The following is a 144,179-nucleotide window of genomic DNA, read 5'->3' as shown; positions in this document are numbered from 1 at the left end:
AGCCTATGAGCAGTATGAACAGTATTCAAGGTTCAAGGTTCTTTATTGTCAAACTAACATAGCTACAGAGTAATTATGTCATTGAAAATATTCGGTCACAGACTTCTCCAATAATGCAACACAATAATACAGATAAGCAGACAATATTATATTAGCAGTGTGTATGAATATGCTAAGGTATATAACGTATGAAAACGGTAAGCAGTGCAAGTATAGTATACAATATATAGATATTCATTTCATGATGATAAACATTGTAGAACAATGAGGACAAATGTGAATGGAAGTGGCGACGTAAAACTGACACAAAACAACAACAAAACTTTTGCGGAGCCAATTGGAGAGTTTCATCACCAGCACCAATGAGTGCTCAGCTCGATATACCAGTGAGTCGTTTCCCATCAAGCATTTCGCTTCCACAGCCCGTGGAGAGGAACTGCTCCGCCTCGCTCTCAATGCTGCCGGCGTCTTTGTCCCGCGAGATTTCAACGTCTCATGCAGTCGAGCCTCCAGAGCAAGTCGGACAAAATTACTAACCATCATGCAATGCACTAGCAAGACGGCGGTCGCAATTGCGCAGGTCTGCGTCGGTCTCGCTCATCTCAAACGAGCCTGAGAGCTCAGACAGGAGAATTCTGCACTGATACTCAGCTAAACGCTGCCGTGATTACACGCCATGTTATGTTCCAAACCACATCAAGGATTCTTTCTGAAACAGTATGGAGGTCAAATGCTTTTTCTCTTGCGGGTTTACTACAAGTTGAGTAGCGATGCTTGCTAATGTAAACAGACCATATTACTTCCAAAACACGTTGCGCATTGTTTCTGATAGGGCCGTGGGCGTAAAGCCAGCCCACATTTCCGATATTACGTAATATCGGCAACACATCTGGATCACCACAATTATGCGCACTACAGTTTCAGTTTTAGCTGAACTAAAAGTTCACAAGCGTGTTCCACTAGCACCCCCCATTTGAACAGCTGTTTGGACCTCATTTCGAGAGCAACAAGAAAAAACGGGTCAACAGTGGCGCGGATGAGCTACAGGATTACTGCCAGCAGACACCCCATATCCCCACAATGGATAACCCTCTGAAGTGGTGGGCGCAAACCGCTTCCCCCGTTTAGCCAAGCTTTCCAGGAGCTACCTGGCTGGCCACCAGCATCCCAAGTGAATGGATGTTTTCCCTGGCAGGCAACACTGTCACCCGACAGCGGTCAAGCCTCCTTCCCTCACATGTTGATGCTTTTGTCTTCCTTAATGCAAACCAAAACACCTGGAAGGGTGGACATCGTTATCGAGGAGGACAGTGACAGTGAGTAAAGTGTTGCGCAATGCGCAGTGGATTTATGTTGCATTTATGTTCTTAACAGTGTTTTTGCAGTAGATTTGGTGAGTCCAGTTATTGTTTTTAATTTAATCAGCCATGTAACAGCATGTAACACAAATTAAAATGCTGCTTTGTTACAGTGTTTAACGTAACTGTATGAATTGCAATACAAAATACAGTTTTACACCTCTCTTTGTGTGTCTTTATTATGACGTAACAACTAGTCGACTACTATTTTGAAAAACTTGTCGACTAGTAAATATAGGTAGTTGTGAAACCCCTACCGGGGACACATATTTATGTATAAAAGACGTACAAAACTGCAATTTGCATGATAGGAGACCATTAAGAGTCAAACAAAAGTGTATGTATATGCTCATACAAGTGCAAATAAAGTGATGATTAATAAGAAGTATTTAGATGTCCTCGACATCAACTCATGACCCATAAATCCAGAAAACATATTTATGTGTATTATGTTAATAGATTTTATTTTTTTATCTATATTTTAGAATTATAGAATTCTTTCCAATTTTATCCTTTTTTCAAAGTCAGCTAGTGGGATGGATTGGACCAGCTGGTGGTCTGTTATTGGTCTGTGCCGTTTGTTTCACACCCTGGCTATGGAATTCATTGTTAGATATTATTTCCCATAATGTATGAACAAATCATTTGCTTTATATTGTTTGATTGCCAGATTGTACATGATGGTACAAAATGACGTTGTGCTGATTGAATGTACTTTCTTGTTTGATAACTTTGAGCTTACTGAGGTGTTCCTGAGCCAGTGTTTAAAGATACAGACCTAATAATAAGGTAAATTGGACAACGATGTATTGGTATTAAAAAACAACCACAATTATACTCATTACTTACAAAAGGTTGTGTAGCATATTTTATTTTCTATTTCAACAATTTGGATGTTTCCCAAAAATCCCAGGAAGCAAGTCATTTTAAAGTATTGTGAAGAAGATATGATAAAATAACAAACTGAGGGAAACATGATTTTAAAGTCAAGGTGTAGGACTTTATTGACTCAGATTGCGCATTATTCAAAACTCAACAACAACAGTGGAGTTAGAAGGATGGAAGAAAGGCAGCAGAGTAAGATGGTGATCGCAGAATCAATCTTAATAGTTGGCCATGGTTGTCTCCAGCCAATCGTTGAAGAGGCAGACCTGTGAATGGAGACACGAGGAGGTTTGTTAGAAAACTAGCAAATATGATACATTTTTACTGGGGATGCTCATTGTGAAATATAAGTTTCATATTGTCTATTGTAGAAATATTTTGGGTTTACCTTGGCGTAGACACCGGGGTTGTCCTTCTGAGCACATCCGTAGCCCCAGGACACAACACCCTGCAGCTCACCATTGCACACGACGGGTCCACCAGAGTCTCCCTGAGAGAGAATTCATTTGTGAAGAAATTCCCAAATATACTGTATTGGCAACTAAGATGCATTGGTATAGGAAAAGGAGAGAGTTGTTTTGTTACACACCTGGCAAGAGTCCTTGCCTCCCTCAAGGTATCCAGCGCAGAACATAGCATCAGTGATCTGACCAGGGTAAGAGTTATCACAGTCCCTTTCGGACAGGATGGGGATGTTCAGGCACTGCAGCTTGTTGCCGTCAGCAGCTGTAATTTAGTAAAACAGGGTTAGAATAGCACAAATGACACACAAATAAAGCTTAGCTCTAGCTGTTAAAATGTGGGTGTTACTCACAGGAGCTCTGGGTGCTTCCCCAGCCAGAGACGGTGCACATGGTGCCAGCGGGGGCACAGCTGCTGGGCAGAGCCACGGCCTGAACGTACTGGTTGAGGGTGGCGGGCTTGCTCAGCTTGATCAGCATGATGTCATTGTTGATGTTGTAGGGGTTGTAGTTGGGGTGACGGATGACACGGGAGGAGCTGATGAACTGCTCGTTTCCCTCGGTGACCCTGATGTGGTGCTCTCCCATACGAACCTCCACGCGGCTAAAAGCAAATTGAGATGACTTGATTCGTTACAAAATACAGACAACTGATCATCAAATACTAATGTGCATGCCCCACGGGTTAGTAAATCAATCCTATGACCCTGGAAAACATGAGGAATGTGCTTACGACTTGTAGCAGTGAGCAGCAGACACCACCCAGTTCTCGTTGACCAGGGAGCCTCCACAGAAGTGGTAGCCAGAGTTCAGAGACACCTGATGGGGCTGGGAGTGGGGAGTGCACTCCTTCCCTCCGACAATCTTGTCCTCCTCCGTGGCAACTGAGAAAACACACATCAGCATCAACTTAGTTGTTTGATACTATACTCTTTAAAAAACGTTACAATCGAACAGACATCTATTTGAATGTAGAACAACTGCACATTGTTCATTGGAGAACTTTCTGTGGTTAAAGATCAATCAGATGTTCTCTAATTAAAATCCTTGGCTTTAGGCACATGCCCTGTTTATTCTATACTAAGTTTTGGGATAAAGGCCCACAGATTGTCTGCAGAAAGGAAGGCAATCGGCTCGATAGGAGCTTCACACTCACAGGCAGCTCCGATGAGCAGAATGAAGACCAGAGACATCATGGTTGCTGTGTTATTCTGTCGATGATAGCCTTCACCTGCAGACCTGGTTTATATCCTCAGTCAGGAGGGCTGCCCTGCTGTCCAGCCTTCCTCATTGGTCAGCAAGAAGCCAATCCCTGCTGCAGGATGTTGGAGTTAGGTGATTCATTTCCAGGATTACGTAAAAAACACTTTTGATTGTACAAGTAAGGATGGTTTTCTTGTCAGCAACATTTGGAAAAGTAAAAGGGAAAGTATAGGTTATATTGGGTCCTTTTATTATTTATTAATTTATGACACTACACGTCAAACATATTTTTTATATGATCTTATATTTTAACACAATGTAATCGTTGGAAGGTTATTTAGTTATGAGTTCCTAAGAGAACAGCAAGTGTCGAAAATGCAGAAAAAAAGAACAATACTATAATAAAAACATAATCTAATGTCGTTATTATAAATTCTTTATGACATATACATTATTATTACACCTTTTCTAATGGCCACCCATGACATATGTTTAACACTCATAGCCCAACTTATTGTTTTATTCATGTGGGTGGCTTTTATCTTGACTACCACCATGACAGAGAAGGGTTACATATTAAACCATCACAGAAAAATATCAAATTTTGAATCCTTTAAATTTAACTATAATCTGGAATTTCTCAGAATTATTATATTATTGCTACTAAGCAGTATCTGGAGTTTTATTTAGCTCGAGTTTATAAAACTTATCGTTTATAAAAACATCAAATATTTAAATGCAAGCCTGTTTTGGAGCTTTTTTCACAATGAGTGATTCTTACTTTATTTCTTATACAAACCTCTTAAAGTTGGCTCGTGTTTCTTTGGTGAGATTGCATAGGTGCACAGGTCCCCTCTATATTTAGACGTATGGACATTATCTCACAGCTGTGGGTTTCTCAACATTTGTTACTGAACAGCTAAATTCAGATATGACGTGTGGCTACCTTGAAAAATCATGATTTAAGATTCAAAGGTTTATTGTCATAACATAAAACTACGGTGTAATTATATAATGTATGAAAAACGTAGAAAAATATATATAAAAAAACAGGAGACCGGGGGAACTGTATTCTCAAATTGCACAACTTAGAACTAACTTGTGAATGCAAAAACAATGCAGATATTATTTTTAAATAATTGTATTCAATAATAGCAACCAAAATAAACAGTATGAAGTGATTTGATTTGTAAATATAAATATGGATTTTGACTAAATGTTTTCATAAATATATTTTTCTCCCAGTAAATTTGGCATGGGACTTATTTTTACCCTCTCAAAGAACTGAAATCAAGAACCAAAAAGACACACACACTCAAACAGTTTTGAGGTGCAGACTTCGGGAAATTCATCGATAATTACATTTGGCTTAAAAAAACCCACAAAAATGTCACAAATGTACTGTTTTTAAATGAAAATGATCACTTGTTGAGTAAATATTATGATGATTTCTGGCTTTTTCTGTTGTTTTAAACTTTGCCGACTGAAGCTCAGTGCTGACTTCTATTCATTCATTCATTATATTCTTGGTTCCAAAAACAATTTTTCTCAGTTTTATCTTTGTTTAATTGAAGAAGTGCTGACACATCCAGTCCAGGGTTTCCGCTAGGATTTTTTCTCGCCGGTCAAATGTCCGGGCAGAATTTATTTTACCGGACTAATTTGAAACTTACCGGTCATATTTCAATAATAATAATAATAGTTGTGTAGCAGAGTTTCCGTTAGCAGGTAATTACCGGACTATGAGCAGATATGCTTCAGTTTAAAACTCAGTTCACGGTCTCATTTTTATATTGCTTCAGTTTATAATCGTAACAGATCGAAAAATTCAGATTCATTTTTCAATAAATGATTCCACAAACAACAAACAACATAATTATTACATTCAAACAAACTACTTGTAGTAGATAACGTACATTATTCAGAAGTTTACATCAACTTTGAATAATAACACGGAAGAAACGGAGCCTCTCTTTTCCCCTCTCCCTCCCTCTCTCTCCTGACAGCACGTCAGTTTCTCATGCAGCTCCTGCAGCCCGCTAAACAGAGGGCGGGGCTTCAGGTGATTATGCAGAGCTGCGTGTCTCGGTCAGACTCAGCAGCTGATCTGATCTCTCTCTCGCTCCGGTTACACTTCACTCGCGTTTATGTCCATATCGATCAGATCCAGCTCTCCTGATCGGCCTTTATAGAGAGCACCGATCAAACTATTAAGAGTGAATATCGGCCGATAATGACCGGCGGCCGATCGATCGGAGCCTCCCTAATTATTACCAGACATTTTGACCGTCAGGTTTTGAATTGACCGGTTTTTTATAAATGTTACCAGCTAAAAACCGGTAATTACCGGCTAACGGAAACCCTGATCCAGTCATTGATGTTCAATGCACTTACTCAGTGCTTGAATTGGATCATAGTCTCCTGGTTAAATGGTTATGTCACCTGCATAGCTATGGTAACCTGCTTTGTTATTTTTTCATTATCTGAGCCAGTGGTAGCATGTAGATATTAAACAGAAGAGGCCCCATGATGGAGCCTTGAGGAACCCCACATGTCATATTTGTTCATTCGGATGTGGAGTTAAAAATAGAAACAAACATGTTTCCTGTCCTTTTAAGTAGGATTCAAACCAATGTAGAACTGTTGCTGAAAATCCCTATCAGTTTTCCAGCAGGGCTAGTCATAAGGTTATATTGCAGCACTGTTCTGCTGCTTTAAACTCCCATTAAACTATTTTTAGGCATATATTATAGGTCTCAGATATATAAAAAACATGTCTATGAAGTGTTTTGCTCAAAATACCAAACAGATCACCCATTCTAATCATGCCTCATACCCCTCTATTTCAGCCCTGATAGGGGGTGCTGATTCCGGGTCTGTAGCTTTAAAAAATAAAACGAGAGCCGAGACAATAGGCTTGTTTGAGATGACCTGCGGCTCGCCTCGAAAGTAGACGAGAATAGCCGATTGCAGTCGGGGGAGGTCTCAAAAAGCTTGCCTGAAGTCGGACAGCTGGGAGTCGGCTTGACTCGGTTTGCAATGGCGGAAATTGCGTTGGCGTGCCATTTTAAATGATTTATTCAATAAATAAGGTTAATCCGGTTAAACCAAATCATTACATTACAATAGATTTTATTGTAATGATTTGGTCCCGCGACCCGACCACGGATAAGCGGGAGAAGATGGATGGATAGATGGATTTGGTTTAACTTTAATGGTATATGAGAATTGCTAGAAATAACACCTCACTACAAATGAATGACTCAAGTATCTGTTCATTTTAAAACAAATCAATACAAGGGGGGTTGAATACATGTAAAAGACAGAACCACTACTTTTCAAAACTACTTCCGTTAGTGGTCTTGACCAGTTTGCATTTATAAAGAATGCACAAGTGTTTTTAATCGTTAATGTCAGATATTTACTGAGTAAATACATTTGTTCCTGCTCAAGAAATGCAGTTTAGATTCTAACCTGTACCAGTACCAGGGCCCTCCCGCAACATCTTGCAGGAAACAGTGTCTGAGGGCATGTTCATTTAATAAACTATGAATGTTTTATATCCATGTAACGGGAAGAAACTCATCTAACTGATCATTTTTATTTATTTTTCAAAAATAAAACTATAAATTGCAAACAAATCATTTGTGTAATCATGTAAACTATAAGTATTTTTTCTTTATTTTAACATAGGTTTTTGTTTTCAGTTCTTGTTTCTTCTTTCTCAATGATCAGACTTTTGCTCTCGCTGCAGCTCTTCTCGTTTTTTGTTTGAGATTTTGACACAAACATCCCAGGTGGGCGGGACTTTCAGGGGTGTGTCCTCATTGGCTACTCAGTTTTTGAGTGACAGCCCACTACATTACAGATCATACAGTGCAACTCATGCAGCAAATTCCGGAGTCCACTCGGCCACGTTAGTGTCGGTGTCTCCTGAGGAGTTTTCATGAACATATCGGACTTCTCTTATGGAGTGCTGTGCATTATACTTGTTGTGTAGTTTATACTTTATTCCAACTTTAAATATTTTAATACCTGAACACACTGCTGCTGTTAATTAATTTCCCAATTTGGGATTGATAAAGTGTCTGTCTGTCTGTCTGTCTATTTATTTATTTTATAGATAAAAAAACACATCTATGTATTTTTAAGCTAAAGGTGATTCACAATATAAACTGTATACAATTTTTTTTCAAAGACATGTTACATTTCAAAAGCATATATTGCTATGTTTAGGACAAACAATTAAAGACTGCTTTAATTTGACAAATTCTACAATATAAAAGTGGCATATTTGCTTTATGAAACAGACCTGACCTAGGCTGCATACCAACACAATTAGGAACATGCTCACATCTTACTATGTTGGTCTGAAGAGCTGAAGCATTCATACACAATGAATACAAACTGTGTTGTCTCATGCTATATCGTGTGAGAAAATGATATACATTTAGCATTAACAACTCTACATACTATTCCTAGCCTGAGGAAGATATGAATAATCAACAGATTTGAATGTAATCTCTAACATTTTCATGTAGAATAAAGACAAAAGAGTGATTATACAAATTATTACATGTATTGAAATTTGAACCAGAAGATGAAGTCTCAATGAATGTTTTAAATAAAAGGACCAAAAACAAAAAGGTGGATAATAATAACATCTATTACATTTATATGTAAAGACATTTTGTCAAATGAAATGACACTGAGCCAGTGATAAGTAACAGCAACGCCCAGCGTGGATGAAGATCTTTCTTTACGTCTTTCTTCATGCCCCCCCTCCTAGGATCTAATGCTGTCCCCTCAGAGGAAGTGGGAAAATGGGATAAGACCTCTGGATGCCACGCTGTCTCTATGATCCACACTGTTAATATGAGAGGAAAATAAATGTTTTAGGAAATGAAAAATATGAAGTTAACAAATAAAACACAGCTCAGGGGCAGTCATGGACGGTAGGTTTTCCTACAAAGTTAACTCAGCCTCCATTGATTTTCATATCAAATTAGCATGTTAATAAAATAAGCTATCAAGGCTTATACTTGCATATCTAAACAGAATCATGAAAGCCTGTTGGTAGAGTCTGGCACACGAGTCCGTTTGAGTGTGTGCGCCGGTGTCTGAACGCTCACTCACTGCCCGCTTTGTAGCTAACTGTCCCTGCTATTAGGCTACTTAGCTTGCATTGTTATGGATCTAGCAAAAGCTAACTTTCATAGCACAGCTTTTCTTTACTCCTCACTTAACACAATAAAGAAACGGACCGTATAGTACAGCACAAACAACACAAACTATCAATACTTACATATATTTTCACTTGTAGTATTATAATAATTGAAATGCTGGTTCTTCTGCGGGTGTTCTATCCAGGTTCAGCTACCGCACCGCAGCTGCACTGTACAATCGCTGGAGGACTGGGCTGTAACTCAAAAACTGAGTAGCCAATGGGGACGCACCCCTGAAAGTCCCGTCCACCTGGGACGTTTGTGTCAGAATCTCAAACAAAAAGTGAAGGAGCGCAAATGAGAAAGCTGCAGCGAGAGCAAAAGTCTGATCATTGAGAAAGAAGAAACAAGAACTGCAAACAAAAACCCATGTTAAAACAAAGAAAAAATGCCCACTAGTTTACATGATTACACAAATGATTTGTTTGCAACTTTTATTTTTATTTTTGAAATTTATTTTATTTTGCTTGACTCAGTTTTTTTTTCTTTTAAACTCTTAGTTTTGCTTTATTCTGAGAAAGTGTTGCTTTATCTTTATGATACAAAACTAATCCCATATGGAGATAGGTTCGCTCTGATGCAAAACTGCATGTGCGAAGCCCCTACCTTTTTGTGTGGGGAAATCCCCCTCCCATTCTATTGGCTATAACGTTTCAGAAAAATATGTCAATCAGCAATATCGACAAAATATATGGAAAATCCACCCAAATGACCCCAAAATCCACCCAAATGACCCCAGAAGTGTTTTTTTCTTGCTAAATCTCTTATTAATCATCACTTTATTTGCACAAAAAGGTCAGATTTCACTTGTTTTGCATCAATCTTGATACAGGGTTCTTATTATATGTTGTACTTTGGATTCCTAAAGCTTTTAGTCTACTAACCCATCATCCAAGGGTAGTTTTCACTATAAGTACAAAATAATTTTTGGACGGACACTATAATTTACAGTTTTTTACTATGTTCAATCTGAAATCTATATTGATTCTGACTTTTCTACATCCAACTCACAGGTTTATCATTACTTTGAGAAAAAAGATTATTAATTTAACCCTTTTAGAAGGGAAGATATGGTCATTTGTTCTGGGAATGTCATTTTCGAGCCTGAGACCTGAAAAACAGGCTCAGGGCTAAACAGGCTAAGCAGGAGTGCAAAAAGCAGTAAAGTGAAAAGTATTGTACACAATCTACAGAATAAAATATAGAATGAATTGAATGTTGAATAAACAGTGAGGGGTATGAATAATAGATATACACAGTAGCCTATGAGCAGTATGAACAGTATTCAAGGTTCAAGGTTCTTTATTGTCAAACTAACATAGCTACAGAGTAATTATGTCATTGAAAATATTCGGTCACAGACTTCTCCAACAATGCAACACAATAATACAGATAAGCAGACAATATTATATTAGCATATAACGTATGAAAACGGTAAGCAGTGCAAGTATAGTATACAATATATAGATATTCATTTCATGATGATAAACATTGTAGAACAATGAGGAAAAATGTGAATGGAAGTGGCGACGTAAAACTGACACAAAACAACAACAAAACTTTTGCGGAGCCAATTGGAGAGTTTCATCACCAGCACCAATGAGTGCTCAGCTCGATATACCAGTGAGTCGTTTCCCATCAAGCATTTCGCTTCCACAGCCCGTGGAGAGGAACTGCTCCGCCTCGCTCTCAATGCTGCCGGCGTCTTTGTCCCGCGAGATTTCAACGTCTCATGCAGTCGAGCCTCCAGAGCAAGTCGGACAAAATTACTAACCATCATGCAATGCACTAGCAAGACGGCGGTCGCAATTGCGCAGGTCTGCGTCGGTCTCGCTCATCTCAAACGAGCCTGAGAGCTCAGACAGGAGAATTCTGCACTGATACTCAGCTAAACGCTGCCGTGATTACACGCCATGTTATGTTCCAAACCACATCAAGGATTCTTTCTGAAACAGTATGGAGGTCAAATGCTTTTTCTCTTGCGGGTTTACTACAAGTTGAGTAGCGATGCTTGCTAATGTAAACAGACCATATTACTTCCAAAACACGTTGCGCATTGTTTCTGATAGGGCCGTGGGCGTAAAGCCAGCCCACATTTCCGATATTACGTAATATCGGCAACACATCTGGATCAGCTCCGTTGTACCCCAGTTTTTAGAGATGTGTTTAAGGAGGAAAAGAGAGAGGGTCAACTAATCGACTAGTCGACTAGTGGACTACCTCTACCACTAGTTGGTGCTGTAGGCCCTAGTCAACTAGTCGTGACCAAAATGGAGACAAACGTGGGAGATGAGGATGCCGACATTGGCGCTGAGGTGCTGCAAAATGCTCCAGCAAAACACGTCTGACATTCAGGGGTCCTCATCTTATGCACAAATGCGCCACAATTATGCGCACTACAGTTTCAGTTTTAGCTGAACTAAAAGTTCACAAGCGTGTTCCACTAGCACCCCCCATTTGAACAGCTGTTTGGACCTCATTTCGAGAGCAACAAGAAAAAACGGGTCAACAGTGGCGCGGATGAGCTACAGGATTACTGCCAGCAGACACCCCATATCCCCACAATGGATAACCCTCTGAAGTGGTGGGCGCAAACCGCTTCCCCCGTTTAGCCAAGCTTTCCAGGAGCTACCTGGCTGGCCACCAGCATCCCAAGTGAATGGATGTTTTCCCTGGCAGGCAACACTGTCACCCGACAGCGGTCAAGCCTCCTTCCCTCACATGTTGATGCTTTTGTCTTCCTTAATGCAAACCAAAACACCTGGAAGGGTGGACATCGTTATCGAGGAGGACAGTGACAGTGAGTAAAGTGTTGCGCAATGCGCAGTGGATTTATGTTGCATTTATGTTCTTAACAGTGTTTTTGCAGTAGATTTGGTGAGTCCAGTTATTGTTTTTAATTTAATCAGCCATGTAACAGCATGTAACACAAATTAAAATGCTGCTTTGTTACAGTGTTTAACGTAACTGTATGAATTGCAATACAAAATACAGTTTTACACCTCTCTTTGTGTGTCTTTATTATGACGTAACAACTAGTCGACTACTATTTTGAAAAACTTGTCGACTAGTAAATATAGGTAGTTGTGAAACCCCTACCGGGGACACATATTTATGTATAAAAGACGTACAAAACTGCAATTTGCATGATAGGAGACCATTAAGAGTCAAACAAAAGTGTATGTATATGCTCATACAAGTGCAAATAAAGTGATGATTAATAAGAAGTATTTAGATGTCCTCGACATCAACTCATGACCCATAAATCCAGAAAACATATTTATGTGTATTATGTTAATAGATTTTATTTTTTTATCTATATTTTAGAATTATAGAATTCTTTCCAATTTTATCCTTTTTTCAAAGTCAGCTAGTGGGATGGATTGGACCAGCTGGTGGTCTGTTATTGGTCTGTGCCGTTTGTTTCACACCCTGGCTATGGAATTCATTGTTAGATATTATTTCCCATAATGTATGAACAAATCATTTGCTTTATATTGTTTGATTGCCAGATTGTACATGATGGTACAAAATGACGTTGTGCTGATTGAATGTACTTTCTTGTTTGATAACTTTGAGCTTACTGAGGTGTTCCTGAGCCAGTGTTTAAAGATACAGACCTAATAATAAGGTAAATTGGACAACGATGTATTGGTATTAAAAAACAACACAATTATACTCATTACTTACAAAAGGTTGTGTAGCATATTTTATTTTCTATTTCAACAATTTGGATGTTTCCCAAAAATCCCAGGAAGCAAGTCATTTTAAAGTATTGTGAAGAAGATATGATAAAATAACAAACTGAGGGAAACATGATTTTAAAGTCAAGGTGTAGGACTTTATTGACTCAGATTGCGCATTATTCAAAACTCAACAACAACAGTGGAGTTAGAAGGATGGAAGAAAGGCAGCAGAGTAAGATGGTGATCGCAGAATCAATCTTAATAGTTGGCCATGGTTGTCTCCAGCCAATCGTTGAAGAGGCAGACCTGTGAATGGAGACACGAGGAGGTTTGTTAGAAAACTAGCAAATATGATACATTTTTACTGGGGATGCTCATTGTGAAATATAAGTTTCATATTGTCTATTGTAGAAATATTTTGGGTTTACCTTGGCGTAGACACCGGGGTTGTCCTTCTGAGCACATCCGTAGCCCCAGGACACAACACCCTGCAGCTCACCATTGCACACGACGGGTCCACCAGAGTCTCCCTGAGAGAGAATTCATTTGTGAAGAAATTCCCAAATATACTGTATTGGCAACTAAGATGCATTGGTATAGGAAAAGGAGAGAGTTGTTTTGTTACACACCTGGCAAGAGTCCTTGCCTCCCTCAAGGTATCCAGCGCAGAACATAGCATCAGTGATCTGACCAGGGTAAGAGTTATCACAGTCCCTTTCGGACAGGATGGGGATGTTCAGGCACTGCAGCTTGTTGCCGTCAGCAGCTGTAATTTAGTAAAACAGGGTTAGAATAGCACAAATGACACACAAATAAAGCTTAGCTCTAGCTGTTAAAATGTGGGTGTTACTCACAGGAGCTCTGGGTGCTTCCCCAGCCAGAGACGGTGCACATGGTGCCAGCGGGGGCACAGCTGCTGGGCAGAGCCACGGCCTGAACGTACTGGTTGAGGGTGGCGGGCTTGCTCAGCTTGATCAGCATGATGTCATTGTTGATGTTGTAGGGGTTGTAGTTGGGGTGACGGATGACACGGGAGGAGCTGATGAACTGCTCGTTTCCCTCGGTGACCCTGATGTGGTGCTCTCCCATACGAACCTCCACGCGGCTAAAAGCAAATTGAGATGACTTGATTCGTTACAAAATACAGACAACTGATCATCAAATACTAATGTGCATGCCCCACGGGTTAGTAAATCAATCCTATGACCCTGGAAAACATGAGGAATGTGCTTACGACTTGTAGCAGTGAGCAGCAGACACCACCCAGTTCTCGTTGACCAGGGAGCCTCCACAGAAGTGGTAGCCAGAGTTCAGAGACACCTGATGGGGCTGGGAGTGGGGAGTGCACTCCTTCCCTCCGACAATCTTGTCCTCCTCCGTGGCAACTGAGAAAACACACATCAGCATCAACTTAGTTGTTTGATACTATACTCTTTAAAAAACGTTACAATCGAACAGACATCTATTTGAATGTAGAACAACTGCACATTGTTCATTGGAGAACTTTCTGTGGTTAAAGATCAATCAGATGTTCTCTAATTAAAATCCTTGGCTTTAGGCACATGCCCTGTTTATTCTATACTAAGTTTTGGGATAAAGGCCCACAGATTGTCTGCAGAAAGGAAGGCAATCGGCTCGATAGGAGCTTCACACTCACAGGCAGCTCCGATGAGCAGAATGAAGACCAGAGACATCATGGTTGCTGTGTTATTCTGTCGATGATAGCCTTCACCTGCAGACCTGGTTTATATCCTCAGTCAGGAGGGCTGCCCTGCTGTCCAGCCTTCCTCATTGGTCAGCAAGAAGCCAATCCCTGCTGCAGGATGTTGGAGTTAGGTGATTCATTTCCAGGATTACGTAAAAAACACTTTTGATTGTACAAGTAAGGATGGTTTTCTTGTCAGCAACATTTGGAAAAGTAAAAGGGAAAGTATAGGTTATATTGGGTCCTTTTATTATTTATTAATTTATGACACTACACGTCAAACATATTTTTTATATGATCTTATATTTTAACACAATGTAATCGTTGGAAGGTTATTTAGTTATGAGTTCCTAAGAGAACAGCAAGTGTCGAAAATGCAGAAAAAAAGAACAATACTATAATAAAAACATAATCTAATGTCGTTATTATAAATTCTTTATGACATATACATTATTATTACACCTTTTCTAATGGCCACCCATGACATATGTTTAACACTCATAGCCCAACTTATTGTTTTATTCATGTGGGTGGCTTTTATCTTGACTACCACCATGACAGAGAAGGGTTACATTTTAAACCATCACAGAAAAATATCAAATTTTGAATCCTTTAAATTTAACTATAATCTGGAATTTCTCAGAATTATTATATTATTGCTACTAAGCAGTATCTGGAGTTTTATTTAGCTCGAGTTTATAAAACTTATCGTTTATAAAAACATCAAATATTTAAATGCAAGCCTGTTTTGGAGCTTTTTTCACAATGAGTGATTCTTACTTTATTTCTTATACAAACCTCTTAAAGTTGGCTCGTGTTTCTTTGGTGAGATTGCATAGGTGCACAGGTCCCCTCTATATTTAGACGTATGGACATTATCTCACAGCTGTGGGTTTCTCAACATTTGTTACTGAACAGCTAAATTCAGATATGACGTGTGGCTACCTTGAAAAATCATGATTTAAGATTCAAAGGTTTATTGTCATAACATAAAACTACGGTGTAATTATATAATGTATGAAAAACGTAGAAAAATATATATAAAAAAACAGGAGACCGGGGGAACTGTATTCTCAAATTGCACAACTTAGAACTAACTTGTGAATGCAAAAACAATGCAGATATTATTTTTAAATAATTGTATTCAATAATAGCAACCAAAATAAACAGTATGAAGTGATTTGATTTGTAAATATAAATATGGATTTTGACTAAATGTTTTCATAAATATATTTTTCTCCCAGTAAATTTGGCATGGGACTTATTTTTACCCTCTCAAAGAACTGAAATCAAGAACCAAAAAGACACACACACTCAAACAGTTTTGAGGTGCAGACTTCGGGAAATTCATCGATAATTACATTTGGCTTAAAAAAACCCACAAAAATGTCACAAATGTACTGTTTTTAAATGAAAATGATCACTTGTTGAGTAAATATTATGATGATTTCTGGCTTTTTCTGTTGTTTTAAACTTTGCCGACTGAAGCTCAGTGCTGACTTCTATTCATTCATTCATTATATTCTTGGTTCCAAAAACAATTTTTCTCAGTTTTATCTTTGTTTAATTGAAGAAGTGCTGACACATCCAGTCCAGGGTTTCCGCTAGGATTTTTTCTCGCCGGTCAAATGTCCGGGCAGAATTTATTTTACCGGACTAATTTGAAACTTACCGGTCATATTTCAATAATAATAATAATAGTTGTGTAGCAGAGTTTCCGTTAGCAGGTAATTACCGGACTATGAGCAGATATGCTTCAGTTTAAAACTCAGTTCACGGTCTCATTTTTATATTGCTTCAGTTTATAATCGTAACAGATCGAAAAATTCAGATTCATTTTTCAATAAATGATTCCACAAACAACAAACAACATAATTATTACATTCAAACAAACTACTTGTAGTAGATAACGTACATTATTCAGAAGTTTACATCAACTTTGAATAATAACACGGAAGAAACGGAGCCTCTCTTTTCCCCTCTCCCTCCCTCTCTCTCCTGACAGCACGTCAGTTTCTCATGCAGCTCCTGCAGCCCGCTAAACAGAGGGCGGGGCTTCAGGTGATTATGCAGAGCTGCGTGTCTCGGTCAGACTCAGCAGCTGATCTGATCTCTCTCTCGCTCCGGTTACACTTCACTCGCGTTTATGTCCATATCGATCAGATCCAGCTCTCCTGATCGGCCTTTATAGAGAGCACCGATCAAACTATTAAGAGTGAATATGGCCGATAATGACCGGCGGCCGATCGATCGGAGCCTCCCTAATTATTACCAGACATTTTGACCGTCAGGTTTTGAATTGACCGGTTTTTTATAAATGTTACCAGCTAAAAACCGGTAATTACCGGCTAACGGAAACCCTGATCCAGTCATTGATGTTCAATGCACTTACTCAGTGCTTGAATTGGATCATAGTCTCCTGGTTAAATGGTTATGTCACCTGCATAGCTATGGTAACCTGCTTTGTTATTTTTTCATTATCTGAGCCAGTGGTAGCATGTAGATATTAAACAGAAGAGGCCCCATGATGGAGCCTTGAGGAACCCCACATGTCATATTTGTTCATTCGGATGTGGAGTTAAAAATAGAAACAAACATGTTTCCTGTCCTTTTAAGTAGGATTCAAACCAATGTAGAACTGTTGCTGAAAATCCCTATCAGTTTTCCAGCAGGGCTAGTCATAAGGTTATATTGCAGCACTGTTCTGCTGCTTTAAACTCCCATTAAACTATTTTTAGGCATATATTATAGGTCTCAGATATATAAAAAACATGTCTATGAAGTGTTTTGCTCAAAATACCAAACAGATCACCCATTCTAATCATGCCTCATACCCCTCTATTTCAGCCCTGATAGGGGGTGCTGATTCCGGGTCTGTAGCTTTAAAAAATAAAACGAGAGCCGAGACAATAGGCTTGTTTGAGATGACCTGCGGCTCGCCTCGAAAGTAGACGAGAATAGCCGATTGCAGTCGGGGGAGGTCTCAAAAAGCTTGCCTGAAGTCGGACAGCTGGGAGTCGGCTTGACTCGGTTTGCAATGGCGGAAATTGCGTTGGCGTGCCATTTTAAATGATTTATTCAATAAATAAGGTTAATCCGGTTAAACCAAATCATTACATTACAATAGATTTTATTGTAATGATTTGGTCCCGCGACCCGACCACGGATAAGCGGGAGAAGATGGATGGATAGATGGATTTGGTTTAACTTTAATGGTATATGAGAATTGCTAGAAATAACACCTCACTACAAATGAATGACTCAAGTATCTGTTCATTTTAAAACAAATCAATACAAGGGGGGTTGAATACATGTAAAAGACAGAACCACTACTTTTCAAAACTACTTCCGTTAGTGGTCTTGACCAGTTTGCATTTATAAAGAATGCACAAGTGTTTTTAATCGTTAATGTCAGATATTTACTGAGTAAATACATTTGTTCCTGCTCAAGAAATGCAGTTTAGATTCTAACCTGTACCAGTACCGGGGCCCTCCCGCAACATCTTGCAGGAAACAGTGTCTGAGGGCATGTTCATTTAATAAACTATGAATGTTTTATATCCATGTAACGGGAAGAAACTCATCTAACTGATCATTTTTATTTATTTTTCAAAAATAAAACTATAAATTGCAAACAAATCATTTGTGTAATCATGTAAACTATAAGTATTTTTTCTTTATTTTAACATAGGTTTTTGTTTTCAGTTCTTGTTTCTTCTTTCTCAATGATCAGACTTTTGCTCTCGCTGCAGCTCTTCTCGTTTTTTGTTTGAGATTTTGACACAAACATCCCAGGTGGGCGGGACTTTCAGGGGTGTGTCCTCATTGGCTACTCAGTTTTTGAGTGACAGCCCACTACATTACAGATCATACAGTGCAACTCATGCAGCAAACTCCGGAGTCCACTCGGCCACGTTAGTGTCGGTGTCTCCTGAGGAGTTTTCATGAACATATCGGACTTCTCTTATGGAGTGCTGTGCATTATACTTGTTGTGTAGTTTATACTTTATTCCAACTTTAAATATTTTAATACCTGAACACACTGCTGCTGTTAATTAATTTCCCAATTTGGGATTGATAAAGTGTCTGTCTGTCTGTCTGTCTATTTATTTATTTTATAGATAAAAAAACACATCTATGTATTTTTAAGCTAAAGGTGATTCACAATATAAACTGTATACAATTTTTTTTCAAAGACATGTTACATTTCAAAAGCATATATTGCTATGTTTAGGACAAACAATTAAAGACTGCTTTAATTTGACAAATTCTACAATATAAAAGTGGCATATTTGCTTTATGAAACAGACCTGACCTAGGCTGCATACCAACACAATTAGGAACATGCTCACATCTTACTATGTTGGTCTGAAGAGCTGAAGCATTCATACACAATGAATACAAACTGTGTTGTCTCATGCTATATCGTGTGAGAAAATGATATACATTTAGCATTAACAACTCTACATACTATTCCTAGCCTGAGGAAGATATGAATAATCAACAGATTTGAATGTAATCTCTAACATTTTCATGTAGAATAAAGACAAAAGAGTGATTACACAAATTACATTTATTGAAATTTGAACCAGAAGATGAAGTCTCAATGAATGTTTTAAATAAAAGGACCAAAAACAAAAAGGTGGATAATAATAACATCTATTACATTTATATGTAAAGACATTTTGTAAAATGAAATGACACTGAGCCAGTGATAAGTAACAGCAACGCCCAGCGTGGATGAAGATCTTTCTTTACGCAGGTCTTTCTTCATGTCCCCCTCCTAGGATCTAATGCTGTCCCCTCAGAGGAAGTGGGAAAACGGGATAAGACCTCTGGATGCCACGCTGTCTCTATGATCCACACTGTTAATATGAGAGGAAAATAAATGTTTTAGGAAATGAAAAAATGAAGTACAAATAAATAAAACACAGCTCAGGGTCAGTCATGGACGGTAGGTTTTCCTACAAAGTTAACTCAGCCTCCATTGATTTTCATATCAAATTAGCATGTTAATAAAATAAGCTATCATGGCTTATACTCGCATATCTAAACAGAATCATGAAAGCCTGTTGGTAGAGTCTGGCACACGAGTCTGTTTGAGTGTGTGCGCCGGTGTCTGAACGCTCACTCACTGCCCGCTTTGTAGCTAACTGTCCCTGCTATTAGGCTACTTAGCTTGCATTGTTATGGATCTAGCAAAAGCTAACTTTCATAGCACAGCTTTTCTTTACTCCTCACTTAACACAATAAAGAAACGGACCGTATAGTACAGCACAAACAACACAAACTATCAATACTTACATATATTTTCACTTGTAGTATTATAATAATTGAAATGCTGGTTCTTCTGCGGGTGTTCTATCCAGGTTCAGCTACCGCACCGCAGCTGCACTGTACAATCGCTGGAGCACTGGGCTGTAACTCAAAAACTGAGCACCCCTGAAAGTCCCGTCCACCTGGGACGTTTGTGTCAGAATCTCAAACAAAAACTGAAGGAGCGCAAATGAGAAAGCTGCAGCGAGAGCAAAAGTCTGATCATTGAGAAAGAAGAAACAAGAACTGCAAACAAAAACCTATGTTAAAACAAAGAAAAAAGACTTATAGTTTACATGATTACACAAATGATTTGTTTGCAACTTTTATTTTTATTTTTGAAATTTATTTTATTTTGCTTGACTCAGTTTTTTTTTCTTTTAAACTCTCAGTTTTGCTTTATTCTGAGAAAGTGTTGCTTTATCTTTATGATACAAAACTAATCCCATATGGAGATAGGTTCGCTCTGATGCAAAACTGCATGTGCGAAGCCCCTACCTTTTTGTGTGGGGAAATCCCCCTCCCATTCTATTGGCTATAACGTTTCAGAAAAATATGTCAATCAGCAATATCGACAAAATATATGGAAAATCCACCCAAATGACCCCAAAATCCACCCAAATGACCCCAGAAGTGTTTTTTTCTTGCTAAATCTCTTATTAATCATCACTTTATTTGCACAAAAAGGTCAGATTTCACTTGTTTTGCATCAATCTTGATACAGGGTACTTATTATATGTTGTACTTTGGATTCCTAAAGCTTTTAGTCTACTAACCCATCATCCAAGGTTAGTTTTCACTATAAGTACAAAATAATTTTTGGACGGACACTATAATTTACAGTTTTTTACTATGTTCAATCTGAAATCTATATTGATTCTGACTTTTCTACATCCAACTCACAGGTTTATCATTACTTTGAGAAAAAAGATTATTAATTTAACCCTTTTAGAAGGGAAGATATGGTCATTTGTTCTGGGAATGTCATTTTCGAGCCTGAGACCTGAAAAACAGGCTCAGGGCTAAACAGGCTAAGCAGGAGTGCAAAAAGCAGTAAAGTGAAAAGTATTGTACACAATCTACAGAATAAAATATAGAATGAATTGAATGTTGAATAAACAGTGAGGGGTATGAATAATAAAGCTTAGCGCAGGTTCAGACAGGAAGACCTAACACTCCGTATTGCTCGTCATGGCAATACTTGCTCCCTGCATCTAAATGACAGGGAGCGCCTCTCCTCAGCTAAACCTATCACGCCCCTCCATTTACAAGCCTAATCATCGCATCTGTTAATCCCTCTATATATGCTCTCCCCTTTCCTATCAGCTGTCTTCCAGGTGTCAACGCGCAACCCTCCTCCACCCCTTCGCCTCCTGCTTTCAACTCAGGGCCAAGCTTATCCTCCTCCCTTCCAACCGGACCTAACCACTTATCACCACCACCAGTGTCTAGACCCAGGGGGGTTAATCGGAAACGGTTCTTCCCTTCCCGATTGATATCCTACCAAAACCTGGGCCTAATCGCCAAAACAACATTCATTCATTTGTGATGAACTGTCATCATTATGTTTCATTGATATAATGTGACCGATAATAAATATGTATTCCATACATCATGTCTCTCCTGATTGAAATAGATATACACAGTAGCCTATGAGCAGTATGAACAGTATTCAAGGTTCAAGGTTCTTTATTGTCAAACTAACATAGCTACAGAGTAATTATGTCGTTGAAAATATTAGGTCACAGACTTCTCCAACAATGCAACACAATAATACAGATAAGCAGACAATATTATATTAGCAGTGTGTATGAATATGCTAAGCTATATAACGTATGAAAACGGTAAGCAGTGCAAGTATAGTATACAATATATAGATATTCATTTCATGATGATAAACATTGTAGAACAATGAGGAAAAATGTGAATGGAAGTGGCGACGTAAAACTGACACAAAACAACAACAAAACTTTTGCGGAGCCAATTGGAGAGTTTCATCACCAGCACCAATGAGTGCTCAGCTCGATATACCAGTGAGTCGTTTCCCATCAAGCATTTCGCTTCCACAGCCCGTGGAGAGGAACTGCTCCGCCTCGCTCTCAATGCTGCCGGCGTCTTTTTCCCGCGAGATTTCAACGTCTCATGCAGTCGAGCCTCCAGAGCAAGTCGGACAAAATTACTAACCATCATGCAATGCACTAGCAAGACGGCGGTCGCTGTAGTGGCCAATTATCCAAAGAAATCCATGTTCAAAGGCCACTTATGGCGCATTTCCACTGCAACGGGGTAGCCCCGTTTAAGCGTCCCTAAGCGTCCTCGCTCAGGCCTCGGGCTGCCTCGCTGGCCGGCCGAGGCCGTGGCGCATTTCCATTACAGTTTAGGACCTGGGGTAGCAACGCAGTGTAGGCAGGGCGATCAGCTTTTTGGTCGGAGCGACGCTGGGTAAAACTGCAGTGGCGTCATCTTCAATGCGACACAACTCACAAAACACACACAACAATGGAGGATGTGGAAGCGATCGTTTACTTGTTTCTTGGTGTGTGGCTTGTTATCACAGCAAGAAGGAAAATGATCACAGCAAGCATTGTATTGTATTCATTGTATTAAACATAAATACATCCTTTTTTTTTCATATACATGTGTTTGTCAAATGTTTTAAACAAATATTATCTGAATTGAATATTTGAAATTCAAGCACCAGTAAGTCCATCCATCCATCCATCTTCTCCCGCTTATCCGTGGTCGGGTCGCGGGGGTAGCAGTTCCAGCAGAGAGCCCCAAACTTTCTTTTCCCCGGCGACATCAACCAGCTCTGACTGGGGGATCCCAAGGCGCTCCCAGGCCAGCGAAGAGATATAATCCCTCCACCTGGTCCTAGGTCTACCCCTTGGTCTCTTCCCAGCTGGACGTGCCTGGAACACCTCCCTAGGGAGGCGCCCAGGTGGCATCCTAACTAGGTGCCCGAACCACCTCAACTGGCTTCTTTCAACGCGAAGGAGGAGCGGCTCAACTCCGAGTCCCTCCCTGATGACCGAACTTCTCACCTTATCTCTAAGGGAGACACCAGCCACCCGGCGGAGGAAACCCATCTCGGCCGCTTGTATCCGCGATCTCGTTCTTTCGGTCATGACCCATCCTTCATGACCATAGGTGAGGGTAGGAACGAAAATGGCCCGGTAGACAGAGAGCTTTGCCTTCCGGCTCAGCTCCCTTTTCGTCACAACGGTGCGGTAAAGCGACTGCAATACCGCTCCCGCTGCTCCGATTCTCCGGCCCATCTCACGCTCCATTGATGCCTCACTCGAGAACAAGACCCCGAGATACTTGAACTCCTTCACTTGGGGTAAGGACTCATTCCCTACTTGGAGTGGACAGTCCATCGGTTTCCTGCTGAGAACCATGGCCTCAGATTTGGAGGTGCTGATCCTCATCCCAGCCGCTTCACACTCGGTTGCGAACCGATCCAGTGAGTGCTGAAGGTGAAGCCATCAGAACCACATCAGAACCACATCATCTGCAAAAAGCAGTGGTGCAATCCTTAGTCCACCGAACTGCAGACCCCCCCCCCACGACTACGCCTCGAAATCCGATCCATGTATATTACAAACAGGATTGGTGACAAAGTGCAGCCCTGGCGGAGGCCAACCCTCACCGGAAATGGGTCCGACTTCCTGCCGAGGACCCGGACACAGCTCTCGCTTTGGGAGTACAGAGATTGGATGGCCCTGAGTAGAGACCCCCTCACCCCATACTCCCGCAGCACCTCCCACAGTAACTCCCTGGGAACTCGGTCATACGCCTTCTCCAAGTCTACAAAACACATGTAGACCGGATAAGCGTACTCCCAGGCCCCCTCCAGGATCCTTGCGAGAGTAAAAAGCTGATCCGTCGTTCCACGACCAGGACGGAATCCGCATTGTTCCTCCTCAATCTGAGGTTCGACAATCGGCCTGACCCTCCTTTCGAGTACCTTGGAGTAAACTTTCCCGGGGAGGCTGACTAGTGTGATGCCTCTGTAATTGGCACACACCCTCTGATCCCCCTTTTTGAAAAGGGGGACCACCACCCCGGTCTGCCACTCCTTCGGTACTGTTTCCGACTTCCACGCAACGTTGATGAGACGTGTCAACCATGACAGTCCCTCAACACCCAGAGCCTTCAGAATTTCCGGGCGGATCTCATCCACCCCCGGGGCTTTGCCACTGTGGAGTTGTTTGACGACCTCAGTGACCTCCCCCCGGGAGATTGGCGTTGATCCCCCGTCATACTCCAGCTCTGCCTCTAACATAGAGGGCGGAGTTGTCGGGTTCAGGAGTTCCTCAAAGTGTTCCTTCCAACGCCCCAACACTCCATCAGTTGAGGTCAACAACGTCCCATCCTTACTGTACACAGCTTGGATGGTTCCCTGCTTCCCCCTCCTGAGGTGTCGGACAGTTTTCCAGAACAACTTTGGTGCCGCCCGAAAGTCCTTCTCCATGTCTTCTCCGAACTTCTCCCACACCCGCTGCTTTGCCTCGGCCACGGATGAGGCTGCTGCCCTTCGGGCCTGTCGGTACCTTGCAACTGCCTCGGGAGTCCCCCGGGATAACAAATCCCTGAAGGCCTCCTTCTTCAGTCGGACGGCTTCCCTGACCACCGGTGTCCACCAGGAGGTTCGAGGGTTACCGCCCCTTGAGGCACCTAGGACCTTGAGACCACAGCTCCCCGCCGCGGCTTCGGCAATAGAGGCTTTGAACACCGACCACTCTGGTTCAATGTCCCCAACCTCCACAGGAATGCCCGAAAAGCTCCGCCGGAGGTGTGAGTTGAAGGCCTCCTGAACTTGGGCCTCCTCCAGACGTTCCCAGTTCACCCTACACGTTTGGGCTTACCAGGTCTATCCAGAGGCTTCCCCCGCCACTCGACCCAACTCACCACCAGATGGTGATCAGTTGACAACTCCGCCCCTCTCTTTACCCGAGTGTCCAAAACATACGGCCTCAGGTCCGATGATACGATAACGAAATCGATCATGGACCTTCTGCCTAGGGTGCTCTGGTACCACGTACACTTATGAGCATCCTTATGTTCGAACATGGTGTTTGTTATGGCCAATCCATGACTAGCACAGAAGTCCAGTAACAAACCACCACTCCGGTTCAGATCAGGGGGGCCGTTCCTCCCAATCACGCCCCTCCAAGTGTCTCCATCATTGCCCACATGTGCGTTGAAGTCTCCCAGCAAGACTAAGGAGTCCCCTTCAGGAGCCCCATACAGGACTCTTTCCAGGGTCTCCAAGAAGGCCGAATACTCTGAACTGCTGTTGGGTGCATAAGCACACACAACAGTCAGAGTTTTCCCCCCCATAACCCACAGGCGTAGGGAGGCGACCCTCTCGTCCACTGGGGTAAACTCCAACAACGAAGCACCTAACTGGGGACTTGTGAGTATCCCCACACCCGCCCGGTGCCTCACACCTTGAGCAACTCCGGAGAAGAATAGAGTCCAACCCCTATCCAGAAGTAAGGTTCCAGAGCCGACGCTGTGCGTAGAGGTGAGCCCAACCAGATCCAACTGGTACCGCTCCACCTCCCGCACAAGCTCCGGCTCCTTCCCCCCCAGAGAGGTGACGTTCCACGTCCCCAAAGCCAGCTTCTGCCGCCCGGGTCTGGTCCGTCGAGACCCTCCGCTTTCACTGCCACCCTTCTGGCAGCGCACCCGACCCCATCGATGTTTCCCGTAGGTGGTGCGCCCGCGGGACGGAGAAGCGGAGGTGTTGCCCACGTTGCCTTTTCGGGCTGGGCCCGGCCGGGCTCCGTGGCAAGCCCGGCCACCAGACGCTCGCCGACGAGTCCTCCTTCTGGGCCTGGCTCCAGAAGGGGACCCCGGGCTTCCTCCGGGCCGGGTATCCTCACTTCCTGTGTCGTCTTTCATGAGGTCTTTTGAACCAATCTTAGTCTGGCCCCTTGCCTGAGACCAATTTGCCATGGGAGACCCTACCAGGAACACAAGGTTCCAGACAACACAGCCCCCAGGTTCATCAGGGCACACAAACCTCTCTACCACGGTAAGGTGCTGGTTCTTCAGAGAAGTCACCAGTAAGTACTGCCCCATAATAACATTTGAGGAAATATCAGATCATGAAAAGAAAATCTTTCTAATCAATTAATTGAATATCAAAGCTAACTATAAACATAAATACTAAAGTGTAAAACACGGCAACACTATATTCATAAATGCAAGTGTAAAATAGTGTGGACAATTGTAAACATGGATGGAGGCTAAAGTATCCACAACATAAAATAATGTATTAAATATAACCTCAATCTTTCTTCTAGACATGTTAAAAGCTTGCTTGAATGGGTTATAGGTTTATTTTGTTCTCTCGTCTTTGAAATATATAAGGAATGTGTTGTTTGAGTCTAGTAGAACGAGGGTATTACAATTGAGCGATTTCTACATGTATTATGTATTTATCATGTATTCTTAATACCATTACAAAATAAACATGTAATAATGTTTTAGAGTAGGACCTCAAGCTAGCAAACTCAATTTCTTGCTTTAAATCTCTTAAAAGTAAGGGGCTTTTTCCTAACTGATGGTGTTTGTTATTGCTTTATAAATTCATGTATGTTTATGATTTTTTTCTGTTGGGTGCCATTCATTATCGATAAGATAAGTCAAAGAAGTACTTTATTGATGGCAGTATAAAAATACAAATGTTGTATCAAAAAGGCATGCCATTAAACAATACAAATAAAAAATGTAAAACTGTATTGCAGCCAGCATAAATATACATGGAATTGTAAATATAAAATGAACATTTTAAAGAAAATAAATAAACAAGGAAGTACAAATGTTGCATTTAAAAATTAACTAGATAAAAAAATATATAATATGTACAATAACTATTAAGGTTTTTTGAAGTATCAGGGAGGAGACGGGCCACGTCGGCTGCCCAGTCATGGTGCCGTTCCTGCTGGGCCCGATCCTCTCCTCCTCGTTTCCTCTTGCCTGGGTGACAATAAGATAATAATTAGCAATAAGGAAAACACACAGGACAGGTACAGGTCACACAAGGATATAAGAATAACATGTATAAACAGAACAACAGTAAGGTGAACTAAAGAAAGTTCTGGCCCTAGATGTTTACAATGATTGTGAAAGTGAATTACATTATGTCCAGCCTGTTGATAATGAATATAAATGTATGTATATGATAGGATGTCACACACAACTGTACTAGCTGCTTACTAGCTAAGACTTTACTTGTAACAGAGCATTTCCACACAGTGATATAGCTTATTTTAATTACTGACGATGGATGATCCACGGTTTAAAAAAACAAAAGAACAATTCCAGTCGTTTTGCCATTTCTATTTCTTACCTAGAACCACACGCTGCGGTGTCGTGATGGCACTCAGTGTTGGTGGTTGAGTTGGTGTCGATTATTCGGCTGGGGTCCGTTCTGGATTCGATGACGAAGTGGACGGAACACTGCCATCACCCGTTGTTCGGGAATGTTCCTCCTCACGAGTCCCAATGTAATCATCTAGAACAGCAACATGACTTGTTAATTCCACAAACTACTGCAGCACAATACTAAATAGCAACAACAACTATAGAAAAGAAAAACTGAACGTAAACAATGGCACATATGGTGTTAGCAAACAATAGCTCTAGCTAAGGCTATCTGCCTAGGCTATCTGCCTTAGCTAGCTATGTAGCTCTCCGGGGCTCCATAAAAGCACGGGTTGTCGAACATTAATGTGAGGATAAAATAGACTTCTTTGTTAGAAGTGAGCATACCTTGCAGGGACTCCAGTAAAGCCGTTGCCGTTTTCCCTACATCGCAGGAAAGTTCTCGAAAATCCGCGCTCGGACATCTGTGCAGAGACATCCTGGAACACTTTCACATTTCGCGTTGTTCCGTCGAGCTCCCGCTGGATTTTATCATCCCCAATGAGATGTAGGAACGTCGTCACCTCCTCGGTCGACCACGGTGTGCTTTTCTTCGACGTTGCCATTTTTGTAGCGCCACCAAAAACTGGCCTGGCCGCTTGAGGACGGTCCAGGACGCTTAAACGGGGCTACCCGCTGCAGTGGAAATGCGCCATTAGTCTAGGAGGCGAGCTCGAGTATTGACTCGCGTATATTCAAAAACTCAGATACCTTGCTCGTTCCATTCTGGTGCTTTATTGAGAGGTTCAATAGATCAGCTGGCGGCCCACTGCCGACGTGCAACATTTGCACGGTATTTAAACAAATAAACAAATAAGATCCATTGGTCATACGGATGTGTGCGGTCAAAAACTTTTTCCAACTGCCTCTCTAGACTTCCTGCTGTGTCATGCAGGCAGCGTCATTTATACCTGAGCACGCCCCTACTATTGCTTTGTATAAATAATAACACATAAACTAGAGCTGTCCATAAGCAAGATGACACGTTACAAAAACAGTATAATAATAATTCATAGTTAATCAGCTCATTTAAGTTAAATTAAAGAATATTCAATTGGCTCACAAAACCATAATTAATTACCAAAATAAAATGTGCCTAAATGGCTCTTACAATTCCGGCCCCTAATTATAAGGCGAGAAGACTTATAATTAATAATAATAACAAGAGTCATTTCCAAACAAATATATGGCTAATAATAGCTCAATTATACTCCTAACAAACAACGTTTGCATTTACTTTTGGGGGAGGAATTCACCTACACCCCTTGACATAGGTTTTCAATAAACAAACTAAATATATAAAGGCAAAATCAAGTGTCCTATTCACAAATGAGGCAAAGTCTTTCCACAGGCCTCTCCAAAGTACTGGATTTTGTTTTAACCAGTACTCTACGAACCAGTCCTTTAGAGTCTGTGATGGTCTGCACGACTCTTCCCAGAAGCCACGAGTTCCGAGGGGCGTTGTCGTCCAGGATCATGACAATGTGCCCTGGTGCTAGATTCCGCTTCACTTTAGTCCATTTTTGACGCTCCTGTAGGTCAGGCAGGTACTCACGCACCCACCTTTTCCAGAACAGGTCTGATATGTACTGCGTCTGCTTCCATCTGCGACGTGTGTAGCAGTCATCCTTGCAGCTCAGTCCTGGAGGAAGCAATGGCTGTTTCTTTAATAACAGCAGATGATTTGGCGTCAGCGGTTCAATGTCATTTGGGTCATCAGATGATGTGGTTAAAGGTCTGTCATTAAGTATGGCCTCAACTTCACACAACACAGTCTGGAGACACTCGTCGTCAATTGTTTGCTCGTGAAGGACAGACTTTAAGACCTTCTTTACGGATTTTACCTGCCTCTCCCATACTCCACCGAAGTGAGGTCCAGCAGGAGGGTTGAAAATCCACTGGATTCCTTTCTGTGCAAGAGCTTCCTGCATTTTGGCTTGATTCCACTGCTGCCCGTAATTCTTTGTCTGCGCTGACTAGGTTGGTGCCGTTGTCGGATCTCATGAGCGACACTTGGCCCCTTCTGCACATGAAGCGACGCAGAGCATTTATACAGGAGTCTGTGTCAAGTGTGTGAGCAACCTCTAGGTGTATGGCTCGGGTAGTCATACATGTAAACAATACTCCATATCTTTTAACGATGCTGCGGCCTCTTTTGACCTCGATAGGCCCAAAATAATCCACACCTACATTGGTGAAGGGTGGTTTGTTTGGAAGCAGTCTGTCTGAAGGTAAATCTGCCATCTTTTTATGAATTTATAGGGTAACTTTGAGACGATAACTCTCATATTTGTAGGGTTATCCAGCTCCTCCATATAATTCACATCCTCCAGGGCGTTTCTGCAATTTAAAAGGAATAGGGAAAACTTGTTGAGTGCTTGTGAGTCCTCTGGTTTTATTTGCAGCCATTTTAGCACCTTTTCCATCAAAGCGGTGGCAATCTTCAGTGGGTTGCCGTAGCAGTCTTCCAACATGTCCATGGCTCTCTGAAAACCACGGTCGGGGGGCATATGCTGGCAGCTTTTTACAATGTCTTTGGGATCACCTCTTGTATACTGTTCCAGGAAGTACATCTTATCTGCAGCATTGTCTGTTCTGGAGCTGACTGTGTGTTGGAATGCCTTAAGAAAAGATCTGAAGTCGAGCAAGTCACCATAAAAAACAGGAATATCACGTTGTGGGAGAAGGGCGAGCTGCTGATGTTTCACAAGCATTTCTGTTATATCAGTCTGCTTCTTGATTACTTTGCATATGTCATTTTCATAGTCACTTTGTCGCTGATGTGCCCCACTGGCTAATGTACTTGAGTCCAGAGCCTTTGGTGCTTTAGGTCTAGCTCCAGGTGCTGAAATAGACTTATCTGATGGGTTTACATGACTGCTTGGGATTAGTGGATAGCTGTGTCCCGCTTGCTCTTGTGTGTCTTCTTTCTGCCGTGTGTTTGCATTGTCCAAATACGTGTTCATTGCATCACTCTTATCCTGTGCGTCATACTGTTCATACATTTTAATTTTAGCATTTGACACTGCTAAAGCTGTTTTCATTTTCAGCTCTTCTTTCTCAGCCCGAAGATGTGCCTTCTTAACTGCCAAGGCTTGACTTTGCTTTAGCGAGGCAGCCTTGGCTTCCAAAGCTGCACGCTTTACTTCCTCTCTTAATCGTGCTGAGGATGCTGTTGAAGCAGATGAAGCCCTGCTAGCTCTACTGGATCTTGACACCACAGATACACTGTCCAAATTAGAAACCTCATCAATGCAGGCTTGTGGTATTTCTTTGCAATGCTCCTCACAATTAATCCACACGTCAGATTCTTTAATAAAGTCCTGAAACCTCTGAGATTTAGGCTCAAACCAGCTCTCTTGATCATGGCTCTTTTCTTCTTCGTCCATAAAAAGCACAACTGAGCAGTTACAGTCTTTAAACTCTTCAAAGATTACCTTGAAAAGTCTCATCTTTGAGATAACTTCCATCAAGTTACAGGTGTTACCCATTAAAAGCTCAACTTCATTCATTTTGGCAGTGAGTTGTCTTAATTTACCTCTCCTTGCATTGATGCAGAGCTGTAGCCGCTGCTCCATGGCCTTTTCTGTTGGTTTTGCTGCCCTCTTGTGGGCGTCGACCGTAAACGCACCCTCAGTGGCGCTGTCCTCCGACATTATTCAGCTGGTTTGGCTGAACAAAAGACAACAGCTGTTTTACCAAGTGGCTCGAACTCCAACGGAAAGGCATGCAGAGTAGCGTGACAGCCTGTAGTCCATGTTGGCGGTAGAGGATAATCCAAATGGTCCTTTGCTCAAGCACGATCAGATACACTTCGTTTCTGCCGCGGCTCCAGTAGCGACGATCAGATCCACATCCGACAATTCCAGTGATTGTAAGTTCCTACACGCTAGTAATCCTCACGACGTTGTCGGAAGTTTTTGACTTTTGTAGTGGCCAATTGTCCAAAGAAATCCATGTTCAAAGGCCACTTAGTCTAGGAGGCGAGCTCGAGTATTGACTCGCGTATATTCAAAAACTCAGATACCTTGCTCGTTCCATTCTGGTGCTTTATTGAGAGGTTCAATAGATCAGCTGGCGGCCCACTGCCGACGTGCAACATTTGCACGGTATTTAAACAAATAAACAAATAAGATCCATTGGTCATACGGATGTGTGCGGTCAAAAACTTTTTCCAACTGCCTCTCTAGACTTCCTGCTGTGTCATGCAGGCAGCGTCATTTATACCTGAGCACGCCCCTACTATTGCTTTGTATAAATAATAACAACACATAAACTAGAGCTGTCCATAAGCAAGATGACACGTTACAAAAACAGTATAATAATAATAATTCATAGTTAATCAGCTCATTTAAGTTAAATATTTACATTTAAGAATATTCAATTGGCTCACAAAACCATAATTAATTACCAAAATAAATGTGCCTAAATGGCTCTTACAGTCGCAATTGCGCAGGTCTGCGTCGGTCTCGCTCATCTCAAACGAGCCTGAGAGCTCAGACAGGAGAATTCTGCACTGATACTCAGCTAAACGCTGCCGTGATTACACGCCATGTTATGTTCCAAACCACATCAAGGATTCTTTCTGAAACAGTATGGAAGTCAAATGCTTTTTCTTTTGCGGGTTTACTACAAGTTGAGTAGCGATGCTTGCTAATGTAAACAGACCATATTACTTCCAAAACACATCGCGCATTGTTTCTGATAGGGCCGTGGGCGTAAAGCCAGCCCACATTCCCGATATTACGTAATATCGGCAACAAATCTGGATCAGCTCCGTTGTACCCCAGTTTTTAGAGATGTGTTTAAGGAGGAAAAGAGAGAGGGTCAACTAATCGACTAGTCGACTAGTGGACTACCTCTACCACTAGTTGGTGCTGTAGGCCCTAGTCAACTAGTCGTGACCAAAATGGAGACAAACGTGGGAGATGAGGATGCCGACATTGGCGCTGAGGTGCTGCAAAATGCTCCAGCAAAACACGTCTGACATTCAGGGATCCTCATCTTATGCGCAAATGCGCCGCAATTATGCGCACTACAGTTTCAGTTTTAGCTGAACTAAAAGTTCACGAGCGTGTTCCACTAGCACCTCCCATTTGAACAGCTGTTTGGACCTCATTTCGAGAGCAACAAGAAAAAACGGGTCAACAGTGGCGCGGATGAGCTACAGGATTACTGCCAGCAGACACCCCATATCCCCACAATGGATAACCCTCTGAAGTGGTGGGCGCAAACCGCTTCCCCCGTTTAGCCAAGCTTTCCAGGAGCTACCTGGCTGGCCACCAGCATCCCAAGTGAATGGATGTTTTCCCTGGAAGGCTACACTGTCACCTGACAGCGGTCAAGCCTCCTTCCCTCACATGTTGATGCTTTTGTCTTCCTTAATGCAAACCAAAAAACCTGGAAGGGTGGACATCGTTATCGAGGAGGACAGTGACAGTGAGTAAAGTGTTGCGCAATGCGCAGTGGATTTATGTTGCATTTATGTTCTTAACAGTGTTTTTGCAGTAGATTTGGTGAGTCCAGTTATTGTTTTTAATTTAATCTGCCATGTAACAGCATGTAACACAAATTAAAATGCTGCTTTGTTACAGTGTTTAACGTAACTGTATGAATTGCAATACAAAATACAGTTTTACACCTCTCTTTGTGTGTCTTTATTATGACGTAACAACTAGTCGACTACTATTTTGAAAAACTTGTCGACTAGTAAATATAGGTAGTTGTGAAACCCCTACCGGGGACACATATTTATGTATAAAAGACATACAAAACTGCAATTTGCATGATAGGAGACCATTAAGAGTCAAACAAAAGTGTATGTATATGCTCATACAAGTGCAAATAAAGTGATGATTAATAAGAAGTATTTAGATGTCCTCGACATCAACTCATGACCCATAAATCCAGAAAACATATTTATGTGTATTATGTTAATAGATTTTATTTTTTTATCTATATTTTAGAATTATAGAATTCTTTCCAATTTTATCCTTTTTTCAAAGTCAGCCAATGGTATGGATTGGACCAGCTGGTGGTCTGTTATTGGTCTGTGCCGTTTGTTTCACACCCTGGCTATGGAATTCATTGTTAGATATTATTTCCCATAATGTATGAACAAATCATTTGCTTTATATTGTTTGATTGCCAGATTGTACATGATGGTACAAAATGACGTTGTGCTGATTGAATGTACTTTCTTGTTTGATAACTTTGAGGTGTTCCTGAGCCAGTGTTTAAAGATACAGACCTAATAATAAGGTAAATTGGACAAAGATGTATTGGTATTAAAAAACAACAACAATTATACTCATTACTTGCAAAAGGTTGTGTAGCATATTTTATTTTCTATTTCAACAATTTGGATGTTTCCCAAAAATCCCAGGAAGCAAGTCATTTTAAAGTATTGTGAAGAAGATATGATAAAATAACAAACTGAGGGAAACATGATTTTAAAGTCAAGGTGTAGGACTTTATTGACTCAGATTGCGCATTATTCAAAACTCAACAACAACAGTGGAGTTAGAAGGATGGAAGAAAGGCAGCAGAGTAAGATGGTGATCGCAGAATCAATCTTAATAGTTGGCCATGGTTGTCTCCAGCCAATCGTTGAAGAGGCAGACCTGTGAATGGAGACACGAGGAGGTTTGTTAGAAAAGTAGCAAATATGATACATTTTTACTGGGGATGCTCATTGTGAAATATAAGTTTCATATTGTCTATTGTAGAAATATTTTTGGTTTACCTTGGCGTAGACACCGGGGTTGTCCTTCTGAGCACATCCGTAGCCCCAGGACACAACACCCTGCAGCTCACCATTGCACACGACGGGTCCACCAGAGTCTCCCTGAGAGAGAATTCATATGTGAAGAAATTCCCAAATATACTGTATTGGCAACTAAGATGCATTGGTATAGGAAAAGGAGAGAGTTGTTTTGTTACACACCTGGCAAGAGTCCTTGCCTCCCTCAAGGTATCCAGCGCAGAACATAGCATCAGTGATCTGACCAGGGTAAGAGTTATCACAGTCCCTGTCGGACAGGATGGGGATGTTCAGGCACTGCAGCTTGTTGCCGTCAGCGGCTGTTCAAACAATGTGGGTGGAAAAGGGTTAGAATAGCAAAAATGAAAAAAAACAACATAGTGTGACTCCTAGCTGTTTAAATGTGGGTGTTACTCACAGGAGCTCTGGGTGCTTCCCCAGCCGGAGACGGTGCACATGGTGCCAGCGGGGGCACAGCTGCTGGGCAGAGCCACGGCCTGAACGTACTGGTTGAGGGTAGCGGGCGTGCTCAGCTTGATCAGCATGATGTCATTGTCGATGTTGTAGGAGTTATAGTTGGGGTGACGGATGACACGGGAGGAGCTGATGAACTGCTCGTTTCCCTCCTTGACTCTAAGGTTGTGCTCTCCCAAATGAACCTCCACACGGCTAAAAGCAAATGGAAAACGGTGGATTAGTGACAGAAGACAGAAAAGTTAGCATTACATATTGTCTGTATACGCCTCGTATTAATAAATCAGTCCTATGACCCTGGAAAACATGAGGAATGTGCTTACGACTTGTAGCAGTGAGCAGCAGACACCACCCAGTTCTCGTTGACCAGGGAGCCTCCACAGAAGTGGTAGCCAGAGTTCAGAGACACCTGATGGGGCATGGAGTAGGGAGTGCACTCCTTCCCTCCGACGATCTTGTCCTCCTCCGTGGCAACTGAGAAAACACACATCAGAATTAGTTTTAGTTTTTTGATACTACTCTTTAAAAAAATCTATTTGAATGTCGTGCACATTGTTCATTTGAGTACTGAGGTTTGACAAAGCTGCAAGAGCTGTTCTCTAATTAAAAGAAATCCTTGGCTTTAGGCACATGCTCTGGTTATTCTGAACTAAGTTTTGGGATAAAGGCCCAAAGACTGTCAGCAGAAAGGAAGGCAATCTGGCTCGATAAGATCTTCACACTCACAGGCAGCTCCGATGAGCAGAATGAAGACCAGAGACATCATGGTTGCTGTGTGATTCTGTCGATGATAGCCTTCACCTGCAGACCTGGTTTATATCCTCAGTCAGGAGGGCTGCCCTGCTGTCTGGCCCTCCTCATTGGTCAGCAAGGAGCCAATCTCTGCTGCAGGAGGTTGGAGTTAGGTGATTCATTTCCAGAATTACAGAAAAAAACTTTTCAATGTATCTATTTCTCAGTAAAATTATGGTTTTCGATGCAAAATAAATGATCTAGCTTTAGAACATAATGTTTTGCTAGTCAGCAGTATATGGAGTTTGATTTAGAACCACTTTGGCTTATACAAAATCATCTATTTAAATGCAAGCCTGCTTTGTAAACCTTTTTCACAATGAGTGATTCTTACAATATGTCTTATACTTACCTCTTAAAGTTGGCTTTTATTTCTCTGGTCAGATTTCATAGGTACACAGGTCCCCTCTATACTTAGATGTATGGACACTGTATCTCACAGGTGTGGGTTTTTCGGCATCTGTTACTTACCTTGAAAACTATTTGTTGTCTTTTTTTCAAATTCAATAAATAGTTAGAAAGCAGTGCTTGAGTAAGAACGAACCATATTTAGAGTAAAAGTTCTGCAACTTAAATGATATCTCTGTAAAAGTAGAAAAGTATTACCAGAATAATTTACTTAAAATAAGAAAAATAAATCATTCTTTCCATGCAGAACAGCCTATTGCAGAGTTGCATAAATCCCAAAATATACTCTTTTGAGACAAATAATTACTTTATTCTCAATATTAGTTCTTGCCGACTTCATATGAATCATAGCTGACCTTTGCACTGACACGGTGGACTCACAAGAACTCAGATGCACGATTCTTTCTTGACTTCAGAACTATCTTTTAATATAAAAAAGACTTCTCAAAGTACAAAGGTATCTAGGATCTACTAGGACACTCAAAAGTTCACTAGGCTCGACTAGGTTGCTCAAAGTTACACGAGGAAATACAGACATGGACTTAGTGTTGAGACAAGACGAACCGACAAAAGACAACAGAAAAACAGGGCTACATATACACAACAGTTAATGAGGCACAGGTGCAAACAATCCAGAACAGGAGATCACTATCAAGCTGACAAGTGACACACCACCACAGGAAGTGATGACACCTGAAACGAGAGGACAGAGTCAACATCAAAATAAAACTGCAAGGCCACCAGAATAAACACAAAACAATAAGCTCACAGACTCTAACGCTGAAACCTTACAGTACCCCCCCTCTTACGGACGTCTCCAGACGTCCCTGAAGCCTGAGACTGTTCTCTATCAAAGTCAGATATAAGGGTCTTGTCCACAATGAAGCTGCCTGGGATCCAGCACCTCTCCTCTAATCCGTACCCTACCCAGTCGACCAGGAACTGTCTACCTCTGCCCCTCTTCCTTTCAGACAGTATTTTGTCCACAGTGTATACTTGACCCCCGTCGACAATCCGGGGAGGTGGAGGGGGCGTGGAGGCGGGGACCAGTCTGCTCTCTTTGACTGGTTTCAACTTGCTGACATGAAACGTGGGGTGGACCTTGATGGACTTTGGAAGACATAAACGGACAGCAACAGGGTTAATCACTTTGGCTATGGGAAAAGGATCATCAACGGGGAGCCAGCTTCCTGGAGGCGACATGGAGAGGAAGATCCTTGGTAGATAGCCACACTCGTTGTCCGGCCTGGTACTTGGGGGCTGGACGTCGTTTCCGGTCGGCCAATACCTTCATGTGAACGGCACTCCTCTGCAACATATGGCGAACTCCCGCCCAGACCCGACGGCAGCGGCGAACCAGAGCATGGGCTGATGGTAAGTGTTGTGCGCATACTCCACCCAAATCAGATTCTTACTCCAGGTGGTAGGTTTCTCGGACGCTAGACATCTCAAACAGGTCTCCAAATCCTGATTCATCCTCTCCGCTTGTCCATTCGACTGTGGGTGGTATCCGGAGGTCAGACTAACAGTGGCTTGGATTAGGTGACAAAACTCCTTCCAAAAACGTGACATGAACTGAGGGCCTCGGTCTGAAACGACATCACTGGGGAAACCATGGATCCTGAACACATGGGACAACATGGCCTCTGCTGTTTCTTTGGCATTAGGTAACTTGGGCATGGCGACAAAGTGTGCCATTTTAGAAAAACGATCAATCACAGTGAGTATGGTGGTATTACCTGCCGATGTTGGTAATCCCGTCACAAAATCCAACGCAATGTGAGACCATGGTCTGTTGGGAATGGGCAGAGGTTGGAGAAGACCTGCCGCAGCTTGCCGAGAAGTTTTGTTCCTGGCGCACACAGGACATGCCGCCACATATTCTGCAACATCCTTCCACATCCCCGGCCACCAGAATCTGTGTCTCACCATGAACAGGGTCCTTTTGTTTCCAGGATGACAGGTAAGTACAGACGTATGGGCCCAATGAACAACTTGAGATCGAAGTTGCTCCGGCACAAACAAGCGATTCTGAGGACACCCTCTTGGGACAGGATTTCCAACGTTTGCCTGTTTGACCTTGGCTTCAATGGGCCAGGTCACCCTCCCTATCACTCGGTCTGGCCGCAGAATGGGGTCTGGACTCTTGGGGGATGGCTCAGGATCATACATTCTGGAGAGTGCATCAGGCTTTCCATTCTGCGAACCAGGTCGATATGACAGAGTGAACCTAAATCTGTTAAAGAACAAAGCCCATCTGGCCTGCCTAGAGTTCAGACGTTTGACCTTCCTGATGTATTGGAGGTTTTTATGATCCGTCCAGACCAGGAAATCCTGCTCCGCTCCCTCCAACCAGTGCCGCCACTCCTCCAAAGCAATCTTCACCGCCAACAGTTCCCGATTTCCCACGTCGTAATTCCTCTCAGCAGAAGATAGCTTACGGGAGAGATATGCACAAGGATGAAGCTTATTGTCCCCCGCTGACCTCTGAGACAGTATAGCTCCAACGCCGTCGTTGGAGGCGTCCACTTCCACCACAAACTGTCGGTGGCGATCAGGTACCGTCAGGATGGGAGCTGTGGTGAACCTCCTCTTCAGTTCCAGGAAAGATTTCTCTGCCTGTGGATTCCACACAAACTGAACATGGGGAGAGGTAAGGGCATGGAGAGGAGAGGCAATAGCACTGAAATTGCGTATGAACCGTCTGTAAAAGTTAGCAAACCCCAGGAATTGCTGAACTTTCTTTCTAGAGTCTGGCGTGGGCCAATTAGCCACGTCACTGACCTTAGCTGGGTCCATTTCCACCTTGTTAGGGGAAATCACAAAGCCCAAAAATGCCACAGAGTTCACATGAAACTCGCATTTTTCGGCCTTTACAAACAAATGGTTAGCCAGGAGTCTCTGAAGAACAAGGTGAACATGGTTAACATGAGTTTTCTTATCTGGGGAAAAGATGAGAATATCATCGAGATACACAAAACAGAAAACATTCAGGAAATCTCGTAACACATCATTAATGAGGGCTTGGAAAACAGCAGGTGCATTGCAAAGTCCAAAAGGCATTACCAAATATTCATAATGTCCCGTAGGTGTATTGAAACCTGTTTTCCACTCATCCCCCTCCCGGATGCGCACAAGATGATACGCATTCCTTAAGTCAAGCTTGGTGAATATCTTGGCTCCCTGTAACAGATCGAATGCCGTAGAGATGAGTGGAAGGGGATATCTGTTCTTAACTGTGATCTGATTAAGTGGACTGTAATCAATACAGGGCCTTAATGAACCGTCCTTTTTCCCTACAAAAAAGAAACCTGCTGCTGCTGGGGATGATGATGGCCGAATCAAGCCAGCTTTGAGTGATGATCCGATATACTCTTCCATGGCCTCCCTTTCAGGACCAGAGAGAGAATACAACCGTCCTTTGGGGATAGTAGAGCCCGAGAGAAGGTCTATGGGGCAATCATACGGTCTATGGGGAGGCAAGGAAGTAGCTCGTGTCTTGTTAAACACCTCCTTAATGTCAAGGTAACACTCTGGCACTTTGGATAAGTCAGGAAAGTCAGAATGTTTAGAAGAAGTGACACTGTCCCTATCTGACGCCTGTTTAAAGTTCCCAGATCTGGGCGGTCCACTCGAAACTGTATGAGAGGCTAAACATGAACGAGAGCACTCACTCCCCCACCCCTTAACCTTTCCTGTAAGCCAGTCCATGTGAGGGTTATGTTTAACAAGCCACGGGTAACCCAAAATGAGAGGCTGTTGAGCTGAGTTAAATAAATGAAAGCTAATACGCTCACAGTGCTCCTGATCTATGACAATTTCTATGGGTTCCGTGCGATGAGTAACTGTACATAACAGGCGGCCATCCAACGCGCTAGCCTCTAATGTCTGATCTAAAAGGACAATGTTTAAGTTCAACTCTTTAGCCAGCTCCCAGTCTAACAAGCTCTCATCAGCCCCAGAATCAATTAATGCATCCTGAGTCACAGTTTTATCATTCAGTTTCATTTGTACCTGAGTCAGTCTTCTCGAGGAAGGGTTGAAAGAAGTCACTCGGCTCACCAGCGTCCCTCTTCCCGCTGATGAGCCTGATCTTTTGCCCGACAGGCTGCCAGAACATGACCCTGCTGGCCGCAGTAGAAACACAGCCGCTCCCGTAGGCGGCGCTGACGTTCCTCCGGAGTGAGTTTGGCTCTTCCGAGCTGCATCTGTTCCTCCGCGGCGCTAGGGGGCGCTGGTCGCTCTGGAGACGAAGTCCGGGTATTACTCCGCCAACCGTAGTGTTCCATCTGTAACTCCCGTCCGAACAGTGGAATGAAAGCTGTTTTCTCCCGACGTCTCTCTGCTAGACGTTGGTCCACCTGGATAACCATGGCGATGAGCGAGTCCAATTCTACAGGCAACTCTAATGGAGCTAACTGATCCTTTATGGGATCCGCTAATCCATGCAGAAACGCATCAAAAAGATTGATTGATTGATATACTTTATTAATCCCCGTGGGGAAATTGTTTCTCTGCATTTGACCCATCCTAGTGTTAGGAGCAGTGGGCAGCCATTCTTGAACAGCGCCCGGGGAGCAGTGTAGGGAACGGTGCCTTGCTCAGGGACACCTCGGTAGCACTTGGTCTTGCCGGGACTTGAACTGGTGACCTTCCAGTTGCCAAGCCAAGTCCCTATAGACTTCGCCACCAGCCGCTGAGTTCCATCCACTCTCCGCTGCCAGGGTCCGGAATTCGATCGCGTAATCCGCCACTCTCCTCTGCCGTTGTTTGATGTTCACCAGGGCTCTCGCTGACTCTCTCCCGGGTACTGTCTGGTCAAAAATGTTTTTCATAGAATCCATGAATACCCTTAACGACTGGCAAACAGGCGAGTCTCGGGCCCATTCAGCTGTTGCCCAGGCTCCTGCTCTTCCCGTCAAGTGAGATACTATGAAAGCTACCTTAGCTTGATCTGTGGGAAATGCTGCGGGCTGATGTTTGAAATGGAGATCGCACTGTATCAGGAATGGACGACAGTTTCCAGAATCCCCGGAGAACTTCTCCGGTGAAGCGAGGCGGAGTGAAGACGATGGCATGGGTATTTGAACAGGGATCTCAGCAAACCCGACCTCCGCTGGACCGGAAAACTCTGCCGCAGGAACAGCAGGACGTGCCTCGAGGTGCGTAAGTATGTCACGCATCTTTTCCGCCAGGTGATTTATTTCCGTTGTCACTGTTGACTGGAAGTGTTGCTGACGGGCATTTAAGTCCTGAACCCCCTGGTTCATTGTTGTCAGCTGTTCCTCATGGTGATGCAGGCGTGTTCCTAGCGCCTGCAAAGCCGTCTTTAACACGGTGGAATCGGCTGAGTCCATCTTGTTTGGTCGGTTCGTTCTGACACGGTGGACTCACAAGAACTCAGATGCACGATTCTTTCTTGACTTCAGAACTATCTTTTAATATAAAAAAGACTTCTCAAAGTACAAAGGTATCTAGGATCTACTAGGACACTCAAAAGTTCACTAGGCTCGACTAGGTTGCTCAAAGTTACACGAGGAAATACAGACATGGACTTAGTGTTGAGACAAGACGAACCGACAAAAGACAACAGAAAAACAGGGCTACATATACACAACAGTTAATGAGGCACAGGTGCAAACAATCCAGAACAGGAGATCACTATCAAGCTGACAAGTGACACACCACCACAGGAAGTGATGACACCTGAAACGAGAGGACAGAGTCAACATAAAAAAAAACTGCAAGGCCACCAGAATAAACACAAAACAATAAGCTCACAGACTCTAACGCTGAAACCTTACATGCACAACTCCAACATGAATTTAGTTTATCAGCCAAAATACCTTTCATTGTCAGTCTGCACCTTGAATTTAAAATAACGCATTATAAGTAGTAAGTCATTCTACTTGTAACAAATGTAATAGTGAAAGTGAAATAGTTTTCTTTGAACTATCAGTATAAAATGTTCCATTTTAGTTAAATAAATGTAAGAAGCTGTAATATCTTTCTATGCATACTAGACCAAGTAACCAAGTACTTATTAATATCAACTGCACATACTAGTATCATAAGGACAATACAGCATGAATAATTACTTAAAATCAGAGGCAAGGCAACAAAAACTTGAGGACGAAACCTAAAACTATTATTATAGAGATGCCTAATGAAAGAAATGTGTTAATTCGTTTTTTTCTTAGTCCACATTGGTCATACAAAGCACCCAAATGAAGAAGAAAATCAAATATACTTTTACTTTAACCACTGATGGTCTCTCTTTTATAAGGTTATATTGCAGCAATGTTCTGCTGCTCTAAGAGTTAAACATATTTATTAATACAAGTGCAAGTGAAGTGATAATTATTAAGAAAAAATCATATATTTTAAATTGTATACGTTTTTAGATGTATGTATCCTCAACATCAACTCATGAACAATGGATAAAACTGTATTGTTTTAATTTAGTTTGTTTGTATATTTACTTCCTTGTTATAAGTCTAACTTTAAATTGCATTGACAAGACAAATATGGGGTACCCCAAGGCTCCATGCTTGGGCCCATTTTATTTCCCCCGTACCTATCATTAAAAAATATAGCGTCTCATTTCATTTTTATGCAGATGATTCCCAAATCGTATTGCCCCTGAAAATGAAAGAATACAGCTCTTTGCAATGTCTGTCTGTTTGTCTGCAGGACATCAGAGCCTGGATGGCCTTGAACTTTTTCCATTTTAATAAAAAAATGACAGAAGTGATAATGTTTGGACCCAGTGGAGGCCCCAATGCCCCACTTGTGCTTGATTCTCTAATCCCATATATGAAACCCACTGTTACTAATCTGGGTGTACAGATTGATCCGGATTAGATTATTAAACTTGATTACTGTAATGCCCTCTATGTTGGATTTAGCCAGGCCACCATCACCCGCTCAAAGCTTGTTCAGAATGCTGCTGCACGCCATCTTACGAGAACCAAATGCATGAGCACATTACACCTGTACTCGCATCTCTACACTGGCTACCGATAAAGTTTAGAATCAAATTTAAAACGGTATTGTTTGCCTACAAAGCTCTTAATGGTTTGGTCCACCTTACCTTTTTTTTTTGTAAAGCACTTTGAATTGCCTTGTGTTGAAAATCAATCAATCAATCAATGTTTATTTATATAGCCCAATATCACAAATGTTACATTTGTCTCAGTGGTCTTCACAGTGTGTACAGAATATCAGTATGACAATACGACACCCTCTGTCCTTAGACCCTCACATCGTACAAGGAAAAACTTCCGAAGAAAACCCACAGTTTAAAGGGAAAAACCTCAGGGAGAGCAACAGAGGAGGGATCCCTCTCCCAGGACGGACAGACATGCAATAGATGCCGTGTGTAAATTGAAAAGATAATACATTTGCAACATAGGTAGTCCAAATGTTTGGAAATGCATGTGTGTATACTAGGAAGATGAATCCACGAGGATATCCATCCAGGACCGATGATCCAGGACCACAGCCACAACCGCGATCAAGGGCTCGCGATCCAGGACACAGAACCGCAGGATCATCCATGACTCCGGATCCCGGCGTATATAGACACCAAAAAGAAAGACATTTGGGGAAGGTGGGTTAATCGGAACATGAGAGTACACAGGTATAGACAGAGAGAAGGAAGAAGTAAGATGTCCCCCGACAAACTAAGCCTATATCAGCAAAACTAGGGGAAAAGTGCTATATAAATAAACTTGCCTTGCCTTACCTGGCAAAACTTCTACAATCCTATACATCCTCAAGGTCACTGAGGTCTACTGAGATATTTCTCCTTGTAGTTGGAGGTCAAGGTTGAACCAGTAGGGGGACAGGGTTTTTGCTGTAGCAGCTCCCAGGCTGTGGTACGATTTGACCCCCAATCAGACCTGCTCCCCCTTTTTTAGATCTCGCTTAACGACAGATTTAACATGACATACATTAAGGAATGTGATATTTCAATTTCAATTTCCATGCGGTGAAATGTGAGTCCTGCTGAGAGAGAGAAATATTATACTCGTAATGTGGACTGTTGCAATCCTGTTAATAACCCACGGCATGGCATGGCAATAAAGCACGGAAATTGAAAAAATGCAGTCCAATTTGCAACGATAGTGGGTCCGGTAAACTGTACTTAAGTATTTGAGATCTTATCGACAATCTTATCGACAATACCTGCCACAAGTCATCCAGTGAGATGGATTGGACCAGTTGGTGGTCTGGTATTGGCCACCGTGATGTTTTTTTCACACTCCAGCTTTATAATTAATTCTTAGATATTATTCCAAATTGTTAATTTGTCATATTACTAATGGATCCAGATTATGTTGAGCTGTTGGAATGAATTTGCTTGTTTGGATCCCTTAGTTGTGTTCCCCAGCCAGTTGCTGAATATCTAAATCTAATAATAAGGTACACTGGACAAATATGTATTGTTGTTGATAAAGAAATCAATTTAGGAGAGTTAAACCTTTGTATCTATATAAGATAAGTAGTAATTGCCTTGTTTTTACTGTATCCCAAAAATCCCAGTAAACATTATACTACTCCGAAGAAGATATGATGTACACAAACACAAACAACAAACTGAGAAAAACACGATTTAAAAGTCAAGGTATAGGATTTTATTTACTCAGATTGCACATTATTCAAAACTCAACAACAATGGTGGAGTTATGATGAAAGATGGAATGATGGAAGAAAGGCAGCAGAGTAAAATGGTCGCAGGATCAGACTTAATAGCTGGCCATGGTGGTCTCCAGCCAATCGTTGAAGAGGCAGACCTGTGAATAGAGAAACAATGAGGTTTGTTCGGAATATTAAACTTTGAATTCCAAAATTAAAATATAAGTTTATTTTGCAGATAGATCATCTATTGTAGAGATCTTTTGGGTTTACCTTGGCGTAGACACCGGGGTTGTCCTTCTGAGCACATCCGTAGCCCCAGGAGACAACACCCTGCAGCTCACCGTTGCACACGACGGGTCCACCAGAGTCTCCCTGAGAGAGAATTCATTTGTGAAGAAATGTAATAATATTCTGGATTTGGAGCACTGGAATATGAAAAGTAGTGTTTTTGTTACACACCTGGCAAGAGTCCTTGCCTCCCTCCAGGTATCCAGCGCAGAACATGGCATCAGTGATCATGCCGGGGTAAGAGTTATCACAGTCCCTGTCGGACAGGATGGGGATGTTCAGGCACTGCAGCTTGTTCTTGTCAGCGGCTGTAACACATCAAACAAAGAGGGTGGAAAAGGGTTAGAATAGCACAAATAAAAATGAAAACATAGTGTAACTCCAGCTGTTAAAATGTAGGTCTTTCTCACTGGAGCTCTGGGTGCTTCCCCAGCCGGAGACGGTGCACATGGTGCCAGCGGGGGCACAACTTCTGGGCAGAGCCACAGGCTTCACGAACTGGTTGAGGGTGGCGGGCTTGCTCAGCTTGATCAGCATGATGTCATTGTCGATGTTGTAGGGGTTGTAGTTGGGGTGACGGATGACACGGGAGGAGCTGATGTACTGCTCCTTTCCCTCGGTGACTCTAAGGTTGTGCTCTCCCAACTGAACCTCCACACGGCTGGGGAGGAAAGAGCGGTTGAGTGGCAATTAAGTTTCATAATGCCTGTTAAAAGTAGTCAAAATCTTGTCTTCGTAATATGAGATGTGACTTACGTCTTGTAGCAGTGAGCGGCAGACACCACCCAGTTCGCGTTGACCAGGGAGCCTCCACAGAAGTGGTAGCCAGAGTTCAGAGACACCTGATGGGCCTGGGAGTAGGGAGTGCACTCCTTCCCTCCGACGATCTTGTCCTCCTCCGTCGCAACTGATAAAACACACAGAAGACTCAATAGTTAGAAAAAGTGACTTTTATTTTAATTAAATTAAATTATTAAAACACAGCAGGGAAATATATGCTTACAGGCAGCTCCGATGAGCAGAACGAATACCAGAGACCTCATGGTTGCTGAGTGATTCTGTCGATGATAGCCTTCACCTGCAGACCTGGTTTATATGCTCATCTTTCCATCCTGTACACGCCCCAAAGGTTTTTTGTGACCAATCAGGGCTCTGGGAAAAGTAACTCCAGGTATTGTGGTCGATATACTGCCTGCCAGGAAATTGTATTATTTATACAACTTTTACATTTGCTGGTGTGCAGATGGTTTGGTTCACAACCACAGTTATTGGATTTGGCTTTCACAAGAAAACCAAACCACGTGTCTTTAGATAGAATGACCCTAACAAAATGTTGATAAAGTGAAGAGACAAGATGCAAACACAAAAAAAAATTACTCGATCACAATTACTATCAGAAAATATACTCAAAAAACTGCATTTTACTTGCATTATAAAAGATGGTAGGGTCAAAAGTGTTATTTAACAATTAAGATCATTACATGGAAGTATAAAAGACCATTTAATATTGAAGAATTCTGCACAATAACGCAGTCAATTGTGTGTTGAATTCTGTGCAAATCTGCTGCTGGTGAAGCTTGAATCAACCTGAGTTACATTTGGCTGCTTTGATGTAACAGCAGAGCAGCTTCAATTTAACATGATAAATATGCATGAGTGACATGAAGAAGATTAACAAGAACAGGTGTAGTTTGAAGATTCAAAATCCATGCTGTGTTTGGGAAGATTTGGAAACTAGAGTGTGTTGTTGTTGTTGTTGTTGAACGGTGGCATTTGTGATAGGATGCTCAGTTTTAAAGATGTGCTTGAATGGCAGTGTTTTAGTTGACTGATGGCTCCCACAGGATTGTTGACATCCTCGTGGATTCATCTTCTTATTATAGACACATGCATTTCCTAACATTCGGTCTATATGCTGTAAAATGTATTATCTCTTCGATTTACACAAGGCATCTATTGCACGTCTGTCCGTCCTGGGAGAGGGATCCCTCCTCTGTTGCTCTCCCTGAGGTTTCTCCCATGTTCCCCTTTAAACTGTGGGTTTTTCTGTGGAAGTGTTTCCCTTGTACGATGTGAGGGTCTAAGGACAGAGGGTGTCGTTTTCTCATACTGATATTCTGTACAAACTGTGCTGTTGTATTTGTTGTAAAGTGTCCTTATTGTAAAGTATTTTTACTTTATGTAAAGCACTTTGGCTATACCCAATGTGGACTAATAAAGAAACAAATGCACACATTTCTTTCATGTGGACTCTCTATAACAATTGTTTATTTTTATAGTAAAATAAGAAAAAGGGTTTGAAATAAACCATTGTTTTGTTTTTACAATTATTATTGTATCACTATTAAATATGGTTTGACTAATTAATATAACTTAATTAGATGACTTGTCTAAACAATCTTTTGAGGTTTTCAGCAGGTCTCGGAGATAAGAATTGTGAATGGACAATTAATAAAGTTATAAAATATTAATATATCAAGGAAAGCAACTTTCAAAAAGTATTTCCATAAAGTTATTATTATTAATTTGATAAATGAGTCATCACTTCACCATCTCTTCTATCTGCATTAACAAAAAAAACAGTTCTGCAATATATATATATTATAAATATAAGACCATTAATAGTGGTTAAATAAAATACAAAATGCTGCTTCATATGCCCAGTGGGGGCTGAACAATGTATGACCCATTATTCTAAATTATATCTGTTCTGTGAAACAACTCAGGCTTGGTGAATTTGTATCTTTTTGTGTTATTAGGTATTTCTTTAATAATGGTTTAGTTTACTTATTTAGTTTTGGTTGCCTTGCCTCTTGTTTCCAATATAAGTACTTGTGTTGTATTGCATTGACGGCAGTAGTTTGTGCCATTATCATTTTTAACATGTTCTTAGTAATGCATAATATATAAGCTCTTACATTTTCCTGTTGCAAAGTGCTTTCTAACTTCTGACATTTACTCAAATACTGTACTTAAGGATAATGTTAATGTATATTATATTAAACTTATTGTCATTGCACAGAGTACAACGAAATACAGTTTGCATCCAACCAGAAAGTGCAAATACATAGTAATCAAAGCGCATTAGTTTTCAATTAATTTCCAGAACCAATATGTGGTTGCAGGGTTTAAACATATATAGATAAATACAGATGTAATCGATAGTAAATAAAGACATTGTAAATGAGTGCAATGTCACTGAGTGTGAGGTGCTGTGGGTTAGAGCCACATGTACATCAACCTAATTTAATTATGTACCATTAATGTTACTTCATACTTCTAATCCACTACATTTGAAAAACTAAATATTTAACTGTATTTCGTATTACAAAATTATTTACTTTGCATTATTATAGATGAAAACACTATGCTTAACCACAAACGTATTTCATATGGCTGCAAAACTATATTTAGGGAAGAGTTGTGCAAAGATATGCTGGGATTCACATGATATCAACATTTACTAATAACAAGGATTAAGATGTAACTTGTCTCACAACAACTCTAAAGTTTTATATTTCTGGACTCTTCAACTTAATACTCTAGTATGGACTATTCTGTACAATGTGTACCTTTTACTTTTGATACATTACATTCATTTGTCTAGAAATACTTATCTACTTAAACTAAATGTTACTGACAGCAGTATTATTTCATTGTTGTTTTGATACCTTTGTGTGAAGAATCTGAGGACTTCCTCCAACTGCTTTCTAGCTATTTATTGAAAAGCGACTTTTAAAAATGTTTATAAAGATACCTTGTTTTTTTCAGATCAGCCTCTCCCTTCCTATCTGAATTTAGTTTTTAGGTAACAGATGCTGAGAAACCCACAGCTGTGAGATACTGTGAGCACACATCTAAATATAGAGGGGACCTGTTTACCTGTGCAATCTGACCGAGAAACACAAGCCAACTTTGAGAGGTGGATTCAAACCTTTACAAAGTTATGAGTCGCAAATGTTTTAGTTTTTTTAGGCAAACTAAAAGGAGCAGAAACACTCACTTTGAGAAATGACTCCATAGCAACCTAATTTAAATGATTGATGTTTTTATTTAGAGATGAGTTTGACAAAGTGGTGCTATATCAAGCATCATATACTGTACAGCTTCATACCAATAAATCATTTTCTAGGGCTAAATCCTTTATTTGGCATCCAAACCATAATTATATTGTGTATTTATAGCTTATAGATAAATTAAGTGGATTCAAAAATGGAAATGTTTCTGTTTAACATTTTACCCTCAACTTCTCTGTCATCATGCCAGTCAAGTTAGTTTGGCCATTAAAATGCTTTTTGATTAGATTTCTAGCGAGAAGTGTATATTGTACTTTTATAATCCACGTCCAGTGATGTGTAGGATCTATAGTTTGATAGATATTACCAAGATGATTTGAGGTCTCGCCAGGAGAACGTGTAACGGCAGCGTCCATGTAAAGTTAGCGTCAACCCTCACGGGGTGAAAACACCAGTATTTCCGGTCTCAAAGTTTTCATAATAAAACCGTATTGCCCCCACTGTCAAATGATTTGAAAGCTATATCTGCAGTACTCATCCACTAAAAACATCAGTTTATCCTTGTTAATCACACACAATGAATTGGTTTAAATTGTATACAATGCTTTTGTTTTTTTCACATTTCTTTTTTCAGAGGTTTTGATAGGCTAAAACATCGAACTTGAAGCTCGGTGATTGGATGTTTTAGCCGCAATGCACGTTGGGATATGGTGTTTATGCGATATGAAATCCGAAAACATTTGCTGCTTGCTTTTCTCTTTGGAAGTCATCACATAACAGCATTGTAATACACGGTTCGGCTGCATTAAATATTACATATCTGCCGTAGTTCTTTATCTATAGAGCCCTGATGAGAAGACTTCTAGACAAACAGGAGAACTGCCGCCAAAACTGAATATGTGACGTGGATCATCAATATATCAGCAATTAAACAACATCTTCAATTTCTCTTCACACAATACGTCTCCTTGCAGTATCAACACTAATTCGGCTGACTTTTATATTTGACCCAATTGCTAAATAGGCTGTATTTACACCATAACGGTGCACAGCTGATCGAAAGGGAATTGTAGTTTTTAAAGATATTACTGATTTTCCTTGAATATAAGAATGTAAATACTGAGTTGAGAGAATAGTCAGGGGTTTTGGGTGATGGGAGACACATCTATGGAATCAAAATTTCAATAGCTTACCATTAAATGACGGATATACCTTTCTGTCTGTGATGTTTTACAAATCAGATATTAATGTGTATACAAATTAATATCTGATATATTACATTATAAATATATATATATACTTACTGTAAGTTGCTTTGGATAAAAGCGTCAGCTCAATGTAATGTAATATATATCATATATATATATATATATATATTAGGGCTGTCAGTCGATTAAAATATTTAATCGCGATTAATCGCATGATTGTCCATAGATAATCGCGATTAATCGCACATTTTTTATCTGTTCTAAATGTACCTTAGAGGGATATTTTTCAAGTTTTTAATACTCTTATCAACATATGAGTGGACAAATATGCTTTATGCAAATGTTTGTTTATTATCATTTGAACAATGACAAATATTCTCATGAATATTAAACACAACAACCTCTGAACATTACACATATTCGCCTCAATTCAACAATATCATAATACAATACAAAGTGTGTGTGTGTGTGTGTGTGTGTGTGTGTGTGTGTGTGTGTGTGTGTGTGTGTGTGTGTGTGTGTGTGTGTGTGTGTGTGTGTGTGTGTGTGTGTGTGTGTGTGTGTGTGTGTGTGTGTGTGTGGAGAGAGACACTGTGATGGATCGTTGGAGCTATGTGCAACTCAAGGCATATGCTCGAATACTGAGGTTACCTACTGTAACCCCAGCTTCTATGAGTAAATGGCGCAGCCCTCTAAGGCTATCGCTATTGGGTAATCCCCCTGCACCCCCGCGCAGCACTGAAACACTTGTAGTCCACGCCCACACGCAAGGTGGGCCCCACCCTCGGGCTTCCTTCCGGTATAAATAGGAAGGAGGCCCGACAATCTGCTCCCATACAACATAACTTTTCTTCAGCTATTCGTAGAGCCATCACTTAGAGGGCTGCGCCATTTACTCATAGAAGCTGGGTTACAGTAGGTAACCTCAGTTCTATTTCGTATATGGCTTCGCCCTCTAGGACTATCGCTATTGGGTTAAGGGCGAAGCATGATGTAGTCTGCGCCCCACTGGGTCTGCCCGGCACTAGAAGCACAGACACACCTGCTCAATAACACCCCCTGCCTGTTGTGCCATGCGTAATGGCGCATCACCGTCCCCGGAACATAGCAAAACATGCCTATCTTCCCTGACGGGGTGAAGGCTGGGAACAATACATACCAGCCGCTGTGAGAAAGTAGAGACGAAGGTCCCACCTTGCCCAGCGATCATAGAGGGGGAACAGCAGCTCTCTGCGTGTCAGACAGGTAGGAGAGCGCCCAGCTGGATCCCTGACGTTACTCACTCTGACCAGGCACTCTATACAAAGTGTGTCAGAGGAAAAAGGAACATCCCTCCTATAAGAGGGAAAAAGGGCCGCTCTCTGCGTGCCGAGAGGCAGGAGAGAGGCGCACAGCTATGGCGTTATATTTGTGCCTCTATCCTGAGCACGCAATGAAACATGTTGAGCATAGAAAATGCAATTGAGCGCGCACTTGAACATTTTTGAGCACAGAGAAATATATTTTCTCTCATAAAACTCCTGCTCTGTGCGCAAGCAGACCACTGCATGCGCTCTCTCTCCCCCGCTCGCTCGTCCTCTCCAGCCTGTGCGCGCTCAGCTTTGCCTGCGCTTGCTCGCTCAAGTTGTCACAGCGTTACAAATGTGCCACAAAACCAACCAATCGGAGAACTCAAGAAGGTAAATTCTGATTGGCTGGTCCAGGGCAACACACTCTCACTCCCTAAGCGTCCAATAGTGACGTTTGGTCAGTGTCCGTGGCGTCCAATTGTGACGCTCCTAGGCTCCTTCAGCGTCATAAAGGGACGCAAATAGCTTTCAACTGATTGCAATGTATTCCCATCTGCGTCGGGATTTGACGCTAATGGAAGCACGGCATTCGTTTGTGTCGGCTGCCCTTAAAGGTAATGTGAGCGTCCATTCCCAGGAGTAAAGGATGGCAGAAGACACTACACTACCCAGAATCCCTAGCTATCGTTTGGACTACACCATGTGCTCTGTTCGACAAACCCCGTGATAGTCCTCAAGCTCTGTGATTGGAGAGTGTGCTCCGAGGGTTAAGCCGATTCTCGAACAGCACTTGAAATGGGATGGAACCACGGCAGACTGTCCAAAACTGGATTTGAACGGGTCCACCGCGTCCCCCCTCCCCCACCCCGTCCCCAGAACTACACATGCTGGCTATTCTGTTTCGCAACATGTTCTCTATGGCACGTCTCTACTGGGAGTTGTAGTTTTAAAAGACGTTTTCGTATTTCCCATAATAAGAAGTTGCCAGTATTAAACTGTGTACATCCCTGGAGGTTTAGGGGACAGGAAACACTCACATTTAAAACATATAATTAATAAATGGATGAAAATTGCTTGTGCCCATTATGGGCAGTATTAATATATATACCCACATGCCAGCTAAGGTCAGAAGAGCTTTATTTAACAGCTGGTCTTATGTGTGTGACCCCTGTGATAACATTACATTACATTAATTGATAAGCCTGAAACATGCACTTGTCAAGGTTCAGAGGCACATTTTGCAAATATAGCAGTAGCCATCGATCAGCTTAAGATAAGATATACTTTATTGATCCCAAGTTGGAACATTTGCGTTACATCAGCATGTGTAACAGTTAAATATGCAGTTGTGTTTATTTGAAAATCATTTAGTATAATCACACAAATTCTGTGTTTTATATTCAACAATTCTGTGTTCTTTATTTATTGATTGTTCAATACCTGACAAGGCCGGAGATGAAATATCTACATACATCTTATAAGAGTATAATACATTATGTATAATATCAGTTAAAATAAGTGCTTCAACATAGTTAACATTGCTGGAGGTATGCACAAATATTGATAGATATCTTGTAATGCACTATTGAGGAACCTGCAACCCAAGTTTTTCATTCAGTGTAGAACTACCACAGTTGTGTAGGCCTATATGATATGTCAATAAACCTTAGAAAATCTTGAAATCTTGAAAGGGATGTGCAAAATAGTCATTACATACAGTCTTTAATTAACTATTAGTAGAGAATAACGAGTAATGAATATACTTTATAGGGATCGTATTAATATCTAATAATAAAATAATTAAATTCAATAACATGCTTTAACCACCAGGTGTCCCTTTATATCAGCTGTGCACCTTTATGGTGTAAATACAGCCTATCTACCAATTGGATCAAATATAAAAGTGAGCCGAATTAGTGTTGATACTGCAAGGAGACGTATTGTGTGGAAAGAAATGTAAGATGTTGTTTAATGGCTGATATATTTATGATCCACGTCACGTTTTCAGTTCCTCATGTTTGTCTTCTCATCAGGGCTCTATAAATACAGAACTACGGCAGATATGTAATATATAATGCAGCCGTTATGTGATGACTTTCAAAGAGAAAAGCAAGCACATTCGGAATAAAGTATTATTATTATTTTTTAAAAATGTTTTCGGTCTGTTTCCGGTATTTGTTAATGACGATGTGCTGTGAGATGTGAGACTGGAATTGCACAGGGGGAAAATAACGTAGGCTATCTTTAGATGCGGCTTTTGTTAAACTAATATGTTTGCGGCTGTGGACCAACACTATACATTGACGGGGAAGGGGGTAGCAATAAAGATAACACCATTAAACAGTTATACAACATAACAGAAATAATATCGATAGCAGCGTCCCTAGCAACCACCTTGGTAACAATGAAAACGTCTTCATCTTCGTAATAACTAGCAAACTAAAGATCATGTACATCCACTGCACACATAATCTGAAATAACAACTCATATTTCTCGCATCAAATGACATCAAAACGCATTTTAATGGCCAAACTAACTTTAAAATAGGCATTTTCCACCTAGAATAAAACGAAGTTCGGCCATGTTTTCTTTTTCTGCAGGGAGAAATTTGAAGATCATGTGACATAGACGCCAGCCATCGGAATGAATGGTGAAAAAAACGGGGTTTGTCAAACAGAGCACATGGTGTAGTCCAAACGATAGCTGGGGATTCTGGGTAGGGTAGTGTCTTCTGCCATCCTTTACTCAGAAAAAATATTTGTTTCTCCGAATCGAAGGGGAAAAATACAAAAGCATTGCACACAATTTAAACCAATCAATGTTGTGTAATTAACAAGGATAATCTGGTGTTTTTTAGTCGATGAGTATTGCAGATATCACTGTAAAATCAATCGACAGTAAGAGGAATACTTACTTCCGGGTGTACAATTCTCCGTTATCCAATGGGAATGACGCTCACATTGCCTTTAAGGGCAGCCGACATAAACGAATGCCGTGCTTCCATGAGCGTCAAATCCCGACGCAGATGGGAATACATTGCAATCAGTTGAAAGCTATTTGCGTCCCTTTATGACGCTGAAGGAGCCTAGGAGCGTCACAATTGGACGCCACGGACACTGACCAAACGTCGCTATTGGACGCTTAGGGAGTGAGAGTGTGTTGTCCAGGGCCATGTAGAGAGAAGAGTTGCGACAGCGGAAGTCCAAAATGCTTGATCATCACGTGGTTCAGGGAGACTCAGAAAGTTCCCGGAAGTTCGTGGCGGGCCATTTGAATCACGATTTGAATGCATTAATAACAGGATAGAAATGCAATTTTTGGTAGTTAGTGGTCAATAAAGGTTTTGATTTGCAATATGTATACAACATATCGATATGTGTATGTAGTTACATCAATGTGTTTGTTTTTTTTAAAGTGAAATGTGCTAATATTTGAGGATTAAGATAAAATAAGAAGTACTTTATTGATACCAATTGGGGAAATGTTTACGCTGCAGCAGCAAAAGACAAGGCATTGTACATTAGACAGTTAAAAGACTAGAATTAAACAATCGACAATGTAAACATCTTAAATAGAAATAACATAGCATTACAACGTAGAAAATAGAAAATATACATAGTGTGAACAGCTATCTTACCTGTTAACATATACATGTTAGGCTAACGTTGCCTTGGTTAGAGCCTGTTGCTGTTGTTTATTGCTTTAAAACAAATATTATCTTCTTAAACCTGTATGGTAGTCAGGAGCATCACATCCTAATGTTTATTGATATATTTAGAGGGAGGGAAGGAAGGTTTCAAAATTCTGATTAGATGCATTTCTACCATTTCTTTAATTCATGGTGGTTTCAGTAATCCCTGGTAATTGAGGACACAAGTAATCTAAAGTACTAATGTAATCTTTATGACTTTCAGAAAGGACAGGAGACCCACAGGTGCCTATCAATGATTGTCAACTGACAGCACAATGAGTCAAAGGACTAGCAGCAGCAGCAGCATGATGATGATGATGTTAAATGTGTTGTTTTAGGAACATCCATTGTAAATAAATGGGATTCAATAAACATTGAATAGCATATCATGCCGTTTGTCTGTGCCTTTTCCTCTGTGTTGTCCTGGCATATAGTCTCCCCCATGGTTTGCTGTGCTGCCGGGGGATGCTCCAAGCGCTCAGAGAAAGGAGTACACATGTAAAGTTTCCCCACTGACACAGAGAGGAGGAAAGAATGTCTGGCTCAAGTCAGCAGGAGCAATTTAACTATCACAAAATACAACAACAGCAACAACATATGTGAGGTAATCATATTTTTCACAAAACGAAGACCACACCATTGGGAAGCTTAATGTCTGTTTAATAAAAATAAGGAACAGGGAGAGGCTTGCTAAACTCTGGGAGTTGAGACTCAGGTGCAGGGTGAGGGGTGAGGGTCTCATTGCAGGTCTTCAGGCTCCATTGAATCCCCCTGGGGTTCTTGTGCTGAAAGAGGGAGACAGGAGAAAGGGTTAGATACATCTAGCAACCTATAGGATGGGATATTGCTGATCTATTTGAAACTTACCTTGTGTTTTCACTCTCACTTAAGTCCCTCTCCCTTTGCCATCAATCCAAAATCAGCTGAGCTGCAACATAATACAGACAGGTAATAATCAACAGAATCACAAGGACAATATGGCTCTGCTAAAAACACTCACCCATAAGTTATGTTTTTGTTTACTGTTTGGAAGTCTCAAATATCCACTCTAAATCCATATCAATAGCGATGTATCACACAAATAGCTCTCTTCCTTATTATTGTGTAACGTTCGTTAACTATATTATACTAGCTTGAACTCCAAAATGGATATCCTCATTTCTCCACCCACTACAATCACACGCCCCAATGTTATATTTAACTAATATGTAACTCCCTCCACCCCGGATAAAAGCACGTTAAGAAGCCCCTTTTCACTAATTCCACAACGTTGGAAGAAATAACATTAAGAGAAAGGATTAATAGGCTGTTCATAGTTAACGTGTGTTGCTAACTTTATTCGGTATCCTAGCCTCATCTGTCCGGTTGAAAATGAACGCAAGCTCTATGCCCATTGTAGAACAGGAAACAGAAGTTGGTCCAGGTTCTGGTCAACCCAAAATTGTGATAGAGAGAGAAACATGTTTTGTCATTCTGCCACCTCTAATGCTTACAGCAAGTAATCAATACCTCCGAAGGGTTCATGTACATGTAGGCTACGGTTTGTTAGAGGTTTGCTTAAACTACCCCTATAGCTATGTTGCCGGCTAGCAAACTCAGGCATTGCAAACAATAACGTGATATCAGAAAACTAGAAATGTATAACTCACCTGACACTGTGGCGTACTATTCTCTTCATTCGAGTCTGTCATGTCCTGTAAATGTCAACGATAGATGTGTAATAAGAACGTCAACAGCCTGATAGCAACCGAAAATCCCTCTCTCATCTCAGATAGAAGATATGATTGGAGACGACCAGCCAATCAGAATTGACCTTCTCGAGTTCTCCGATTGGTTGGTTTTGTGGCACATTTGTAACGCTGTGACAACTTGAGCAAGCGCAGGCAAAGCTGAGCGCACACAGGCTGGAGAGGTCGAGCGAGCGGGGGAGAGAGAGAAAATATATTTCTCTGTGCTCAAAAATGTCCAAGTGCGCGCTCAATAGCATTTTCTATGCTCAACATGTTTCATTGCGTGCTCAGGATAGAGGCACAAATATAACGCCATACGCAGCTGGCTCCCTGACGTCACTCACTCCGACAGGACACCCAGTACAGGGTGTGTCAGAGAGGAATGGGAGACATCCCTCAAATAAAAATGAATAAATGAACAGGGGGAAGACCAAGATGCAAATATCTTCCACTGACATTCCTCCGTGCAAAGCCGTGGAGGAGGAAATTCCTCTGGTGGAGTGCGCATTGATGTTCTCCGGGGGCTCCACTCCAGAGGAGACATATGCCTGTGACACAGCCTCACACAGCCAGTGTGACAGCCGTTGTGCAGACAGAGGTTGCCCGATCGAGCGCTCTCTATAGTGCACAAACAGGCGCTGAGAACGGCGCCAGGCCGCCGTGCGCGCCACATAGCAAGACAGCGCGCACACAGGACAGAGGAGATGAGACGTCGCTTCTTCCTCCGACCTGTAAGTAGGGGGGAATAAGCCAGCCAGGGTGATCACTCTTGACCTAAAAGAGTTGTGATGACCTTAGGCATGAAGCCGGGTTAGGGCGTAAAACAGCTGAACTGCCATCTCCTTGGATCCGGAGACATGACGGAGCCACAGAGAGAGCAGACAAATCACTCACCCTTCTCGCTGCTGTTAGAGCCAAAAGTAGTAGGCCTACTACTGCCGCCTGGCTGCGTTCAGAAGCTACGCAGATCGTACTCCTCCCTGGCGATTGAGGTAGGCTGATTCCATAGCCGTGGCCTGTTGTCTGTGCAAATCAACACTTGTTTGATTGTAAAGCAACGGGGCGACTCCCCCGTTATTTTCCGAGATTTAGAAAAATAGCGGGAGTAAAAACCGCGCAAGACACTGGGATGACAGGAGTGTTTCTTGTATCCCATGGAACTGCTGGGGGAGAGGCTTCTCTGTGATGTGCCATAATGGTCGTCATGGTGACGAGCCACGCCATCGCCGCCGCTGCCCGTGAGGCAAAAGGGCTGCGAGGGAGTTTCCACACGCTGCATTTCACTCCGTCTCTCATCATGAGGCGCATACACGCCCAGAGGATGAGAGGTGTGTGTATGCTGTCCACACGAGGCGTTATAACGGTGCTCGTGGATTTATTATGACCGTGTGAGGCATATCTGGGACAGAGGAATGCCGCGAGCTCTGCAGTTTATAAACCAATAGGTTAAAAACAGCAGGCTTCTGCAGCGAATGAACCACCTCTGGAGTGTCCCCCTGTTGGAAGAGACCCAAGGGGATCATCACGTGACCAGCTGACGCCAACGCCGAGCAGCTGCGTCACGGAGAGGGCTGTGTGGGTTGTGACATGCCGGAGGAGAGCTGTCAGTTCCTCCACTCGGTGCCGCTGCTGGCTGAGTTTAATTCCACTCCCAGATAAACGTTTGTCTGAGGACTAATCACAGGGTTTGTAAAGCAAAGCGGATGTTGTAGTCCCAAACGATAGCTGAGGATTCTGGGTAGTGTAGTTTATTCGGAAACTCTGTAGTGTCTGAACTCCGAAAACACTATTTGTTTCCCCGAATCGAAGGTTAAAAACACAAAAGCATTGTACACCATTTAAACCAATCAATATTGTGTAGGATAGGATGTGTAAGGATAAACTTTTTAGTGGATGAGTAATACAGATATCACTGTGTAATAATTTGACAGTGAGGGGAATACTTCCGATTTTATTATGAAAACTTCGAGACCGGAAATAATGTTTTTACCCCGTAAGGGTTGACGCCAACATGGACGCTGCGGAAAGACGTGGAATATACACATTCTCCTAGCGAGACCTCAAATCATCTTCGTAATATCTAACTATAGATCCTACACGTCCACTGGACGTAGATTCTAAAAGTACATTATAAAACGGACAAGTCAAATCAAGCAATCTGATTGGTTCTTAGCCGTGATATACTGAGCGTATACCACGGGTAGAATTGTAAGTTACTTTTCACAACAAATCAGTATCCCTCCGCGTCTGAGAAAAACAGTATACCGTTGGGCTGAAAAGCAAACTGCTTGCAGTTTGCTTTTCGCGTCGGGCCGAACCACGCCCCTTAGCTGTGATATAATTGTTTCTTACACGACCACTAGAGGGGCTACACTTTAAAACGTGACTATGGGTCGTAATAAGCTGCTGAACAATCGACCTATGTGGTTGTTTTTTGTAGGAGGACAGGCTGCTTAGGTCAATTGTGGCATATACAAATATATACTACTAGTGTAGTTTTTTCGTTTTTTACAATAACCTTTTCAGATCATGTTCCTTTCTTTTGTCCTCAATTGTCGACCCTTGGTCTTCTCCTAACCCAATACAGTCTCTCTCCCTGCCTGTCAAAAACCGACACTTGGTCAGGGTTTGGCCTAACCACCCAACACAACAAAAAAACAGGTTCAACTATTACATTGTGTAGATATTAGAGATCGTATAAGAATTATTTTGACTTGTATTGTCATAAAGTAATATAAAAATAATAAGAGGACCCAATAATATCCATACTCCCCGTTTTTACTTTCCCCAATTTTCTAACAAGAAAACCATTCTTACGTCAACAATTTGTATGTAGTTCTTTAAATGAATCACCTAACTCCAACCTCCTGCAGCAGGGATTGGCTTCTTGCTGGCCAATGAGGAGGGCCGGACAGCAGGGCAGCCCTCCTGACTGAGGATATAAACCAGGTCTGCAGGTGAAGGCTATCATCGACAGAATCACACAGCAACCATGAGGTCTCTGGTCTTCGTTCTGCTCATCGGAGCTGCCTGTGAGTGTGAAGCTCCTATCGTGCCTTTATTTCTGCTGACAGTCTGTGGGCCTTTATCCCAAAACTTAGTGCAGAATAACCAGGGCAGTAGTATCAAACAAGTAACTTGATGCTGATGTGTGTTTTCTCAGTTGCCAAGGAGGAGGACAAGATTGTCGGAGGGAAGGAGTGCACTCCCCACTCCCAGCCCCATCAGGTGTCTCTGAACTCTGGCTACCACTTCTGTGGAGGCTCCCTGGTCAACGAGAACTGGGTGGTGTCTGCTGCTCACTGCTACAAGTCGTAAGCACATTCCTCATGTTTTCCAGGGTCATAGGATTGATTTACTAACCCGTGGGGCATGCACATTATTATTTGATGATCAGTTATCTGTATTTTGTTACTAATCCAGTCATTTCCATTTGCTTTTAGCCGTGTGGAGGTTCTGTTGGGAGAGCACAACCTTATAGTCACTGAGGGAAATGAGCAGTTCATCAGCTCCTCCCGTGTCATCCGTCACCCCAACTATAACTCCTACTACATCGACAATGACATCATGCTGATCAAGCTGAGCACGCCCGCTACCCTCAACCGGTACGTGAAGCCAGTGGCTCTGCCCAGAGGCTGTGCCTCCGCTGACACCTGGTGCACCGTCTCCGGCTGGGGAAGCACCCAGAGCTCCTGTGAGTAACACCCGCATTTTAACAGCTGGAGTTAGGCTTTATTTTTGTGTTATTTGTGCTATTCTAACCCTGTTTTACTAAATTACAGCTGCTGACAGCAACAAGCTGCAGTGCCTGAACATCCCCATCCTGTCCGACAGGGACTGTGATAACTCTTACCCCGGCATGATCACTGATGCCATGTTCTGCGCTGGATACCTGGAGGGAGGCAAGGACTCCTGCCAGGTGTGTAACAAAACAACAATGCAGGATTCCTTTTCCTATAACAATGCATCTTAGTTGCATATACAGAAAATGTGCACATTCCTTCACAAATTAATTCTCTCTCAGGGAGACTCTGGTGGACCCGTCGTGTGCAACGGTGAGCTGCAGGGTGTTGTGTCCTGGGGCTACGGATGTGCTGAGAGGAACCAACCCGGTGTCTACGCCAAGGTAAACCAAAAATATCTCTACAATAGAAGACATGAAACCTACATTTCACACTTTGCATGCTAGGCTAACATATTTGTTGATTGCTGACTTCCTAACAAACCTCACTGTGTCTCCATTCACAGGTCTGCCTCTTCAACCATTGGCTGGAGACAACCATGGCCAGCTATTAAGTCTGATCCTGCGGTCACCATCTCACTCTGCTGCCTTTCTTCCATCATCCTCTCCACTGTTGTTATTGTTGAGTTTTAAATAATGTGCAATCTGAGTAAATAAAGTCCTACACCTTGACTTTCAAATAATGATTCCCTCCGTTTTTTTCCTTTGTTTGCCCTCATCATATCTTCATTACATACTCATTCTTTCATGAAGGTGTGAACCTATTTCCTGCTCCTCAGTATAACATACAATCAATTGCTCCTTATTTTGCATCCATAATGTTGGTGTAGCACTTTTGTCATTACAAAGATATGTTACACAATGTGTAATAGTTTTTTTTATCAACACCAATAAATATGTGTGCAGTGCAACAAATAAACAGGAAATATGATAAAGAACACCGATCAGTTGATGTATAGAATATATAAAAAGTAAATCCCATTACATACAACTTTTTATTAAATAATGTGACCTTTAAGATAGAGTTGAATGCAATATCTTAAGTAGTACCTGGTAATAACCCCTTCAAAATTATGTTTTATGGGATACAGTCAGCAGTGTTGTTGGAGATTCTGCAAAATTTAACATTCATCATGTGTCATTTCCTTTTCAGTGTACCAGGCCCATTTACACCACCCATTATGACTTTCTCGCTCCCAGTGTCTGTTTTGTTTTTAAAACTTCTCTGAAATGGCTTATAGCTTTATGGTTGGTTCAACCTGGTATCACGGCAAGATGATTTACCATGCTGGAGGACGTTAAGAGGTCACGATTTCGTCCCTTCAAACGTGACAGTTACAGGATATTGTTAACATGGCCCAAATACCTGGAAGTGCCAAGCAAATGCTACCACGACGGTCGGTTGTCATTCTCAATATTAATATAATGATTTATATTTTAATAGTCACACTCGATTTCGCCGATTTTCTTGTTGCCCCAGCTAGTCGACATCTCTTTTAGCAGAAACAAAGGCTACATTAATGTATTAAATCGATGTTAATCCATGTGTGCGGTTGTGGAATTAACGGGCGTGACGTTGTGCAATTGCGTTGCCAGGCAACAACTTGGCTTTATGTTAATTTACAAACTCTTCAACTAGAACCGTAGTTATATTTAAAAACATTTTAGAAGGCCTCACGATATACTTCAATGTACATTTTAATTTAAATGTGAAGGACTGTGTGTATAACAAAATACATCCGTCAAAAACAATACCGGAAACAGACGTAGGCAAGATCCTTAGCTCGGTGATTGGATGGTTTAGCCGCAATGCACGTTGGGATATGGTGTTTATGCGATGAGAAATCTGAAAAAATGTAAAAATGTTTAAATAATACTTTATTCCGAGTGTGCTTGATTTTCTCTTTGAAAGTCATCACATAACGGCATTGTAATACACGGTTCGGTTGCATTAAATATTACATATCTGCTGTAGTTATCTATTTATAGAGCCCTGATGAGAAGACTTCTAGACAAACAGGAAGAACTGTCGCCAACACTGAAAACGTGACGAGGATCATAAATATATCAGCAATTAAACAACATCTTAGATTTATTTTCACACAATACGTCTCCTTGCAGTATCAACACTAATTCGGCTGATTTTTATATTTGATCCAATTGGTAGATAGGCTGTATTTACACCATAACAGTGCACAGCTGATAGAAAGGGACACCTAGTAGTTACATTACATTACATTTAGCTGACGCTTTTATCCAAAGCGACTTACAATAAGTGCGTTCGACCAACAAAATACAAACTTGAAGAAAACAGAATCATATAAGTACATCAGGGTTCATAGAGCAAAACCATTTCAAGTGCTACTCAACTGGCTTTAGATAAGCCAGCCCTTTATTAGTATATAAGTGCTTTGTTAATAGTTCTATCGCTCGAAGTGGAGTCGAAAGAGATTAGTTTTCAGTCTGCGCCAGAAGGTGTGTAAGCTATCTGCTGTCCTGATGTCAATGGGAGCTCATTCCACCATTTTGGAGCCAGGATAGCAAACCCACGTGTTTTTGCTGATGGGAACTTGGGTCCCCTTTGCAGCGATGGTGCAGCGAGCCGTTTGGTTGATGCAGAGCGGAGTGCACATGCTGGGGTGTACAGTTTAACCATGTCCTGGATGTAGGAAGGGCCAGATCCATTCGCAGCATGGTACGCAAGTACCATTGTCTTGAAGTGGATTCTAGCAGTTATTGGAAGCCAGTGAAGGCAGTGGAGGAGCGGCGTGGTGTGGGAGAATTTAGGAAGGTTGAAGACCAGGCGAGCAGCTGCATTCTGGATGAGCTGCAGAGGTCGGATGGCACATGCAGGTAGACCAGCCAGGAGGGAGTTGCAGTAGTCTAGGCATGAGATGACGAGAGCCTGGACCAGAACCTGCGTCGCTTTCTGGGTCAGCTGGGGACGCATCCTCCTGATGTTTTAAAGCGTGTATCTGCAGCAGCGGGTTGTAGCAGCGATGTTTGCAGTGAAGGACAGGTTGTTATCTAGGGTCACACCCATATTCCTTGCAGTCTAAGTCGGGGAAACAACAGAGGTGCCAATGTTGGTTGTTAGGTCAAGAGTGGGACAATCTTTTCCCGGAAGGAAAAGCAGTTCAGTCTTGTCAAGGTTGAGCTTGAGGTGATGATCAGACATCCACTGAGAGATGTCAGCTAGACAAGCAGAGATGCGTGCGACGACCTGGGTCTCTGAGCGGGGAAAGGACAGAATGAATTGGGTGTCGTCAGCGTAGCAGTGGTATGAAAAACCATGCGGGCTAATGACTGATCCGAGTGAGTTTGTGTACAAGGAGAAGAGGAGGGGACCAAGAACAGAGCCCTGAGGGACCCCTGTAGTTAATTTACAAGGGTCGGACTCGGACCCTCTCCAAGTAACCCTGTAGGTGCGGTCTTTGAGGTATGAGGTGAGGAGGGAAAGTGCAGAGCCTGAAACTCCAAGTTCTTGGAGAGTGCGAAGGAGGATCTGATGGTTCACCGTGTTGAATGCAGCAGACAGGTCCAAAAGGATGATGACAGAGGAGAGGGAGGCTGCTTTAGCAGTGTGCAGTTCCTCAGTGACAGCAAGGAGGGCAGTTTCTGTGGAGTGACCTGCCTTGAAACCAGACTGGTGCAGATCCAGAAGGTTGTTCTGATGGAGATAGCAGGAGAGTTGTCTAAAGACAGTGTTTTAGACAGGAACGGGAGGAGAGAGACAGGCCTGTAGTTTATAACATCTGACGGGTTGAGAGTGGGTTTCTTTCGGAGAGGGTTTACTCTTGTCTCCTTGAGACTGTTTTGAAAGTGACCAGAAGTTAGAGAAGTGTTGATGAAATGGGTGAGAAACGGTAGAATATCAGGAGCGATAGTCTGAAGGAGGTTTGAAGGGATAGGGTCCAGAGGACAGGTGGTAGGGCGGGCAGAGGTAATGAGGGTAAGATCCTCACTTGGAGAGAGAGGGGAAAAGGAGGTCAGTGTGTGGGTGAAAGGAGGGTCTGGTGACCCAGCGGTGAGTAGAGGTCTGTCAGAAAAAGAAGAGCGAATATCATCAACCTTTTTTTCAAAGTGGTTAACAAAGTCGCTTGACAGAAGGGAGGAGGGGGAAGGGGCTTTGGGGGGTCCAGGAGGGAGGAGAAGATGGAAAATAGTTTTTTGGGATTGGAATAGGAAGATTGGATCTTATCTTGAAAGAAAGTGCTTTTTGCCTGAGAGATGGAAGCAGAGAAAGAGGAGAGCCTGATAGGTTAGGAGGTCGTCACGGTGTTTGGATTTCCACCATTTCCACTCTGCTGCCCGAAGGACGGTTCTATTAGCACGCAGTGCATCATTTAGCCAGGGAGCAGGAGGGGACTGACGGGCCTGCCGAGATGTGAGAGGACAGAGAGAGTCCAGAGAGGATGAGAGAGTAGAGAGGAGAGTTTCTGCAGCAGAGTTTGGAGGCAGCAATTGGAACGAGTCAGAGGAAGGGAGGCCTGAGAGCACCGATGAGGCAAAGGTAGAGGGGAAGAGGGAACGAAGGTTACGGCGGACAGGTGCAGGATGAGAAGAGATTAGTTTGTTATGGCGTAGAGAGAATGAAATGAAGAAGTGATCGGATGTGTGGAGCGGGTTTACAGAGAGGTTAGAAGTAGCGCAGTTCCTTGAGAATATGAGATCAAGGACATTGCCAGCTTTATGAGTTGGTGGGGACGGAGACAGTGAGAAAGCAAAGGCGGTTAACAGAGATGTTAGTTTGTCTATCTTCCCCGTCTGGAGGTTGAAGTCTCCGAGAAGTACAGCGGGAGGACCAGTTTCAGGGATGTGTGAGAGGAGATGATCTAATTCCTCCAAGAAGTCCCCCAAGGCGCCTGGTGGACGGTAGACAACAACAATGGTTAATTGTATAGGATGGGTTACTGTGACGGCATGGAATTCAAAGGTGGAAGGAGCGAAGTTAGGTAGCTTGAAGAGGGAAAAGCTCCATTTGGGAGAGAGCAGGAGACCAGTGCCACCTCCTCTGCCAGTGGGTCTGGGTGTATGGGAGAAGGAATATGCTGTGGAGAGAGCTGCTGGGGTGGATGTGTTGGATGGAGTAATCCACGTCTCAGTGAGAGCAAGGAAATCCAGAGACTGCAGGGAAGCGTAGCCAGAGATGAAGTCAGCCTTAGGAACAGCTGACTGGCAGTTCCACAGGCCGCCTGAAACTAGATGTTGGATGTCAGTGGAGCATGTGGGATAGACGAGAGCAGGCCGGTTATATCGATTACGAGATACACGTGGCCAGTGATAATTGCGAGAAGACACATACATGTAAACAGGAATGGAGAAAATACACATGATTATAGCATGAGGGGCTAAACAACCAAATAAAACAAAACACCAGCGATACTTAGCTCAATCAAAGTAGGATTTGCCTCCTCTTTGCCTCCCGCAGGACTCTAACGTCTTTGCCAGTCTTAGCCTGTCTGACGCTCCAGGAAAGTGCTACCTAAAATGGACACCTGATTGCTGAGTTCTCACAGCTGTGGAGCCACGTCCCTTTAATTAGTTAACTCTCTGCAGCTGGTGGCCCTCAAAAGGAAATCGAGACTGGCTTCCTCCTGACTCGTTATTGTCTTTTAAGTCAATTACATTAAAACCTAAATTATAAAGTTATGAGTGTAACCCTTAATACAGTTACACCTACTCAATAAAGCTCTTAGTATTCTACAAATGTTTAAATCAAAGTTAACCCTAGCAGTCAGTTGGTTCAGTTTTAAGGTTTCAGTCAAATTACCTGTCCCAAGTTTCTGCCTGACAGATACTGTAGCGGTTTTGAGATTTAAAATCACAATTTCAGTCAGATCAACTACAGAGCATTGATACAGAGTACACACACTGAATCAGAGAAGTCTAAAAACAGAATGTTACTCACACAATTCTAGAAGTCTCCAGTTGCTTTCCTGTCAAAATCAAGTTTAACACTGTTAAAGTTAAAGCACATTATTGGATTTTATTATTTGTATTATTAGATATTAATAGGAGGATTTGCAAAACAGACAAACTAACAAGGCTTTATTTCAACATTAAAGAATACTTTAGGTTAAGGTCTTCTTTTGAATAAGAAAAAAGCTTTGGGGGTAGATAAATATTAAGCCTGACAAAGTACCTATCGCTTTCCTGCAATGTTAACTTTGTTGAAGCACTTATTTTAACTGATATTATACATATGTATTATACTCTTATAAGATGTATGTAGATAGTATAAGAAATGTGCAGAATATGACAGTTTAATGGTGGAGGTATACACACATATTGATAGATGTCTTGTAATGCACTGTTGAGGAACCTGCGACCCAAGTTTTCCATCCATTGCATAACTACACCGTAGTTGTGTATAATATGAAATATCAATAAACCTTAGAAAATCTTGAAATCTTGAAAGGGATGTGCAAAATAGTCATTATATACAGTCTTTAATTAACTATTAGTAGAGAATAACGAGTAATGAATATACTTTATAGGGATCCTATTAATATCTAATAATAAAATAATAAAAAGCAATAACATGTTTTAACCACTAGGTGTCCCTTTCTATCAGCTGTGCACCGTTATGGTGTAAATACAGCCTATCTACCAATTGGATCAAATATAAAAGTCAGCCGAATTAGTGTTGATACTGCAAGGAGACGTATTGTGTGAAAAGAAATGTAAGATGTTGTTTAATTGCTGATATATTTATGATCCACGTCACGTTTCCAGTTTTGGCGGCAGTTCTTCCTGTTTGTCTAGAAGTCTTCTCATCAGGGCTCTATAAATAAAGAACTACGGCAGATATGTAATATTTAATGCAGCCGAACCGTGTATTACAATGCCGTTATGTGATGACTTTCAAAGAGAAAAGCAAGCACACACTCGGAATAAAGTATTATTTTATTTTTTTAAAATGTTTTCGGATTTCACATTGCAAAAACACAACGTGCATTGCGGCTAAACCATCCAATCACCGAGCTGAGGATCTTGCCTACGTCTGTTTCCGGTATTGTTTTTGACGGATGTATTTTGTTATACACACAGTCCTTCACATTTAAATTAAAATGTACATTGAAGTATATCGTGAGGCCTTCTAAAATGTTTTTAAATATAACTACGGTTCTAGTTGAAGAGTTTGTAAATTAACATGAAGCCAAGTTGTTGCCTGGCAACGCAATCGCACAACGTCACGTCCGTTAATTCCACAACCGCATACATGGATTAACATCGATTTAATACATTAATGTAGCCTTTGTTTCTGCTAAAAGAGATGTCGACCAGCTGGGGCAACAAGAAAATCGGCGAAATCGAGTGTGACTATTAAAAAATAAATCATTATTATATTAATATTGAGAATAACAACCGACCGATGTGGTACAGCATTTGCTTGGCATTTCCGGGTATTTGGGCCATGTTAACAACACCGTGTAACTGTCACGTTTGAAGGGACGACATCGTGAAATCTTCACGTCTCCCAGCATGGTAAATCGTCACATGTTCACGTCTTGCCGTGATACAGGGTTGGGTTGGTTAGGTAGTGGTGCTATAGCTGCTCTTGCTCTGCAATGTGTAAAAAAACGTAATCTACAACAAACCCCTGCACCCCTCTCTGTTGTTGCATTGCTGCAGCTGCTGATGGCAACAGGCTGCAGTGTGTTGCCATCCCCATCCTCTCTTATGAAGACTGTAATAACTCCTACCCCGGCATGATCGACAACACCATGTTTTGTGCCGGATACCTGGAGGGAGGCAAGGACTCCTGCCAGGTGTGTATCTCTGATTGACGAAAAAAAATTAACTCTCTAAAATGACATCTCTCAGGGAGACTCTGTTGGTCCTGTGGTGTGTGACGGTAACCTGCAGGTTGTTGTGTCCTGGGGCTACGGGTGTGCAGAGAAGGACCACCCTGGTGTCCACTCCAAGGTAACTTCCCTGCATCTCCTAAAAATAGAGAAATATCACACTCCTCAAAGTTTGTCATGTTTCACTGCAACGAACTGACTGATATATTTTTATTTTCAGGTGTGTGTGCAGACTGAGTGGCTGCGCAACACAATGGCTACCTATTAACTCCACCATCCAACCTCCACATCAGACACACATATACTGTCTATCCTAATGCTAACTGTCTTTGCTGGATTTATAGTGAAATAAATAAATTGATTTAAATGAATCATTGTTTTGTCTTTGCAATATTTTGTTCCTTTAATTTAAATGGTATTTCTAGTTGATGCAATTTGAACTTTGCCATAACTTGTATAAGAAATTACAAATGTCATTAAATATTAAGATAATATTTTTTTTTGTTATCATATCCATTGATATAAAGGACACAGGCTGCCAAAGAAATAAAGCGAATAAAAGATTCTTCTTAATTAATTATAATTTCCCCATCCCTTGTATCATAATTTAAACGTAGCTTGCAGATGCTGAGAAACACACAGCTGTGAGATACAGTGAGCACACAATATAGAGGGGACCTGTTTACCTGTGCAATGTGACCGAGAAACACAAGCCAACTTTAAGAGGTGGATTCAAACCTTTACAAAAGTTATGAGTCGCAAACAAATATTTTTAGGAAAAATAAAAGAAGGAGCAGAAACACTCACTGTGAGAAATGATTCCATAGCAAACTAATTTAAAGGATTTTTGTTTTTATTCAGAGATGAGTTTGACAAAGTGGTGCTATATCAAGCATCCTGTTCGACTTCTTACCAATAAATACTTTTCTAGGGCTATATCCTTTATTTGACATCCAAACCATAATTATATTGTGTATTTATAGCTGATAGATAAGTGAAGTGGATTAAAAAAACTGCATTTTACCCTCAATTTCTGTGTCATCCTGACAGTCAAGACAAAAGCCATTCCTAGCAATAAATTGGTCTGTGAGTGTTGAATCTTATGTCAAATGTGGCATATAAAAATATGTGGTAATAATGTCGTTTTTTACAATAACTTTACAAGATCACTCCCTGTGTTTCAAAAACCGACGCTTGGTCAGGGTCCTTTGGCCTAACCACCCAAAACAACAACAAACAGGTTCAACTATTACATTGTGTCGATATTAGAGATCGTATAAGAATTATTTGGACTTGTATTGTCATAAAGTAATAAATAAATAATAAAAGGACCCAATATTATCCATACTTTCCCCTTTTAATTTCCCCAATTTTCTAACAAGAAAGCTATCCTTACTTCAATAAAGATATTTGTTATGTAATTCTTTAAATGAATCACCTAACTCCAACCTCCTGCAGCAGAGATTGGCTCCTTGCTGACCAATGAGGAGGGCCGGACAGCAGGGCAGCTCTCCTGACTGAGGATATAAACCAGGTCTGCAGGTGAAGGCTATCATCGACAGAATCACACAGCAACCATGATGTCTCTGGTCTTCATTCTGCTCATCGGAGCTGCCTGTGAGTGTGAAGCTCCTATCGAGCCGATTGCCTTCCTTTCTGCAGACAGTCTGTGGGCCTTTATCCCAAAACTTAGTGCCCAAAGTTCTCAAATGAACAATGTACACTGGTTCTACATTCAAATAGATGTCTGTTATATTGTAACTTTTTTTAAAGAGTAGTATCAAACAACTAACTTGATGCTGATGTGTATTTTCTCAGTTGCCACGGAGGAGGACAAGATTGTCGGAGGGAAGGAGTGCACTCCCTACTCCATGCCCCATCAGGTGTCTCTGAACTCTGGCTACCACTTCTGTGGAGGCTCCCTGGTCAACGAGAACTGGGTGGTGTCTGCTGCTCACTGCTACAAGTCGTAAGCACATTCCTCATGTTTTCCAGGGTCATAGGATTGATTTACTAACCCGTAGGGCATGCACATTAATATTTGATGATCAGTTGTCTGTATTTTGTTACTAATCCAGTCATTTCCATTTTCTTTTAGCCGTGTGGAGGTTCGTATGGGAGAGCACCACATCAGGGTCACCGAGGGAAACGAGCAGTTCATCAGCTCCTCCCGTGTCATCCGTCACCCCAACTACAACCCCTACAACATCGACAATGACATCATGCTGATCAAGCTGAGCAAGCCCGCCACCCTCAACCAGTACGTTCAGGCCGTGGCTCTGCCCAGCAGCTGTGCCCCTGCTGGCACCATGTGCACCGTCTCCGGCTGGGGAAGCACCCAGAGCTCCAGTAAGTAACACCTGCATTTTAACAGCTCGAGTTCCACTTTATGTTTGTGTTATTTGTGCTATTCTAACCCTGTTTTACTAAATTACAGCTGCTGACGGCAACAAACTGCAGTGCCTGAACATCCCCATCCTGTCCGAAAGGGACTGTGATAACTCTTACCCCGGCATGATCACTGATGCCATGTTCTGCGCTGGATACCTGGAGGGAGGCAAGGACTCCTGCCAGGTGTGTAACAAAACAACTCTGCAGGATTCCTTTTCCTATAACAATGCATCTTAGTTGCATATACAGAAAATGTGTACATTCCTTCACAAATTAATTCTCTCTCAGGGAGACTCTGGTGGACCCGTCGTGTGTAACGGAGAGCTGCAGGGTGTTGTGTCCTGGGGCTACGGATGTGCTGAGAGAGACCACCCCGGTGTCTACGCCAAGGTAAACCAAAAATATCTCTACATGAAACCTACATTTCACACTTTTTATGCTAGACTAAAATATTTGTTGATTGCTGACTTCCTAACAAACCTCACTGTGTCTCCATTCACAGGTCTGCCTCTTCAACGATTGGCTGGAGACCACCATGGCCAGCTATTAAGTCTGATCCTGCGATCACATTCTTACTCTGCTGCCTTTCTGCCATCATCCTCTCCACTGTTGTTGTTGCTGTTGTTGAGTTTTGAATAATGTGCAATCTGAGTAAATAAAGTCCTACACCTTGACTTTCAAATAATGATTCCCTTCGTTGTTTGCCTTTGTTTGCCTCATCATATCTTCACTCATTCTTCCATGAAGGTGTGAACTATTTCCTAATCCTCAGTATAAAATACAATCAATTGCTCCTTATTTTGTACACATCCATAATGTTGGTGTAGCACTCAATTACATTACAAAGATATGCTACGCAATGTGTTGAATGTAAAACATTAGAATTTAATTGTTTCTATTTATAAACACCAATACATATTTGTGCAGTGCAGCAAAGTCCTTAACAAATAAACAGGAAATATGATAAAGAACACCGATCAGTTGATTTATAGAATGTATAAAATGTAAATCCCATTAGATCCAACTTGTTATTAAATAATGTGACTTTTAAGATAGAGTTGAATGTAATATCTTAAAGGTCCCCTATTATACTGTTTTTCATCAATATATTATTGTCTCAGATATTTCAACCCAGTCTCACAAAAAAACGCGTAATAACTACGTTGGTCCACAATGTAGGACGTAGTATTTCTACAAAAACGCCTCTGAAATTGTAAGATCCCTATGTTTTTTTTCACCATTCATTCCAACGGTAGGCGTCTATGTCACGTGATCTTCACATTTCTCCCTGCAGAAAAAAAAAACATGGCCGAACTTCGTTTTATTCTCGGTGTAAAATGCCTATTTTAAAGTTAGTTTGGCCATTAAAATGCGTTTTGATGTCATTTGATGCGAGAAATATGAGTTGTTATTTCAGATTATGTGTGCAGTGGATGCACATGATCTTTAGTTTGCTAGTTATTACGAAGATTACTTCAGGAAATTGTGTCTATACAACGTTTTCATTGTCACCAAGGTGGTTGCTAGGGATGCTGCTATCGATATTATTTCTGTTATGTTGTGTAACTGTTTAATGGTGTTATCTTTATTGCTACCCCCTTCCCCGTCAATGTATAGTGTTGGTCCACAGCGCAAACGTATTAGTTTAACAAAATCCGCATCTAAAATTGTGGCATACGTTATTTTCCCCTGTGCAATTCTCCATTTACTCAACAATAACACATAATTATCCTTGTGTTTATTTATTTGTTTGATTAATAAACACAAGTTGGAGTCCGTCAGGACCGAGGGTCGGAGCAGCTCATTTGCTTTACAGAATATTACACCCGGAAGTAAGTATTCTCTCCGCTTCGCTTGACAAACCTATAGACTGGATAAACCCTGTGATAGTCCTCAAGCTCTGTGATTGGAGAGTGTGCCGAGCGTCGAACAGCACTTAAAATGGGATGGAACCACGGCAGACTGTCCAAAACTGGATTTGAACGAGCTTTATTTAACAGCTGGTCTTATGTCTGTGACCCCTCCTGTTGTTCATTGATAAGCCTGAAACATGCACTTGTCAAGGTTCAGAGGCACATTTTACAAATATGGCAGTAGCCATCGATCAGCTTAAGATAAGATATACTTTATTGATCCCAAGTTGGAAACATTTGCATTACATCAGCATGTGTAACAGTTGTAAATATGCAGTGGTGTTTATTTGTAAATCATTTAGTATAATCACACAAATTCTGTGTTTTATATTTAATAATTCTGTGTTCAATACCTGACAAGGCCGGAGATGAAAAACTTTGGTCGCAGGTTCCTCAACAGTACATTACAAGACATCTATCAATATGTGTGTACCTCCACCATTAAATTGTCATATTCTGCACATTTCTTATACTATCTACATCCATCTTATATACGAGTATAATACATAAGTATAATATCAGTTAAAATAAGTGCTTCAACATAGTTAACATTGCTGGAGGTATACACAAAGTTTTTCATTCATTGCATAACTACACCGTTTGTGAATATGATATGTCAATAAACCTTAGAAAATCTTGAAATCTTGAAAGGGATGTGCAAAATAGTCATTATATACAGTCTTTAATTAACTATTAGTAGAGAATAACGAGTAATGAATATACTTTATAGGGATCCTATTAATATCTAATAATAAAAATAATGAAATCCAATAACATGCTTTAACCACCAGGTGTCCCTTTATATCAGCTGTGCACCTTTATGGTGTAAATACAGCCTATCTACCAATTGGATCAAATATAAAAGTCAGCCGAATTAGTGTTGATACTGCAAGGAGACGTATTGTGTGAAAAGAAATGTAAGATGTTGTTTAATGGCTGATATATTTATGATCCATGTCACGTTTTCAGTGTTGGCGGCAGTTCCTCATGTTTGTCTATAGAAGTCTTCTCTTCAGGGCTCTATAAATAGAGAACTACGGCAGATATGTAATATTGAATGCAGCCGAACCGTGTATTACAATGCCGTTATGCAATGACGTTCAAAGAGAAAAGCAAGCACACTCGGAATAAAGTGTTTTCGGTCTGTTTCCGCTATTTGTTTATGACGATGTGATGTGAGATGTGAGTAGGGTTGCCAACTTCCAGAAATGGAGAAACGGACATGTGCGCGCGAAGATTTACTAACTTTTTTTTGTTACTTTATTTCGGTTTTAGGGTTAGGGTCAGGTTAGGGTTATGTTATTTAATTCTTTTGGGGGAGCCAGCCCCTAGGGTTCGAAAATGTTTTTGGGGGTCAAACCCCCCCAAACCCTCAAAATGCATAAAAAACTATGCATACCTATAACCAGAGATGGGGTCGTTACTAAAAAAAAAGTAATATATTACATTAAAAAAAAGTAATATATTACACTACTTCGTTACTCTCTACATAAAGTAACTCGTTACTTTACTTGTTGCTTTACTCGCAGGGCCGGACCGCCCCTCCCTGCAGGCAGATCACGCAGACTGCTAAAGTTTCAAATGTTCTCTTTAGTTCAGTTTCCATTGTCGCATAAGACTGATCCAGATCCTGAATGTTTTCCTATCTGACCATGGCTGTCCTCTGTCTCCTGGTATCTGTATATTTTGCGCAGTCTATCTCTGCTCACGCTGTTGCGTCGGCGTGTTCTCCTGCGTGTTGGCCATGTGTTGCACTGGAACCAGACGCCGCAAAGACTTCAGCCGAGCACGTACGAACTGCGCATGCGTGAGTGGCAATAACTCTCCTTACCAGAAGGCGGCGGTAGTGTGTATTCGTCATTCAAAACAGGCAACAACCGGAAAACAGAGAAGAAGAACAGACTACGTGATATAAACAAACAACAAATAGCTGTGCGTTAGCTTCACCTTAGCACGTGTTCTTTGCAGGTGTTTGTTGAGGTTTGATTATGACTGTTTTAGTAAGTAACGAAGTAACGCGTGTCGGGGCAATGTTAGTAACTGTAGTGTAATTACTGAGTTATGAAAGTGTTCCGATTCCGGTCCATCTATGGATAAGCTCTGTGAAAGCTCCACAGAGCTGGCCGGGTGTATGGAGGACCGTGAGGATTGGCGAACCCGTTGGCAAACTCGCCTAAGGACGACGTAGTAGTCCTTGATTGGCTCAAGTTCACACCTTTTTAGGTGCGGGGCTAGTGATGTTGTCCCGGGGATGCTTAGGAGTTGATAAAGGAGATAATCCCACTGACGTCATCATTTGATTCCAAAAGTGGGTCTGGACTCGCGCCCATAGAGGCTGTTTACCAGTATAATGGCTCCCCCCAAAGTATAATTTATGGGTGGCTCCCCCCCAAAGTTATTTTACTCACTGAGCACTCATTGCCACCAATGCAAATGCAAATGAGTGCTCACTGAGTAAAAAAAACAAACAAACAAACACACAAATTATACTTTGGGGGGAGCCATTATACTTTGGGGGCCCCCCAAAGTATTAACATACTGTGGGAATCACTGTGTCACACACACACACACACACACACACACACACACACACACACACACACACACACACACACACACACACACACACACACACACACACACACACACACACACACACACACACACACACACACACACACACACACACACACACACACACACACACACACACACACACACACACACACACACACACACACACACACACACACACACACACACACACACACACACACACACACACACACACACACACACACTTTGTATTGTATTATGATATTGTTGAATTGAGGCGAATATGTGTAATGTTCAGAGGTTGTTGTGTTTAATATTCATGAGAATATTTGTCATTGTTCAAATGATAATAGTTTTCATATCTTGGAAGGGATCAGACACACACATATTTCTAGTTTTCATATCTTGGAAGGGATCAGAGTTACTAGAGACATTATTGAGTTGAATGGACTTTCCTTGTTACCAAAGAAACTGCAGAACAGCATCATGAACATTTACATTCTACTTTGATATTTTTTACACCAACAAATTCACATTTCTGGTAAGATAAGTCATTACTTAGGTGATTAGCCTCATCTTAACATAGAATATAACTAGACAGTAGACATGGCAGTAACATTGAAACACCATGGAGACCAAATCAATAATCCCCTAAAGATCCTTTTCGTTCAACATTGTTTTTTCTTAGAGGCAACTATTAGTAATTCTTGAGAAAAAAGTATAATTAATATAAACTCTCTACAACATTCTTTTAATGCAATAAATATTTATTTGTATATTATTGGGGTGTTTCTATATCGTTAAAACAAAATGTACAACTTGACCAATCCCATGACCCAAAAAACAAAACAAACAGGCCTAACAACTCAGTAGACTTTTACCTCCTTTTGAGTTACATTTAACAAGGACATATTCTGGTCATTTTGAGGTTCAAATTTGTATAAAGTTTCTCTCCTGTGAAATGTTTCCATGCTTCAATGAGGGATTTTAGACTTTGAAAAACATTTACATGCACAAAAAGATATGTTCTACACTACAGGAGAGGGAAAACCCTAAAAGCAAAATAGGAAATCTTTGAAAACATGGATGATTCTTTCTAGCAGCATAATCGGAATGCAATTGATTTCCCTTTAATTTATATTAGTGGACGATTTAAAGATGAGAATTTGGTTTGGTTTAGGTAAAGCCCCTAGTTTTGGTAGTGGTACTTGAAATCCTTCTTTCAACATTGAACGTATTTTTCCTTGGTTCAATTTTATTTCATTTACATTCGGAGAGCAGAAATTGTAATGTTCATGTAATACTTAACGGCTCCCCAGTCCCTATTTGTTAGGGCTTGAGGTTCGGCAGAGATACAATCCTCACATGCATCTTTCCCTGGAACCTGGTTCTTGATTGTCCATTTCGTAACCCAAGTGTTGTTCCACAGCAGCACTTTCCGCCGACGTCCAGCTGCGTTTCACAAACGTTTGTTTCCCTAGGTCAGGGGTCTGCAACCTTTTTGACCAAAAGAGCCATTTCGCTCCTTTTTTCCAAAAAATGTTTTGTCTGGAGCCGCAAAACATATTTCATAGTTTTTTATTGTTATATCAGACAAAAACTACAGTTTTTTTGCATTTATTAGGCTATTTATTACATGAAATAAAACTGTTAACCTCTAATAAGAAACAAAGAACTTTTATAAGGAGAATTAAAAATAATACACAGGCCTACTTTAAAATAAATTAAACACAGCACTTGGGGAGTCCTCTGCACATTTGAAGGGGAAAAAATTATTATTAAATGGGCCCACTTTGAAATAAATAAAACATATATCTGCACCCTAAAAATAGTTAAAGGTAAGAATGGAGAAACCAGCTCGAGTGCGCTAGAATTTGAAAGTACACACCCGGAAAAAATATGCCTCTTCCTTCAGACTTTCTTACAGAGCCCCTCCCCCAACACACACGAACGCGCACATGACCAATGAGGGCACGAGATAAGTTTGTGCACAGATGGAAGGCTGACAGGCAGGTAGGCCATCCAGTTATTTTAGCCGGGCTGAGGCAGATGATTGGTCGTGCTTTTTACAGCGCTACGGCTTCCAGAGATTATTTTTTGTATGTATTTATTGTCAAAGCATTTAATATATTCATTGCTATCGGGACGTTAAGAGCATTCCATGGAATATAACAAAAAGTGTTTTCTGAAATAAATTACATACCCCATTGAATTATGACTGAAGATCGTCAGCTGGCTTCCTCTCCGTTCTGTTCGATACGTAAAGGCTGCACCACCGTTGACAACTTTGCTCCACATATCAAACATCCCGGTATACCAGCATCGTGTGCTCTGAAAGCAGATAACTCTGTCCACGCAGAATTAAATCCTGTGTTCCTCCGGTACTTTTCTTTGATTTATCCATAGTTCGCTCATCGAGCCGGGGGTCAGGTTATTCGCCTCCAAGAAAAGGCGCTCGCGCGGGACCGGAGCAGGATGTGACGCATATTTTAGTTGACCTAATTAAAACCGTTTTGTTTTTTATTTATGTGTCACAGTATCACCTCAAAATACAACATAAGAAACATTTTCAACCATCCAACAAAATATAAATAGTCCTGCAAATACTTTTATTTTATTTCCTTCTTATTTTTGTCTAAGCTCAAGGGAGCCAGAGCAGAGGGCTTAAAGGGCCGCATGCGGCCCGTGGGCCGCGGGTTGCCGACCCCTGCCCTAGGTGGACAAATAATAACATGTCATAGATTTAAGAAGTTTAAGAGCCAGTTATCATACAGTTAAGAATCTTATAAACAATTTAAAAAGTATATTGCAGATCTGAAAGAATGTTAATGGTGCGACACCTTCTGATCACTTTATTCCATCACAATCAGACCCGCCATTTAGTTTGCTACTAAGAGTTTGATTATCAACAAAGTGATTGGTCAATTTATCTGTAAGCTCCCATTCATTGTGCAGATACAAACTAGCGTCTGGCATAATTTATAGAATTTATCAAAGTAGCAAAATGGTATTCCAGAAGATGTCCGTGTGGCTCATTTACAGTCCTGCTCCAGTGTAGTTTGTGACATCCAAGCCAAATACTTGAAAATGTCTAATTAAATCTGTTATGTCTCCTGCTATGTTGCAGAGTAAATGAATACACTTAATGTATTACAGACAGAATACTTACTTAAATGTACATAATAATACATGTAAACATTATGTAAAAGGTCTTATCTTGGTACATAGTGAAAAGGAAAGAATAAACATATTGTGGAGACGGCTCCATATTACTGAATTACCTCGGTAGTAGCACAGTCACTGTTTGATGCTTATGTGGACATAAAGTTCCAAGGAGAGAGTCTCGTCCTCAACTCCCTCCCTGGATTAGTCTGCCCGTTTGTCACCTGGAACTGAGATACAACAAGAATGCACTAAGAATATAGTAACCATGCATATAATCATTAGTTGCTGAAGTTAGCTAAATGACAAACTATCTGAAACTGGATTTGGATCAAAACAAAGGCATGGCATTATTTAGTCCTGTGGTCTCAATACATTTTACAATATCAAAAAGGGGTTGCAATGGACTGCTTTCAAATGACCCTTTCAAACATGCACAGGCTCAGGAAGTGTAGAATTATACATACAAGGACCTACTATTAGATGTGATAAAGGTACTTTAGAAATAATTGTATTCATTTTAGGTCCTAACCAAACGGGAGGGCCCCATAAGGACAAGACTAGAAACCAGTGTGTGTGTGACAGGTTTAAGTAACCACTCCCATCGAGGCTAAGGTAAATGATAACCCTTTTAACCATGCTTATGCTCACACAGTGTTAACTTACGCCTACAACAACTAGAGTTTAGATTGTAAAAGGTGTTGCACAAATGTTTTAAAATTAGTTTAAGTTATAACCAAATGGGAGGGCCCCATAAGGACAAGACTAGAAACCAGTGTGTGTGACTAAGGTAAATGATAACCGTTTTAACCATGCTTATGCTCACAAAGTGTTAACTTACGCCTACAACAACTTGAGTTTAGATTCTAAAAGGTGCTGCACAAATGTTTTAAAATTACCAAAACGGGAGGGCCCCATAAGGACAAGACTAGAAACCATTGTGTGTGACAGGTTTAAGTAACAAATCCCATTATAGCTAGTCTAAACATATGTTCAATTTAGTTTCTTCAAAAAGGGGTTGCAATGGACTGCTTTCAAATTACCTTTTCAAACATGCACAGGCTTAGGAAGTGTAGAATTATACGTACAATGAACCTATAAAACAAGAATGCACTAAGAGAAGATCTCAAAAGGTATAGATATCCAATGATAAACAAATTAATCACGTACTATAATTATTTGGACGGAAACAATCAAATGTGTTGAATCACATGTTATTGTTGAGATATATGTGTAAATGTACCTGTTTGCGCAAAGGCCAGTCAGCATCCCTGTAACTGCAGGTTATTTCTTCTTCTGGGGAGTTGTCTCTGCAAACAGGCAGAGATGTGGCATCCAATCAATGACAATAGTTTTCATCTTGCAGTTTGGTGTTTTCCCAGTAACTTGTCTTCAAGAGATGCATCAAGGGGTCAAGACTTAAATAGAGATTGAATGTTAGTAGTAGAATTTGCATACTTGGATTGGATACAGTGTTGAAAGTAACATTTAAAAAGAAAAATAATTTGTTTGACAGACATGGTCAGTATTATTATTGATTATTCTTATGTGAGATTCAAACTAGAGCAATTCATTTTATACTAGCAATAGACAATGCAGGAGACAGCAGTGTGAAATCTCTTTGACTACACATTATTATGAATAAACCACGGTCATGTTACCGGTTAGAATGCTATGTTTACATATTCACTCACCTGTGTCTGAGACACATTACATTCAAATGTTTATCAACAAAGTTTGATTTAAACATCCAAAGGGTTATCTTTAAATCATCACAACTGTTGTAAAACAATGTAAATAAGAAATAATAACCCAATTGGCCCCAGACATGCTTATTTAATTATATATGATTTATTCTGAATAATAACTTTTTGACTAAAACAGTGATTGGGGTAACTTTGTATTATTATATGGGAACATGCTCAACTTCCATGTGGCCCATTTATATGATGCCCAGAGTCTGTAACAGGCATATGGTGTTTCTTTTGTTTTAAACACTCACATTTGACTTTTGTAAGTGGCTTATTTATTGATGAATGAATATTTAGAAAATGTTACCAAATATTACAAAATTATCTTATCTTAAATAATTGCATAGCTTTTTCCCCCCCTAGCTTTAAATGTTAATACTGCCAGTAAAAAGTAACTTTTTGGAGTTAAGATTCCCATGGGAAGCAATGTTGGGATTATAAATTAAGATATTGTGATTTAATTTGCACTATTTGCTTGTGTTTATTTAAAACATACAAAATTGTAAGCACTTACCTTTAAACAGGATCAAATGTGATCCTGGCATCCTGTTGAAGACCAAGCCGGCTCTCTTCCTCACTGAACTCTGTTTTCTTAATTGTCAGCCATCTCACCTGTTAGACAGAAGAATAGCCTTTATTATTAATTACACCCTGATCCTGGTCAGGATATTTCAATGTTAGCAGGTTCACAGTAGTGTCAGTCAGTTCAGTCATTCTGATGTTTAATGATGACCATTGTCACATAACTTATTGAAGCTAATGTTATCCCAACTTAATTGAATAAGAAAGTTAATAGCTAGCTTACGTTCTCTGGCTAAGAAGGTACAATATTATGTATTATTTACACCACTTTTACAAAGAAAAGTGCCACATGAAAGCCATGTGCACTAAAAGCCTGACTTAATGGTGTGCTGTTCACTCTCTCACTCAGTCTTTTAACCTCATCATGCAGCGCTTGACTGTTTAGCTGAAGCTGTGAATATTTTTCAGCCAAACTCAACTCTTCAGCTGTTTGCTGGCTGTTCTGTACTTTGCTCTGTGTTGTATCCATATCATCACTGTTGCCAGTATTTTTCATTATTTGCTCAATGAGTTTTAGCAATTTCCTTAGATGATACATTGAAATATCCTCTTCTTCATAATTTATTACATTATCCACGGATTCTGTTATTAGTCTTATTAATGCTCGCCTTGTAATGACATTTCCACTTGAGACTTTAGCTTCATCACACACCTCTTTGAGCTGATCCAGTTGCAACCTGCTGTGCGCGTCCAGTGCTCCAGCCCTGCTCGCTCCCGTCAGGGGAAAACTCCGTCAGAGTTACGGAGCGTCCACACTACAGCTTCAAAAATAGCTTGGAGCTGGGCGTGTCTGTAGCTTGGGGATTTTATTCAAGCAACACGACCAACAACCAATCACATGAATCTCCCGCCCCCGACATACAAAGCAAAAACCCCCGGGGATTTTATGGGAGCAATATATATATAAACTCCCCAAACAGGCGAAAACCTACCAGTTTCACCCACTGTCTCTGCCACCTCCCTCCATGCCTGGTTCCTCCGGTTTGTATCCCGGTAGGTGAAGAGGGTCTGGTCATACAAAACCGGGTGATTTGCTACAGCAATAATTAGTTTCTCCTCCAACTTTTTTTGAAATATAGAAATGAACGGTGGGATATCTCTCCCAGCTTAGACGCGGTTTGATTGGCTACGGCTTGAGCTGTCAGATTTTCCGAAATGGGATTTGATTGGCTGGCGCTGGCTACTCAGGCGTCTCCGGCGGAGACGGACCGCTATGCTACCCACAATTCAGTTCGGCGAAAAAGCGAGGCAACGTGACATCACCCCATTCAAAGTGAATGGGCAGATTGGAGTTGTCGACGCTGTCGACGCTGTAGTGTGGACGGGCCGTTAGTGTCACACACAGACACGGCGAAACATTAATACCTCAGCAGTGCCTCCAATATTTGTTGCACACGTGGACACAAGAGGGATTTCCAGGCGTGCATACGTTTAAAAAACAAGACGATCTTTACTTCAGTTCTTCAATTTACGTAAAACAAGACTTTACATCACGTGTCTCCATGCACTCCTCTCATCCCCCGAGCTGCCCTCCCCCCACGTGCCTGTGTAAACTTCACTAATTTGAGCATTGAATACACTGCATTTATATCCAAAATCCTATCCAGAAGCCATGCTTTGGGCTCCAGTACAGGCCCCAGCAGCCATGGTTCCAGCCCCAGCAGCCATGGTTCCGGCCCCAGTTCTGGCCCCAGCAGCCATGGTTCCAGCCCCAGTTCTGGCCCTAGCAGCCATGGTTCAGGCTCCAGAACGGGCCCACAAAGTCATGGATCCGTGCACCAGTACCGGCCCACACAGCCATGCTTCCGTGCTCCATTTCCTGGCTCTTACAGCCAGGGTCCAGGCTTCTGTTCCGTGCCCAACAGCCATGGTTCCGTCTCCAGTACTGGCTCTCCCGCCGACTACTCTTCTGCCGGGGGTCCTGCCAACCCTATGTCCTGTCCCGTTGGGGGTCCCGCCGACTTCTCTTCTGCCGGGGGTCCTGCCAACCCTGTGTCCTGTGCCGTTGGAGGCCCCGCCGACTACTCTTATAATAATAATAATAATAACTGATATTTCTATAGCGCCTTTCAAGGGACCCAAGGTCGCTACTGCCGGGGATCCTGCCAACCCTATGTCCTGTCCCGTTGGGGGTCCCGCCGACTACTCTTCTGCCGGGGGTCCTGCCAACCCTGTGTCCTGTCCCGTTGGGAGTCCCGCCGACTGCTCTTCTGCTGGGGGTCCTGCCAACCCTATGCCCTGTCCCGTTGGGGGTCCCACCGACTGCTCTTCTGCCGGGGGTCCTGTCAACCCTGTGGCCTGTGCCGTTGGAGGCCCCGCCGACTACTCTTCTGCCGGGGTCCTGCCAACTCCATGTCCTGTCCCATTGGGGGTCCCGTCAACGACCCTTCTGCCAGGGGTCCTGCCAACTCCATGTCCTGTTCCGTTGGGGGTTCCGTTGATGCCTGCTCCGCCGGGTTTCCTGCCGAGAGGAGGGACAGTATGTGCATTCATAATGAACATACTTTGTATTTGTTATGTGTCAGGGTGTTATGCTACAGGTCCATGAGGAAAGTCCCCACAGTGAGTTCCGGATGAAGTGTTATTACTGTCTTAGTTACCGTCTGGTTCAACATGTTCCTGGGGATTTGGCTCATTTTAGACAGGGCAAGGGATCTACAAGGATCACTTCACTGCTGCTTCTGCACCATAGGTATCCCTGAGGTGCCACTAGTGGACTCTGCTCTCAGTACATTTCAAGCTGGCAGTCCCTTGTCATATGAACATCACCATGACAGCTAGAAGTCACACCGCTACCCACCACCATGCTCCACCACCATGCTCCACCACGGCCAGATTTACCACAGCTGGCTACAGACTACAACCATCTGCATGCGTTTTTTGTTGTTGTGAACATCAACAGCTGCCCTTAAGGGGATAGTTCTGGTATTTTTAAGTGGTAGTCGTGTGGAGAAACATACAGGAGCCCCGGCACAGCAGAGCCATGTACTGCTGAGGATGTGGGCAGAAGCAACATTTATTTTATCCACCACAAGCTATATCAGTTTAACTGTACGTTATTTAACGCTAAATATAGCGATTTTTTTTCAGGTGGGGCATTTTTGGGTGGATGAAATAGGTTTTGCTGCTGTGCTGGTACTCCTGTCTCTCCTACTAACTGGGGTCGTACCGACCGCTGTCTGCTGGAGGTTATACACTGACTGGATAAGAACCTCATACAGCCCCACTTCAAACAATCCAAACTATCATCTTAAAGTCTCTTGAGGTCACCTAAAGAGGAAAATATGCTGATTCAACACATATACAGAGACAGTGACATGATCCAAGTGATACAAGAGACAACAGACCTCTGTGTGTCTCTAACTACATTCACAGGTGCCTGCAATGTCTGTTGAGAATTATGTCTGGTGTTTCTTAAATTCACTGTAGTTGTTCAGAGTAGTGAGATACAGATACATAAAGCAATGATCATATTTGTAACAGACTCAAAATCTGATCAAGCCAAAAAGCTTTTGTAACATTTACCAACATTTATTTTTCAAAATGGCTTTATTTAACACAAAAACATAATAACATATAGTTCATACTCTTGTGAGGTAAAGTAGAATCTGCCTGAAGGAACAAACATATGGTGCAGGTTGGTTAATAGGGTTATGATATGAACTACAATAAAATATGGAGGAGAACAACATTTTAAATAGTGTGGTTAAAGCTGCAACGATAGATTATATTCAATATGAATTATCAGAGAATTATTTTTTTATGAGAACAATTTCATTATTTGTGGCCTATTAGCTTTGTGCAATTACCAAGACACTAACTGGTGCTTTTGGCATAATTATTGAAACCACAATCTCAAGTTGCCTTTCATCTATTGAACAGATATGCTAAATCATAAGCACATTGTCTGCTTTACCCTAAGTTTGATATTCCAAAATACACTTTTTGCAAATAACTACACACTCTCATTAACACTAGACACGTTATTCAAAACCGACAGCCTGTGTGTTGTTTGCTAAACACTGCCATTGAAATACCACACTCAATTATCAAACCTCTGCATCCAGAATGCACATGTTAAAAGCCATGTAACCAATTCGATCACTTAGAAACCTGAGCTTGAACACTTTGTTGTGCACAACAATGGAGGCCACTTTTGGAGAGAGAGTTAGAGGAAAAGGTAACAGCTCTTTTGAGCGTCTAGCAGTGATTATGGCCTGCATCAGTGGCGGCGCTAGGGGGTGGCTACTTGGGCTCAAGCCCCTGATGTTTTCTGAAAAGCCCCGGATGTTTCACTTAAAATCTTTTTTTTTTAAATACATTTTTTTCTTTTTTTTAAAAATCTTCCCGGGGGAGCATGCCCCCGGACCCCCCGAGAGGAGACGACGACCCCCCTAAAGCATGTTCGGTCCACCCCCCACTTATAAAAAATAGCATTTATTTTGAAAGATGTTCTTTAACTTCCGGTCCACCGGACTGCTTTTCTTCATTATTCAATACAAAACGGAACATTTTATGAAGTTGTTATCATAAACCAAAAATCCGTCTTCTTGTTATCCGTTTTTTGATTCAGACAACAAAAACGGGAAAACGGCTTTGGTTTTGTTTTTCCATCCATCCATCCATCTTCTCCCGCTTATCCGTGGTCGGGTCGCGGGGGTAGCAGTTCCAGCAGAGAGCCCCAAACTTTCTTTTCCCTGGCGACATCAACCAGCTCTGACTGGGGGATCCCAAGGCGCTCCCAGGCCAGCGAAGAGATATAATCCCTCCACCTGGTCCTAGGTCTACCCCTTGGTCTCTTCCCAGCTGGACGTGCCTGGAACACCTCCCTAGGGAGGCGCCCAGGTGGCATCCTAACTAGGTGCCCGAACCACCTCAACTGGCTTCTTTCGACGCGAAGGAGGAGCGGATCAACTCCGAGTCCCTCCCTGATGACCGAACTTCTCAAGGGAGACACCAGCCACCCGGCGGAGGAAACCCATCTCGGCCGCTTGTATCCGCGATCTCGTTCTTTCGGTCATGACCCATCCTTCATGACCATAGGTGAGGGTAGGAACGAAAATGGCCCGGTAGACAGAGAGCTTTGCCTTCTGGCTCAGCTCCCTTTTCATCACAACGGTGCGGTAAAGCGACTGCAGTACCGCTCCCGCTGCTCCGATTCTCCGGCCCATCTCACGCTCCATTGTTCCCTCACTCGAGAACAAGACCCCGAGATACTTGAACTCCTTCACTTGGGGTAAGGACTCATTCCCTACTTGGAGTGGACAGTCCATCGGTTTCCTGCTGAGAACCATGGCCTCAGATTTGGAGGTGCTGATCTTCATCCCAGCCGCTTCACACTCGGTTGCGAACCGATCCAGTGAGTGCTGAAGGTCGCAGACTGATGAAGCCATCAGAACCACATCATCTGCAAAAAGCAGTGGTGCAATCCTTAGTCCACCGAACCGCAGACCCCCTCCCCCACGACTACGCCTCGAAATCCGATCCATGTATATTACAAACAGGATTGGTGACAAAGCGCAGCCCTGGCGGAGGCCAACCCTCACCGGAAATGGGTCCGACTTACTGCCGAGGACCCGGACACAGCTCTCGCTTTGGGAGTACAGAGATTGGATGGCCCTGAGTAGAGACCCCCTCACTCCATACTCCTGCAGCACCTCCCACAGTAACTCCCTGGGAACCCGGTCATACGCCTTCTCCAAGTCTACAAAACACATGTAGACCGGATAAGCGTACTCCCAAGCCCCCTCCAGGATCCTTGCGAGAGTAAAAAGCTGATCCGTCGTTCCACGACCAGGACGGAATCCGCATTGTTCGTCCTCAATCTGAGGTTCGACAATCGGCCTGACCCTCCTCTCGAGTACCTTGGAGTAAACTTTCCCGGGGAGGCTGAGTAGTGTGATGCCTCTGTAATTGGCACACACCCTCTGATCCCCCTTTTTAAAAAGGGGAACCACCACCCCGGTCTGCCACTCCTTCGGCACTGTTTCCGACTTCCACGCAACGTTGATGAGACGTGTCAACCATGACAGTCCCTCAACACCCAGAGCCTTCAGCATTTCCGGGCGGATCTCATCCACCCCCGGGGCTTTGCCACTGTGGAATTGTTTGACGACCTCAGTGACCTCCCCCCGGGAGATTGGTGTTGATCCCCCGTCATACTCCAGCTCTGCCTCTAACATAGAGGGCGGAGTTGTCGGGTTCAGGAGTTCCTCAAAGTGTTCCTTCCAACGCCCTAACACTCCATCAGTTGAGGTCAACAACGTCCCATCCTTACTGTACACAGCTTGGATGGTTCCCTGCTTCCCCCTCCTGAGGTGTCGGACAGTTTTCCAGAACAACTTTGGTGCCGCCCGAAAGTCCTTCTCCATGTCTTCTCCGAACTTCTCCCACACCCGCTGCTTTGCCTCGGCCACGGCTGAGGCTGCTGCCCTTCGGGCCTGTCGGTACCTTGCAACTGCCTTGGGAGTCCCCCGGGATAACAAATCCCTCAAGGCCTCCTTCTTCAGTCGGACGGCTTCCCTGACCACCGGTGTCCACCAGGAGGTTCGAGGGTTACCGCCCCTTGAGGCACCTAGGACCTTGAGACCACAGCTCCCCGCCGCGGCTTCGGCAATAGAGGCTTTGAACACCGACCACTCTGGTTCAATGTCCCCAACCTCCACAGGAATGCACGAAAAGCTCCGCCGGAGGTGCGAGTTGAAGGCCTCCTGAACTTGGGCCTCCTCCAGACGTTCCCAGTTCACCCGAACTACACGTTTGGGCTTACCAGGTCTATCCAGAGGCTTCCCCCGCCACTCGACCCAACTCACCACCAGATGGTGATCAGTTGACAACTCCGCCCCTCTCTTTACCCGAGTGTCCAAAACATACGGCCTCTGGTCCGATGATACGATAACGAAATCGATCATGGACCTTCTGCCTAGGGTGCTCTGGTACCACGTACACTTATGAGCATCCTTATGTTCGAACATGGTGTTTGTTATGGCCAATCCATGACTAGCACAGAAGTCCAGTAACAAACCACCACTCCGGTTCAGATCAGGGGGGCCGTTCCTCCCAATCACGCCCCTCCAAGTGTCTCCATCATTGCCCACATGTGCGTTGAAGTCTCCCAGCAAGATTAAAAAGTCCCCCTCAGGAGCCCCATAAAGGACTCTTTCCAGGGTCTCCAAGAAGGCCGTATACTCTGAACTGCTGTTGGGTGCATAAGCACACACAACAGTCAGAGTTTCCCCCCCCCATAACCCGCAGGCGTAGGGAGGCGACCCTCTCGTCCACTGGGGTAAACTCCAACAACGAAGCACCTAACCGGGGACTTGTGAGTATCCCCACACCCGCCCGGCGCCTCACACCTTGAGCAACTCCGGAGAAGAATAGAGTCCAACCCCTATCCAGAAGTAAGGTTCCAGAGCCGACGCTGTGCGTAGAGGTGAGCCCAACCAGATCCAACTGGTACCGCTCCACCTCCCGCACAAGCTCCGGCTCCTTCCCCCCCAGAGAGGTGACGTTCCACGTCCCCAAAGCCAGCTTCTGCCCCCCGGGTCTGGTCCGTCGAGACCCTCCGCTTTCACTGCCACCCTTCTGGCAGCACACCCGACCCCATCGTTGTTTCCCGTAGGTGGTGGGCCCGCGGGAGGGAGAAGCGGAGGTGTTGCCCACGTTGCCTTTTCGGGCTGGGCCCGGCCGGGCTCCGTGGCAAGCCCGGCCACCAGACGCTCGCCGACGAGTCCTCCTTCTGGGCCTGGCTCCAGAAAGGGACCCCGGGCTTCCTCCGGGCCGGGTATCCTCACTTCTTGTTTTTCCTTTCATGAGGTCTTTTGAACCAATCTTAGTCTGGCCCCTTGCCTGAGACCAATTTGCCATGGGAGACCCTACCAGGAACACAAGGTTCCAGACAACACAGCCCCCAGGTTCATCAGGGCACACAAACCTCTCTACCACGGTAAGGTGCTGGTTCTTTTTGCTTCAAACTAAAAATCAAACTACTAAAAGGTTCACAGACCTTTTTTTAATGAGGTTTTCTCGTTATCCCTTTTAAGATTCAGACAACAAAAACGGGAACATGGTTTTGGTTTCCCGTTTTTTCATTTTGGCTTTTGGTTCAAACGAAAAATCAAACTGACAAAAAGTACACAGACCCCTCTGGAGGAACTTTTGGACCTATATAACCAGTGGCTACAAAAGTGGTGGGTCACCCCCTGTCGTGCGGGCCGGATGAGAATGTCTGGCGGGCTGGATGAGCCGGATGAGAATGTCTGGCGGGCCGGATGTGGCCCGCGGGCCGCCAGTTGATGGTCACTGCCCTATAGTAACCCTCATACTGTAAAGCGTCTTTGAGTTGTGAAAAGCGCTATATAAATAAAATGCATTATTATTATTATTATGGTTGTTAGGGAAATAATTGACCTAGACACCTAGATATGACGTACAGGACCAACCCTGACGTCTGTTTATCTCCTTTAAGGACATAGGCTGCTTCAGCCATAATGTTATTGTTCCCATTCTGTGACCAGTCAACACTAGGTCACAGATGGTCTGTTGTTGTGGGTGCACTGGGACACTTCCTTCTTTGTTGTTTGTGGACTCCAAGGTATGACATCTTCGAGGCCATAAGTGACGGACGCAAGTGACTCAGTGTGCCCAACTGTCTAAAGCTATCTTATCAAAATATGTTGATTACTCTCTGTGAAACCAGTTAAATGGGCTAATGAGAGAGAGGCGCTCCAGAATTGACGTGGCAACCACCCGTGCAGTCAGACCGTGACTGTGTGACTTGTGATGTGAATTCTCAGGCCGTAACTCCAAATAAACCTCCAGTGTTTGACATCGAAGCTCCTGCTCTACCCTGTCTCCTTCCTGAGTCGGTGACTCCCACTGCATTGCTACACAGAAACTTCCCTTACAATGGTGATTATTTTTTCGCCGCACACATTGAATAGAAAAATACTCTGAGCATGCGTAGTGTAGTTTTTACAGCAACCATTCACTTTGACAGTGAGAGAGAGGGGCTAGATCGGGGCTTGACCCACGCCACTCAAAACGGCTCAATAGGCACACACTGTAGACACTGATTAGAAGAACACAGACTAAAACAGCAATGTACAGACAAATCAGATGATTAAACATGGTCTTAAAATATATTTTAAGATGTATTTTCTTTTTATATTTATTTCTGCTGACACTAGGTGGCTGTGCCCCTAATGACCAGTCGCTAACACACAAAAAGAAAAAAAAACCAAATCATAATAGGTCCCATTTAAGATTTCACAGATACAAGCACACATTGTTCCTATCCAAAAGCAAACAAGGATTTTCCTGAAAATTGATAATGATCTTGATAACATGTGCTAGACTTTGTTATACAAATTGGAAATGACATTTCTGAAAAGCAATAAAGGACAGTGTGTGAGTTATCTGCAGCCACATGACCAACAAAATCCACGCAACCACAAAACTTGATATAGATTTAAAGGGAGAGCAGCTGAGGAAACAAACTGTTCTTTTAGTTTCAGTGTAATCAGATGTTCGCTTAAGAATAGACTCAAAGAACCAGTTCTCAGTTCGGTATGGATCTTATTGAAAAGATTCAATGGGATACTAAACCCTGTTCAGATTATTGTCCTATACCACTGACATTGATAAATGGGGTGTTGCATCATCTGCACCCTTTCTTTCCAGGTGTATAAAAAGCATTCTGCACTCAGGGGACAGAACATCAAAATGAGGGCGAGATTCATGTGCTGCAAAAAAACCCAAAAAAGAATGACGAAACCTTATCAACCCTTTTCATGCAGGTTTGAAATGCTAAACACCAATGCTATGCAGAGGTTAACTGGTAAAAGCTACAGTTTGTGTGTCTTATTTTGATGGAAATCTTATTGAGAGATTGTTTGGTGATGTGTGTTTAAGGAAAAGCACAATACACTTTAGATAAGAAATTGACATAATCACTGTGATGTCAGTGGATTGCAGAATAAGATTTCAAAGCCTTGAGTTTGACAATTGGACTATTGACATATTGGTTTTTTGGAACAAGATATGACACAAGAGAATAAAGCTAAATTCAACCCAACACTGAAACATGACATTTTACAATACACCTTAATTAACTAAATAAAACACTGTAAAAGGGATTAAGGTATAAACATGGAAAGGAAGCCATGCACGTCCTTTATTGTTTATTTTACTGTAAATGGGACCATAGATTACTAAAGGAACATCGTACTGTATTGGAGACTTTAAATGAGTTTGTAAACTACAAACTCGTTAGGAAAATGTTTAAAACAAATTGAGACTTTTGTTAGCTTATCTTTTCAAAACCAAGGGTTGCCACTTCATTTGCCCTCAAGCTAATGCAATTTTGTGAAATGTTTCTGTTTATTGACATTAGCTGTTCTTGTTTGACTGTGGTTTATATTTGTTTTTTGTTGGAAATGTCACCCCTGAATTGAAATCCAGTACTCATAAAACAGTACATCTACACTGGGAGCAGATAGACAATAATAAACACACTGTTGCATCACAAAATGTTCAATGTTTTATTGATTGAGCCTTGACAGCTCACATCTCGCATGTTTTTTTCTTTCTCCCTCGGCTTCTCCTTGTGTCTCACACTCAGCCTCTCTTCCGCTGCCTCTCTCTTCGACACTTCCCACCGCCGCCTCCTGTCTCCTTCAATTTCAATCTCGCTCTGATTTCCCCACTCCTGTAGTTCTGTGATGGGAGATCACAGCCTAGGAGTATGTGGAGAGAATATCGTTGATCCAGGGCATCAGAGAGCAGACTTTGGTGTAAACGCCCGGGTAGTTGGGTTGAGCGCAGCCCTGGCCCCAGGACACGACACCCTGCAGCTCTCCGTTACACACCAGAGGACCACCAGAGTCACCCTGAGCAGGAGAGAGACATCACTTTATTCCCTCCACCTCATTCAATATAACCTCATTGTATGTGCCGTGTAATTGTTTGAAAATACCTGACAAGCATCCTTGCCTCCCTCCAGGTATCCAGCGCACACCATGCGGTCAGTGATCAGGCCGGGGTAGGAGCCATCGCAGTCCTTGTGAGAAAGGATGGGGACTTCCACACACTGGAGGTAAAATGGGTTGAACACTGCAGATAAGAGCGAGACAAAATGATTAGGAGGGACACAAAAAACACCCCAATTCAGCCTTATATCAAGTGTTAAAATGCACCGAGGTATTAGTGACTCCAGACTATCAGAAACATACATTTATTGACTATACTGTATATACATCACTCTTTTCAAGCTTGATTTATCAAATTACATGTTTTCTGTAAATATGTGTACCGTAAATGGGCAACATCACCATCTATTTGGTTTTAAATAGTCTGCCATAATTGCTATCCTACTACAGTAACCATAACTAGCTAGGACACGTTTGGCTTTGGATTTTGAATATATAGTCATTTCATGCAGTATGTAGCCATCAAGTGCATTGCCAACATTATACTGGCTTCACTCGCTTTTTAGGATGGTTCCTAACTGAGGGAAAGGATCCAGCTGCCATTATAAAACCTTGGCGAATCCTTTTGAACGGTAGGGAAATGTGCTTTAAGGTTTCCTCTCATCATAGGGTGAGCTACAATATTCTGTCCTTAAGCAAACTGTATACATCATGTTTGCTCTTAAATACATTCTTATGAGACAATCTTAAGCATTAGATGATTGCCAACTGTTATCTTTTTTCATTGTGTCTTTGTGCCTGATATATTTTCTTGTTGAGTTTTTTGTGACAGTAGATATGGTTGTTGGTTGCAGGTGAGGAAGTCCACTTTAAGTACGTTTTAGTTAATAACAGCAGTTCAGAAACTACTGTTTATTAAAGGGAAATGGAAACACTTTTCAAACGGCTTTCCATGCGACAATATTCCCATTAGGAAATGTATTTATCTAGTCTATTTCCAATGTAAACGATCGAGATACGCGAATTTACTTTTTGAAATACGTGCCTAATGACCATGGGCCCATTGCTCCGGGACTTTTCCAGTGACGTCACTGATTGGGTACGGCTTCCTGGGCCAAAGCTCAATAACAAACAACATGGCGTGCAATGCACCAGTAGTTTACATTACAAGAAAACGGTCGTCGTCAGGAGTTTATTGTATTGCCCCAGGCTGCACAAATGGATTTTATACGAAGAAGGAAGAAGTACATTTCCATAGGCTGCCACTAAAGGATGAGAAGCTGCTCAAAGTCCAGTCTGGATGCCTGGTTCAATACAAAACATTGGATTTGAAGCCAGGATCTGTTCCCACAATATTCGATTTCTCAACGTATGCAGTCGGGAACACCGACCGTCCCAGCACGTCGGCCGCGCAAGACAATGACAGTGTCAACAAACGTGAAGTTCGAGCCACCAAACGAGTTGCTTCAGCTGCCGAGAGAGAGGTAAATATTGCAGCACTACCAGATTACTAGCTCACACATGTATTTACTGACACAGTGTGACCTTATTAATTAACGCAATCGCGTCCAAACTAAATGGTAGCTATTATTATGACGCACAATAGAGAATTGGGGGTGTTCTATAGCTCAACTAATTAAACTGGCATACACACGCTCATCTGTCGAAAACAGCCCTAAAAAGGCTAGTATTGCTATTGATGGATGGTATTGCAGGACCCAGAGCGCACGGAGCACAGAGCGGACAGCAGATAACGGAATTGCAGTTGTATTGCTTATAGATTATCAGAACATTTCAAAGGGGACACAGCCCCATTGGATATTAACCTATGGATTAACTACATCATCGTTTTTATCGTTGTAATGCCATTGAAGACCAGTTTAGACCAGACAATGAGGAAGGTAAGCCGTTAGCCTGGCGTATGTTAGTACCTAGCGCCACTTGTTTTGATGTACGTTTTTGTGGATAACCTCGCGAGTTTGTATCTTTCAGTGTTGAGGTGGGCACCGTTAGATTCTGTGTCTCCTTGCGATCATAAACGATGTGTTGGATGTGCGGCTAGGATAAGTAATAAGGGAGCTAGGAGTGATTTTCGGTGCAGTAATAGGTTAGCATTTTCGCTCGGGGCTAATTCAGAGGCTCACTGTTAGCATTGTGTTTTTTTAATTTTTTTATTCCGGATCGTATGCCACACTATTCGACCGAATCGGTTCATAAGCATAGGCCATGGGATGCCTGGTAACTGTAGATGCTTCCACATCAATGTCATCTCCCGACGAATAGTCAAATTCATCGTTCAAAACGTCGATCTCATTGCAAAATTCCTCCATCGCTGCCATATCTGCTACGTTGTGTTGACTTCAGGTGGAGCGAAAACACAGCCAGTGACGTCACCATTTGGGACTCCCCTAATGGCCGGAATTCCCCACCAGGCCGGCGGATAATTAATTTTCTTTTGGCGAGTAATATCATATACAATAAATATTACGATCAATATCCATTGTAAAATGAATAAACTACCGGAATATTATAACTGTAAATTGGTGTTTCCTTTCCCCTTTAATACTTAATGGTTTGTTAAAGGCTTTTTTCTTATAATACGTATTAATCTATGGAAAGCCATGAGTGCAATATTTTACCCTTTTTTTTCCTTCTAGTAATCTCAACCACAGCAAAGACAAACAATATGACCACAAAAGAATGAAATGATTGTACCATGACATATTGATGACCTTTAATGGGACGATCAGGTACACCTCACCTTGATCAGTGTAGATGTTTCCCCATCCGGACACCATGCACATGTCCCCGGCTGCAGGGCAGGATTTGGGCAGAGCGACGGGCTTCACGTACTGGTTCACGGTGACGGGGTGCGCCAGCTTCATCAGCATGATGTCGTAGTCCAGGGTCTGGTAGTCGTAGCTCTGATGCCAGTAGATGGCGTCCACGGACATGAACTGCTCCGTGCCCTCGTTCATCCAGATGTGGTTGTCACCCAAAATGGCAATCAGTGAGTAAGGGCTAAAAGAAGACACACAGAACAACATTAGCATAGTTTCTTTAACACACAGAACAAACAAAAACATTTGTATATGTTAATATAAATACTTCCTGCAACGGTCAGACTGTCCAGTCACTCAATTATACGGACTCTAACACACTGCTCTGCAATAACACTTATATGTAATATTTACTATTGTACGCCACCTCACTACCTCAGACTATTTCACTACGGTTAAAGGGATGATTGTGCTATGTGCAATATACACTCTTTTTACATTTTACACACTATAAATGTTGTCCATTGCTGCTACCTATTTACTACTATTACTTTTTTATAATTCTGATACGTATTTTTGTTCCATGGATGTTTACTCATTTGATATCCTTTTATTAACACCTCTTTATTTAATATGTTACTCTGCTAATCCTATGTTTGCCTTTTGCCTGCACAGTCCCTTTGCCCTAACACTGTACATCTCCTCGCTGTGGGACGAATAAAGGATGTCTGATTCTGACAACACCGACTTTTGCCAGCAGTGGGCAGCGGAGACGATCCACTGGTCGTTGATGAGGGAGCCGCCGCAGAAGTGGTAGCCGAGATTGATAGACACCTGCCAGGGCTGAGAGTGGGCTGTACACTGGAATCCACCCACAATCTTGTCATCCATAGGTGCTGCAGCTGTGGTGTTAAGCAATAACAATAATCCATATATGTATCAAAGTTAAATGTCTTACTTATTCTAAAATGGTTGTGCAGATCTGCTTTACCTGCAGCGCCCAGGAGTGCGAGAACAATCAGGCCAATCATCATTACTCAAGCTTTCCTGCGACCAGACTGGAGGTGAAAGATCTGTCACTCACTCAATTTATACCTAAACTCCTCTGAATCTGTCAATAATCTCCCTCCTACTCCACTCCTCCATACCTCCACCCAATTCTACCCACCTGCCCCCCTGGTTTATCCTCCCACTCAAATCCCTGAAAAATAACCTTATCTTCTTATGTGCCACGTTCATCTGTTCAGTTAATAAGTGAACCACATCTTGCAAAGTGTTGGCCTTGCAGACTGCTGCTTTCCATACTCTATTTTTGACAGATCATTTTCTGCACCTACCTCCTATATAAATGGGGCTATTTGTGTGTAGGTGGTGTGTAACATTTATTTCATAATGGTGGAACATAAGATCAGAGAGCAGCATTGTTAAACACTTTTTTGTTCACGTACCACATTCATCGCAATTTTATTTTGTGGCCTTGACAAGTAAAACCATTGCATGATAAATAACAACACCTCCAAATGATTGCCCTTATTTTAGTGAAGGCCTAAAGAAGTGCATTAGCATTCTGAAAATGGTCGAAAATAAATGCCTTTGCAAAATAGATGATAAACAGCCTGAGGTTATACTGTTGGGGCAATTGCAACAATATGTGTCTGTTTTTCCATATTCAGTCTGTCCAGTTACCATCATTGCATGTGTATTACAATTTACAGCTCAACGTGGATCTACAAAAGCACAATATGTTTAAGCTTAAAGGGTGTTGATTGCTGTCTGACACAGAAACAGAAAAACAAAAACAGGTTGTTTTAGGTTTCAGAGACAAGAGATGATTTAGTTCTCACCTCTCTGGCTTTTACCCAAGGACATATTTGTTCCTGCTATATGGGCCAAGAGCTAAAAGACGGTTATATAACAGTTTTCATTGTTTGATATTGTAGCCTGCCAAAAATGAGTGACCCATGAGAAACCAAAAGCAGGTGTTTCATGTTTGGAGACCTTGGTCCACATTTTAAATAAGGTGCACAGATGATATAACCACGGGGTGTTGTGCTACGATTGGGCCGAAGTGGGCAAACACAAAATGAGGAGTGTGATAAGAAAGTGCATTTGGGTTGAAAGTGAGTGCCAAGACTGTGAGGACACAGATAGGGTCCAGAGAAATAGGACAGGGGGGGCTGTGAGGTGAGGTGAGGGGATGGGGCAAGCACTGTGGGGGCTGCTGGGATATAAATTTGAGCCGAGGTGTGTGTGGAGGTGTCTTCTGAGCATTCACCTGACACCATGACACTGCTGGCTCTGCTGTTGCTGATCGGAGCTGCTGGTAAATACACAGTAATACACACATTCACAAAGATACACATACAAACAGTAAACAGTACATAGAAAACATACTGTAGTGTAAGATATTTAAGAAATAAGATGAATGGTTGTGGTTGAAGAGAACTTTAAAACACAAATGTATCTCTTTCTCTGCTCTGTGTGTGTGTGTGTGTGTGTGTGTGTGTGTGTGTGTGTGTGTGTGTGTGTGTGTGTGTGTGTGTGTGTGTGTGTGTGTGTGTGTGTGTGTGTGTGTGTGTGTGTGTGTGTGTGTGTGTGTGTGTGTGTGTGTGTGTAACAGCTGCAGTTCCCCGTGAAGATGGCAGGATCATTGGCGGTTATGAGTGTTCGCCTCACTCCGTCCATACATGGCCTCCCTCAACTACGGGTACCACTTCTGTGGAGGGGTGCTGATCAACAACCAGTGGGTGCTCTCTGTGGCCCACTGTTGGTACAAGTAAGTAAACATTGATGGGAAAAATATTACTTTCAAATATTAATACATGTTGATGTGCAACCAATTTTTTGTACAGATTATTTTGCTCGACATGTATGCATTCCTTTTCTTTATGAACAAAAATATAGTGTAGTCTTTAGAAAATTGAGAGATCAAGTGTTGTAGAGATATGAAAGAACAGAATATTGAAAGCTTTCACTGCTTCCACATATTTCTATAACATTGGACCTCCTCTCTCAGTCCCTATTCCATGCAGATCATTCTGGGCGATCACAACTTGCGAGTGTTTGAGGGAACAGAGCAGCTCATGAAGTCCAACACCATCATCTGGCATCCTAGGTGAGGGAAACACTTAAAAATCCCCCCCTTCTTCTCTTTGAATACCCTAAATTGCATCTGAGCCATTCATCCGGTCAGTGCAGAGGAACAGCTGGTGTCTAAAGCGTGTTTTGTATTTTCTGTATGCAGCTATGACTACCAGACTCTGGATTTCGACATCATGCTGATCAAGCTGTACCACCCAGTGGAGGTGACGGAGGCGGTCACCCCCATCCCGTTGTCCACAGGGTGTCCCTATGGGGGGCTTTCCTGCTCTGTGTCCGGCTGGGGTATGGCCAAGCTTGGAGAAGAGGGTGGGTTGATTATTATGTGTTGTATTGTACAGCTTAACAACAGACTTAAAGGTCACCTATTATGCAAAATCCACTTTTTTATGTCTTTTCTATATCAACATGTCTCTGTAAAGAGATTCTGAAAGTTTCAGGAAAAAATATTCTCTCACTTGTTGTCCTGATCCATTTATATAAAAACCTGTCTGAAAATGAGCTGATCAGATTTTGGCCACTTTATAATAATAATACATTTAATTTCAAAGCGCTTTTTCAGGTGCTCAAAGACGCTTTACAGCCGATTTGTTTGGCTTGTGTAACCATTAGCCAATCACCAACCAAGGTAACCCCCCCGCCCGCCCCCCACCTTATCACCTGCATCTCCTCCTCGAGCACCATTGTGTTCTTTTTAACCAAATATCTCTCAGAGGGGCGTGGGGAGGGGCTCCTTATTTTCATCTAAAGTAACAGACAGAGAATCAGCACTTTTGAAACAGGGCTGAAACAGAGGGGATTATGGGTGATCTGTTGTGTATTTCCAGCCAAAAACCTCAGAGACATGTTTTGTATATATCTGAGACCTGTAATATATTGATGAAAAACAGTATAATAGGGGACCTTTAATGAGACCATCCCAGTGAACAGGTCATGATGTTGTTTTCAAACCATTCATTTCCCCAGGTCAAAGCTGGACAGCAAGGTTAACAGTGTTTTTCTTTCCATACAATCCTCCACTGGGGGTGTCAAAGTTGACCTTTTAAGCTTAACTGAGTCTGGCAAGAGTCTGTATTTCTTTCTCACTGTCAAAAAGTCCATGAAAAGCTCAAACGCAGCAGTGCATTTATTGTTAAAAAAAACAAGTCAAAGTCTGATAAAGCCTTTCTTGTGCTTCATTGTTGTATCTTGTGATCAATAATTGCATGTCAACATCATAGGAGTAGGTTTAACTGGTTTTACTTTGGTAACATCTGCCTGGACTTCCTCGTGGGAACATGTACAACAGGCTCTTTTAATACCAAGAGTGAGTTTGCCCCCTGCTGGACAAATGCAATAACATGTAATAATAACACAAGGTAAGATACCACAGTCATTGACCTCCGTTGTTTTCCAGAAACTTCACTGAACCACATTGTGCTTTATAGATTTTTAGATCCCTCTACATACATCATCCAACTGATACTAATAGAGCCAGATGTGTATCAATCAACAACACAAAATAGTCCCCAATAAATGTATTCTTGATTGTGTTACGTGTACAAAAAAACAAACAACTTCAGCTTCCTGATATGGTATATATTTCTGACCTGTTATATAGGTTATATTTATTGGGATCAATTAAAATATTTAAATGCGATTAATCAAATGATTTCCATAATTAACTTGCGATTAATTGCAATTTTTTAAATCTGTTTTAAATAGGCCTAAGGGAAGTTTTTACACTTATTTTACCCGCGTTACAAATATGATGGTTTTATACACAACGTACAGTATTTTTATTATTATAGCAACAAACCAAAACAAATGCACATTTAATTTAAGATAATCTGCCTGCAAGCTGTTACCTTCAAATTAAACTTGCGTAAAAGTGCATTTACTCAAGTACGTAAGTACAATCTTGTAGAACTTTTTACATTTAAATGTTATTTAAAAGGGGACCTATCATGAAAAATGCAATTTTTGATGTCTTTTATACATAAAGATGTGTCCCCAGGGTGTCAGGGAACTCACGCAGCGTCAGAAAATAAAACCCTTTCTCTTTTCCTCCGTACCCAAATCTCTAAAAACGGGCTGATTCTGGAGCTGATCCAGATTTCCGGCCGATATGACGTAATATCTGCGGCGGACGTTGCTATCAGAACAAATGCCCGACTGTTTTGGACGTAATATGGTCGGTGTTCACATTAGCATCGCTAACACTCAGAGCTAACCTGTAATCATTATTTTTGTTCTTCTTTTATACAGGTGAAAATCTCATCGAGACACAGGGTGTCATTCTCAAGAGAGACCTGTTTATACCCAGAATAAGCACTTTTGGAACATGAGGAGAAATAGAGGGATATGAGGCATGGCTAGAATGGGTGATCTGTTTTGGTTTTTTGACCAAAACACCTCATAGACATGTTTTTTATATATTTTTATATATCTGAGACCTATGCTATTGCCTAAAATAGCATGATAGGTGACCTTTAAAATTCTACTTCACTACATTTAAAAATCTGACAGCCTTTTCCTTAAAAATTGTTTTTTTTAGGAGTTTTCTATGACGTCCTCTGTTGTGTGTGTTACAGTGTTCATGCCCACCCTCCTGCAGTGTTTGAACGTGCCCATAGTGGACCAGCAGGTCTGTGAGAACGCCTATCCCGGCATGATCTCCCCCAGGATGGTGTGTGCCGGATACATGGAGGGAGGCAAAGACGCATGCAACGTGAGTCTTACAGTCACTTCTTCTCAGCTGTGTGTGTGTGTGGAAGAATACATCACATGATCACACACTCTGTGTTTCATCCCCAGGGTGACTCCGGAAGCCCTCTAGTGTGTGACGGAGAGGTGCACGGCCTGGTGTCATGGGGTCAGGGATGTGCCGAGCCGAATTACCCCGTGGTCTATGTCAAACTGTGTCAGTTCCACTCCTGGTTTGAAGAGGTCCTGGCAGCCAATCCCTAAATAAATCACCAATTTATTTTCTTCACTTCTCCCACTGGTTCACAGCCCTGGTTTTTATTTGTATTCTCTCTGGTGCCAATCAAGACTCTTAACACACATGTGCCAGAATGTTGAAAACTAAATAAAATCACTTGCTATTGACTTGTCTGTTCATAATGTGAAAACATACACCAATCACTTATACGCTCAAGTCTGTGTTAGGTACAGGTTTATGTATTTGATTTAATACCATTTAAGACAGTTTGATGGTGCTATATTGTTTTGATATACAGTAGAGCAGTGGTTCCACTGGTGGTACGCCAGCTCCCGCTAGTGGTAAGCGGAGGAATCTGACATATACAAAATCATTTTTTATTTAAATTTCTTTATTTAACCAGATGAAAACAATGAGACAACATCTTATTTACAATGCTGACCTAGCCAAGAAGGCAGCAACGTTACACGTTCTTACACATAACCAGGCATGAAAACAGGTTAGGGGTGAAAAAGGTGAGAAGGATATTATCTCTCTGGGGGTCATTTTTGACCCCCAAGACATTTTTGAATATTCCATATTTTAAAGCATCAATCTGATGCATTTTGAGATGCATTTTTTTGCCAACCTGGGGAGAGCTGGAGAAACTTAACTTCAGCCATGAGTCAAAAATATTATGGCCTCCTTACTAAGTATTATCAGGGATGCAAACTCATCAGGTATGGAAAAGGTGACAAGGACCCGAGCCCCCCGCCCCACGGAATATCGGCTTTAAAATGAGGAATAACAGGGGATTTTAGCAGTCAAAACAACTAAAGCAGCAGTATTAATAATAACAGAAACGCTAAAGAGTCACATCTAATAGAAATATATAAAAGCATTTATTTTAATTGTGTAGCAGTCAGTTTATAATTTTGGCAGCACTGTTGAGCATTTTGAAAATCTATTGTCATGCATGTGCAAGGATGAGTCTTTCTATCTTTATGGCATCTGGTGTAAAGTAACCTAAATTCATAAACTCAAGTACTGTACTTGGGTACAATTTTGAGATACTTGTACTTTATTCTTCTTCTCCTCTACAGTTCAGAGGTAAAGGGTGTACTTTGACTCCACTACATGTATTAATACCTTTAGTTACTTTACAGATGTGGATGAATGATGTGAAATCTAATCAAGTGTTGAATCAGACTTTAGTTCCACCTGGAGTAAATCCACAAGCTACCCTGCAGTATACAAAGTCATTCAAACTAGCTGCACCTTTACCAGTTTGAGAACACTTTCATGATCAATCATTATAAAACATATCATATATATTATTCTGAAATGGACCAATCTGCACAACGACTACTTTTACTGTCGCTACTTTCACTATATTTTGATGATAATACTTTTCTACTTTCACTTGAGGAACATTTTGAATGCAGTACTTTTACTAACAGTAAAGTATTCCTACACTCTGGTACTTCTACTTTTACTCAAGTATAAGACCTGAGTACTTCTTCTACTTTTACTCAAGTACAAGACCTGAGTACTTCTACTTTTACTCAAGTACAAGATCTGAGTATTTCTGCTTTTAATCAAGTTCAAGATCTGAGTACTTCTACTTTTAATCAAGTACAAGATCTGAGTATTTCTACTTTTACTCAAGTACAAGACCTGAGTACTTCTTCTACTTTTACTCAAGTACAAGATCTGAGTATTTCTGCTTTTAATCAAGTTCAAGATCTGAGTACTTCTACTTTTAATCAAGTACAAGATCTGAGTATTTCTGCTTTTAATCAAGTACAAGATCTGAGTACTTCTACTTTTACTCTAGTACAAGATCTGAGTGCTTCTACTTTTACTCAAGTACAAGATCTATACTTATACCACCTCCGTTTATAGCCTATGAAAAAAAAACTATTAGAAAACGAAGGCTAAAGCTAACGTTAGCAGATAGTGACAATGTATGCTAGCTAGCTAGCTAGCTCAACGATAATATTGCGACAGAAAAACTTTTCAGTGCACATCACGCTCTGCGCTCCGACAGGGAGCTCTGCTCTGAACACCTGAACGGCCTGTTCTAACAGCTGTTCACCAGCGGTCCAGTCTGTACCACAGTGACTCCGGACCGCACAGTTAATATTAACGAACGCACCCGTCGGTAATGTGGCTGCAGAAGCTAGACCATCAACGTGGAGCAGCAGAGCCGACAGGCAGGAAGACTCGAGCACACAGCTCGCGCTGCATTATAATATATAAAAAAAGAACACCATGCGTGTCATGATGGCACATAACAGCTCGCGGCCGCAGATTACTCCGGGTCCCAGACCCCCCCATACCCCAACAATATTTGTATGCAGATCTACATGAATCACACAAACGACCTATTTTGGATTCAAAACGGCGAATTTCGCCGAAAGGTGAGTGATTTTCATGCCCGCATAACACAGACATATAAAATCAACAAGTCCTCCAACTCATACGACCAAATAGGTCGATTGTTTAAGCACCTTAGATTACGACCCATAGCCACGTTTTAAAGTGTAGCACCTCTAGTGGTCGTGTAAGAAACAACATGCTCCCGTTTATTCACAAATAACCCTCTCTGTAAAATCCTAAATTGTAGGATAGTTTGGCCATTAAAACGCTTTTTGATTAGATTTCTAGCGAGAAGTGTATATTGTACTTTTAGAATCCACGTCCAGTCGATATGTAGGATATATAGTTTGATAGATCTTACGAAGATGATTTGAGGTATGCGGCAGCCTCCATGTAAAGTTACGGGTTGAAAACAATATTTCTCGACGTTTTCAGAATAAAACCAATGATCAAATGAACATTTAATATTCATTACTAAAGGTACAGCCGAATCATCACAGCGCACAAAACCTATTACCGCCGCAGATGGACCAAAAAAGGGAGCGTTTGCAAAAAAAAAGGGGGGGCGGGTCCGCTCAGTGAAACGATAACAACGAAACATGGGGGAACAGAAGTCTGCGTTTAAATTGCGTGTGTGTGTGTGTGTGTGTGGGTTAAAACCATAGGTTAAAACACATCAGGCTGCGGTCGCTCTTAGCCTTTCTAATGATTCTGAAGGTAAACACAGCGAAGGCGGTGCGTGAAAGGCACGGCACGCTCGTCTTCTCAGAGGCTGAGTTAACCCTCCTGTTGCCTCCTGGTGCTGCAGAGATTTCATGAAGTGAAGGGGGTTTTCCTTCTATAAAACAGCTGTGGGCAGCAGATAGTAGGCTTGTTTGAGACAAGCAAGACCTGCGCAGACCTGCGCAGTTGCGATCAACGTCTTGCTAGTGCGTTGCATGATGGTTAGTCATTCTGTCCGACTTGCTCTGGAGGCTCGCCCACATGAGACTTTGAAATCTCGCGGGACAAAGACGCCCGCAGCCTTGAGAGCGAGGCGAGGCGAGTTGGCGCAGTTGCTCTCCACGAGCTGCGGAAGCGAAATGCTTGATGGGAAACGGCTCGCTGGTATCTCGAGCTGAGCGCTCATTGGTGGTTTTTACCACGTGCTGCTGATGAAACTCTCCAATTGGCTGGCAAAAGTTTGTTGTTGTTTTGTGTCAGTTTTACGTCGCCACATCCATTCCCATTTTTCATCATTGTTCCACAATGTTTATCATCATGAAATTAATATCTATATGTTTTATACTATACTGCTTACCGTTTTCATACTTTATATATCTTAGCATATTCATACACACTGTTCATACTGCTCACAGGCTGATACCTAGTGTATTCATACCCCACTGTTTATTCATCATTCAATTCATTCTATATGTTATTCTGTAGATTGTGTACATTACTTTCCACTTCACTGCTTGTTGCACCTGGTTAGAAGCTAAACTGCATTTCGTTGTCTCAGTACCTGTAATATGTGCAATAACAAGTTTCTCTTTAAGTTAAACCAAATCATTAAAATAAAATCTATTGTAATGATTTGGTTTAACCTTATTTATTGAATACATCATTTAAAATGGCAAGATTAAATCAAATTACATCCATGTTGTACACATCATAAAGCTTAAAGTGGCAGCTAAAGAATTAACACAGCAGCAGGTCTGTTCAATTCATGCTCATTAAGCTTCATGTGTGCAGATCTGAAGGGACTGATCATTTGTAGCCTGTCCACCTATCAGTTTTGCAAAGAGGGAGGAGCATTTCTAATTATGGAACCCAGTCACTGGTGTGGTTCATCATCATGACTGAATTAACAAACCTATATAAAGCAATGGAGATCACCTTTGTCTACAGTGGGTAAAATGGAATTTCCGCCATTGCAAACCCAGCCAGTCAAGCCGACTCCGAGTCCGAGCTGTCCGACTTAAGACGAGCTTTTTGACACCTCCCCCGGCTGCGATCGGCTACTCTCGTCTACTTTCGAGGCGAGCTGCAATGTGTCTCAAACAAGCCTACTGTGAGTGTCACAGACATGAATACATAGATCAAGGCAAACTGGTGCACACACTCTCCTGTTTTGCCAATCCGGTGGTTAAACAAATATAGCTCTAAATCCCTGGCCGAAATGTCCTTAAAATGAAGTCCGAGTTCGACATTTTAATTAATTAATTAATTCATTGCCTTTCCAACTCCTCATTCAGTTGACTGTTACAGGTCTATACAGGTTCATGGTACAATACATACGCTTCACATCGAGAGACTGAAACTGTATTTTCCTTTACCGTTCTGTTTTAATTTCACAATAAAGTTAATAGTCATATTATGTTTGATATTATTATGTTTTATTAACTACACCATTGTTTTTTTAAACCCGCGCCGCCTAGTGGTTAAAGCATGTTATTGAATTTTGTTGTTGAATACGTTTTATTTGATGAAAACATTTAAATATTAAGAGTAGCCTACATACAAAATTGAAAATATCAAGAAGATACTGTAGTGATCTCTAAAATAAAACAGTTTAGTGCAGGACGTCCAAAGATATTAACAGGAGGATGTGCAAAACAGACCAACTAGGCTTTATTTAAACATTAAAGATTACTTTAAGTGAAGGTCTTCTTTTGAATAAAAGAAAAACGTTGGGGTTATCCACAGATAAATATGAAGTCTAACAAAGTACTTAACGTCCAATATATTGCATAGTTTATTTTGGCACTTGACAATCACCTTCCCTGAATTTGACTCAGGTGTAACTAAAGTCTGATTTAAGGGTCGTTTATATTTCACATCATTAATCAGAATCTGCAAAGTAACTAAAATACATGTAGTGGAGTAAAAATACCAGGTTAACCTCTGAATTGTAGTGGAGTAGAATTATAAAGTAGCAATGAGCTGTCATTATTAATGCTGCGCATTATGGACACAAGTGATTTTCACCCATTTATTAATTATATGTTTTACATTTGATAACACCAATGTGTTTAATACTGGCAACTTCTAATTGTGGGAAAACGAAAACGTTCAGTAGAGACGTCCCATAGAACATTTTGCGAAACACAATAGCCAGCATGTGTAGTTCTGTGGGGGCGTTCGATTCCAGTTTTGGATAGTCTGGCGCGGTTTCGTTCCATTTCACACAGCTGTTTGACGCTCTGCAACCTTACGGGGACTGTAGTCCTAAACGATAGCTGGGGATTATGGGTAGTGTAGTGTCTTCGGCCATCCTAAACTCAGAAATGTTGACAATCGCAATGATGCTCGAAATGTCCCTTATAGGCCTACGTCTGTTTCCGGTTATTTTTATTTTGAAATTCAGTTCCTGACGGACACCAAAAAAGCCCGAGATTATGGAATTAAACCAATAAATAAAAGCAAGGATAATTGTGTGTTATTGGTGAGTAAATAACATGTGACAAAGGTAACTTTGTCACTGTGGACTAACGGCTTCGGGCCTTGTATATTGCACATGTCTTTTCTTTTGAAAAGTGTTCCCCCTCCCGTTCTTTCTGTTACTCCTGATTATGTTCACCTGGTGCCCTGTGTTGTCCCCCTCACCTGTGTCTAATTGCTGATTAGTGGGTGTGTATTTAGGCTCTGTGTTTCCTGTTTGGTGGAGGCTGGTAGTGTGTGTGAGATCCTGGTGGCTGTGCTCATGTGAACAGCAGATTGAGGCGGTGTCATGTTTATGAGTAATAAATGCCCACATCGGGTTATATTTGAATTCTCTGCCTCTTTCTCCTTGCTTGGTCGGGCCGCTCAACGGTCAGCTTCACATTTGGTGTCAGAAGTGGGATTGACCAAGTGAGGAGGTGAAAACGATGGAGGAACTGAGGGAGATTATGAAGTCAGTCCTGCAGTATGAGACAGCCAGATTCAAGCGGGAGGAATGCCGTTTGAGGAATATGGAGCAGCCGTTTTCACGGATACAGGAACAGATTTCCCTGATAGAAGAGAAAGAGGAGCAGCTCAGGTTGCAGAGGGATGAAGAGGAGAAGCTGAGAAAGGAAGAGGAGATGCGCATAGCGGAGGAGGCTCGTCTGATACGCCTGCAGGAGGAGAAGAAACTTAAAGACGAGGAAGATGCTTTTCTAGCGGAGGAGGTGCGGGTGAAAATGGCCGAGAAGATCCGTCGGGAGAGAGAGCGTGTCATGCAGCGACAGCTGGAGGAAATGAGGGCTCAGGCTCATGCAGAGGCCCTGTCAGCTGCTCAGACTCAGGTGGAGAAGCAGGTGATGAAGACGCTGCAGGCGGAGAAGGCGGCGTACGTGGAGAACCTGACGGAGGCCATCGCGAAGGAGTGGGAGAAAGAGTTGAGGAAGAAAGGGAAGCTTCCTTCCGACTTCACGCCCCCCTCTGAGGAAACCATGCGGCACAAGGGGAAGCAGAAACACCGGGCGGAGTGGAGACACATGGAGGAGAGCAAAATGGCCAAGATCAACAAGTGTTGCAGGAATGAGGTACTGTTCTCTTTCGGGAGAGGAAGGAGGAAATGTGACAAAGGTAACTTTGTCACTGTGGACTAACGGCTTCGGGCCTTGTATATTGCACATTTTATTTTTATTTTTTATTTATCCTTTATTTATCCAGGAATGTCCCATTGAGATACAAGATCTCTTCTTCCAGGGAGTCCTGACCAACAAGGCACACAACAAGTTTCAACATAAAACAAAGGCATTAAACAAAAAAAACATACAATTCAAATATAAATACAGAAGGCCATTTGTGCAGTGGCAAGAAGCATAATCACATCAGCAATAGCATCAGGTAAAACAGTTACATGTTTCATGAAGGGCTAATCGTAGCATACCTTTAAAAGCATTTACAGTAGGAAGTGCCTCTAGACAAAGTTTTACTTGCAGCGTATTCCATAAAAAGGGAGCATAGTGGGAGAATGCAGCTTTACCAAGCTCTGACTGCATCAAAGGAACATTTAAAAGCATCCCATTTGCTGCTCGTCTAGTATTAAAAAAGCAAGTATAAAATGACAGAAGTCTGGAGATATATAAGGGCAGCTTACCTAGCAATGACTTAAGGATAAAAATCAACATGTGTGATTGTCTTCTTTGGTACAGAGAGGACCATCCTAAGGACTGATACAAAGTGCAGTGGTGGGTGCGAGAGCCTGCACCCGTTACAAAACGTATAGCAGTATGGTACGCAGAGTCCAGCTTTTTAAGCAGGGAGGAAGAAGCATGCATATAGATCACATCGCCATAGTCTAATACAGACAGAAAGGAACTCTGCACAATTCTCTTCCTGGCTTCAGACGGGAAACATTTCCTTAAACGAAAGAAAAAGCCCAGTTTAGGTCTAAGTTTTCTCAGTAGGTTCCCAATATGAACATCAAAGGCCATCTTTTCATCAATCCATATGTCCAGATATTTGTAGGATGCTACTTTGTCAAGGCATGTCCCTTCCAGTGTAAGAATCGGAGGGACAGCTGTATTAGCTCGAGAGCGAGAGAAGGTCATGTACTTGGTCTTTTTTGCATTAAGGACCAGTCTTAGCCTTAGCAAGGAGTGTTGCAGTGTATTAAAAGCATCCTGTAGAAGCTCTATAGCCTGAGTTAAAGAGGAAGCCACTGTATAAACAACTGTATCATCGGCGTATAAATGAAACCGTGCTGGGTTTATCCCATTTCCTAGTTCATTTATAAAGATGGAGAATAAGACAGGGGCCAAAATAGAGCCTTGTGGAACACCTTTGTTTATAGTAAGAGCAGCTGAGGTATAATCTTCTACTGAGACACACTGAGTTCTTTCAGATAGATAGTTTTTAAACCAGCTCAAAGCCATTTTGCCAAGACCTATGCAGCCAAGCCTCTGCAGTAGCAATGCATGATCCACAGAATCAAAAGCTTTAGACAGATCAACAAACAATGCTGCACAGTGTTTTTTCTTGTCTAGTGCTTCAATGATGTCATTTGAGACTAGCATAGCCGCTGAAGTAGTACTATGGCCTGATCTGAAGCCGGACTGAGACTCGCTAAGAATATTATGGTCAGTTAGAAACTTTTTCAGTTGTTCGTTTACAAGAGATTCAAAGACTTTGGCCATTACAGACAGTCTGGAAATAGGGCGATAATTATTTAGGTCAGAGGGGTCTCCGCCCTTTAACAAGGGGAGAACCATGGCCGACTTCCATGAGCTAGGTAATTCACCAGCATAAAGACTGAGATTCAGAATAGAGGTTATGGGTTCTGCAATCAGACCTGCAGCAACTTTGAAGAAGAACAGCTCTATCTTGTCTGGGCCTGAAGATTTCTTTACATCTAGGCTCATTAAAGCTTTGTGAACCTGAGAGGTCAAGATGGGGGCAAAGGTGAACAGTTGATCAGGGTCAAGTGGCGGAGGACCTGGCTCTCCTTCTGCAGCGATCATCCCTGAGTTGCTAGAATCAAAGATTGAGCCAGCAGAAATAAAATGATTATTAAAGCTGTCTGCAATATCCATTTTGCCCTTGATTTCACTCTGATTTACCCTTAAGAGATCAGGAAGGCTGTTTGGAGTGATAGAACCTGAGGAGGATTTAACAAGTTTCCAAAACTTTGCAGGGTTATTCAAATTGTCATGTATTGCATTAAGATAGTAGGCACATTTAGAGTTTTTAATCAGCTTAGTGCATTTGTTTCTTAATGTCCTATACAGATTCCAATCTAATGGAATATTCGATTTCTTTGCTTTAGCCCAGGCAGTGTCTCTCTGTCGAATGAGAGAGGATATAGAATCATTAAACCAGGGGTTGTCTTTACCGCTTATCCTAGATGTCCTAAAAGGAGCATGTCTTTTATTTTGAAAAGTGTTCCCCCTCCCGTTCTTTCTGTTACTCCTGATTATGTTCACCTGGTGCCCTGTGTTGTCCCCCTCACCTGTGTCTAATTGCTGACTAGTGGGTGTGTATTTAGGCTCTGTGTTTCCTGTTTGGTGGAGGCTGGTAGTGTGTGTGAGATCCTGTTGGCTGTGCTCATGTGAACAGCAGATTGAGGCGGTGTCATGTTTATGAGTAATAAATGCCCACATCGGGTTATATTTGAATTCTCTGCCTATTTCTCCTTGCTTGGTCGGGCCGCTCAACGGTCAGCTTCACATAACAGTGTGTTATTTTGAAAAGAATAACAAATTAGAAGGAAAAAATATTTAAAAATACAGATTTCAGTATCCTGAGGCTCTGAGCCCCATTTATTTTCCTCACAGACGGCAACAAAAGTCCGAAATTATACAATTTAAAATAAAAGCAATAATTGTGGCTTGATATTGAGTAAGAACATGTTTTTATGAACCACACAGCTTCCGGTCTCCCACGACCCGACCGGAGAAAAAGACGTGCTGCAGGCAGTAGAAATACATTGCTTTTAAAATCGTGCTGTGCAACACGAAGAAAAGGGGCAAATCGTGTTAGTGAACACGAATCAATAGATTAAAAATCGTGTTGGTGAACACGAAATGCTGTGAGACTGGGTTGTATGATCAGATCGTCATCCCATACAATCATGATTACCTTTTCATCATGTTTCTCTCTTGTATACACAGAATGATCAGCTGGATTCTATATGAAACCGTTCTCACTCAGACATGTGTGTAATATAGCATTCCAGTTTCTACCTGATTGCTTAAGGCCATAGAGAGACTTTTGCAACTTACAAACTAGGTTTTCCCCGGTTATTGACTTTTCTTCATAGCCTTCTGGTTGCTCCATATAGATTTCAAAATCAATGGGTGCATGCAAATAGACTGTCTGAACGTCCATCTGGTATAAAATGAGTCCCTCTTGTGCTGCTTTCTGCATGAGTACTCTTAAACTTATCATATAAGCTGTGGGAGAAAATGTCTCTTTGTAGTCTGTTCCTGGTTTTTGACTGTAGCCTTGTGCTACAAATCTTGCCTTGTATTTATCTGATCCATCAATGTCACTTTTGAGTACATAGACCCATCTTCTAGTTAATTATATGACTGCCTGCTTATAAAATGACACCTAAACAATATGCGTTGCTTGGCAACGGCGTGTGGCCGCAAAGTATAGCGCAGCATTATGCATATGTTTATATGAGGGGTCAACATCCCATGCTCATAAAATGCTCATATATTTTTTTCTCTTCATTCCCCACGCCCCAAAATAAATAAATAAATATATATACCAATGTTATGAAAAGTAACGAAGTTTGAGCAGTGTGAGGTTTATATTAACAGAGTTACACATATTTCAAAACGCGAAGTGTAATAACTGCAGTTTGCCTCCCTGTCATCGAGAATGACAAAGTTCCTCAGTGAAGCACAAGCCCATGTTTCTCACTAAATTGTAAGTACAACTTATTAAAAATATCAGTTCAATGCAATGTCGTTTCAGTGTTATTGCATGATGTTAAAATTGGTTTGCCATGAATTTAGTGATGGATTGTAAACATTTTAAATGTAGCATTAAGTGTTTTTCAGTTAATATGTTGTTGTTTTAATAAATCAGACACTGATGGTGCAGCACTGTAGGCTACTGTACCTCTTTATATAGGCATTTTTTCCTTAACAAATTGTTTTTGAGCTGATCAGGGGGTACTTGGCTGAATTTTTTTTCAAAGGAGGTACATTATTGAAAAAAGTTTGAGAACCACTGCTCTACTGTCAACCTGATCTCACCAGAATGCGTGACTCCACCACGACTCCTTAACACCACAATGCGTGGTGGAGTCACGAAGTTTGTTACATTTACGTGTCGGCACCACGCAAACAACCCCAATGTAAAGTGAATGAGGCTCCTTTGTCGTGGTGCACACACGCATTTCTACAACGTCCCGCAGTGCGCTTTTATTCTATAAAACGTTTTTTAAATCTACTTTATAGCTTGTAGTAACTCACGGGAGGCTTCTTTTATTTTATTTGTATTCATAATTATTTTTATTTTTCGTCAGAATGTAAAAATTACATTAGTTACGAATTTGTGTTCTCAAAAAACAGTGCATTGTGTGTAAGGCAACTGTGATTTTTATTAAATTAGTTAGTTTTTAAGGAAGGCCAGAGCTTCAGCTGTGTCAAATAGAGTGTTCCCTTTAGTTAACGTTATTTAAAAGATAATGATCATGTCCCCTGTATTGTATTATGAGCATCCATTCCCATTGGATAACGGAGAATTTTACACCCGGAAGTAAGTAGCCTATTCTCCTTACTGTCGATTGATTTTACAGTGATATCTGCACTACTCATCGACTAAAAAACACCAAATTGTCCTAATTACACAACATTGATTGGTTTGAATTGTGTGCAATGCTTTTGAATTTTTCCGAATTGAAGGGGGAAAATACTTCCCCCTTCAATTCGGAGAAACAAATATTTTTTCGGAGTTTTAGGATGGGCGAAGACACTACACTACCCAGAATCCTCAGCTATTGTTTGGGACTACACCATGTGCTTAGCTTGACAAACCCCGTGATCAGTCCTCAACCTCTGTGATTGGATGTGCGACGTTTACACAGAGCGTCAAAAAGGACTTTGAAATGGAATGAAACCCATCGACGGCACACTATTCAAAACAGGAATCGAACGTGTCCTACCCCCCCCCCCCCCCCCCCCTTAGGTCACAGGCTCCTCCAACAGTGCTACGCAATAAAACAGATACACAGAAAAAATAGTGAAATAGTGCAATAAGAGTCTATATACAAGTGATTGGAATATGATATATAAGATAAATAATTTCTAAGTAGCAGCCAGATGAATGTTATTTCTAAGTTCAGGTGTTTAAGCCTGTGGGATGAAGCTGTCTCTGTGTCTGGTGGTTTTAGTCCGGATGCTGCGGTACCGCCTGCCAGACTGCAGCAGACAGAACAGTTTGTGGCTGGGGTGATGGGGTCTTTTATAATCCTGAGGGCTTTCTTTAAGGTTAACCTGTTATTTTTACTCCACTACATTTATTTTAGTTACTTTACAGATTTGGATTAATGATGTGAAATATAAACAACCCTTAAATCAGACTTTAGTTACACCTGAATGAAATTCAGTGAAGGTGATTGTCAAGTGCCAACAATCAGGAGAGATATTTGATAGTTGGTGCTTGAGAAGACTAAATATTTATCTGCAGATCCGTTTAAAGCATATTCATTACTCGTTATTCTCTAATAGTTCATTAAAGACTGTATATAATTGCTATTTTGCACATCCCTTTCAAGATTTCCTAAGGTTTATTGACATATCATATACACAACAGTTATGTAGTGTGCAATATGCAATGAATGAAAAACTTGGGTCACAGGTTCCTCAACAGTACATTACAAGACATCTATCAATGTGTGTATACTTCCACCATTACACTGTCGTATTCTGCACATTTCTTTAAATAAAGCCTTATTAGTTAGCACATCCTCCTATCAGGCACTAAATTGTTTTACTCTAGATATCATTTGAGTATCTTCTTGATATTTTCTATTCTATATTTATATAATTGACCTTCTACTTTCCCACTACTACTACTACTACTACTACTACTACCTACTTTATGTACTCTTAATATTTAAATGTTTTCATAAAATATAACACATTCAAAAGTGCTTTACAAAAATGAAAGACGTTAAGAAAAAGGCATTTTAAACAGTCATTAAAAAGCAACACAATCTTCCTGCATTGCAATTACTCTAAACGTGTAATAACGTGCTTTAACCAGTAGGTGGTTTGGGTTAAAAGCATAGGTTAAAAGCAAAAGGCTGTCAAGTTTACAGTGTTAACAAAATAAAATATACTGCTGTTTCCGGTTTAGTTTACGACGAATATTATTTTGTTATTGTTTTGATATTTGTAACACAAAAGCGATGGAAAAAACCCATAGCAACAACAAAAAGATGGTCTTAACATGACTCAGTCGTCTAGTAGTTAATAAAAAACAATAATATCAAAACAAAATATTACTACTAACTTTATTGTGAAATTAAAACAGAACGGTAAAAGAATAGTTTCCGGTCTATTCTGATGCCCGATCTCTGTAGATAAATAAAGAACTACGATAGATGTGTAATATATTTAATGCAGCCAAACCATGTATTACAATGCATTCATGTGATGACTTTCAAAGAGTAAAGCAAGGACTGCTGAATAAAGTATGATTTTCTCTTTTACGAAACCTTTTTTTTTCATATGGAATGCAGTTGGAGGTCAACCAATCAAAGAGCTTGAGGACTGATCATGGGGTTTGTCAAGCTAAGCACATGGTGTATTCCCAAACGATAGCTGAGGATTCTGGGTAGTGTAGTGTCTTCTGCCGTCCAAAAACTCCGAAAAAATATTTGTTTCTCCGAATCGAAGGGGGGAAATACAAAAGCATTGCACACAATTCAAACCAATCAATGTTGTGTAATTAACAAGGACAATTTGGTATTTTTTAGTCGATGAGTAGTGCAGATATCACTGTAAAATCAATCGACAGTAAGGAGAATACTTACTTCCGGGTGTAAAATTCTCCGTTATCCAATGGGAATGGACGCTCGTAATACAATACAGGGGACATGATCATTATCTTTTAAATAATGTTAACTAAAGGGAACAATCTATTTGACACAGCTGAAGCTCTAGCCTTCCTTAAAAACTAACTAATTTAATAAAAATCACAGTTGCATTACACACAATGCACAGTTTTTTGAGAACACAAATTCGTAACTAATGTAATTTTTACATTCTGACGAAAAATTAAAATAATTATGAATACAAATAAAATAAAAGAAGCCTCCCGTGAGTTACTACAAGCTATAAAGTAGATTTAAAAAACGTTTTATAGAATAAAAGCTCACTGCGGGACGTTGTAGAAATGTGTGTGTGCACCACGACAAAGGAGCCTCATTCACTTTACATTGGGGTTGTTTGCGTGGTGCCGACACGTAAATGTAACAAAGTTCGTGACTCCGCTACGCATTGTGGTGTTAAGGAGTCGTGGTGGAGTCACGCATTCTGGTGAGATCAGGTTGTGTTTTTTATACCTTTTTTAAACCTTTTCTTTTAAATATTAAGCTTTTTCTGCCTTTGTTTAGCTAAAAGCAGCTACCATTCAGCTAATAACATATTCAGCTTTTTCTGCATTTTCAGATAAATTCAGCCATAAATGTTCACAGTTTACAGCATTCACACGCATTTTCTGCAGGAAATGCATTTTCTAGTTTCGCCATCTGTTACTCTCATGAGTGAGGCAGAAAACAATAGTTTTTAACATGCCAAAAAGCTGCTGTGTTGTTTATTGCACCTCAAACATTAAAACAAATCCAGAGTTAGGTGTTTCTGTACTTCCTCTAAGAAGAAAGGACACGAACAGAAGATCTCTGTGGCTTCAGGCTTGATCGCCGTTCAAATGACAGCGTTGGTTTCCCCAAAAGTGGGCGGGGCTGTAAAGTGAAGTAGATTTTACTCTCATCTATTATTCAAAACCATTCTATTTATTCTAACGTAAATTACATGCCAGTGTTTTATGTTTTTATTTTAAATCGTATAATGTCGGACTTTTTTTCCCGTCTGTGAGGAAAATAAATGGGGCTTAGAGCCTCAAAATACTGAAATCTGTATTTTTGAAAATGTTTTTTTCCTTATTTACTCAACAATAACACACAATTATCCTTGTTTGTATTTATTCGTTTAATTCTATAATCTTGGGCTTTTTAGCCGTAAATAAAGTCACCGGTAACAGACGTAGGCCTATAAGGGACATTTTGAGGATACACACAAACCCACTGAACAGATTACCCAAGATCCTCAGCTTGAAGCTCGTTGATTGGATGTTTAGCCACAATGCATGTTGGGATATGATGTTCATATTGATATGATATCCGCCTGTCGGGGAGGGTTGCTGGTCCCCCCCCTCAGTCCTCCGAAATGAGCCGTTTGTCATCCCTCTAAATTGTTTACCTGACTTTGCGTTCCTTTGTTTCTGACCAGGAAATCTTAGGCATGTGCGCCAACTGTGTTGGTACCATTTTTCCTGCATCAACCAGGTAGCGATAGTGAAGAATAAACATATTTATAACTAGTTTAGCTAGTTCCAGAGGTAGATGGAATAGCTAAGTGTGTTTGGTCTAACTGTTAGTGTGTGTTTTGCTCAGCTCCGCAGTCCGTCACAGCAACAATTAAAATGTAAACCTAAGACGCAAAGAAGTGCAAGATAACAGATAAATATATAACAACCACAATGTAGATTCAATAATATGAGAGAAGTTGTAGATTAAGTGTAGACAGTATTTAAAAAAATGACAATGTTAACAGCAATGTAATAAGTATATACAGTATTATGCAAAATGACAAGTACTACATGGCACACAGATGTAATTTTTTAATTATAAGTAAAAGTATGTAAGGCTGAAGTGACAGCAGTGATGAGCATGTAGATTAATGACGGGCATATTTATCGACTGAACATGCTCATTTTCTACAGTAATGTGTCTGACCCTCCACTGATGCTGTATACTAAGTTTGGCGTTGAAAAAGAAAACATGGAAATTTAAGGTAATATTTCACTGTTTTTAACATTATGGTAATTTAAAAAAAATCAAGAAGTTGGAGCTTTGGGGTTCCAGGACATAATATGTAGAGTAGGTCCACCCGAATAAGTGGGCCAAATTTCAGGTCATTCGGAGTTACGGTGCCACTTTGTAAAGGTTTCCAAAAATGGAAATGTAGTAGTTTGGATGAATTTGTGACATGTAAATCGTCAAAATGGTGTATTCGCTGTTAGCTTACGACCTCCACGAGTAATTTTTCAAAAATGTGCTCCTCAATTAAGTATCATATTGGATAGGGGCTGAACCTGTCCTGCATTGGAATTTTTCCGATCATTCCCCTAGGAGGAGTTCGCAAGAACGTGCGTAAAATGGCTGAAAAACGCACATTTTTCAAAATGGCCGACTTTCTGGGGGGCGGAGCTAATGGAAGGCAATTTGAAATATGTGTGCAATCATAATAGCAATATGTATACAGCGTTTCGTGAATATCGGAATAACTATATCCGAGTAGTTTAGAGTAATTTGCGACATGTAAATCGTCAAAAATGGTGTATTCGCTGTTAGCTTACGACCTCCACGAGTAATTTTTCAAAAATGTGCTCCTCAATTAAGTATTATATTGGATAGGGGCTGAACCTGTCCTGCATTGGAATTTTTCCGATCATTCCCCTAGGAGGAGTTCGCAAGAACGTGCGTAAAATGGCTGAAAAACGCACATTTTCAAAATGGTGGACTTTCTGGGGGGCGGGGCTAATGGAAGGCAATTTGAAATATGTGTGCAATCATAATAGCAATACGTATACAGCGTTTCGTGAATATCGGAATAACTATATCCGAGTAGTTTGGAGTAATTTGCGACATGTAAATCGTCAAAAATGGTGTATTCGCTGTTAGCTTACGACCTCCACGAGTAATTTTTCAAAAATGTGCTCCTCAATTAAGTATCATATGGGATAGGGGCTAAACCTGTCCTGCATTGGAATTTTTCCGATCATTCCCCTAGGAGGAGTTCGCAAGAACGTGCGTAAAATGGCTGAAAAACGCACATATTTCAAAATGGCCGACTTTTTGGGGGGCGGGGCTAATGGAATGTATCTACAAATATGTCCGCAATTCCATGAGTAATGTCTGTGCTAAAATCCGTGAAGTTCTGAGAGTTATATGTGACTACCACACAATAGGGGGCGCTAGTGAGCAGTATTTTTGAAAAAGTACGTTGTTTTTTTTACATTCTTGAAAAGGTCGTGGGCTGTGATGCGTGTCCCAAGTTTTGCGTACCGAAACACATTTAAGCACATCGTCATAAAAAAAAAGTACAGGCCACGCCCACAATTGTCATTCGTTGTGACACTTTCAATATAAGTCCATACTCATCCCCAGAGTATGTCTAAAAAAAAAAAAAAAGATTTCGTCCATCATTTCATGAGTTATACATTTGTCATGTTTTTGGCGCCCCCTATAGTCCAAAATGGATATTACTTTTTGTGCTTATTCCCCAATACACACTGAACCTTACCACCAAAATGTGTGTTTTTTTGGTACATTGTTGATGAATTATGAGAATTTCTATCTAAGCCCCGCCTTTTTGCAAACACGTTTAGAGTAATGACGGCCACATTTATCGACTCAACATGCTCATTCCCTACGATAATGTGTCTGACCCTCCAGCGATACTGTATACTGAGTTTGGTGTTGAAAAACCTAAATTTGAAATTTAAGTGAATATTTCACTGTTTTTAACATTATGGTAATTAAAAAAAATGAAGGAGGTGGAGCTTTCGGGTTCCAGGACATAATATGTAGAATAGGTCCACCCGAATAAGTGGGCAAAATGTCAGGTAATTCTGAGTTACGGTGCCACTTTGTAAAGGTTTCCAAAAATGGAAATGTAGTAGTTTGGATGAATTAGCTACATGTAAATCGTCAAAAATGGTGTATTCGCTGTTAGCTTACGACCTCCACGAGTAATTTTTCAAAAATGTGCTCCTCAATTAAGTATCATATTGGATAGGGGCTGAACCTGTCCTGCATTGGAATTTTTCCGATCATTCCCCTAGGAGGAGTTTGCAAGAACGTGCGTAAAATGGCTGAAAAACGCACATTTTTCAAAATGGCCGACTTTCTGGGGGGCGGGGCTAATGGAAGGCAATTTGAAATATGTGTGCAATCATAATAGCAATATGTATACAGCGTTTCGTGAATATCGGAATAACTATATCCGAGTGGTTTGGAGTAATTTGCGACATGTAAATCGTCAAAAATGGTGTATTCGCTGTTAGCTTACGACCTCCACGAGTAATTTTTCAAAAATGTGCTCCTCAATTAAGTATCGTATGGGATAGGGGCTAAACCTGTCCTGCATTGGAATTTTTCCGATCATTCCCCTAGGAGGAGTTCGCAAGAACGTGCGTAAAATGGCTGAAAAACGCACATTTTTCAAAATGGCCGACTTTTTGGGGGGCGGGGCTAATGGAATGTATTTACAAATATATCCGCAATTACATGAGAAATGTCTGTGCCAAAATTCGTGAAGTTTTGAGAAACTATATGTGACTACCACACAATAGGGGGCGCTAGTGAGCAGTTTTTTTGAAAATGTACGTTTTTTTTTTACATTTTCGAAAAGGTCCTGGGCTCTGACGTGTGTCCCAAGTTTTGCGTCCGAAGCTCATTTTATGCTATCGCAATTTAAAAATAATGTATAGGCCACGCCCACATTCTGAATTTGTTGCGACACTTTGAATCTAAGTTCGTAGTCTCCCCGAGAGTATGTGTAAACAAAAAACAAAAAGATTAGTCCATCCGCTCTTGAGTTATAAATTGGTGGTGTTTTTGGCGCCCCCTATAGTCCAAAATGAAAATACTTTGGTGTGCCTATTCCCCAAGACAGATTTAACGTTTCCACCAAAATCTGTGATGTTTAGATACATTGTTAATGAATTAGGAGCATTTCTTTCTAAGTCCCGCCTTTTTGCGAGTACGTTTTAATTCATGGCGGAAATATTTATCATTTGAACATGCTCATCTCCTAGGGTAATGTCTATAACCCTCCGGCGATGCTGTATACGAAGTTTGGTGTTGATAAATAAGAAATTGAAATTTAAGTGAATATTTAAGTGTTTTTAAAATTATGCTAATTTAAAAAAAATTAAAGTAGGCGGAGCTAAGGATTCCAATTGGATTATTTGTAGAGCAGGTCCACCCGGATATGTTTGCAAAATATTAGGTCATTCGGAGTTACGGTGGGACTTTGTGAATTTTTCCAAAATGGAATTGAAATAGGTGGCGCTAGCGAGCAGGTTGGACAATTTGAACCCATTGACTCCAGAATATTGTATTTTTCACCAGTCCTGGCGTCCGTGCAAAATTATACAACTTTTTCAGCTTCCTAAAGGCCTCAAAAACAGGAAACGCTGGCAGAAAAATAATAGGAATAATTTCACGAATAACAATAGGTATCCTTGCACTTCGTGCTAGGACGCCGTTGGGTCCTAGCACATCGTGCTCGGGCCCTAATTAAAACTGCGGTCGCACTTGTGCGCGCAGTGATGAGCGGGCCCTTGCGTCCGTGCGCCTGTCGGGGAGGGTTGCTGGTCCCCCCCCTCAGTCCTCCGAGATGAGCCGTTTGTCATGTCTCTAAATTGTTTACCTGACTTTGCGTTCCTTTGTTTCTGACCAGGAAATCTTAGGCATGTGCGCCAACTGTGCCGACAGTGAAGAATAAACATATTTATAACTAGTTTAGCTAGCTCCAGAGGTAGATGGAATAGCTAAGTGTGTTTGGTCTAACTGTTAGTGTGTGTTTTGCTCAGCTCCGCAGTCCGTCACAGCAAACATTTAAATGTAAACCTAAGACGCAAAGAAGTCCAAGATAACAGATAAATATAAACAACCATAATGTAGATTCAATGATATGAGAGAAGTTGTAGATTAAGTGTAGACAGTATTTAAAAAAGACAATGTTAACAGCAATGTAATAAGTATATACAGTATTATGCAAAATGACAAGTACTACATGGCACACAGATGTAATTTTTTAATTATAAGTAAAAGTATGTAAGGCTGAAGTGACAGCAGTGATGAGCATGTAGATTAATGACGGGCATATTTATCGACTGAACATGCTCATTTTCTACAGTAATGTGTCTGACCCTCCACTGATGCTGTATACTAAGTTTGGCGTTGAAAAAGAAAACATGGAAATTTAAGGTAATATTTCACTGTTTTTAACATTATGGTAATTTAAAAAAAATCAAGAAGTTGGAGCTTTGGGGTTCCAGGACATAATATGTAGAGTAGGTCCACCCGAATAAGTGGGCCAAATTTCAGGTCATTCGGAGTTACGGTGCCACTTTGTAAAGGTTTCCAAAAATGCAAATGTAGTAGTTTGGATGAATTTGTGACATGTAAATCGTCAAAAATGGTGTATTCGCTGTTAGCTTACGACCTCCACGAGTAATTTTTCAAAAATGTGCTCCTCAATTAAGTATCATATGGGATAGGGGCTGAACCTGTCCTGCATTGGAATTTTTCCGATCATTCCCCTAGGAGGAGTTCGCAAGAACGTGCGTAAAATGGCTGAAAAACGCACATTTTTAAAAATGGCCGACTTTCTGGGGGGCGGAGCTAATGGAAGGCAATTTGAAATATGTGTGCAATCATAATAGCAATATGTCTACAGCGTTTCGTGAAAAACGCACATATTTAAAAATGGCCGACTTTTTGGTGGGCGGGGCTAATGGAATGTATTTACAACTATATCCGCAATTCCATGAGAAATGTCTGTGCCAAAATTCGTGAAGTTTTGAGAAACTATATGTGACTACCACACAATAGGGGGCGCTAGTGAGCAGTTTTTTTGAAAATGTACGTTTTTTTTTTACATTTTGGAAAATGTCCTGGGCTCTGACGTGTGTCCCAAGTTTTGCGTCCGAAGCTCATTTTATGCTATCGCAATTTAATAATAATGTATAGGCCACGCCCACATTCTGCACTTGTTGCGACACTTTGAATCTAAGTTTGTAGTCGCCCCGAGAGTATGTGTAAACAAAAAACAAAAAAATTAGTCCATCCGCTCTTGAGTTATAAATTGGTGGTGTTTTTGGCGCCCCCTATAATCCAAAATGAAAATAATTTGTTGTGCCTATTTGCCAAGACAGACTCAACGTTTCCACCAACGTTTTCCGTTGATGAATTATGAGCATTTCTTTCTAAGCCCCGCCTTTTTGCGAGTACGCTTTAATTCATGGTGGAAATATTTATCGTTTGAACATGCTCATCTCCTAGGGTAATGTGTCTGACCCTCCGGTGATACTGTATACTGAGTTTGGTGTTGAAAAACCAAAATTTGAAATTTAAGTGAATATTTAACTGTTTTTAAAATTATGCTAATTAAAAAAAAAAAGTAGGCGGAGCTTAGGGTTCTAATGTAATTATATCAAGAGCAGGTCCACCCGGATATGTTTGCAAAATATCAGGTCATTCGGAGTTACGGTGCGACTTTGGGAATTTTTTGCAAATATTTTTTTTGATAGGTGGCGCTAGTGAGCAGTTTGGAATATTTAACCCCTTGATTCCAGAATATCAAATTTTTCACCGGTCCCTGCGTCCATGCAAAATTATACAACTTTTTCAGCATCCTAAAGGCCTGAAAACAAGGATTCCGTTGTGATATAATAATAATTAAAACTGCGGTCGCACTTGTGCGCGCAGTGATGAGCGGGCCCTCGCGTCCGTGCGCCTGTCGGGGAGGGTTGCTGGTCCCCCCCCTCAGTCCTCCGAGATGAGCCGTTTGTCATGTCTCTAAATTGTTTACCTGACTTTGCGTTCCTTTGTTTCTGACCAGGAAATCTTAGGCATGTGCGCCAACTGCGTTGGTACCATTTGTCCTGCATCAACCAGGTAGCGATATGCCGACAGTGAAGAATAAACATATTTATAACTAGTTTAGCTAGTTCCAGAGGTAGATGGAATAGCTAAGTGTGTTTGGTCTAACTGTTAGTGTGTGTTTTGCTCAGCTCCGCAGTCCGTCACAGCAACAATTAAAATGTAAACCTAAGACGCAAAGAAGTGCAAGATAACAGATAAATATATAACAACCACAATGTAGATTCAATAATATGAGAGAAGTTGTAGATTAAGTGTAGACAGTATTTCAAATAAAGACAATGCAATGTAATAAGTATATACAGTATATGCAAAATGACAAGTACTATATGGCACACAGATGTAATGTTTTAATTATAAGTAAAAGTATGTAAGGCTGAAGTGACAGCAGTGATGAGCTCTACACGTCTACACTCATACGTCTGTACTGCAGTCAGCGGAGGTTTGGGTGGATGATGTTCCTGAGCGCTGTTCAGGCTTGCTTTATCCAGCACCTCAGGTGGCAGCTCTGTCCTTCTGATTTGCCGTGCACTTTTCAAAGTAAGGGTCGTTCCCCAGCAGATCCATTTCTCCAGAATTGTGGTAATCACAGAGAAAACAAGAGATCATAATAAAGACATGGTTGCTAAAGCATGATTGAACAATGTAACTGTAAGCCTTATAGACAGAGAAAGTGTTTGTGTGGGGGAGGGGGGTGTGTTTATTTGTAGGCTTTAGGAGATTTTTCATGAAACCATATGGTGCTTCACTTAATAAATACAAGGGCTGTAGCCTAATATTTATATTTATTATATGCTTTAGGAGCTGTTTGTGTTTTTGTAGAACGTGTAGGTGTGTGTTGTAGAACGTGTAGGTGTGTCTGTGTGTTTGTGAGCGTTGATGTGCGAGGCAGACAGGCAGGTTTCAGTAGCTTATCTGACATATAAATGGTCCAAAAAGGTATATTCTCCGTTAGCTTACGAGGTCCTCGATTCAGCTAGCAACTAATTTCTTCACAATTTAGCATCACATTGGATATGGGCAGAATTTGTGCTGGATTGGAATTTTTTGGAACATTTCCCTAGGAGGACTTTGCTAAAATGTGCTTAAAATGCATGAGAAACGCACATTTTTCAAAATGGCTGACTTTCTGGGGGGCGGGGCTAATAAAAGCCAATTTGAAATATGTGTGCAATCATAATAGCAATATGTATACAGCGTTTCGTGAATATCAGAATAACTATATCCGAGTAGTTTAGATAATTTGCGACATGTAAATCGTCAAAAATGGTGTATTCGCTGTTAGCTTACGACCTCCACGAGTAATTTTTCAAAAATGTGCTCCTCAATTAAGTATCATATGGGATAGGGGCTAAACCTGTCCTGCATTGGAATTTTTCCGATCATTCCCCTAGGAGGAGTTCGCAAGAACGTGCGTAAAATGGCTGAAAAACGCACATTTTTCAAAATGGCCGACTTTCTGGGGGGCGGAGCTAATGGAAGGCAATTTGAAATATGTGTGCAATCATAATAGCAATATGTATACAGCGTTTCGTGAATATCGGAATAACTATATCCGAGTAGTTTAGAGTAATTTGCGACATGTAAATCGTCAAAATGGTGTATTCGCTGTTAGCTTACGACCTCCACGAGTAATTTTTCAAAAATGTGCTCCTCAATTAAGTATCATATGGGATAGGGGCTAAACCTGTCCTGCATTGGAATTTTTCCGATCATTCCCCTAGGAGGAGTTCGCAAGAACGTGCGTAAAATGGCTGAAAAACGCACATATTTCAAAATGGCCGACTTTTTGGGGCGGGGCTAATGGAATGTATTTACAAATATATCCGCAATTCCATGAGAATGTCTGTGCCAAAATTCGTGAAGTTTTGAGAAACTATATGTGACTACCACACACTAGGGGGCGCTAGTGAGCAGTTTTTTGAAAATGTACGTTTTTTTTTTACATTCTTCAAAAGGTCGCGGGCTGTGACGCGTGTCCCAAGTTTTGCCTACCGAAACACCTTTTAGCACCTCGTCATAAAAAAAAAGTACAGGCCACGCCCACAATTGTCATTCGTTGTGAGACTTTAAATATAAGTTCATACTCATCCCTAGAGTATGTCTAAAAAAAAAAAAAAAGATTTCGTCCATCGGTTCATGAGTTATACATTTGTCATGTTTTTGGCGCCCCCTATAGTCCAAAATGGAAATACTTTTGGTGCCTATTCCCCAATACAGACTGAACCTTACCAACAAAATGTGTTTTTTGGTACATTGTTGATGAATTATGAGCATTTCTTTCTAAGCCCCGCCTTTTTGCGAGTACGTTTTAATTCATGTTGGAAATATTTATCGTTTGAACATGCTCATCTCCTAGGGTAATGTGTCTGACCCTCCGGTGATACTGTATACTGAGTTTGGTGTTGAAAAACCAACATTTGAAATTTAAGTGAATATTTAACTGTTTTGTAAATTATGCTAATTTAAAAAAAATAAAGTAGGCGGAGCTTAGGAGTTCAAGGAGATTATTTGTAGAGCAGGTGCACCCGGATATGTGTGCAAAATTTCAGGTCATTTGGAGTTACGGTGCGACTTTGTAAATTAATTCCGAATTGGGATTTGTATAGGTGGCGCTAGCGAGCAAGTTGTACAATTGACTCCAGAATAAGGTAGTTTTCACCAGTTATGGAGTCCGTGCAAAATTATACAACTTTTTCAGCGTCCTAAAGGCCTCAAAAACAGGAAACGCCAGCAGAAAAAAAATAATTAAAACTGCGGTCGCACTTGTGCGCGCAGTGATGAGCGGGCCCTCGCGTCCGTGCGCCTGTCGGGGAGGGTTGCTGGTCCCCCCCCTCAGTCCTCCGAGATGAGCCGTTTGTCATGTCTCTAAATTGTTTACCTGACTTTGCGTTCCTTTATTTCTGACCAGGAAATCTTAGGCATGTGCGCCAACTGTGTTAGGGTTAGGGTTAACCCTAACCCTATATGCCGACAGTGAAGAATAAACATATTTATAACTAGTTTAGCTAGCTCCAGAGGTAGATGGAATAGCTAAGTGTGTTTGGTCTAACTGTTAGTGTGTGTTTTGCTCAGCTCCGCAGTCCGTCACAGCAAACATTTAAATGTAAACCTAAGACGCAAAGAAGTCCAAGATAACAGATAAATATAAACAACCATAATGTAGATTCAATGATATGAGAGAAGTTGTAGATTAAGTGTAGACAGTATTTAAAAAAAGACAATGTTAACAGCAATGTAATAAGTATATACAGTATTATGCAAAATGACAAGTACTACATGGCACACAGATGTAATTTTTTAATTATAAGTAAAAGTATGTAAGGCTGAAGTGACAGCAGTGATGAGCATTTAGATTAATGACGGGCATATTTATCGACTGAACATGCTCATTTTCTACAGTAATGTGTCTGACCCTCCACTGATGCTGTATACTAAGTTTGGCGTTGAAAAAGAAAACATGGAAATTTAAGGTAATATTTCACTGTTTTTAACATTATGGTAATTTAAAAAAAATAAAGAAGTTGGAGCTTTGGGGTTCCTGGACATAATATGTAGAGTAGGTCCACCCGAATAAGTGGGCAAAATTTCAGGTCATTCGGAGTTACGGTGCCACTTTGTAAAGGTTTCCAAAAATGGAAATGTAGTAGTTTGGTTGAATTTGTGACATGTAAATCGTCAACAATGGTGTATTCGCTGTTAGCTTACGACCTCCACGAGTAATTTTTCAAAAATGTGCTCCTCAATTAAGTATTATATTGGATAGGGGCTGAACTGTCCTGCATTGGAATTTTTCCGATCATTCCCCTAGGAGGAGTTTGCAAGAACGTGCGTAAAATGGCTGAAAAACGCACATTTTCAAAATGGTGGACTTTCTGGGGGGCGGGGCTAATGGAATGCAATTTGAAATATGTGTGCAATCATAATAGCAATACGTATACAGCGTTTCGTGAATATCGGATTACTATATCCGAGTAGTTTGGAGTAATTTGCGACATGTAAATCGTCAAAAATGGTGTATTCGCTGTTAGCTTACGACCTCCACGAGTAATTTTTCAAAAATGTGCTCCTCAATTAAGTATCATATGGGATAGGGGCTAAACCTGTCCTGCATTGGAATTTTTCCGATCATTCCCCTAGGAGGAGTTCGCAAGAACGTGCGTAAAATGGCTGAAAAACGCACATATTTCAAAATGGCCGACTTTTTGGGGGGCGGGGCTAATGGAATGTATCTACAAATATGTCCGCAATTCCATGAGTAATGTCTGTGCTAAAATCCGTGAAGTTCTGAGAGTTATATGTGACTACCACACAATAGGGGGCGCTAGTGAGCAGTATTTTTGAAAAAGTACGTTGTTTTTTTTACATTCTTGAAAAGGTCGTGGGCTGTGATGCGTGTCCCAAGTTTTGCGTACCGAAACACATTTAAGCACATCGTCATAAAAAAAAAAGTACAGGCCACGCCCACAATTGTCATTCGTTGTGACACTTTCAATATAAGTCCATACTCATCCCCAGAGTATGTCTAAAAAAAAATAAAAAGATTTCGTCCATCATTTCATGAGTTATACATTTGTCATGTTTTTGGCGCCCCCTATAGTCCAAAATGGATATTACTTTTTGTGCTTATTCCCCAATACACACTGAACCTTACCACCAAAATGTGTGTTTTTTTGGTACATTGTTGATGAATTATGAGAATTTCTATCTAAGCCCGCCTTTTTGCAAACACGTTTAGAGTAATGACGGCCACATTTATCGACTCAACATGCTCATTCCCTACGATAATGTGTCTGACCCTCCAGCGATACTGTATACTGAGTTTGGTGTTGAAAAACCTAAATTTGAAATTTAAGTGAATATTTCACTGTTTTTAACATTATGGTAATTAAAAAAAATGAAGGAGGTGGAGCTTTCGGGTTCCAGGACATAATATGTAGAATAGGTCCACCCGAATAAGTGGGCAAAATTTCAGGTCATTCGGAGTTACGGTGCCACTTTGTAAAGGTTTCCAAAAATGGAAATGTAGTAGTTTGGATGAATTAGCTACATGTAAATCGTCAAAAATGGTGTATTCGCTGTTAGCTTACGACCTCCACGAGTAATTTTTCAAAAATGTGCTCCTCAATTAAGTATCATATTGGATAGGGGCTGAACCTGTCCTGCATTGGAATTTTTCCGATCATTCCCCTAGGAGGAGTTTGCAAGAACGTGCGTAAAATGGCTGAAAAACGCACATTTTTCAAAATGGCCGACTTTCTGGGGGGCGGGGCTAATGGAAGGCAATTTGAAATATGTGTGCAATCATAATAGCAATATGTATACAGCGTTTCGTAAATATCGGAATAACTATATCCGAGTGGTTTGGAGTAATTTGCGACATGTAAATCGTCAAAAATGGTGTATTCGCTGTTAGCTTACGACCTCCACGAGTAATTTTTCAAAAATGTGCTCCTCAATTAAGTATCGTATGGGATAGGGGCTAAACCTGTCCTGCATTGGAATTTTTCCGATCATTCCCCTAGGAGGAGTTCGCAAGAACGTGCGTAAAATGGCTGAAAAACGCACATTTTCAAAATGGCCGACTTTCTGGGGGGCGGGGCTAATGGAATGTATGTACAAATATATCCGCAATTCCATGAGAAATGTCTGTGCCAAAATTCGTGAAGTTTTGAGAAACTATATGTGACTACCACACAATAGGGGGCGCTAGTGAGCAGTTTTTTGAAAATGTACGTTTTTTTTTTACATTTTCGAAAAGGTCCTGGGCTCTGACGTGTGTCCCAAGTTTTGCGTCCGAAGCTCATTTTATGCTATCGCAATTTAAAAATAATGTATAGGCCACGCCCACATTCTGAATTTGTTGCGACACTTTGAATCTAAGTTCGTAGTCGCCCCGAGAGTATGTGTAAACAAATACAAAAAGATTAGTCCATCCGCTCTTGAGTTATAAATTGGTGGTGTTTTTGGCGCCCCCTATAGTCCAAAATGAAAATACTTTAGTGTGCCTATTCCCCAAGACAGACTCAACGTTTCCACCAAAATCTGTGATGTTTGGATACATTGTTGATGAATTATGATCATTTCTTTCTAAGCCCCGCCTTTTTGCGAGTACGTTTTAATTCATGGCGGAAATAATTATCGTTTGAACATGCTCATCTCCTAGGGTAATGTGTATGACCCTCCGGCGATGCTGTATACGAAGTTTGGTGTTGATAAACTAAAAATTGAAATTTAGGTGAATATTTCACTGTTTTTAACATTATGGTAATTAAAAAAAAATGAAGGAGGTGGAGCTTTCGGGTTCCAGGACATAATATGTAGAGTAGGTCCACCCGAATAAGTGGGCAAAATTTCAGGTAATTCTGAGTTACGGTGCCACTTTGTAAAGGTTTCCAAAAATGGAAATGTAGTAGTTTGGATGAATTTGTGACATGTAAATCGTCAAAAATGGTGTATTCGCTGTTAGCTTACGACCTCCACGAGTAATTTTTCAAAAATGTGCTCCTCAATTAAGTATCATATGGGATAGGGGCTGAACCTGTCCTGCAATTGGAATTTTTCCGATCATTCCCCTAGGAGGAGTTTGCAAGAACGTGCGTAAAATGGCAGAAAAACGCACATTTTTCAAAATGGCCGACTTTCTGGGGGCGGGGCTAATGGAAGGCAATTTGAAATATGTGTGCAATCATAATAGCAATATGTATACAACGTTTCGTGAATATCGGAATAACTATATCCGAGTGGTTTGGAGTAATTTGCGACATGTAAATCGTCAAAAATGGTGTATTCGCTGTTAGCTTACGACCTCCACGAGTAATTTTTCAAAAATGTGCTCCTCAATTAAGTATCATATGGGATAGGGGCTAAACCTGTCCTGCATTGGAATTTTTCCGATCATTCCCCTAGGAGGAGTTCGCAAGAACGTGCGTAAAATGGCTGAAAAACGCACATATTTCAAAATGGCCAAGTTTTTGGGGGGCGGGGCTAATGGAATGTATGTACAAATATGTCCGCAATTCCATAAGGAATGTCTGTGCTAAAATTCGTGAAGTTCTGAGACTTATATGTGACTACCACACAATAGGGGGCGCTAGTGAGCAGTATTTTTGAAAATTACGTTTTTTTTTTACATTCTTGAAAAGGTCGTGGGCTGTGATGCGTGTCCCAAGTTTTGCGTACCGAAACACATTTAAGCACATCGTCATAAAAAAAAAAAGTACAGGCCACGCCCACATGTGTCATTCGTTGTGACACTTTAAATATAAGTCCATACTCATCCCCAGAGTATGTCTAAAAAAAAAAAAAAAGATTTCGTCCATCATTTCACGAGTTATACATTTGTCATGTTTTTGGCGCCCCCTATAGTCCAAAATGGATATTACTTTTTGTGCTTATTCCCCAATACAGACTGAACCTTACCACCAAAATGCGTGTTTTATTGGTACATTGTTGATGAATTATGAGCATTTCTATCTAAGCCCCGCCTTTTTGAGAACACGTTTAGAGTACTGACGGCCACATTTATCGACTGAACATGCTCATTCCCTACGATAATGTGTCTGACCCTCCGGCGATACTGTATACTGAGTTTGGTGTTGAAAAACCAAAATTTGAAATTTAAGTGAATATTTCACTGTTTTTAACATTATGGTAATTAAAAAAAAATGAAGGAGGTGGAGCTTTCGGGTTCCAGGACGTACTATGTAGAGTAGGTCCACCCAAATAAGTGGGCAAAATTTCAGGTAATTCTGAGTTACGGTGCCACTTTGTAAAGGTTTCCAAAAATGGAAATGTAGTAGTTTGGATGAATTTGTGACATGTAAATCGTCAAAAATGGTGTATTCGCTGTTAGCTTACGACCTCCACGAGTAATTTTTCAAAAATGTGCTCCTCAATTAAGTATCATATGGGATAGGGGCTGAACCTGTCCTGCATTGGAATTTTTCCGATCATTCCCCTAGGAGGAGTTTGCAAGAACGTGCGTAAAATGGCAGAAAAACGCACATTTTTCAAAATGGCCGACTTTCTGGGGGGCGGGGCTAATGGAAGGCAATTTGAAATATGTGTGCAATCATAATAGCAATATGTATACAGCGTTTCGTGAATATCGGAATAACTATATCCGAGTGGTTTGGAGTAATTTGCGACATGTAAATCGTCAAAAATGGTGTATTCGCTGTTAGCTTACGACCTCCACGAGTAATTTTTCAAAAATGTGCTCCTCAATTAAGTATCGTATGGGATAGGGGCTAAACCTGTCCTGCATTGGAATTTTTCCGATCATTCCCCTAGGAGGAGTTCGCAAGAACGTGCGTAAAATGGCTGAAAAACGCACATTTTTCAAAATGGCTGACTTTCTGGGGGGCGGGGCTAATAAAAACCAATTTGAAATATGTGTGCAATCATAATAGCAATATGTATACAGCGTTTCGTGAATATCAGAATAACTATATCCGAGTAGTTTGGAGTAATTTGCGACATGTAAATGGTCAAAAATGGTGTATTCGCTGTTAGCTTACGACCTCCACGAGTAATTTTTCAAAAATGTGCTCCTCAATTAAGTATCATATGGGATAGGGGCTAAACCTGTCCTGCATTGGAATTTTTCCGATCATTCCCCTAGGAGGAGTTTGCAAGAACGTGCGTAAAATGGCAGAAAAACGCACATTTTTCAAAATGGCCGACTTTCTGGGGGGCGGAGCTAATGGAAGGCAATTTGAAATATGTGTGCAATCATAATAGCAATATGTATACAGCGTTTCGTGAATATCGGAATAACTATATCCGAGTAGTTTAGAGTAATTTGCGACATGTAAATCGTCAAAAATGGTGTATTCGCTGTTAGCTTACGACCTCCACGAGTAATTTTTCAAAAATGTGCTCCTCAATTAAGTATCATATGGGATAGGGGCTAAACCTGTCCTGCATTGGAATTGTTCCGATCATTCCCCTAGGAGGAGTTCGCAAGAACGTGCGTAAAATGGCTGAAAAACGCACATATTTCAAAATGGCCGACTTTTTGGGGGGCGGGGCTAATGGAATGTATCTACAAATATGTCCGCAATTCCATGAGTAATGTCTGTGCTAAAATTGGTGAAGTTCTGAGAGTTATATGTGACTACCACACAATAGGGGGCGCTAGTGAGCAGTATTTTCTGAAAATTACGGGGTTTTTTTTACATTCTTGAAAAGGTCGTGGGCTGTGATGCGTGTCCCAAGTTTTGCGTACCGAAACACATTTAAGCACATCGTCATAAAAAAAAAAGTACAGGCCACGCCCACAATTGTCATTCGTTGTGACACTTTCAATATAAGTCCATACTCATCCCCAGAGTATGTCTAAAAAAAAAAAAAGATTTCGTCCATCATTTCATGAGTTATACATTTGTCATTATTTTTGGCGCCCCCTATTGTTCAAAATGGATATTACTTTTTGTGCTTATTCCCCAATACAGACTGAACCTTACCACCAAAATGTATGTTTTTTTGGTACATTGTTGATGAATTATGAGCATTTCTATCTAAGCCCCGCCTTTTTGCGAACACGTTTAGAGTACTGACGGCCACATTTATCGACTGAACATGCTCATTCCCTACGATAATGTGTCTGACCCTCCAGCGATACTGTATACTGAGTTTGGTGTTGAAAAACCAAAATTTGAAATTTAAGTGAATATTTCACTGTTTTTAACATTATGGTAATTAAAAAAAAATGAAGGAGGTGGAGCTTTCGGGTTCCAGGACATAATATGTAGAGTAGGTCCACCCGAATAAGTGGGCAAAATGTCAGGTAATTCTGAGTTACGGTGCCACTTTGTAAAGGTTTCCAAAAATGGAAATGTAGTAGTTTGGATTAATTTGTGACATGTAAATCGTCAAAAATGGTGTATTCGCTGTTAGCTTACGACCTCCACGAGTAATTTTTCAAAAATGTGCTCCTCAATTAAGTATCATATTGGATAGGGGCTGAACCTGTCCTGCATTGGAATTTTTCCGATCATTCCCCTAGGAGGAGTTTGCAAGAACGTGCGTAAAATGGCTGAAAAACGCACATTTTTCAAAATGGCCGACTTTCTGGGGGGCGGGGCTAATGGAAGGCAATTTGAAATATGTGTGCAATCATAATAGCAATATGTATACAGCGTTTCGTGAATATCGGAATAACTATATCCGAGTAGTTTAGAGTAATTTGCGACATGTAAATCGTCAAAAATGGTGTATTCGCTGTTAGCTTACGACCTCCACGAGTAATTTTTCAAAAATGTGCTCCTCAATTAAGTATCGTATGGGATAGGGGCTAAACCTGTCCTGCATTGGAATTTTTCCGATCATTCCCCTAGGAGGAGTTCGCAAGAACGTGCGTAAAATGGCTGAAAAACGCACATTTTTCAAAATGGCCGACTTTCTGGGGGGCGGAGCTAATGAAAGGCAATTTGAAATATGTGTGCAATCATAATAGCAATATGTATACAGCGTTTCGTGAATATCGGAATAACTATATCCGAGTAGTTTAGAGTAATTTGCGACATGTAAATCGTCAACAATGGTGTATTCGCTGTTAGCTTACGACCTCCACGAGTAATTTTTCAAAAATGTGCTCCTCAATTAAGTATCATATGGGATAGGGGCTAAACCTGTCCTGCATTGGAATTTTTCCGATCATTCCCCTAGGAGGAGTTCGCAAGAACGTGCGTAAAATGGCTGAAAAACGCACATATTTCAAAATGGCCGACTTTTTGTGGGGCGGGGCTAATGGAATGTATGTACAAATATATCCGCAATTCCATGAGAAATGTCTGTGCCAAAATTCGTGAAGTTTTGAGAAACTATATGTGACTACCACACAATAGGGGGCGCTAGTGAGCAGTTTTTTTGAAAATGTACGTTTTTTTTTTACATTTTCGAAAAGGTCCTGGGCTCTGACGTGTGTCCCAAGTTTTGCGTCCGAAGCTCATTTTATGCTATCGCAATTTAAAAATAATGTATAGGCCACGCCCACATTCTGAATTTGTTGCGACACTTTGAATCTAAGTTCGTAGTCGCCCCAGAGTATGTGTAAACAAAAAACAAAAAGATTAGTCCATCCGCTCTTGAGTTATAAATTGGTGGTGTTTTTGGCGCCCCCTATAGTCCAAAATGAAAATACTTTGGTGTGCCTATTCCCCAAGACAGACTCAACGTTTCCACCAAAATCTGTGATGTTTGGATACATTGTTGATGAATTATGATCATTTCTTTCTAAGCCCCGCCTTTTTGCGAGTACGTTTTAATTCATGGCGGAAATAATTATCGTTTGAACATGCTCATCTCCTAGGGTAATGTGTATGACCCTCCGGCAATACTGTATACGAAGTTTGGTGTTGATAAACTAAAAATTGAAATTTAAGTGAATATTTAAGTGTTTTTAAAATTATGCTAATGTAAAAAAAATAAAGTAGGCGGAGCTAAGATTCCAATTGGATTATTTGTAGAGCAGGTCCACCCGGATATGTTTGCAAAATGTCAGGTCATTCGGAGTTACGGTGGGACTTTGTGAATTTTTCCAAAATGGAATTGAAATAGGTGGCGCTAGCGAGCAGGTTGGACAATTTGAACTCATTGACTCCAGAATATCAATTTTTCACCGGTCCTGGCGTCCGTGCAAAATTATACAACTTTTTCAGCATCCTAAAGGCCTGAAAACAAGGATTCCGTAATTATATAATAATAATAATAATACCACGAATAACAATAGGTATCCTTGCACTTCGTGCTAGGACGCCGTTGGGTCCTAGCACTCTCGTGCTCGGGCCCTAATAATACCACGAATAACAATAGGTATCCTCGCACTTCGTGCTAGGACGCCGTTGGGTCCTAGCACATCGTGCTCGGGCCCTAATAATACCACGAATAACAATAGGTATCCTCGCACTTCGTGCTAGGACGCCGTTGGGTCCTAGCACTCTCGTGCTCGGGCCCTAATAATAATACCACGAATAACAATAGGTATCCTTGCACTTCGTGCTAGGACGCCGTTGGGTCCTAGCACTCTCGTGCTCGGGCCCTAATAAGAATACCACGAATAACAATAGGTATCCTTGCACTTCGTACTAGGACGCCATTGGGTCCTAGCACTCTCGTGCTCGGGCCCTAATAATAATACCACGAATAACAATAGGTATCCTTGCACTTCGTGCTAGGACGCCATTGGGTCCTAGCACTCTCGTGCTCGGGCCCTAATAAGAATTCCACGAATAACAATAGGTATCCTTGCACTTCGTGCTAGGACGCCGTTGGGTCCTAGCACATCGTGCTCGGGCCCTAATAATAATACCACGAATAACAATAGGTATCCTTGCACTTCGTGCTAGGACGCCATTGGGTCCTAGCACATCGTGCTCGGGCCCTAATTAAAACTGCGGTCACTGACGTGCACGCAGTTGTGGGCAGGCCTTCGCGTCCGAGCGCCTGTCGGGGAGGGTCGCCGGTCGTCCCGTCGTCCTGCAGGCGTGCTGGAGTGGTGGTAAATGAGCTGCGTGTGATCTGACCAGGAGGTATTAGGCTTGTGTGTTAGTGGTTCTGGCTGTGTAAGCAGGGTGTTGATTTGTGGTTCATGTTATAGTTGTTGAATGGAGGTATAGTTAAGAGTTGTTTGAGTTTTTACGGGATATATTTGGCGTGTTAAAGAAATGTGTACAGTCCAACAATAGTTCAAGCCACTACAGGGATTTGAACCCTGTCTCATATGAGAGTCCATACCAGTGGTGTTTGCTTTTTGTGGCTGTGTGTATTGATCAAAAAGCAAACCTGCAATACAGTTGTTAATGTGATGTTGTCAATGGCACAACAATGATGCGTGAAGCTGTGTGTTGGGTAATAGTGATGTATGACTAAATATGTAGTTGTAACATATGTATTGCACTTGCAGGATAAAATTGATCTGACGTAATTGGGAACAGCATGCTATGTAATGTTAAATGTCCTGTTAGCAGGGCAGTGGGGTTTGCTATAAGCATGAAAGACCTCTCCATTCCCTGTGTAGTAAGACATGTAGGTGATTAGGTGTGGTATGGGAGAGAAGAAAAATTAAAACAGTTTGTGAACTGGAATGGAAATAGAGAAATGTTGGTGTGATTTATTTAGTGTATGTAATTAAACAGAGTGATTGGTGTTGTGTGAGAAGTGATATGTGTAGATGTGGGAATGTGGATGAGGGTGGATTATGCAGACGTTTTTGCAGAAAGTGGAACAACCTGTGGAAATGACTGTAAAGTAATGCACAGTAGGGTTGGTTACAAGTGCAAGATGACACAGAATTAGTTGGGGTTTGTTGTGGATGGTGTTGACATTGATATAGGCAATAGTGTGTCTCTCTTTGCGTACGCATACATAAACATATTAATAAGGCATTACATATTGTTATTAGAGCGCTTTTACAGGTGCTCAAAGCGCTGTACAAGTACACATTACAGATATTAGACATGTAAGAGCCATTACTGTGGACATTACCCACATGAGCAAATGCGGGTAAAGTGTCTTGCCCAAGGACACAACATATGTACAGTCACACATTACTCCTAAGTAGTTGCTCTGGCACTGACACCAAGCAACAGTTGTGTGTGGAGTTGGCGGGGATGAAGGCATGTGTATGCCTCTCCCTGCTTCCACTGTCTACAGGCAAAACCAAATGTTATCTATATTGTGAGTACATGGCTCCTATGAAGTTGTTTTGGCACTGACACCAATCAACAGCTATGTGGGACTTGGCATAGATGAAGGCACATTGTAGGCCTGTCCCTGCTTCCACTGCTCACGCACACAAGCAATTTACATTTGTACCATGAGTGGATTGCTGAAAAGTAGTTGTTGTGGCACTGACACCCAACAACAGTCATGTAGGACTTGGCAGGGATCAAGGTGTTGAGGTTCCTGTCCCTGCTTCCACTGTCCAGACACAACCAAATGTACGGAGTGTTGTTTGTCAGTTCCAGAAATGGAACTGGTTAGGACCGCTTTCTTAGTAGACATTGAACTGCTTCATGAGTGCTGAAGTACATTGGCTTGACCGTGGTTTCTCCCAGGTATGGACTTGTATTTGTGAGATATACATGATCGATCAATGTTCCCTTTTCTGTTGTGGGTTCAGATACCAGTTGGGAGTATCCAAGGGTTGTCATGAATGTGGACATTGAAGTGGATTTGAGCAGATCTTGGTTGAAGTCCCCCAACATGACAATGTTGTTTGATGTGGCATTGAGGGCATTGGTCAACTGGGGCATGTTGGTTTTGAACTGTGTCATGGGATAGTTTGGTGGTCGATAAACAACCGCAACAATGAAATTGTCTTCAGTGAAATGACAGGCAATGCATTCAATGTTGAGGTTGGGAAGATACAGTTTCGCCACCTTGTTGGTCCTTGTATGCTGCCAAAACCGGGTCCGGTGTGTTGTAGGCCTTACAACGTGGCATACTGTGAAATGTGTAGTTTGGAATGCGTGTAGTGTCAGGTGTGACAGTGTGAGGTAACCATGTCTCTGTGACAGCCACACAGCTATAGGGAAATGGTTGAACAGCAAGTGTTAGATCAGGTAAATGACTGGGCAAGCTCTGAACATTCATAGAGAATATTGAGAATGACAGAGTGTTCTGTGTGGGTGTAGTACTGATGGGTACAAATGCTGGCATGCCTGCAAGGGAGTCTTGAATATTGGGTTTGCAATAGATGGCGCTGTCTTTGAAGTCCTGCAGTGTCAGGCCAAGTAAGCTGCTAACACGGCTCAAAGCCACATATGACTGTCCCGGTGCAAACACGCCTTTAAGCGAAATGACGGCTTGGTCTACAGTTAGTCCTTGCACCTTGTGGACAGTACAAGCCCAGGCCAACTTCAATGGAAACTGTTTGCGCAATTGCCCCTTGCCGCCAAACCTTTCCTCCTCCATGTGTATGGGAGTAGCTGAAATGTGTGCAGGAGATTTAGGGGAACGCGTCCTTCGGTGACTTCCCACCTTGTCAGAGTCAAATTTCACAAAGACAGTGTTGTCAGAGGTTTTGCTGTCATTCATGACAATGTTCATGACTTCGCCGCACACTCCGTTCACCAATCCGTCAGACACATCGATGTTTTTGATCAGCATGACACGTGCTCCATGTCCTATGTCCAAGGACTCGGGTAGAATGGATTGGTAGACATGTTTGAAGTGGCCCTGTTTCAATTGCATGAGTCTGGTTTTTGGATTTTTCTCATAATCCAGTGCCTGCACACACAAGTGGTCTGGACATGTGGCGCCTAACTGGATGATGTTGTGTGCGTTGACTTGTGCGTTGGTGGGAAAAATATGCAAGGCCGAGCTGGCGAGTCCGGTTTCACAGTTTTTCAACAGTGCGATGTCACTTGGATGAAGGGCGGTGGTTTTGAGTCTTGTACGCAGTCTGTTCAACATTTCGGCAAAGACAGTGTCTTGTTGGCGTACAATGGTGGTCAACTGTGCGATGGAGAAATTGCCATTCCATAAATCACATAGTGGTGCCTCCAAATACAAGGCCTTGGCTTGAACTGGGCTGAGCTGGAAAAAGTCTCCCACAGCTATGACACAGACGTTTCCAAATGGCGAATGATCCCCGGGTTGCATAATTTGGCGAAGCCTGCCGTGAATGTAGGCCAGCAAGTTATGACTGACCATAGAGATTTCATCTATCACCAGGATCTGCAGGTCGTTTAATTCAGTACGTAAGGTACTGAGTTTGGCCTCGCCTAAGGGCATGTAGGGGAGTTTCACATTCATGCCTATAGACAATGTGCTATGTATTGTGGTGGCTTGGATGGAATAAGCAGCAATGCCAGTTGGGGCAGTCAACAAGACGGTGACCTTGTCCGGTGAACTAGCAACCTGGGACAACAATCTAGTGGCTTCATATTGGATGGCCTTGATGAGGTGTGTTTTCCCTGTGCCAGCACCGCCAGTGATGAAGACATGGAAAGGTGTTGGCTGTTTGCCATTGACTTTGGCATGGCACCAATGTCTGACTTGGTAGAAGATGTCTCTCTGTTGGACGTTCAGTGATCTGAGGAGGTTAAGTGCATCAGGGCGACACATGGAGTTAGCATGTGCCTCAAAACGACTTCCCTGGGCACCACTGTCAGGGATGTCTGGATTGTCATCAGTGTCTTCATCCACGGTTTGCACGCGTAGCCTCATTTCCTCGTCACATTCCAAATCTTCCAGACATTGATCGGGACACATTTGGCACCAGGCATCTTCAAGGATGTCTTGGTTTACAATGTCATTTGCCGAATGTGTGATGTCTTGACATTCCTTCTCAAAAGTTTGCCTGTTCACGTCAACAGTGTCTTTAACAGGGTGAGGCTGGCCGTCTAGCAGCCAGTGACCATGGCGATAGAACTCTTCGAATGTGGGACAACCTGGAGGTTTGAGGTCATCAGCTACACGGTAAGGTAGGAACAGCTGCAAAATGTTTTGGAAGTACTTTTCCGGCTGCGTGTCATTTGAGAACCGCACATAGTTTTGTACATGTCATGGTCGTTGTAGTGTCTTTTCCAGGCAGCCTTCACTCTGGCTTTGTATGGTGGATTGCCTTGATATTTTTTTCCACGTGTTGTCTTCTTCAGGTGTCGATAGGTTGTGTCTGCATGATATTGTCGTTTACTATCCAGTCTTTTCCTGTTTCTGATATACTTGGAAGTGGTGCCAGGTTGGGAGCGAGGGGCACTTGAAGGACAGGTGGGGTTTTCAGTGGGCTGTGTGTCAGACATGTCATCTGCAACCTGTGACACAACGTTGCCCCTCTTAGCACTCCTCGTTACCATTGCTCTAGCATAGGGCAAGGCTGGAGACCTACACAACATATGACATTCCAACAAGTTCCCCTTCTTTGTGCAAAGAACGGGTTCATAGTGTGTGGCATTGCAATGTTTCAAATAAATGTTTTGCTCTGTGAGTCTCGGTCCTCGACATTGAAATTTCAACCATGTGCCACTGTGTATGTAGATATCTAGTCCAAGCAGGTTAGCAGCGCCGTGGATCTCTACCTCTGTAGCCCAGGTTGATGTGTGAGACATGTTGGATTGTTTCAAATAGTCCTTTACGCTGGAGTGCTGGTGTCTGAGAAAGCAACTTACGAGCTCCTCGTTGCACATCATGTGTTGAACAATGTTATGCCTGAATATGTGATGGGAATCTTGGCTCCCACACACGACTTGTGATATGGCTCTGAAAAAGCAGTTGCCATCAGCGACAATGTCGTCAGTTGAGCACGGGGCACCGGGGGGTGCCCCATTGTCCGTGTAGTGCACCTGTAACTGATTACTCAAAGTGTGTGCCACGTCTTTGGACAACACATAGAACTGATATGCTGGCATTGTCGTTACACCAATGATTGTAACATCTTCGTCGTCCATACTGTGTGTGGCGCCTACCAGCTGAACAGGACTTGGGGCAAGTATGTCCAGATTCACTTCACAATCAGGCTTGGCAAGTATGTCTGTACACTGGCGCAGTAGGTGTTGCTGTGTGTGTACTGCATCAGCAAGTGTGGCGGCATCAATATCAGGAGGTTCTGAGGTGGGCGGCGTAGCACTGACATCAGAAGAAGTGCGGCGGCTTGAAATCATCACTGTGCTGTTCAGAGTAACTCCTGTTATCTCAAAGTTGGCTCCGAATGTGGATTGTGTGTAGCCACTGCAAAGACGAATGTGAACACATATGTCGTCCACAGTCCTGTAGCATAGCAGTATGCTTTTTCCTGTTGAACTGGGCTTGCCTTTGACGTCACGTGCATGCGAGTCAACAACAACATACTGTCCGTCCTGATGGAATATAGCACAAGTAGTTGTTGCAACAGTGAGGAAGCATTGATTGTATGTGGCAAAGATCTTGTTAAGACTGGCCTTTAAAGGGAATGCAAGCCCAAGACGGTAGAGCTCACCGGTGTCCTTAAACAGATCTCCACTGACGGGGCTGCTGCAGTCCAACGTGTATGTGTAAGGTGGTAAAGTGACAGTGGGTGGCAAATCAGCAATCAGAAGATGTTTTGGCCGGACAGATCAGATATGCAATGGCTTCTAGCCAGGAAAGAGTACAGCTTGTTCCCAGCATTGAGAACCTCATCAAGTTGTAGTCTGTTCCAAGTCATGACCGATTTCCCCTTGTGACAAGCCATAGCGGCCAAAGACATGGCAACACATTGACGTCCTGCATTTGCACGGTATTTGGGGTGGGCTTGATGGAAATGCCCTTGAACATATCTGACATGTTCAGGGGGCGCTGTACAATGACTGGGACTCAGTACTTCAGGCACAGTGTGACTTGGCAGTAAGTGTTTGCCGTCATTTCCGTTTGGGCACCACTTGTTAAGGGGCACAAAGCACTTTGTCAATACAACACCTTTGGCTGTTGACAATGGGCGGCTGTCATTGGGAGATGTGCTACTGAAGGTCACTTCGGAAGATGTAGTGTGCACCCTTAGTGCAACGTTATCGGCTTTGTGTGAATGACTTGCCACACCATGTAGTGCCGCCTTGGCATTCACAGTGATGACGCTGAAGTCAGGAGCTTGGTAAGTGTGTGACAAAGCAGTGATATACAGCATGAGGTCATCGAAGGTGGTGTGCAGAACAGCCACAGACCTGCCACATGACATGTGCACTGCACTGGAATCACCAGGCTGAAGATGCACAACAGAGAAGTTTTCATTGTGCTTGATAATCGCACAGTAGAATCCACCTATGTCTAGCAAACATGATGCATGTGACAGCAAAGCCAGTTGCAAAGCTTCATACAGTGCAGAACACTTACCATCAGACAGGGTGACGTTGCAAAGACCTTTAGTCTCAGTGCCCATGGAGAAAGTCCAGAGAGTCAAAGATGTCAATGTGTCCTTTAAATCCTGGGGCCAGCACTTCAATGTCCAGCTTCTGTGCTTCCATCTGAACGGAGTCCAGCACTGAACCCTTCCATGTGCAGACACATGAAAGTGTGTGTCGTATCAATGCAGCAAGAGCACGCAACTTGGCCCTTGGTTGTCCTTTAATAGGCAATGTAAACCACCTGTTACCAACTGTCGTTGGCTGGATAATAACAGAGGAAGGCAATGTAGCACATGTGCATTGAATGTAGGGGTGCAACAACTAATCGACTTAATCGATTAAAATAGATTACCAAATTAGTTGCCAACTAATTCAGTCGTCGATTCGTTGGTGACGTCATCACGTGCGTTTTACGCGCCGTTAAGCTACAACGTTATTGGTACTGGAGACATTTAAAAAATATATGTCATGTATTATTGATACAAAAACATTATATCGCAGTCTTAGTGTGGCCAGCTCGTTTATAATATGTAAAAAGACAAACAAATGCGTCTATGATGTATTTTCGATCAGACGAGATCTCTCTCCCTGGTCTGTTTGGGAGGGGGCGGGGCCGTTTACACACACGCGGCTGCTACATGCAGCAACACACTGCGGAGATGGCGGAGAGAACGCTGCTCCGAGGTGTGGTTAAACTTTACCCATCTCGATGCTCGTTACCAAAAGTGCAATAAGAGTTTAGCATGTAAGGGCGGCAATACGAGCAATTTGTCTAAACATTTAGCAAAAGTGCTCCACGTCGACTGTCTTTCTACCAGCTCTGTAGCCCCGTCCACGAGTAACGTTTTCACGTCAGGTGTTATGTATGCTAGCAGCAACACACGGAGTTAACTCAATTATATAAACATGGCTTAATGATTCGAGGTAACTGAATTAGTTAGTTTGTTAAAGTTTCAGCTATTCTGTTTACAATTCTGTCATCACATTATTTATTATTTGCTAAAACACTGTTGTTTCTTTTGATGTGAAATATTATTTATTTAATTAAATGAAAAGCAATGTTCATTTTGTAAACAATTTGTTTAGTTAATTTAATAATATGTATTTTTTAATCAAGTATTCATCTTTATTGTCTTCATTGTTAGTTTCCACATGCCTAAAACAACCTCAAGCTAAATCTAAAAGTTGATGGCTAAATAAGAGCGTTTGAGAAATTGTGCAAGGCGTAATAGTCCGAATAGTCGATTAATCGTTTCATTAATCGATAGATTAATCGACTATCAAATTAGTCGTTTGTTGCAGCCCTAATTGAATGGATTCATGGCACTGACCTGTGTTGTGAGGAGGAACTGCTTTTCGAGTGAAGCGACTCATCTTTTGCCTCTTCAGCCTTGGCATCCTCACATATATCTGAAACCTACAGAAAAACACTGTTACACATCGTGGGTCATGTAACGACTGCTCATGTGTTAATTGACAATCATGTCAGTTATGTAGCATGACAGTAACTACTTCATAAGCAATATGGCATGACACGTAACATGCCGTGATGTAGAGGGTGCACAGCATATTACCTCATGATATGACCATTTGCTTGGGGACATTAAGCAACACAGATTATATAGTGTGAACGAGCAACTCAGAAATGGTGGTTGTTGGAGAGCAGATATGGTAGACTACCGTCTGCAATGTGTGACAAGGACGTTCCACAAACTTCTCAGTTCCTGATTGGCAGTAGTTTGGTAATGGATTGGCAAGATGAGGAGGAGAAAGATGAAGAAGAGGAGGAGAAAGATGAGGAGGAGGAAGATGAGGAGGGAGGTATTGTGGTCATTTGAAAGTTGGAATGAAGTGTCTGGCTGAAATTATGTGGAAGGAGATGCATTTGGCGCAAAGTGTAGGAAAAGTGGATTTGAAGGCATCTCCCATTGACTTCAATGTTAAAAAAATAGTTTAAAAAGCTGAATATTTCAAAAAGTATGAAATATTTTTGAAAAAGTTGAAGGTTTCTTATCAATTGCTGAAAAGGTTGAATAGTTTAATATTTGAATGGTTTCTGTAGCTGAAAGTAAGCTGAAGTTATGGAGAGCCAAAGTATTGGCTGAAATAATAAGGGGAAGAATAAAGTTTTGAAGTACTATAGTGGAATGCTGTAAACAGCATTCGCACTAACTAGACAAACAGTCAATACAGGCGATGACGTGACGTTTGCGCGTCCCCGCGAACAGGGCGTCAATGTTTGCAAGGCTTCTATCTGCGGCATAACACCGGCTCAAAGCTAACTATAAACATAAATACTAAAGTGTAAAACACAGCAAAACTATATTCATAAATGCAAGTGTAAAATAGTGTGGACAATTGTAAACATGGATGGAGACTAAAGTATCCACAACATAAAATAATATATTAAATATAACCTCAATCTTTCTTCTAGACATGTTAAAAGCTTGCTTGAATGGGTTATAGGTTTATTTTGTTCTCTCGTCTTTGAAATATATAAGGAATGTGTTGTTTGAGTCTAGTAGAACGAGGGTATTACAATTGAGCAATTTCTACATGTATTATGTATTTATCATGTATTCTTAATACCATTACAAAATAAACATGTAATAATGTTTTAGAGGAGGACCTCAAGCTAGCAAACTCAATTTCTTGCTTTAAATCTCTTAAAAGTAAGGGGCTTTTTCCTAACTGATGGTGTTTGTTATTGCTTTATAAATTCATGTACGTTTATGATTTTTTTATGTTGGGTGCCATTCATTATCAACAAGAGATAAGATAAGTCAAAGAAGTACTTTATTGATGGCAGTATAAAAATACAAATGTTGTATCAAAAAGGCATGCCATTAAACAATACAAATAAAAAATGTAAAACTGTATTGCAGCCAGCATAAATATACATGGAATTGTAAATATAAAATGAACATTTTAAAGAAAATAAATAAACAAGGAAGTACAAATGTTGCATTTAAAAATGAACTAGATACAAAATATATAATATGTACAATAACTATTAAGGTTTTTTGAAGTATCACGGAGGAGACGGGCCAGTCGGCTGCCCAGTCATGGTGCCGTTCCTGCTGGGCCCGATCCTCTCCTCCTCGTTTCCTCTTGCCTGGGTGACAATAAGATAATAATTAGCAATAAGGAAAAAACACAGGACAGGTACAGGTCACACAAGGATATAAGAATAACATGTATAAACAGAACAACAGTAAGGTGAACTAAAGAAAGTTCTGGCCCTAGATGTTTACAATGATTGTGAAAGTGAATTACATTATGTCCAGCCTGTTGATAATGAATATAAATTATGTATATGATAGGATGTCACACACAACTGTACTAGCTGCTTACTAGCAAAGACTTTACTTGAAACAGAGCATTTCCACACAGTGGTATAGCTTATTTTAATTACTGTTGATG

The 144,179-nt window shown here is 41.6% G+C and overlaps 8 protein-coding genes, 1 long non-coding RNA gene and 1 pseudogene across 10 annotated transcripts; 4 read left to right on the top strand and 6 right to left on the bottom strand.

The window, feature by feature from the left end:
* Positions 1-2,363: 2,363 nt before the first annotated feature.
* Positions 2,364-3,914, bottom strand: LOC117461559 (trypsin-1-like). Its single transcript, XM_034103485.2, has 6 exons — positions 3,861-3,914; positions 3,438-3,588; positions 3,058-3,308; positions 2,833-2,969; positions 2,632-2,733; positions 2,364-2,509 (listed from the first exon to the last, which is right to left on the bottom strand). The coding sequence occupies exons 1-6, from the start codon at positions 3,898-3,900 to the stop codon at positions 2,462-2,464; spliced, it is 729 nt and encodes a 242-aa protein (XP_033959376.1). The 5' UTR covers positions 3,901-3,914; the 3' UTR covers positions 2,364-2,461.
* Positions 3,915-12,975: 9,061 nt separating this feature from the next.
* On the bottom strand, positions 12,976-14,529 carry LOC117461475 (trypsin-1-like). The gene is made up of 6 exons (XM_034103356.2): positions 14,476-14,529; positions 14,053-14,203; positions 13,673-13,923; positions 13,448-13,584; positions 13,247-13,348; positions 12,976-13,124 (listed from the first exon to the last, which is right to left on the bottom strand). The coding sequence occupies exons 1-6, from the start codon at positions 14,513-14,515 to the stop codon at positions 13,077-13,079; spliced, it is 729 nt and encodes a 242-aa protein (XP_033959247.1). The 5' UTR covers positions 14,516-14,529; the 3' UTR covers positions 12,976-13,076.
* Positions 14,530-26,575: 12,046 nt separating this feature from the next.
* LOC139435511 (uncharacterized) lies at positions 26,576-27,825 on the bottom strand. Its single transcript, XR_011644759.1, has 3 exons — positions 27,628-27,825; positions 27,206-27,370; positions 26,576-26,832 (listed from the first exon to the last, which is right to left on the bottom strand). It is a non-coding gene; the product is annotated as an uncharacterized lncRNA (long non-coding RNA).
* A 4,804-nt stretch (positions 27,826-32,629) lies between these two features.
* Positions 32,630-61,007, top strand: LOC117461552 (trypsin-1-like). Of its 2 annotated transcripts, none has more exons than XM_071205958.1 (7): positions 32,630-32,718; positions 59,459-59,614; positions 59,746-59,896; positions 60,026-60,276; positions 60,365-60,501; positions 60,607-60,708; positions 60,831-61,007. In XM_071205958.1, the coding sequence occupies exons 2-7, from the start codon at positions 59,575-59,577 to the stop codon at positions 60,876-60,878; spliced, it is 729 nt and encodes a 242-aa protein (XP_071062059.1). In that variant the 5' UTR covers positions 32,630-32,718; positions 59,459-59,574; the 3' UTR covers positions 60,879-61,007. The 2 variants fall into 2 exon arrangements, with proteins under 2 accessions (XP_071062059.1, XP_033959370.1); XM_034103479.2 differs by having other exon boundaries at positions 32,644-32,718; positions 59,456-59,614.
* On the bottom strand, positions 33,757-45,707 carry LOC117460694 (uncharacterized). Its single transcript, XM_071206073.1, has 15 exons — positions 45,651-45,707; positions 45,404-45,554; positions 45,058-45,308; positions 44,819-44,955; positions 44,630-44,731; positions 44,479-44,514; positions 38,501-38,617; positions 37,787-38,308; positions 36,526-36,826; positions 35,243-35,317; positions 34,840-34,990; positions 34,461-34,711; positions 34,226-34,362; positions 34,025-34,126; positions 33,757-33,902 (listed from the first exon to the last, which is right to left on the bottom strand). Exons 1-15 carry the CDS (start codon positions 45,688-45,690, stop codon positions 33,855-33,857), a joined length of 2,421 nt encoding a protein of 806 aa, XP_071062174.1. The 5' UTR covers positions 45,691-45,707; the 3' UTR covers positions 33,757-33,854.
* A 6,805-nt stretch (positions 61,008-67,812) lies between the features above and the next one.
* On the top strand, positions 67,813-68,403 carry LOC117460692 (trypsin-2-like). Its single transcript, XM_071206072.1, has 4 exons — positions 67,813-67,858; positions 67,963-68,099; positions 68,155-68,256; positions 68,356-68,403. Exons 1-4 carry the CDS (start codon positions 67,813-67,815, stop codon positions 68,401-68,403), a joined length of 333 nt encoding a protein of 110 aa, XP_071062173.1.
* A 1,269-nt stretch (positions 68,404-69,672) lies between these two features.
* LOC117461551 (trypsin-1) lies at positions 69,673-71,214 on the top strand. Its single transcript, XM_034103478.1, has 6 exons — positions 69,673-69,752; positions 69,954-70,104; positions 70,234-70,484; positions 70,573-70,709; positions 70,815-70,916; positions 71,029-71,214. Exons 1-6 carry the CDS (start codon positions 69,713-69,715, stop codon positions 71,074-71,076), a joined length of 729 nt encoding a protein of 242 aa, XP_033959369.1. The 5' UTR covers positions 69,673-69,712; the 3' UTR covers positions 71,077-71,214.
* A 19,803-nt stretch (positions 71,215-91,017) lies between these two features.
* LOC117461548 (trypsin-2-like) lies at positions 91,018-95,269 on the bottom strand. Its single transcript, XM_034103476.1, has 5 exons — positions 95,190-95,269; positions 94,947-95,100; positions 94,180-94,439; positions 91,466-91,602; positions 91,018-91,379 (listed from the first exon to the last, which is right to left on the bottom strand). Exons 1-5 carry the CDS (start codon positions 95,230-95,232, stop codon positions 91,227-91,229), a joined length of 747 nt encoding a protein of 248 aa, XP_033959367.1. The 5' UTR covers positions 95,233-95,269; the 3' UTR covers positions 91,018-91,226.
* A 1,212-nt stretch (positions 95,270-96,481) lies between these two features.
* Positions 96,482-100,387, top strand: LOC117461547 (trypsin-like). The gene is given in 7 exon segments (XM_034103475.2): positions 96,482-96,521; positions 96,819-96,875; positions 96,878-96,974; positions 97,215-97,313; positions 97,443-97,606; positions 99,871-100,007; positions 100,094-100,387. Coding segments are annotated over 7 exon segments (747 nt in total). The 3' UTR covers positions 100,247-100,387.
* A 35,548-nt stretch (positions 100,388-135,935) lies between these two features.
* Positions 135,936-139,310, bottom strand: LOC117460691 (ATP-dependent DNA helicase PIF5-like; annotated as a pseudogene).
* Positions 139,311-144,179: the final 4,869 nt, after the last annotated feature.

This window comes from Pseudochaenichthys georgianus, chromosome 16 (genome assembly GCF_902827115.2).
Source record: "Pseudochaenichthys georgianus chromosome 16, fPseGeo1.2, whole genome shotgun sequence".
NCBI lineage: Eukaryota > Metazoa > Chordata > Actinopteri > Perciformes > Channichthyidae > Pseudochaenichthys > Pseudochaenichthys georgianus.
This window is presented reverse-complemented; position numbering and strand designations above follow the sequence as displayed.

Bases quoted from the DNA above. Each gene is read 5' to 3' on its own strand.
- LOC117461559 (XM_034103485.2), bottom strand. From the start codon at position 3,900: ATGATGTCTCTGGTCTTCATTCTGCTCATCGGAGCTGCCT. The intron at 3,589-3,860 runs GTGAGTGTGAAG...GTGTTTTCTCAG, and splicing joins TCTGCTCATCGGAGCTGCCT to TTGCCACGGAGGAGGACAAG. The intron at 2,970-3,057 runs GTGAGTAACACC...ACTAAATTACAG, and splicing joins GGGAAGCACCCAGAGCTCCT to CTGCTGACGGCAACAAGCTG.
- LOC117461475 (XM_034103356.2), bottom strand. From the start codon at position 14,515: ATGATGTCTCTGGTCTTCATTCTGCTCATCGGAGCTGCCT. The intron at 13,924-14,052 runs GTAAGCACATTC...ATTTGCTTTTAG, and splicing joins GCTGCTCACTGCTACAAGTC to CCGCGTGGAGGTTCGTATGG. The intron at 13,585-13,672 runs GTGAGTAACACC...ACTAAATTACAG, and splicing joins GGGAAGCACCCAGAGCTCCT to CTGCTGACGGCAACAAGCTG.
- LOC117460694 (XM_071206073.1), bottom strand. From the start codon at position 45,690: ATGAGGTCTCTGGTATTCGTTCTGCTCATCGGAGCTGCCT. The intron at 38,309-38,500 runs GTCAGTGACGTG...CTGGAACTGAAG, and splicing joins TGGAAATGGACCCAGCTAAG to AGGAGGTTCACCACAGCTCC. The intron at 34,712-34,839 runs GTAAGCACATTC...ATTTGCTTTTAG, and splicing joins GCTGCTCACTGCTACAAGTC to CCGTGTGGAGGTTCATTTGG.
- LOC117461552 (XM_071205958.1), top strand. From the start codon at position 59,575: ATGAGGTCTCTGGTCTTCGTTCTGCTCATCGGAGCTGCCT. The intron at 59,615-59,745 runs GTGAGTGTGAAG...GTGTTTTCTCAG, and splicing joins TCTGCTCATCGGAGCTGCCT to TTGCCAAGGAGGAGGACAAG. The intron at 60,709-60,830 runs GTAAACCAAAAA...CTCCATTCACAG, and splicing joins AACCCGGTGTCTACGCCAAG to GTCTGCCTCTTCAACCATTG.
- LOC117460692 (XM_071206072.1), top strand. From the start codon at position 67,813: ATGGTAAATCGTCACATGTTCACGTCTTGCCGTGATACAGGGTTGG. The intron at 67,859-67,962 runs GTTGGTTAGGTA...GCATTGCTGCAG, and splicing joins TTGCCGTGATACAGGGTTGG to CTGCTGATGGCAACAGGCTG. The intron at 68,257-68,355 runs GTAACTTCCCTG...TTTTATTTTCAG, and splicing joins ACCCTGGTGTCCACTCCAAG to GTGTGTGTGCAGACTGAGTG.
- LOC117461551 (XM_034103478.1), top strand. From the start codon at position 69,713: ATGATGTCTCTGGTCTTCATTCTGCTCATCGGAGCTGCCT. The intron at 70,105-70,233 runs GTAAGCACATTC...ATTTTCTTTTAG, and splicing joins GCTGCTCACTGCTACAAGTC to CCGTGTGGAGGTTCGTATGG. The intron at 70,917-71,028 runs GTAAACCAAAAA...CTCCATTCACAG, and splicing joins ACCCCGGTGTCTACGCCAAG to GTCTGCCTCTTCAACGATTG.
- LOC117461548 (XM_034103476.1), bottom strand. From the start codon at position 95,232: ATGATGATTGGCCTGATTGTTCTCGCACTCCTGGGCGCTGCAG. The intron at 94,440-94,946 runs GTCGGTGTTGTC...GTCTTCTTTTAG, and splicing joins GCTGCCCACTGCTGGCAAAA to CCCTTACTCACTGATTGCCA. The intron at 91,380-91,465 runs GTATTTTCAAAC...TCTCCTGCTCAG, and splicing joins GAGGCAAGGATGCTTGTCAG to GGTGACTCTGGTGGTCCTCT.